Source organism: Lethenteron reissneri, unplaced genomic scaffold, assembly GCF_015708825.2.
Source record: "Lethenteron reissneri isolate LAM-NWPU_2019-01 unplaced genomic scaffold, ASM1570882v1 scaffold_214, whole genome shotgun sequence".
In the NCBI taxonomy this organism is placed as follows: Eukaryota; Metazoa; Chordata; class Hyperoartia; order Petromyzontiformes; family Petromyzontidae; genus Lethenteron; species Lethenteron reissneri.
Genome location: NW_026891736.1, coordinates 770,061 through 914,239, shown reverse-complemented (window position 1 = coordinate 914,239; position 144,179 = coordinate 770,061). Strand labels below are relative to the sequence as shown.

The following is a 144,179-nucleotide window of genomic DNA, read 5'->3' as shown; positions in this document are numbered from 1 at the left end:
ACTGCCTAGACACTCACTGCCTATACACACACTGCCTATACACACACTGCCTATACACACACTGCCTATACACTTACTGCCTATACACACACTACATATACACTCATTGCCTATACACTCACTACCTATTACACTCACTGCCTATACACACACTGCCTATATACACACTGCCTATACACTTACTGCCTATACACACACTGCCTATACACACACTGCCTATACACTCACCGCCTATACACTCACTGCCTATACACACACTACATATACACTCATTGCCTATACACTCACTGCCTATACACTCACTGCCTATAAACAATTACTATACAGACACTGTATATACACACTGCTCATATACACACTTCCTATATACACACTGCCTAAAATCACACTGCCTATACCCACTGCCTATACACTCACTGCCTATATACAAACTGCCTATACATTCAATGCCTTTGCACACTGCCTATACACACTGCCTATACACTCACTGCCTATACATATGTAGTGACTTATATGGAGTCACTATGGTGTTTAGCGTCAGCTACTGTCACAAGAGTGGAACTGTACGTCTTGAGTCTCTCTCTGGCTCCAGAGTGGATTTAGCATGGAAGCGGACCCTAGTGGGCATAGTTCGTGAAGAGTGTTTTCTGCACGCCGAGGTGCAACAACTTGTCGGCGTGCAGCGTCCGAATCAGTTCTTGTCGAAGCGTAATGGGAACAACCAGGCGCCAATGGCCCAACATGTCATCCTTCCACATTAATAGGCCCCCCCGAAAGGCAGCCTGGTGGAACCCGTCCATGCACAGGGCCCCGAGGGGCCCGTTAGCCCGAGTCCGCAGCGAAACCAATGAGTCATCCAATAGCTGCTCACATATCCACACCGACCGTGGCAGGTTCAACACACCGTCGGCTGGCCCTGGCTCCGCGCAACCCCCCAACGCCCCATAGACCCTCGTCGCGGCACCCAGTGGAGCGCGGCAGTGGCCAGATCCCCATCGCTATCGTCGTCCGGAATCTGGACGACACGAGAAGGCGCCCAGCCATCCGGTTCCCCATCCTTGGCGGGGACTCCCGTCTAGGCGGCCATCTGCTTCCACCGACGCAAGTTAACCTTTGCGTCGAGGCACCTGGCAGCCCATTGGGATGTCAACGGTTCGTGGCCGCACACCGTTAGTGAGATGTCCATTTCCTTAGACAACTCCAGCATCTTAGTCAGAATCAAAGAGTCGAGCAGGTCAGTCGTTGGCCCCCCGACGCCGATGCATGAATTTCCTCTGCGAATCAGACGGTGGTTCGCAGATTTCCGCCGTCTCGGCGAATGCATCCCGCAGTGTTTTCCGGAACACCGCTAATGAAACGTCGTCCAGCAACGTGGGCAAGGCCTCCAACGCCTCGTCGTCCGTCCACTTCACTGAATGGAAAGCGGATTCGAACCGCCAAGTAAACGCATTCCAGTTGCCGCCCGCGGTGAATTATTTAATGTTGGGTAGGCGACTGCTCCGCCGAGTGCTCCCATCTTTGAGCGATGCTGACTTTCCCGGGCGCGCGCCACGCGGCTCGGAGAAAATGGCGGCATCGGGTGCCGCTCTTGCGGCCGCACCCAAAATGGCGGTTTTGCACCACATGGCACCCATCGTGGGCGCGATGGCGGCCCGTTCTTCAGCGACCCCAGGACGGGAGCCCTGCTCGTTCCCACTCGGCGGCATTTCCCGCGCTGGCACCAGCGCCGTAGACGAGGCGACCAGCGTGACGAGGTTCAGCAGAACCGCTTGGAGAGAATCAATCTGCTCCTCCAGCCGCCTCCAACCGTCCTCCGCAGCCGGAGGTGAAGACGTCTCCGCGTCGACGTCCTTGCCCGGTCCCTTGGTCGAGCCAGCCGGGGTCGCGGCAACCGGGTCTGCCACATCTTGGCTGAGCGGGTCATCATCGTCGTCCGAGGACGGCACAGGTGGGTTCTTTTTCTTGAGATGCTTGGACATCGCTGCAGTAACTGCTTCGTCCAAGTTCAAGAGTCACTTCTGATGCCATATTGAAATAAACCACTGCGACGACGATCTGGACTTGTGTCTTCTTTATTGTTTATTACTCCTTCACAGCTGGACAGCTTCGCTCTCTCTCTCTCCAACATGACTGCACTGCCGTTCCCGTGCGGTTAGGTGTTCGCTCGCGCCAGCTCTCTCACAACCTCTCCCACTCCTGCGCGCCGCTGACAGGCGGCTCTCTGGGAGGAAGCCTCCGGCCCACCACGTGGCCGCTGGCGTTCTGGAGGCGCGCGACATGGTATCGCTCTCTGACTCCACACACTGACCCCGAGCTCTCTTCCGCTTTCCCTTTACACACTGCCTATACACACTGCCTATATGCAAACTGCCTATACCCTCACTGTCCATACATACTGCCGATACACTCACCGCCTATACACATTGCCTATATACACACTGCCTCTCCACATTGCCTATATGCACACTGCCTATATACATACTGCCCATATATATGCCCCATCCCAGACACGACCCTGTCTGCCTTGCCCGGACGGCGTCGACTCGGACGCGCCAACTACTGTCCACGCAATGATCGGGCAAGGGCGACGACGAGATGAGTCCAATCTTTGAAACGGCAGCTGGGAGTTCTCGCTTTCCATTGCTTATGATTCTCCTCAGCATGGCTTGGCTCTGCCCTAGCCGTGCCTCCCTTCACGAACCCTCTAGAGGGTTCCAGGGGCTTCCACACAAGGTCTACCGTGACCCTTGCCACAGTTCCTCTGCCCTGCCGGCACACCCGCGTATATGCTCAACGGCGTGCGCGTTTAGTGCTCACCTGCACTAGCAGCTGCTGTACAACAGTCAGCGCTATGTCACTACATATACACTGCCTATATACACACTCCCTAAAAAATGCCTATATACGCACTGCCGATAGACACTGCCTATGCCTATTTAACCCACTGCCTATATACACACTGCCTATAAGCACACTGCCTATATATATACTGCCTAAATAATGCTGCTTTTCACTCACTGCCTTTACACACTGCCTATATACAAACTGTCGATACACACACTGCCTACATATATACTGCCTATTTACACGCTGCCTATATACACATTGCCTGTAGACACTACCTATGCCTATGAACACACTGCCTATATATACACTGCCTATATACACACTGCCTATACACACCGTGTGCATAGGCAGTTTGTATGTAGGCAGAGTGTATAGGCAGTGTGTAAACATGCAGTGTGTTTAGGCAGTGCGTGTGGCTGTGAAGGCTCTCGTGGTCCAGGAGGAGCCATCGAGTTCTGCGACCCAATTTTCCTGGCTGCCCTTGTACCACAGCGCAGCCGCCACCTCGCAGCTGTGGTCGCCGTTCACCACAAACGCGAGTAGAGTGGAGGCTCCCAGCTCGGCGATCATCTCGAACTCCACGGCCTGTAGGTGGCACTCTGCATCGGCAGTGGTGACCGGGGGGGTTCGTTTGGGAGAAGAGCAGATTGTGAATTGATGGGTGGGGGGGGGTCTCGGAGTTGTTGGGGGTCAATTCTCTTCCGACGCAAAACAGCGTTCAGTGCTCGCAGTTCCGGTTGCTGAACGAATGTATTCTGATGAGGTCATCGCACTCATTACACACAAAGTGCTTGCCACAAATGACCGCACCGTCGCGGTGCTTTCAGATGTGCTGCTTCTGCGGCCGCCTGGAATGCTCTTTCTTCTGATATTAGGAATGCCACTGGAGCTATGCAGTTTTAAATCATCAAGATTTACAAACTTATTTTTTTATAATTTACTTTGGTCGCGTTTAGTTTGTTGTCCTTCCTGTGCACCTCTGATTAGCACGGTTGGTTATGTACGGTGAGAAAGAAGTTCACCGTATATTTGTACAGACATAGTTAGAAACTTTTGCAATGTAAGTGGTATTGGCCAAACATTGCCATGCTGATAGATTACTTCAACGTTATTCCAGACCCTTCTCGAACCAACAACTAAACCTACTCTCCCCCTCCTGTCCCATGTGTTGCCCTATCCTGTCGTGACAATTATCTTAACGGGTGCTGGGCCTCCCCCTAGGTCGACTCAGCCTCAAATGAGTACCTGGTGTTGCGGTGTGTACTAGGAAACGCCACCACCTTGGTGACAAAATGGCGGCCGGGCGTCATCCACTCGCGATTGGCTGCACGGGTCGTGAGTGATGAACGGTGACGAAGTGGTTCAACACTCTGTGAACCAGGTTTGATTCTCGCTCACGGCCAACGTCGGCGACGATTATCGGAACTGGGCCATCAACTAGGTCGGCTCAGCCTCAATTGGCTACTTGGTGCGATGTGTGATAATCGCACCACTGGGTAGAGGCAAAGCGGCCAGGCGTGGTGCTGGACACCCACCGTGCCAGCATTCAGCGGTGCTCGAGAACAGCACTTGCCCCCAAAAGTCTGTTAAGTCTATGGGTGTGGGAGGGGATCAATGTCTTTGAAGTCGAGTGTGCAGATTGCTTCTTGGAGGTTGTTCTGCAGGGTGCGGTGCTGCAACTGAGAAATATCTGTCCAACAACCCCGTGGTTTGTGTGCTTTGGTTGTTGGTGGTCGGAGTGGTGTTAGGGCTGTGGAGCAGAGTGATCTGTACTTTTGCTTCATCTGTATGACGTTTTTGATTGCGAGGTGGAGCTCTCGGTTGTGCATTGCTTTGTTTGTTAACCCCTCTCCCGTTCCGAGACATATGCAAGTTGCAGTGTTGGTGGGTGTCCCATTCACTACTGAATCTCGGATGGCGCAAGTGACTTGTCATTACATTTTATTTAGAGAGGTGTAGGATTAGTATCGCTGATATTTAAAAATACATTAGACTCACCGCAGAGAACCGTAGCGACATGACCGCTACACTCTATGATAGCTGCCACCAAACTCTGCTACACGCAACCCTCCCGCATGGCCTTGTGGTGGGAGCCATGACAACTCACATCTTCTGACCTGAAGAAGTTACCAACACACTTTTTATTTTAGGTGTTCTTCCGATTTCCGTTCTGATGACGTCAACGTTCTGATGACATACACGTACACGCACATACAGCATCAGAAACGGAATCGGAAGAAAATCATCAGAATGGGAAGAATGGGAAATTGTGAGGTGTATTCTGTACACTTGAGACCCCAGGTTTAATCACGGGCAACCAAATCCTGGAATTCGAGAGTAGGCTCCTCAGCGTGGTGACGTATAGTCAGAGAGCCTCCATAACCAACAGGCTGCAGAGAGAGACATTCACGCGGCGGTGAATTGACGAAAGGGGCTCTTGTTATTTCACGCACTTTTATAAAGAACCAAACGAAAAAAAAAATGTAATTTTATTAGAGAATGGCAACACACGTTGAATTGCCATTGTGCGTATCACCAAGTGAACTGCATGAATGGCTTTGTAAGGATTTGTTTTATTTTTTTTGGTGTTTGAAATCTGTTGGCCGAATGCGTTCATGTTGAGTTCATTGCCTTTAGCGGTGTCAACGACAAATGACGATGAGCAATCCCAGCAGGAGGTAACTGAAATAAAAAACTCGTGAGACGCTGCGACCCTAAGAGGCACTGTGGTTACAATGAGACTGCTCTTCGTGCAGAAGCGAGGCGTGGACATCAGTGTGTTTGAGGCACTCCTATTCCTAAGCTCGTATATAATCCCTAAACCTTAACTCTGAACCCCATTCTAAAATCAAACTCTACAAGTTAACTCTGAACCTATTTTCATAAAGAGTTTTTTTTCTTGGGTTAGATCCCGTAAATAGAAATGTGTCATAACCCTCGACCACCCAACACAGCCAGTAAGGTTTGTCACGTAAACAAAACGCGCTAATGAGTTACGACTACAGCCCACAGGTGTGTTGGAAAGTGAATTCACGACATGGACATTTGGCCTGTAGTTGCAGGGCAAGTTCTTGCAGGTTCCTGCTGACGCATTTGGCTTCTGCCCATTTGGGATGTTGCCTCTCCTGTGCATGATGGTGGCGATGGTGAAGGGCTTTGCGAGCCACTCGTTTTCATATTTACTCGGGTTCCCTCGGGACTATGCAAGATGCAAAGGCTATGCAAGGAACACAGCTACCTATTTAAACGGAGGAGGGTGGCTATGCAAGAACCGACTCTGGGTCCCACCTCCTTTCTCCCGACTCACTTTTACTGAAATAGTTACGGATAGTTTTAACTGCGTATATACAATACTAGCGGTAAGTACCCGACGTTGCTCGGGCAAAAAAGAAAGATACACGCATGGACTTTCACACAGACATTGACCCACACACATAGAAACACATCAACTTAGACGCACACACACACATATATGTGTAATAAACCTTCTCGAGACGTCTCTTGGAATCAGTTCTTTATTTCTTACTTCCACAGATACACGCGCTCCCCGTTGCTGACAGGCAACGGGACGCGGGCAGACAATCAGCTTAGTCACCCACGCACGTGGCACTCAGAGCCCCGCACGCGCGTGGCCCCTGCTCTCTTCGTTCCCAGGTCTGCTCCCGACTCCCTCGTCTCTCTCCCTCTTCATCCCTCGGTCACGTGGTACCCCCTAGCCAATCCTCGGTAGTCCGCCCAGCCCGTTCCAGATCATTCCCCGTCAATCCCGGGACCACGCCTCCTCTGATCCGGCTTCCCATTAGCTGAGGCTCAACTTGGCCAAGCCAATGACCCTAGCCAACATGCCGTGATCACGCCGAGGCCATGCTCCCTGGCTCTCCCCTTATTGGCTACAAAGCGGGACCGGCAAGCCAATCCCCACGTGAGCCCTACATGGCTCTTATTACACCCCCCCCCCCCCCGGTGAAAAAATCAGCCGACTCGGCTGGGAAAAAGGCGATCAACCGATTCCATAAAAAAAATAGCTTATTAGGGCACCAAGGCGCATTAACAATGAAGGGTGAAACGGCGTCCCTGCGCCGCACAACACATAACAAAATCACCCATGAACAATCCGACATACATTAGGGCGCCCCTGTAGCGCGGTAACAACAGGGAAGGATTAGCGAGACAATCAACGCTAACGAAATGGAAGAGATTTAGATCGCGTGCGCGACGCGGGGCCCTCTCCGCTTCCTGCTTATGGTCGCCTCGTCGCCGGTGTGACAGGAGGGGGTAGGCGTGAAGAAGAAGATTGGTCGTTTACGGTCGTGTCCAGGCCAGGTCTCATTGAAGGAGGTGCCGCGGGGGCTTCTCCAGCCCTCAGAACCTGTTCATCTGCAGGAGGCACACAACAGTCCCCCTAGGGATCAACAGGCGAGGCAGGTGGCGCATCCGGCACATCAGATCCCGGCAGGCCAGCGAGTGGGGATGAGGGATCAACACGCGGACTAACATAGGGTTTAAGTCGCGACGAATGGACGTACCACCGACGTTTTCCATACTGGACGCGAACACTCTGTAAGTTCCGAATGTCCACCAACGTCACAGGCCCCCGCCACGGCCTGTGCAGTTTAGGGGATGTGCCCACCAGCACTTGAGGGCAGTGGAGCCATGCCAGGTCGCCCACTGACCAGGACACGTGAGTATGCGATCGACGCGCATACTTCTCGTTCCTTGCCTGTGCACGGGCCGTCGCACACCTGGCAGCCTCTCGTGCCTCCGTAACCCGTTCAAGCGAGTCCCGTACATGATCAGGCAAGGAGCGGGACGGTTGTTTACTCGGCGTACCCAGTTGTACATCAATGGGTGGTACGTTCTCACGGCCATACATCAGAAAAAATGGTGAGTATCCCGTGGACGCGTGTGGAACCATGCGGTATGCCGCTAAGACGCCCGGTATGTGCAAGTCCCAATCGGTTTGCTTTTCACTCACCGTGTGACAAAGCATAGCCGAGAGGGTGCGGTTGAAACGTTCCACCATGCCATCCGTCTGAGGATGGTACGGGGAAGTGCGGATCTTCTTTGTGCCCAGCGCCTCGCAAACTTCTTTAAGTAATTTGGAGGAGAAGTTACGTCCCTGATCCGTGAGCAGCCTCTCGGGTGCCCCTTTATCCATGACATACCCGTTCAAGAAAGCATCGGTGATGGACGCGGCCGTCTGGTCGGGCAGAGGCCAGGCCATCGGCCATCTGGAAAAATATTCCACCCCTACCAGAAGGTATTTATTACCCCTAGCCGATGGAGGGAACGGGCCGAGAATGTCCAGGGCAACCAATTCGTTGATGCGGGACACCTCGATGGAACGTAATGGCGGCACATACAGTTTCCGAGGCGGTTTCCTCTTTGCACACTCCTGGCATGAGCGGACAAAGTCATTAACGTCTGCCATCATGCCGGGCCAGAAGAAATCTTTCTGTGTCGCGGCCAAAGTATTCTGCACGCCGAGATGCATCAATTTGTCAGCGTGCAGGGCGCGAAGCAGGTCATAGCGAAGGGAAGTAGGCACGACCAAGCGTGGTCAGTCAGGTAACCCGTCGAAGCACATTAATAGACCCGCCTTGCCCCGGAACATCCGCCACTTCCAACCCGCCAATTGAGCTTTTTGTTTACCGACCAATTTCCGTAGCGGAGCCAGCGAGGTATCAGCCTCCTGCTCGCGCAGCCAGACCGAGTGCGGCAGCTGTAGGGTATCGTCAGTGTCCACCGACACCTCCTGGTCGTCCTCGTTCGTCATCGCCCCCATAACCGGACAGGGCGAAGCGAGCGGCGCCGCACAGCGGTGCATACCCGTCAGACAAGTGCACGGGGGAACGGGTGGCAGCCTAGGGAGCGCGTCCGCGTTAGCGTGGCGCACCCCCTTTCGGTACGTATTGTCGAAGGAAAATTCCTGTAATGATTCCAACCACCGAGCCAATTGGCCTGATGGTTGGTCCAGTTTCAAGGAGTATTGCAAAGCCGCGTGATCAGTGCGGACGAGGAACTTCCTTCCATACAGGTACGGCCGGTACAGGCGGACAAAATGCACAATCGCCAAAAGTCCCGCCTTGTCACGCAATATCGTGTTTCTGCAGGGGATAGAACTCTGCTGCCGTACGCAACCACTCGCTCCACCCCGTCTTTACGTTGTGATAAAACGGCCCCAATGCCGATGTCGCTAGCATCTGTGTCAAGGATGAACGGCTGGGAAAAGTCCGGGTAATCGAGCGTAGGCGCCGTAGCAAGGTGATCCCGCAGTGAGTGAAAAGAGCTTTCCTCCTCCAGCCCCCACTTAAACCTTTGATTTTTGCCCGTCAGAACATGCAATGGTTTAGCCAATGTTGCAAAGTTCTTAACGAAGCGGCGATAATAGGATGCGAACCCAATAAACCGCCGAACATCGCCCACCGAAGTGGGTGTGGGCCACTCTCGGACACATTGCGTTTTCTGAGGGTCCGTAGACACGCCATCCGAACTGACGATATGACCCAAGTAACGGACGGAGTGTTGCAAAAGGTGGCATTTCTTAGGTTTAAACTTTAAGTCAGCCGACCGCATCCTTTGAAAAACCGTCTCCAGGCGTTGAAGGTGTTCCTTAAACGTGCGGCTAAAAACGATAATATCGTCTAAATATATGAGGCACGTTTCCCACTGTAATCCAGCCAGCACCAATTCCATGAGTCGCTGAAACGTCGCCGGAGCCGCATTCAGGCCCATAGGCAACCGATTAAATTCAAAGAGACCTTGCGGCGTGCGGAACGCCGTCTTGGGTTTTGACTCATCATCGAGGGAAAGCTGCCAAAAGCCCGAGGACAAATCGAGGGTGGAAAAGAATTTAGCACCCGATAAAGCGTCCAAAGAGTCATCCATCCTTGGCAAAGGGTACGCGTCCGCCACGGAAATCTTATTTAACCGGCGGAAATCTACGCAAAACCTTGTCCCACCATCCTTTTTCTTAACTAGAACCATGGGCGCACCCCAAGGGCTGTTGGACGGCGAAATGATATCTGCCGCCAACAACTCGTCCACAGCGCCGCGCACATATTCTCTTTCCGCCGGGCTCATGCGATGCGGATGCATACAGATGGGAGGTGTTGCACCGGTGTCAATATGGTGTGACAAAAGTGACGTGCGGCCGAGATCCAAGTCATTCCTGCTGAAAACGTCAGCGTAACGTAGAAATAGTGACTGCAGGGCAGTCCTTTGCTCGTCCGACAAGAATTTTCCCCGCACAATTCCGCGATCCACCGTTCCTGCGAACGATCGCGTGGACGTTCACCCGTGGGTATTTGGGCGTGCGGCTTTTCGTCAAAAGTGGCGAAATCGGTAGTGGCGTGAGCCAAGACCGATCCCTCCGGGACAAAAATCCGGTCAGGCCCACCATTCAACACCTGTATGAAGGGTGCCTGACCTGGCCGCACGATCGTTTGGGCCGCCGCCAAGGAAAAAGATTTAGCTACCGAATTTGACGGGGACAAAAGCACACCCATTGCACCCTTTTTAACTTGAAGAGATTTTCGGTAACGCAGCGGAATGAGCATTTGTGCGCCCGATGGGACCTCCACCGTGGCAGCGACGACTGCGGTAACCGCGTTACCCAGAGGCGTACTGCCCAGCAGGGAAGGCAGGAACGACATCCTACGACCCCCCGGCATTTCCAAACAATCTTTGTCGACCCGTATAGTTAGTGGCATACGGCGCAAGAAGTCTGTACCTAGCAAGCATGGGACAGCTAGCAAACGCGAGATCAACACGGACCCCTTAGCGGTAATATTCCCGATAGCGATACTCACATCTACCTGACCGTAGATACCGATGCTACCCCCATTTGCAGCTACGCACGCATCATTAACCCGACGTATCCGTGACGTGGGAATGGACAAAAGATGAAAGATCACATCGGAAATGATGGTAGCAGATGCACCAGTGTCCACCAAAATACGGACATCGACACCGATGCCGCAGCTACAACCCTACGAGCCAATTTTTTCCATTGTGTAGCAGAGCGTGGAAATGATGCAGAAGAGGGGCAATTATCATCAGGAGTACAACAATGTGTGCGAGTGGATGAATGATGTGACACGACCTGCCGGGTGTCCGATTTGTGCCGACTCGCTCGTTGGTGTTGCGGCTCCGCGCCCAGTGGGGGAGATGGAGGCCCCCTCGGCGGAAGAGGTGAAGGCAGAGGTCGGCAGCGGCAGTCGCGGGCGAAATGGCCTCGTTGGCCGCACTTGAAACACGTGGCCGTCGTCGGCCGGCGGTCGGACGACTCGGCCCTCGCACGTGGGCGGCTCGCGTAGCCACCACGCTGGTCGCGCGGCCGCCGTCCCGGGATCCCGTGCAGAACAGCAGCAGCCAGCACATCGTCGTCGCCGGAGTCGTCGGAGTAATGTACGACCAGTCGTGGAGACCACCCCAATGGTGGCCCGTCGATTTCGGGTTTCCCCGTCCACGCCGCCATCTGGTCCCAGCGCTTGATGTTAAACTTAGCGTCCAGGCAGCGCGCCACCCATCGCGATGTAAGCGGTTCGTGGCCGCATACCGGCAGCGAGATGTTGAGCTCCTAGGACAGCTCCAGCATACGGGAAAGGATGAGAGGATCCAGATGATTGGCTGTCGCATTGGGGTACGCGGCCATGGCCAGCGCCACTAGCGCCCCCCGATAAGCCAAAGGCGACTCCTCCGGTCCTCGGCGATGCGACATAAATTTTCTCGTGGCCGCCGTCGGCGGGTTGTAGAATTCCGCCATCTCCGCGAACGCATCACGCAGCGTCTTCTTCTTGGACGCCGTGATGGAGCGGAAGACCCCCAACGAAACATCATCGAGCAGTGTAGGTAGCGCTTCCAGCGCCTCCGCCTCCGTCCAATGCACGAATCTGAAGGCCGACTCGAAGCGCCACGTAAAAGCACTCCAATCGCCCCCGGCGATAAATTCCTTGATCTGTGGAAGGCGATGTCCGCGGTGGCAGGCATATGCCGTGGGCGTCTCCGACTTCGTTTCCCGCGCCCCACCCGTCGCAGGCAAAATGGCGTCCGGCGACCGCGTGGTGGCAGGCTCGCACAAAATGGCGCCTAAGGGCTCCGGAGCTGCTGCCCCGCCCACGATGGCGGTCTCTTCCCGCGTGGCAGGAGCAATGGCGGACGCCGAATCCTGGGCAGGATCCCTCTCCGCGGCATTAAGCTGGTTCGCTATCTGGCGACTCACGGCTGGTGAAGACGCCACCGCAGTCACCAAACTGAGCAGAATAGCGCGTAAAGATTCGATCTGCTCCGCCATCAGCCGCCATCCGTCCTTCGCCCCCGCGGCGGTCGAATCCTCACCCTGTCGGCGTTGAGAAGCGTCGAGGGGAGTAGCTGCAGCCGGCGGCAGCGGAGCTGTAGCCCCAAGCAGATCATCTTTGTCCGTCTCGACGTCTTCCTCCGATGGAGGCTCGGGCGGGTTCTTCTTTCTGAGGTGCTTGGACATCTTGAAGATCGCCCAAACGGTCCCAGAAGAACTTCTGACACCAATGTAATAAACCTTCTCGAGACGTCTCTTGGAATCAGTTCTTTATTTCTCACTTCCACAGATACACGCGCTCCCCGTTGCTGACAGGCAACGGGAAGCGGGCAGACAATCAGCTTAGTCACCCACGCACGTGGCACTCAGAGCCCCGCACGCGCGTGGCCCCTGCTCTCTTCGTTCCCAGGTCTGCTCCCGACTCCCTCGTCTCTCTCCCTCTTCATCCCTCGGTCATGTGGTACCCCCTAGCCAATCCTCCGTAGTCCGCCCAGCCCGTTCCAGATCATTCCCCGTCAATCCCGGGACCACGCCTCTGATCCGGCTTCCCATTAGCTGAGGCTCAACTTGGCCAAGCCAATGACCCTAGCTAACATGCCGTGATCACGCCGAGGCCATGCTCCCTGGCTTTCCCCTTATTGGCTACAAAGCGGGACCGGCAAGCCAATCCCCACGTGAGCCCTACATGGCTCTTATTACATATGGTTAAATCCAGGAAAGGATCGTTAGCAGGCCAGCCTAAATGTTTCTAACTTGCGAAGATGTTCCATTAGGGGGGTGCACGTTTCGCAAGCGTACAGAAGGGAGGGAATTACCGTGGCCGAGAAGACCTGGAGCTTCATGCGGAGCGAAAGACCAGGTAGCTTCCACACAGCGTAACGCAGCCGATGAAAAGATAATGGCGCTCGACTGATTTGGAGTGAGACCTCTGCTGTTAAACCGGAGCCAGTCATGAGCACACTGGCTAGGTATGGGAATCTCGGCAATCTCCACAACTACCGCATCACCAATTGTGAGTTGTGGGGGTGGATTGTTCGATGGTACAAAATACCCAGGCAGGTGCTTAGTTTTGGTGGGGCTGATGGTACGGCCCCACCTCTTAGTGGCAAGCTCCAGGTTCAGCCGCAGTGAGCAGCAATCACCAGAGCATCGGCATACATAACATGGTTGAGCAATAGGGAGGCATCCCTTGACCGCACCCGGGCATCGATCAGCCTCCCATTGTATCTGTACCATATGGTAATTCCTCGGGAACAGCCATTGTAGGCTTCACGAACTACGTGGTCAAAAGATATGTTAAATAATGTGGAGCCAGAGGACATCCCTGTCACACCCTAAGGTGTAGAGGAAATGGCTCTGACTGACTGCCATGTAGTTTTACGGGGGGGCCGCTCACCATCATGAAGGTCCTTATGGATCATGAGCAAAGTTTGAGGGACTCCGAATGCATGAAGAACAACCCAGAGGCCAGGCCTACTGATGGTATCATAGGACTTGAGCAGGTCAATAAAGCACATACATTCACTCACACGCACACATGAACCTACAGACACGCAAAGAAATGGACTTACACTGACTGACATGGAGCCATGCACACAAAGCGACTAACACAGACAGCCCTGGACTGACACACAGACATATCGACTCACACACACAAACACATGGACTTACACACACATATGAAGTACCGGTGAAGACGCTTGACGCCGAGGTTGAGGCACACGTATATTTATTTCACAATACGACAGTGGGCATATACACACTCGAGGGGGTATCGGCCCCCTCACCCGTATAACTCGGGATACACCCCTAGCTAACTCTGTCCTAGCCCTGAATCCTCCACTAATGGGCTAGGGGAGGCTAACTGGCCCGACACTGGTAAGTCGGGCCCGGTACCCGGAGTTCCAGACCAGCTCTTACAAGAGCACCGGCTCTGGCTTTCGGGACCACGCTGCTGGCTCAGTCCTGTCCGGCCCTGAAAAGGACATCGAACTAGGGGAGTCCAGGGCTCTATCTAAGACGTCTTCAGTCTTCTTCCCTTAGCTTAAAACATAACTGACTCGAGCCCTTTGAACATCCCCTTTTATACCCAACCCCTCCCTGAGGGGTGGGGCCCCGGGGGATCATAACGTTCGAACCAGCCCCCCCCAGGGTGTCTGGCTCGGACGTCGTAGAGGGCACCTCCTCGTGCACTTACGTAGCCCCGCCCACTGTGTTTGTTTTCCATAGGCTGCCATGCATAACGGGCCCTCTCTTTAACACCCCTACATCACCCCCCCCCCCCCCCCCCCCCGCATAGCTTGCAGCCGTCCCGGCTGCCAACATACAAAAATGACAATAAAAGTGCATTTACACCTTGACCGCGCGTGTGCCTCACTATTTTTCAACAATAACAAGAACATCAACAAGAACACAACAAAATGCAACAGCAAGAAGAGAAAACAACCCGACGCACCCCCCCTTGAATAAATACGAATTCCGTAAAAAAACAACCTATATACAATTTGCAGGGAACCCACCATACACACAACACCAGGTGAACCCAACGTATGTACATTTCAATGGGCAGGAAACACACCACCCACACAACACACAATGAACCCAAAATATGTACATTCAATGGGCAGGGAACACACCACCCACACAACACACGATGAACACAACCTATGTACACATCTTCCGGCCTCATAACAGTCTGCGCATTTTTGCGCGCGTCCTTGCCGCGGGCCCCTCACACGGGGTAACCCCGGGTGGCTTAGAGGAGGTAGCCAGTGGCACTTGGGGACAGTGCAGCCATGCCTTGTCCCCCGGCTTCCACTGTATCATGTGCGCCCGACCCAGCCAGAGGCGCTCATTCGCCTTTTGACGGAGGTCCGAGTTTAGCATTGCAGCATCCCGCGCCTCTGTTAATTTGGCCAGATTAAATTTGACGTGGTCAGCCAATTTAGTTTTCCCTTGCGGCTCGGGGATCTGCAGCTGGGCGCGAACAGGCGGGTCGGGTTCGCGACCGTACATGAGGTAAAAGGGGGAAAATCCCGTAGCTGCATGGGGTGCCATCCGGTATGCCGCCAAGACCCCTTGAATATGCAGGTCCCAGTCAGTCTGTGAGTCCGAGACCTGCTGTGACATCATTGACGTAATGGTGCGATGCAGGCGCTCGACCATCCCGTCAGTTTGCGGGTGATACGGGGAGGTACGAATTTTCTTCGTGCCTAGGAGGTCACAGACTTGTTTGAGTAATTTACCGGAAAAATTTCTGCCCTGGTCGGTCAGCAGCCGCTCCGGAGCACCTTTGTCCAGGACGTATCCCTGAACAAAGGCCTCCACAATGGCTGCTGCCGACTGGTTGGCAAGGGGCCAGGCCATAGGCCAGCGTGTAAAATACTCGACACCAGTCAACAAATACCTATTGCCCCTGGGGGTGGCGGGAAATGGGCCCAAAATGTCCAGCGCGACAAGCTCATTTATTCTGGACACTTTGATCGATTGCAAGGGCGGGTTAGACTCCCGCGCCGGCGGTTTCCGTTGCGCACACCAAGGGCATGATCCCAATAGGTCCCCAACATCCCTCGTCATGCCAGGCCAAAAAAAATCAAGTTGTAGCAGTGCAAGAGTCTTTTGGGTCCCCAGGTGTAATAGGCGCTCATGCGCGGCCCACACCACCTTGCCTCGCAACCCAGAAGGGACCACCAGCCGATGTCGCTGGGATTTCCCGTCCCAATGCATCAGCAGACCTTGCACCATTTCCCATGCATCCGAATCACCCTTCACACGCTCAGCACTCCCGACGCGACGACGCCACCCGAGGAGGGAGGTATCCTCCATCTGGAGGCGCCCCCATTCAGTGACGGGCAACCCCAACAGGGAATCTCTTCCCTGTTGTTCGATCGAATTAGTAATTAATGTTTCGTCGTCGTCGGTGGCTGCCAAGACCGGAACCGATGCGTCCCCTGAAGGCCTGCAACGTCCCGACCCCAGGAGGCATGCACATTCCGAGGTGGTTGGCATGCGCGACAGAGCGTCCGCATTCGTATGGCGAACGCCCTTACGGTAGGTGGTTTCAAAATCAAAGTCCTGGAGAACCTCCAACCATCGAGACAATTGTCCCGATGGTTGTTGAACTCGCAGGGCATACTGTAGTGCCGCATGATCTGTGCGGACGGTGAAATGCCGACCGTACAGATATGGGCGATACTGTTGGATGAAATAGACAATTGCCAACAGTTCCCTACGGGTGACACAATATCTTTGCTCCGCAGGAGACAACACCCGACTACCGTACGCGACCACCCGTTCCACGCCATCAACCACCTGGGAAAGCACACCCCCAATACCCGTGTTGCTCGCATCGGTGTCGAGCAAAAAGGGCTTAGAAAAATCGGGGTAAACCAAGGGAGGGGCTTTTACCAGGGCGTCCCGAAGGGAGCAGAAAGCAGCCTCCTCCTCTTGACCCCAGTGGAACCGAACCCCTTTAGATGTTAAAGCGTGCAGGGGTTTGGCAATTGTCGCAAAATCAGCGACGAACCGTCGGTAATACGACGCGAACCCAATGAAACTCCTGACCTCTCCCACCGAGGTGGGAGTCGGCCAGGAGCTGACACACTGCGTTTTGGCTGGATCGGTAGCAATACCTGAGCGTCTGACGATGTGCCCCAAATAACGCACCGAATCGCGCAACAAATGGCATTTTTGGGGTTTGAATTTCAAATTAGCAGCCCGCATCTTTAGGAAAACCGCCCGCAACCTCTGGAGATGTTCGTAAAAAGTTTTACCAAAGACGATAACATCATCCAAATAAATGAGGCACGACTCCCATTGCAATCCAGCCAAAACCAATTCCATCAAACGCTGGAAAGTTGCCGGCGCTGAGTGTAAGCCCATCGGCAACCGGTTGAATTGGAACAGGCCGTGCGGTGTACGGAAAGCAGTTTTAGGCTTTGAATCATCGTCCAGAGGAAGCTGCCAGAATCCCGAAAGTAAATCGAGTGTGGAAAAGAATCGCGCTCCCGCCAAGGCGTCCAGCGATTCATCCATCCGAGGGAGCGGGTATGCGTCGGCAACCGAAATTTTGTTAAGGCACCGAAAATCAACGCAAAACCGCAACGATCCGTCCTGCTTTTTAACCAGGACGATTGGCGCTCCCCAAGGGCTGGTGGAAGGAGAAATGATGTCGGCGGCCAACATGTCATCAATAGCCGATTTGACATGGTCCTTTTCGGCGGGACTCAACCGAAACGGATTTTGGCGAATTGGCGCGCTGTCACCCGTGTCAATATGGTGACGCAGCAGGTGAGTACAACCCAAATCGTATTTATTCCGACTAAAAACGTCGGAAAATTCCCGCAGTAGTGTTTTAAGTTGTTGACGCTCTGAATCTGACAGGTCCGTCGATCCCGCACAAAGCGCCTCGAGCCACCCTTCATCGCTGTCCGAATGCGGTCGCGGCGCAGGGACAACGCTGACGTGATTTGCGACGGTTTCCTCACATGGCACCGGCGTTGCGTGAGCAAGCACGGTTCCCTGTGGGACCACCACCGTCTGCGAGCCCACATTGAGGACCGCGATGAAGGGTTCACCGTCCCCTCTTACTATGGTCTGGGCCGGAAGTAAATGAGGTCCACTAACCCCGGCCCTAGACGGCCCCAGCAGAACCCCTTGGGCCGCAATACCCTTAGCGAAGGGTCGCCGAAGTTTCAAGGGAATTAACATTTGTGCCCCCGGAGGGACGCGCACCGTTCTCTCTACGAATGCCGGCACCGTCGCGAACGCCGTCCGAGTCGTAACGGGTGATGGCAAAAACGCCATGCGTCTGCCCGACGGGAGCTCAATGCATCCCTGGTCGATTAATATCCTAATCGGCATTTTGGCCAGGAAGTCCGTCCCCAGCAGGCACGGAACCGCCAGCGAGGAGGAAACAAAAATCGGCCCAGACAATTTAATTTCCCCAACACAAATTTGGGCCCGAATTTGTCCGATGATGCCAAGTGAGCCCCCGTTAGCCGCATAGAATGGTACGTTAACAGGCATCAAAGGACGGCTCTGGACAGGGAGAATATTGTATATTAACTCCGAAATAATGGTCGCCGATGCTCCCGTATCGACCAGGATGCGCACTTCAACCCCGTCGATGTGCCCCACAACGGCCGACGACCCCGACGATGCGGCTACCACACGATCAGCCAGCACGGACCACTGGCCGGGTTCGATATGAGTACCCAGAGTGGTGCGTGATGGTGCGATGGTGCGCGATATCGGCCCCCCTCTCGGTGCGGTGTTTGAGTGCGTGACGGGCGTGTGCGTGGGCCAAACATGTTGGGGTGCCGCGACTCGCCGGGTTATGATGGTGGAGCTTGTGATGAGGCCCGCCGTCCCGTTGAGGTGTCGTCCCGCGCTGACGAGGAGAGCGGCACCCCGAGGCGACGTGGCCCCGGACGCCGCAGTTAAAACACCGCGGGAGCGCCGTCGGAGGTGACGGATGGTCGGAACGGCCCGACCCGTCCCGGCCCGACCGTGCTCCCGTCGCCTGTTGCCGTCGGTGGTCGACGGCGTAGAGCTCCTCCGTCGGAAGGGTGGTTGCAGCCACCGCACGCCCCGCCGATGCCCTGCTGGCTTTCCGCCGGAGCGACAGGAGGTTTGCGTGGAGGAGCCGCGCCGCCTGGAGCGACGTCATTTCCGCGTCCTCCTGCGCGACGACAGCGATGTCAAGGTCGTCTGCCAGGAGGAGGATTTTCTCCGTGACCATAGCATCCACGCCGTCGTCGTCCATACGAGGGAAGGCCGACTTAGCCATCGCCAGGAGGCTCGTCCGGTATGCTAGGGGCGACTCCTTCTCACCCCGCTTGCGGTCGTAAAATTGCTGTCGGCATTCGGCTGATGGTCCATAGACCCCGCCCAGCAGCTGTAGCGCCATCGGTAACGTAGACCGCTTCTCTCTCGGCGCCGATGTGAGTGCGGCGAGCGCGTCGCCGTCGAGGAGCGCCGGCAGCGCGCAGAGAGCCTCCTCATCGGACCATTTCGCCATCTCCTGATGGGCGAGGAAACGTCGGCGAAACCCGGCCCAGTCTCCCTCCGCGCCGATGAACTCCTTCAGCGGGGGCAGTCTCTGATGAAGCGCAGTGGTTGTTGTAGACTCCCGCAGGCAGATGTCACCACCACTCGGCTGTGCGTCGGTGCGAACGGCCGATGGGATCGCCTGTCGCGGTTGTGATGACGCACCCTCCGGCGGTGATGACGCTGCAGCTCCAGCGACGGCGATGTCGGAGCGGATGTTCAGGCTGGCCACGCCCTGAACAGCTGTAGCGTCGATGGCGGGAATTTCAAATTCGGACTGCTCCGAAATGGCGGGAAGGCGCCCTGGTCGTTGGCTCGCCTCGCCCCGTGTTGGATCACCGGCGTGATGGTCTCCAGCGTGGCGGCAGCGGCATACAGCAGCTCCGCCAGCCTCCCGTGAGCCAGCCGTAACGCGTCTGACTGCGGCCCCTCTTCATTTCGATGCCCCGGTAAGGAGGCGTCAGGCCCCGGCTGCACCATGTCTTGTGGAGCCGTCTCGAGCTCGACGATCTCGGCAGTGTCTTCCTCCTGCGGTACTTTTGCCCGCGCTGTTTTCCGCGTGTCCATGTTCGAATTACTTCTGACACCAGTTGAAGTACCGGTGAAGACGCTTGACGCCGAGGTTGAGGCACACGTATATTTATTTCACAATACGACAGTGGGCATATACACACTCGAGGGGGTATCGGCCCCCTCACCCGTATAACTCGGGATACACCCCTAGCTAACTCTGTCCTAGCCCCGAATCCTCCACTAATGGGCTAGGGGAGGCTAACTGGCCCGACACTGGTAAGTCATGCCCGGTACCCGGAGTTCCAGACCAGCTCTTACAAGAGCACCGGCTCTGGCTTTCGGGACCACGCCGCTGGCTCAGTCCTGTCCGGCCCTGAAAAGGACATCGAACTAGGGGAGTCCAGGGCTCTATCTAAGACGTCTTCAGTCTTCTTCCCTTAGCTTAAAACATAACTGACTCGAGCCCTTTGAACATCCCCTTTTATACCCAACCCCTCCCTGAGGGGTGGGGCCCCGGGGGATCATAACGTTCGAACCAGCCCCCCCCAGGGTGTCTGGCTCGGACGTCGTAGAGGGCACCTCCTCGTGCACTTACGTAGCCCCGCCCACTGTGTTTGTTTTCCATAGGCTGCCATGCATAACGGGCCCTCTCTTTAACACCCCTACACATACATAGACTGACACACACATTGCCCTACACACACATACATATGGACTGTGACACCCAGACATCTACTTTAGATACACACACATGGATTAACACACACACATCGACACACATAGACACACAAACGAGCATTGACTTACACACTCAGATGGAGCCATGCACACACATCGACTCACACACACGCATTGACTTACACACATGGAGTGAAACACACACGTATGGACTAACACACACATGTGGACTAACACACACATGTGGACTAACACACACACAGCGACAGATACGCACACAAATGGACTAATACACACACACACAAACACTTGTACGTAGACACACATGGGGCGTTGTCCGTTTGAAAAAGACAGACACACACATGGACTTACACATAGACATGGACCCACACACATAGAAACCCATCGACTTAGACGCACACAAACACATATGGACTCGCACACACAGACATCGACTTTAGGCACACGCATGTAGTTTCTGCACACGAACATTATAATAGTAATAGAGTATTAGGCAACTTATTAGTTTCATAATAGTAAAGAATGAAGCAGAGTTGTTATGTGCACACTAACATTATCATTGTAATATTTGTAAACGTATTTGTTTAATAATAGTAAACAATAAACCTGAGTTCTTAGCGAAGGATTGAATAAAATTGTACTTTACATTGGCGTGGTGACGCCTCGTCCCGTGTAGAGCCCGCAGCCTCGCCTAGATTAGCAAGCCGGAGGAGGTGAGACATTGGCAGGCTACGAGCTGGGCCGCTACCCCCCCCACCATCCCCCCACCCTCGCCAGAATAATACTATGTAACCACTTTAATAATATTAAATTAATATCTAAGGACGTTATATCAGTAACTGCACGTATTGGGGTGGGGGGGAAGAGGGCATCACACTGTGAAGAGAAATCGACAGCGTGATGTGTATATCTATTCCATGTTAAACGCGTTAAATAAAATGTCCCCGTGAGCTGGAGCGAATGCGCATGACTTGGCAGGGTCCGCCCCCCCCCCCCCCATGCAATTGGCGTCACTTGGTACGGTCGACAGCGCGCAATAAGTAAATAATTAATAATAGAAACGGCACAAATGCGTTAATTAAACTACTTTAAAGTTTACGTATGGGAAAACGGAATAGCCTATTCCCACCGCGGGACTTAGGGCGTGCCGCCTGTCAAAATTTTTTCTACGTTGAGCCCACCGTCCGAGAGCGAAATCCCCCGCAAGCGTGAGCGCGCGGAGACTTTTATATATAAAGATATCATATTTAACTCACACCTCATGAAAGGGCAACACCCTTCCATCCTGAGATAATAGACCAGATTTTTTCCAGCTATCTCAATTTGTGTGATCCTTTCCCCCGATCATCAATAAAAGGCTGCCCCATATCGTCAACCCCCTGTGAAGAGTGGTTTGCATGTAGTTTCCCTCGGTCCATGCAACTTGCAAATGTCGGAGTGACCATCACAAAGCGTTTGTATTCCTCGCGCTCTTGTTTTTGTCATGAGCCGTTGCAACTTCCGCAAGGGATCGTGGTCTAACCAACTCTTCCTCCCAGCTCTTGGCTATTCCTTGCTTCCCATGTGTCGAACCAGCCTTTTAAGTTAAGTCTAATTGTAAAAAAAAAAATCTAGATTCAAAACTCATTATTTTAGAACTGCTTGTTGTGTTTAGTTTATTATCCTTCCCCCATGCCTCCGATTACCATGGTTGGCTATGTACGGTGCGAAAGAAGTTTAACATACATAAAATGACTCCTCTACTTACGAACATTCGCCTTACAAACTTTCAGGGATACGAACACACCTGTCCGTATGTCCAGTTGCCTGTTCGGACTGAGAGTCATGATAGCGGTGGTGGCATCTACATCTGCAGAACGTGAAGAACAAGTGACTTCTACATCTACAGGATATTATTCAACTTTTGGTGCCATTCCCCATGTTTAGTGTACATGTCATACAACACGTTTATAATCGACAGGAGTAAAGTTGTACTCACGAACAAATAGACTTACGAACAGACCTCTGGAACCTAACTCGTTCGTAATGGTCCATAAACAGAGATGGACCATTGCCAAAGGTTGATATGTGTGTGAGTCTATGTATGTGTGTGTGAGTCGATGTGTGTGTGAGTCGCTGTATGTGTGTACGTCGATATGCGTGTGTAACTCCATATGTGTGTCTCTAAAGTCCATGTATGTCTGTGTGTGTGAGTCCATATGTGTGTGTGTGTAAGTCGACATGTTTGTGTGTGGGGGTAATTGTCTGTATGTGTGTGTAAGTCGATGTATGTGTCTCTTTTTTCGCCCGGGCAACGCCGGGTACTTCCCGCTAGTGGTCCATAAATAGAGATGGACCATTGCCAAAACAGTGCCTACGAGATGGGTCATTTTCCTTTAAGGTCGTGCGTGCAGTGTTATTGAGGAGCGTGGTGAATTCTCTATTTGTTGGGATCATCAGCGCGAAGTTCGCCTCTTTTGGCTCTTGTCCCGCAACCATTTCTGGCCCTGCCCCTTTTCCTCTCTGCCCCGCCCCCTCCGCTGCCACTTGAGTTAATGGGGCCCCGAGTCTTATTCACTGCTGGCACTGAGATTGTGGAGCTGAAGGAGCGTGCGGGGATCGCGATGGCCTGGATGGTGCTGTTCATTCTACCGCTGATCACGCAGGCGGAATCAGGTACTGGCTACACAACATAGACACATAGACACGCGTATATACAGACACAGACACGCGTACATGAAAACTCATATACATTGACATACATACATACAGACACATGTACGTACATATATACAGACACAGAGACACGTGATTACATACAGACACAGACACACGTGCAGGCATACACACATATACAGTAGACACATCTACATACAAAACACAGAGACAAAGATCACCGGTATAGCCTGAACAGACTACAGTATTTGAGCAGTTGTTAAATTTCGATTTAAAGCTTTCGTGACTGCAGGGATTCATCTTCTTGGTTCTTTCGGTAAAGTCACGTAGAAGGTAAATAATAAAATAATTCTCACGACGTTTCGGCCACAACGCACAGGTGAAGACCAGGTCTGTCGGGGAGACAGCGTCTGAATGAATCTGAATCATTCAGAATCTGAATCATTCAGACGCTGTCTCCCCGACAGACCTGGTCTTCACCTGAGGACGGCTGCTTGCGTTGTGGCCGAAACGTCGTGAGAATTGTATTTTATTATGTTTTAATTTTATTATTTCCCTTCTACGTGACTTTACCGAAAGAACCAAGAAGATGAATCCCTGCAGTCACGAAAGCTTTAAATCGAAAAGTCCTGGCCTTTGTTCAATTGTTTTTTTTTATAAATTAAAACATCAAAATATTCAGTCCTGTCGATGATAATTTAAGTATATGTGTTTAATATGCCTTTACATTTGACCAGAGAGAGTCTTACCAGCAAAAACCGAGGAATATAAAGATGGCTGCGTGTTGAAAATGGAGTTGCTCTCAATCTCTTTCCCGCCTTTTCCTCGAGCTATCCCACAATGCACTACTCCGTAATTTCACGGATATTCCGTTAAAATTTTCAATACAGTAAATTTTCCGTGAGCAAATACAGTATTTTCTCATGTAAAATTACGGATATTTTTTACAGTGTACCTTTTACCCTTACCCCATACAAATTACCCGATTACAGGGTAATTACTGGGGTACTACTACGCATGAAAAAGGTTTATAACGGTAAATGCTAGGTAGAGCGCTTTATTCATATAGAATACTCTCAATGATTCCAATTTTACACGCTTGTCGTTGTTGTCGCATCCTCAAATCTTGTAACTCAATTTTAACCCACTTCCCAATGTGGTATCGACTGCAAACTTGGTATACTTATGTCATACTGATGACAACACTATATTATATCAGAAAAATATCTGTTTTTAAACATAATTTTTTATATGTTATGTTTCGGCTTTGGTCTAATTGTCCACGCTCAACTGACGTTGGCTGTAAATCACCACGGTCCCTTACGTTATGGCAAGCTTCGGGGACATTTTCTGGAGTCGTGGAGTTCTGCCATTACTCGTACATTTCATAAAAGCATATTTAATTTTTAAAAAAAAATATTACTTATTAAATGGAGGCCACGGACTGCGCCACGTAGCTTCTAGCAGTAAACAAGGCACCGTATTTACCGGGTAATTTTTCCGAGCTACCTTAACCCTAGCCTTTACCTTACCCCTTGGCATGTCGACACCTTTACCCATTACCTTTACCCTTTTACCCGGTAAAAAGGGTAAATTACCTTACCTTGCCGAGGCCTAGGCAGACCCAATTGCCATGGGTTGACTGACTTGAGATGACTGGCAAGGTCCGCTCCCTATCGGTGTGCCCCCTACCGTGCCAACTTGCTGCGTTGTATCCCGCCTGGCGCTCCGCTCATTGTCGCGAATGTCGCTCATCTGCACACTCTCGCATATTCACACTCCACAGGCTAAAAAAAATGGAGAATTGTACAAAACTCCACGGAGAATATCACCCCATTCGCGACTCGAACTCAGGACCACCCTGCTGCGAGGCACCGGTGTTAATGACTGCGCCACCATCGCCGCCCGCCCTCATTCGTTGCACTTTTAGTGCGAGTCAAGGCCAGTCACTCACCAGTGCTAGAACCAGAGTATTCTATGAGAAATCTCCTTTACCAGTGGCAAAATATAGTGATAGGTTTTTACCCTTTCAACTGGTACAAAAACTGACACCTTTATGCAAGGCATCATGTTTGCAATAACCTCAACACAAGCAGTCAAAATGCAAACAAAAAGAAACAACTCTGATGATGATAATGATATGCACTGTCTTTGAAGTTGATTGGTCCACACCCGAGACAGCTTTTCTTAGAGCCTAGTCTCCATTGGTGTTGGGCCAGATGACGCCAAAAGGCGTACAACTCAAAGACGGCGCACTATCGGAGTATTGAGAGCTGGGGGTAAGCATTTACACTATGAGACCTCCTTTACCAGTGGAAAAATATAGTAATAGGTTTTTACCCTTTCAACCGGTCATTATCATCATCAGAGTTGTTTCTTTTGTTTGCATTTTGACTGCTTGTGTTGTGGTTATTGCAAACATGATGCCTTGTATAAAGGTGTCAGTTTTTGTACCAGTTGAAAGGGTAAAAACGTATCACTATAACCAGAGTATTGTATTTATACTGCAGCAGGGAGGAATTCGATAAGCTATGAAGCTCTTTACTCGCAGATGTCCAGTCGGGGGCACGGGGGTAAGAACGCGACAACAGTGCTGACACGCTAAATGCCCTGCCGGGCAGTGTATCAAAGGGAGATTTCCATGAGATCACGCCACCACATTCCAGATCTGATCGATAACACTGCTCGCCCACCCATCAGCCATATGGCAGCCCTTATCGTATCCGGTGCAGGCGTTTCCCGATACCCTAATCAGTTGGAGAGGTGATAGGGAATAAAATCCCCGCGGTTTTGTTTCCCCAAAAGTCGGCCTGTGCACTTATTTTTTCTAGACACGAATGTTTGCGAGTTTCGGGAAAGGGGTGGGTAATACAGTGTGGTTATGACATGGAACCGTTCGCTTGCTTGCTTGCTTGCGTGCTTGCTTGCTTGCGTGCTTGCTTGCTTGCTTACGACCGTGCAAATCTTTCGGTCGTTTTTTACCCCACTTCCCGTGATCCAATCGAGCTGACATTTTCCACACAGACTCGTTGTGACAGACAATGAATGTTCGTGAAAAAAATTCAAAAATTTTACACTTTTTAGGCAAAAATGTTTTCTTTTACATTTATTCAAATAGAACTCATTCATGGCTTTGGCTGAACGTCACAGTATAGGAGCTCAGAGCGTAACCCCTCCACAGGCCGTGGCGGAGTAGCACAGTTGGTAGCGCCCTCGCTTCCCATGCCAAAGATCGCGGGATCGATCCCCGCGTCCTCCACAGGCGAATATATTTTAAATCCTTTATATTAAGTTTGCTTGCTTGCTTAGGACCGTGCAAATCTTTCGCTCGTTTTTTAACCCACTTCCCGTGATCCAATCGAGCTGACATTTTCCACACAGACTCGTTGTGTGTGACAATTAATTTTCGTGAAATTTTTTTTCAAAATTTTACACTGTTTAGGGAAAACAAATTAAATATTTAATTACCAATTGCTTAATACTGGCAGACAATCATCTGACCCATAGATTTCAGCCATCTCAAGCCAGAGGACGAGAGGACTCTAGCCGCCACGCATATAAAGGATTTAGAGTGAAAAACTTTGTTTTTACGGGTTTACTTGTTTTCCAGTATCAAAGTATGAAAGAATAAGAAAATAAGAATGTTTGCATGTTCACCACAAGAACTGCGTGTGGTTAATGCAGAATTGATAATGACCTCCTACGCATTTCACAAGTAGTACTAATCGCATATCTGCATTTCCCATAAATATGCTAAATTCCTCTTGATATGCAAATTATTTTGTCAAGGCGCCCTTCCCCCCTCCATCCCAGCTTAAATAGTCGCTCCAAGCCTGGAGTGTGTCATTCAGACTCTGTCTTCTCGACAGACCTGTTCTTCACCTGAGGACGGCTGCTTGCGTTGTGGCCGAAACGTCGTGACAATTATTTTATTATGTTTTCTTTTTATTATTTTCCTTCTACGTGACTTTACCGAAAGAACCAAGAAGATGAATCCCTGCAGTCACGAAAGCTTTAAATCGAAAGATAATTGCTAGGTAGAGCGCTTTATTCATACAGAATACTCTCAAATCGGGCGTTGAGGCTGTCGACGACACCGTCCTCCATAACCTCCTCGTCCCAGTCGTCTTGGTCGATGGCGATCTCATAAACAAGCTGATCAAGTTCGTCATTGCCATCGTCCCCGGACGAACGACAGGCAATAAGATCCTGCGCCGCTCCGGCCCAGTTAGACGGAACCTTCAGGCAGCCGACACCGACGTACCGACCTCGCTGCCTGGGGCAAGCACATTGTGCTTCTTGAGGTGCGCTTTCCACCCCGACGCGTTCGTGTGGATGGAAAACCACTTGCGGCAGTGCACGCACTGCCGCTTCCTCTGCTGTACATGGGGATTACCCTCCATCCAATCGTGCGTGTGCTTCTACGGTAACACATGCCGCTGCCTCTTTCGATTGCTGTTCGCAGCAACCCCAAAAATGCCGTTGCTGGCACCCTCGTCCTCTAGTACCTCTACCTCAAGAACGTGGACTGTCTCCATTTGGTCCGACATCAATTATCGCAATTTAAAATGGAGGCCACGGACTGCGCCACGGAGCTTTTAGCGATAAACAAGTATTTACCGGGTAATTATTCGCGCTACCTTTACCCTACCGGGTAATTCTTCTGAGCTACCTTTATCCTACCCTTTACCTTACCCCTTGGCATGTCGAAACCTTTACCCTTTTACCCGGTAAAAAAGGTTATTTACCTTACCTTGCCGAGGCCTAGTCAGCACCTCGCCTAAAGCCCACGGCTTTTTGTATTGTATTTTTTTTGTTTCTGTTAATTCGTGTACATTTATTCACTTTCAAATATAAATGTACATGTCTATATTTATTATAGTGCAAATGCACAGATATGTATTCGAATGTAAGGTTTACTTACTTTGTTTATTGAGTTAAACATTATCAAGGCCTAGTTCGCCAGCACCTCGTCTAAAGCCCTAGGCTTCAGGCTTTTCGTATTGTGTATTTATTATCCTTTAAGGTTTATGAATTAATATGAAGAAGCCACTGAGGCAGATTGAAAACTACTTTCTTTATAGCGGTTTCTTTGCGTGTTTAGTTTGTTGTCCTTCCCCCGCACCTCCGATTATCGCGGTCGGCTGTGTACGGTGCGAAAGAAGTTCAACATAGGTCTGTGAGCTGCTCACACGAGGCGGCCTGGTGACACCCAGGACAGGTCGTAGACAGGACTCCCGGGACGTTTAAAACCGTGCAGATATTCAACTCAACACTCACGCCCACACACAAACACACAGTGACAACAACCACAATTTGCCGCTAAGTGGCGGTGACGTCACCACGACGCTTGTGCCAGGTTATGTGCACGACCCAGGTGCCACGGGTCGACTGACACACAAACACACTCAGACAAAGACCCCTATTTAGCCTTAACGTGCTTTTTGGGCAAGTGCTGTTCCCGAGCAGCATAAATGGGGGCCGGCATGGCACAGGAGGAGGTGTGTGGGTAGCACCAGGCCCGGCCGCTTTTGTCTCCCAAAGTCACAGGGAGCAGCACCCAGGGCCCTGCGGACCGCCATGATTGTGGTGGTGAGGAGTGACGCGTCGCTCATGCTCGTGTGAAGTGCACGGAGAGTTGGTGGCGGAGTGCTTGAGCAGACCAAGAGAGCCACGGCAGAAGTACTACAACGCCAAGGCGGAGGTGACGGTGGGGAAGGAGGGCTGGTTGTACATGACTCGGGCGATGAGAAATCAGGCGCACAGGCCGACAAGATGGAACTACAGACCACGCTCCGCTCGCTGTCCTCCAAGCTCGAGGATTTGAGCACATGTAACGACCTGATCGGCAAGCACGGAGCCGCTCTCCAGCGCTCGCTCAACGACCTGGAAACCCTTAAGCTGCCGCCCGAGTGCAGCGAGAAGCTAAAGGCCGTCAATGAGCACGCCACCCTCTTCCGCGTCACCTCCAATGCTATGATCAATAGTGATCTCTTGCTCTGATGTCACATTGAGGGCGGTGCTCATCTCCAAAAACTCAAGCACACGGGCGAGAAGCCGTGCAAGTGTGACGAGTGCAGCAAGACGTTTCTCGCACTCGGCCTACAAGTGTAGTGAGTTGCAGGGAGACTGACGACGGAGTTGAGGCACACTGTTTTTATTAACTCAAGGACAGACACAATAGCTGAAGGGGTAACGGCCCCTTCACCCGTACTAGCTGGGAAACCACCCCTAGTACTAAGTCCCCTGTCCTGTTCCCAGTCTTCCCCTAATAGGCTACGGGAGGCTGTCTGATCTGGCCCTGGTAAGCACAGATCCTGGCACCCAGCTAAGCCGGCCTTGCCCTTACAAGAGCAGAGGTCCGGAAGCTCTTGGGCCGCGCCGCTGGCTTACCCAGCTCGGCCCTGACAAGGGCAGCGCGACAGGGGAGTCCCAGGGCCTATTCTGCCGGTCTTCAGACTTCACTGGTCAGCTTCTTCTTAAACTGGCCCTGAGCTCTCTGGCTCTCCGCCTTTTATAGGGATCCCCTCGGAGGGGTGGGGTTATGGGGGATCACAGAGCCCCCATGGCCCCCCAGTGGTTAATGGATGCGGACATTGGTGTAGACACCCATGTGTGTGGGTGCAGACACCCTTGTGTTTCCCGTCCGCCTTTTCTCCCGTAATAACCCCTACATCACCCCCCCCTGTACAGCTCGCAGCCGTCCCGGCTGCAACAATCCCTCAAAACCCAAGAATAAAGACTTAACACAGTCAACACGCGTGTGCCTCGTAACAATAACAAGAACAAGTGTAACAACAACCGACGGTCCCCTATAAATACCCACCGCCCCCAAATGCAACATATGTACAGAACGTGGTTCCCCATCCCCACCCTAAAAAAAAAATAAAAAAAAAGGTGAGCGAGCCCTCCAGCAGCGGAACACGCGCGGAAAGCAACTCACAACAACCGGCGTGTCATGGCGCGTGTCCGTGCAGCGGGCCCGTCACAAAGGCCCGACCCGGTAGGGTCGGCGGCAGGTGTTGAATTTGCAGGTGCACGGCCCTCCGGCTTCCTGGACGAGCCAGCGCCGACCCCCTCGGGGGAGGCTGGCGGCCGAGAGGGCGTCAGTCCTTGGGCCCCTGAAGACGGAACAGTTAGCAGCGGATCAGAGGCTGGCGGCGACCCCGCCCTCCAGGAGTCAGTGGACCCCCCACATGTTCGGCCATAGTCATGAGAGGAAGCATGTGGAGCAAAGAACGGCTTCAACCGTGAAGGGTGCACGAACCACCGACGCTTCCCCCATTTAATGCGAACACATTGAGGCCGCATAACCTGCACAATTTCCACGGGGCCCCTCCACGGTCGCAACAACTTAGACGAGGTGGCCAATGGCACCTGGGGGCAGTGTAGCCACGCTCTGTCGCCCGGGTGCCATTCGTGCGTGTGTGACCGGCGCGATCGCAACCTTTCATTCTGCTTCTGGCGAGAGTCAGAGTTTTGCATGGCCGCCTCCCGTGCCTCAGCCAACCGGAGGATGTTAAACTTAACATGGTCCGCCAACTTGGATTTAGCGTGTGGTGCGGCAATTGTCGCAACAGGCGGGTCAACTTCGCGGCCATACATAAAAAAACGGCGAGAATCCGGTCGCCGCGTGAGGAGCCATCCTGTACGCTGCCAGGACTCCCGGGATTTGAAGGTCCCAATCGGTTTGGGACTCAGATACCTGGTGGGATAGCATGGACGTAAGAGTCCTATGCAGGCGTTCTACCATCCCATCCGTTTGTGGGTGGTAAGGCGAAGTACGAATTTTCTTCGTACCGAGAAGCTCACACACCTCGTGTAAAAGGGCACTAGTGAAATTCTTTCCCTGATCGGTCAACAACCGTTCCGGAGCGCCCTTGTCGAGGACATAGCCCTGGACAAAAGCCTCCGCAACGGCTGCTGCTGACTGGTTGGCGAGGGGCCAAGCCATAGGCCATTGCGTAAAATATTCCACGCCAACCAGCAGGTACTTATTACCCCTCGGCGGGGAAGGAAACGGCCTCAAAATATCAAGAGCGACAAGCTCATTAACCCAGGTGACCGAAATAGACTGGAGCGGTGGGCTGGCTCCCCTCGCTGGCGGCTTCCGTTGAGCACACTGGGTACAAGACTGCAACAGATCGTCCACATCCCTTGCCATGCCCGGCCAAAAGAAATTAAGCTGGAGCATGGCAAGGGTTTTGAGGGTGCCCAGGTGCAGGAGCCGCTCATGAGCGGCCCATACAACGCGGAAGCCACCACCAGCCTGTGGCGGCGGATCGTTCCGTCCCAATGCATGAGGAGGCCCTGGCACAACCCCCATGAGTCAACGCCCGACTTCCCCTGACCGGATCCTTCCGCGCGACGCCGTAGCGCCAGGAGGGAAGTATCCTCTATTTGGAGGCGCCCCCACTCCGCACCTGACAAGCCCAGTAGGGAATCCTTCCCTCCCACAGCAATAGGGTCAACGTCCGAAGGAGCCTCAACGGCGGCCGCAAGGACCCGATCCTGGCCGTCGCTCGCCGATTTGCAACGCCCCGAGCCCAAGAAACAAGTACAAACAGAAGCGACCGGCAGGCGTGACAGGGCATCGGCATTGGTGTGGCGAATCCCCTTGCGATAAGTCGTGTCGAAATCGAAATCCTGAATGATCTCCAGTCATCGGGACAACTGCCCCGATGGCTGGTGAATACGCAGGGCATACTGCAATGCCGCATGACCTGTACGGACGGTGAAATGCCGGCCGTACAGATATGGCCGGTACTGTTGAATAAAGAAAACAATAGCCAACAGTTCACGGCGGGTGACACAGTATCGCTGCTCGGCAGGAGACAATACTCTACTACCATAAGCCACAACGCGCTCCACGCCACCCACAACTTGGGAAAGCACGCCCCCAATCCCCGTGTTGCTCGCGTCCGTGTCGAGCACGAAAGGTAGAGAAAATTCGGGGTAACTCAACGGCGGGGCCCCCACCAGGGCGTCACGAAGAGAGTTAAAGGCGGCCTCCTCCGGCCCCTAATGAAATTTCACCCCCTTGGCCGTTAAGGCATGTAACGGCTTAGCGATGGAAGCGAACTCCGCGACAAACCGGCGGTAATATGAAGCAAAACCGATGAAGCTTCTAACCTCCCCCACCGAGGTGGGAGTCGGCCAGGAGCTGACACAACGCGTTTTGGCGGGATCGGTTGAGATACCTGACCGGCCGACGATGTGACCCAAATATCTTACAGATTCGCGTAGCAAATGGCACTTTTGTGGTTTGAATTTCAAATTAGCTGCGCGCATTTTGAGAAAGACGGCCCGAAGCCTATCAAGATGTTCCTCGAACGTCTTACTGAATACGATAATGTCGTCTAGGTAAATCAAACACACCTCCCATTGCAAGCCAGCGAGAACCAATTCCATCAGGCGCTGGAACGTTGCGGGAGCGGAGTGGAGCCCCATAGGTAACCGATTGAATTGGAAGAGGCCGTGCGGCGTTCGAAAAGCCGTTTAGGGCTTCGATTCGTCGTCCAAGGGAAGTTGCCAAAACCCTGAGAGCAAATCCAAGGTGGAGAAGAATCGTGATCCTGCTAGGGCATCCAGAGATTCGTCCATTCGAGGAAGCGGGTAAGCATCGGCCACCGAGATCTTATTTAACCGCCGGAAATCAACGCAGAACTTTAGGGACCCATCGTGCTTTTTAACCAATTCTATGGGTGCACCCCAAGGGCTGGTCGAGGGAGAAATAATGTCAGAAGCTAACATGTCATCTACAGCCGATTTGACATGATCCTTTTCGGCGGGACTTAACCGAAAAGGATTTTGGCGGATAGGAGCGTTGTCACCGGTGTCAATATGGTGGCGCAGCAAATTAGTACATCCGATATCGTATTTGTGCTTACTAAAGATGTCGGAAAATTCTCGCAAAAGGGTGCGCAATTTAGCACGTTGTGAGTCGAACAGGTCAGGTGACTCAGCACACAGCGCCTCCAGCCAACCCTCGTCAATGTCTGAGTGCAGTCGCGGCTGAGAATCGGTGGCCACCTGGCCAATGATCGGCGTTTCCGCAGGTACCGGAATCGCATGTGCGAACACGGTTCCCTGTGAAACCACCGCCGTCCGTGTCCAGACATTGAGGACCGCGATAAACGGGTCCTCATCCCCTTTAACAATAGTCTGGGCCGTCACCAAATCTGACCCATTCACCCCGGCCCTAGACGGCCCCAGCATAATGCCCCGGTCTGATACCCCTTTAGCGAACGGTCGACGCAACCGCAGGGGCACAAGCATCTGTGCCCCCGGGGGTACGCGCACCGTTCGAGCAACGAGCGCCTGTACCATTGCACAGGCAGTATGCAAGACAGGGGTGGAAGGCAGGAACGTTATACGTCGGCCCGATGGAAGCTCGATGCATCCCTGGTCAATCAAAATTTTGACAGGCAATTTGGCCAAAAAGTCTGTCCCCAATAGGCACGGAATTGCCAGCGAGGAGGAGACCAACACCAGGCCAGATAGTTTAATGTCCCCGATAGAAATTTGCGCTCGAATTTGGCCGATGATACCTAACGAGCCCCCGTTTGCAGCGTAACACGGTATATCGACGGGGAGCAACACGCGACTCTGAACGGGCAGGATATTATAAATCAAATCGGAAATGATAGTCGCCGAAGCTCCCGTGTCGATCAGTACCCGTACCTCCACCCCATCAATGTGCCCCGTGACAACGGACGACCCCGCCGACGCAGCCACAACCCGGTGAGCCAACTCGGACCATTGGCCCGGTTGGAGCGCCCTCCCCATCAAGCCGCGACCCGACGCACCAGCACCCGAACCCCGAGAATCGTGTGTCGGGCCATGTGAGAGGGAAGTGGGTGTTTGTGCAGGCCGACATGTGGGGTGCCACGACTTGCCGGAGGATGTGGTGGAGGCTTTTGAAGAGGGCCGTCCTCAGCCGCAGTTCCTGCTCCGCGCTGTCGAGGAGCCCAGCATCCCGAAGCCAGGTGGCCTCAGAGGCCACAGTTGTAGCACACGACGAGCGCTCCAGAAGACTTGGGCTGCTCTCGGTGGCTCGGTACGTCCCGAGCCGGTCGCCCGCCAGACCGCCATCCCGCAGAACGGCCCGCAGCGAAGCCCCCCTCAGATTCGGATGTGGTCGCCGCCACGGTGTGTCCCGCAGCTGCCTTGTTAGCCTTCCTCCGCTGGGAAATCAGATTGGCATGAATGTGCCTTGCAGCCCGTAATGACGACATGTCCGCATCATCCTGTGCCAGGATGACGAAGTTCAAGTCGTCGGCCAGCAGCAAAATTTTCTCGGCCACCATCGCATCGATCCCCTCCTCGTCCATGCGCGGGAAGGCCGCCTTCGCCAACGACAGCAGGGCCGTGCGGTACGCAAGTGGTGACTCCTTGTTGCCCTTCTGCCGCTCATAGAAAAGCTGGCGACAATCGGAAGGCGGCCCATAAACCGTGGCCAGCACCTGCAGCGCCGACTGAAGCGTGGAGCGTGCCGACTTGGGTGCAGCGGTGAGGGTGCCAAGGGCGTCGCCATCCAGCATCGCCGGAAGAGCACACAGCACCTCGTTGTCCGTCCACCCAGCCATTTCTTGGTGGGCGAGGAAACTGCGCTGGAACCCACCCCAATCGCCGCCGCTCGATACGAACACCTGCAGTGCCGGCAGGCGTTGCTGAAATGTCGGCTCCGTCTCCGATAATCTCCCAGCACTCGTACCGTGTCCATGGACAGTATGGGGAGCAATGGCGGACCCTAATGGAGGTCGTGCCGTCGGTGACGCGCTGGTTCCAGCTTGGTCGGTGCTGTCGTCCGCTGGTGATGACCTGGCGACCGCTGATAGGCAGCCACTGCGACCCGCCCCCGCCGATGACGTGGCGCTCGCTGTTTGGGCCCCGCCGCCCGCGTGACGAGCTGGGGCCCCTCCCTCGGCTCCTACTGTACCCGTGGCGGGAAGTTCAAGCCTCCGGCCCATCGCAAAGGCGGGAGTTTCTGGCGGGCGCTGTCCATCTTCCCGCCGCGCCGCTCCCCCCGGCCCCAGGCGAGTTATCTGCTCCAGCATGGCGGCCGCTGCATATAGGAGCTCCGCCAGTTGGGAGTGGGCTAACGCCAACTCATCAGCCGACGTCCCGACCCTCTCCGACTGTTCCGCAGGTGTTGGAGCCGGCAGCGGTTGGCCAGGTACGTCGGCGGCGATGTCTTGCACCGCCTCTCCCTCGTCGTCGTCCTCTCCGGGGTCTTGGGCACGAGTCGTCCGTCTCGTATCCATGCTTTGGACCACTCCTGACGCCAGATGTAGTGAGTTGCAGGGAGACTGACGACGGAGTTGAGGCACACTCTTTTTATTAACTGAAGGACAGACACAATAGTTGAAGGGGTAACGGCCCCTTCACCCGTACTAGCTGGGAAACCACCCCTAGTACTAAGTCCCCTGTCCTGTTCCCAGTCCTCCTCTAATAGGCTACGGGAGGCTGTCTGATCTGGCCCTGGTAAGCACAGATCCCGGCACCCAGCTAAGCCGGCCTTGCCCTTACAAGAGCAGAGGTCCGGAAGCTCTTGGGCCGCGCCGCTGGCTTACCCAGCTCGGCCCTGACAAGGGCAGCGAGACAGGGGAGTCCCAGGGCCTATTCTGCCGGTCTTCAGACTTCACTGGTCAGCTTCTTCTTAAACTGGCCCTGAGCTCTCTGGCTTCCCGCCTTTTATAGGGATCCCCTCGGAGGGGCGGGGTTATGGGGGATCACAGAGCCCCCATGGCCCCCCAGTGGTTAACGGATGCGGACGTTGGTGTAGACACCCGTGTGTGTGGGTGCAGAAACCCTTGTGTTTCCCGTCCGACTTTTCTCCCGTAATAACCCCTACACAAGTATTTTTTTTCACTTGTGTTAAACGTGTGTGTACCCTTGATATTTTTAGGATGGCAGTTATCCTGCTATGTATCCTACTGCTATCCCTCCCGGCCATATCTAGTGCCACACTTAACTCTACCAGCAGGAACCCTCGTTACTTCTCATCCATACTTGTTGCTTAATTTGCCACTACACTTGCTAATAAAACAGCTTATAGACACTTCTACACTCCATCATTGTATCCTTTTAAACCCTATCTCTGTCCCATTACTTCACCAGCACTCCTTCCAAACTTCATTCTGCTCTTAAAAATATCGCCATCTGTGAGCTGCTGCTATTCGTCCAAGGTTCGTCACTCTTCATCCTTGCACAGAAAATACCTGTGCAAACTATTCTACTTTTCTTATTTCTGGGAGGTATTGAGCTTCATCCTGGCCCAAATGTAAAGAACTCGTATAATTCTGTAGATTTTTCTGGCAGAAAATGTATTTTTGTTCTACATGTCAACATCAGAGGGCTTGTGATTAAATTAAGTCAACTAAAACTAGAAGTGGCTAATCTGGACCTGGACATTTTTGCCTTGCAGAAACATTTCTCACTCCTGCCGTAAATGACTTGCAGATTACGATTGACAACTACAACTTTTTTCGGCTTGACCGAGGGTCTAAAGGAGGTGGAATTGCCATCTATGTTCGTAATACTATGTCATGTTCACCAGCTCACTCCTTATTAAAAAATGTACTTTGAAGGTCTGGCTCTCAGAATAACTCTCCGAAATAATCAACAGATATTGGTCGTGTGCTGCTATAGACCGCCTAATGGTAAGGATGTTGAAGCTGTGTCTGCACTGAGAGAGCTTCTTGGGGGCCTCCCTAAAGGTGAAATAGTTTAGTGGGTGATCTGAATTGGAATTGGTTAAACCCGCCGGGCGTGGCCACAAATTTTGCAGATGAATTTAACCTATTTAAATTAATAAATGTCCCAACAAGACCCAACCTAAAAAATCCGCGACAGTCATCTCTGCTTGACGTCCTATTGACAAATTCCCCTCACAAGTTCACACTGACTGGTGTTCTGGGTAATAACCTTCATGATCACTCCTTCATATTTGGGGTGAGATCATCAGCCAGATGCAAAGCCCCCCCTAAATTGGTTGAGAAGCACTCCATGAGACACTTCAGCATACAGGCATTTACTAATGATGTGCTTCACTCGGATTTTGACAAGGTCTGAGATATCCCCAACCTGACTACGGCTTGGGAGACCTTCAGGTACACGTTTCTCCAAATTATTAACAAACATGCTCCGTTGGTTAGATTTAAAATTAAAGGCAACCACCCACCATGGTTTGATCCTTTGATTACTAAGCTCATGAAAACTAGGGACAATGCTTGGGCATGTGCTCAGAAAAGTATTTTGGTCAATGACTGGCTAGAATACAGGATTTTAAGGAATAGATGCGTCAAAAAAATACGGCATGCAAAAAATGCTTACTTTTCCTCCACTCTCCTGGAATCACATGGCAATGCCAGGATCTTCTGGAAAACAATCAAATGTATCGAAAAGGCATCCAACACAGATAATCTGCCCGTTGCGCTTAACCGAAATGGGGACTTTTTTTCAGAGCCCCAAAAAATCATTGACAATTTTAACCTTCAATTTTTCTGAAGCTGGTGACCTGATAATATATTGGGAGTCACCCCTGCTCATGCAATTTCCTACACCCCTGTCCAAACATTAAACGAATTTAGTTTCCAGCCTATCCACGAAAGTAATGTTCTGAAACAACTGTCCTACCTCAAAGGGTCCTCCTCTACCGGAGTGGATAGTATTCTCGTCTTTGCTCTGCTAACTGTTGGTCACCTAATATACAAACTTATAGCCCATATTTTCAACCTGACCATCAAAGAAGCATCAGTACCTCTAGAATAGAAACATTCCTATGTTCTTCCACTTCCCAAAGGGGACCCTAAAGATGATCCAAATAACTACCGACCTATCTCAATTTTGTCCCCGTTGATGAATAAAAAAAAAAAAATATTGAACTACCAAATTAGCAGTTTCCTGTCCGACAACAATCTATTACATCGAAATCAATCTGGGTTCCGAAAAAAATACAGCACCACATCTGCTGCATTAGACTCTCTGAATCACATTTATAGTTGCCTTGATAATAAGCAGTACTGCGCCAGTTTTTTACTTGTCCAAAGCCTTTGATACAGTCGACCACAACACCCTGCTTAGTAAACTAAGTTGCCTCCGTTTCTCCAAACACGCAGTAGAATGGTTAAAACATTGCCTCTCTTCTCGCACCCAAACTGTATTCATAGATGGTTGGAGGTCAAACAGTGATACGATAACAAAAGGGGTTCCACAGGGTCCGATCCTTGGCCCCCTCTTGTTCTCTCTTATGTCAATGACTTGGGCACTGACCTGGACCATTTCAGGGTAAATATGTTTGTAGATGACACGATACTGATTACTGCTGGCCGCTCTACGGATGACGTGATTAATAAGCTCCAGGGTAATTTCAACAAACTACAACATCAGCTAGTTGCTCTTAAAATAGTCCGGAATACCTCCAAAACCAAGGTGCTATGCTTCTCACCAGGACTAAAGCAGGAAGTGATTTTTCCCCAATTATATTCCTTAAATAATCATCAAATAGAGCAAGTCAAGATCTATAAGTATCTTGGGGTTGTTGTATCCTAACCCTTCTTCCATAATTGAGATTAATAATATTTGATGATTTTTATATATTATCTTTTTACTTGTTTTTTTTTAATGAGTTAAACACACCAAGCCCAGCAAACTGCAAAACACCAGGTGTTGTTAAGTAATGAACCAGAGGAGGGCTAGGATGGCAGAATTTACAACCTTGCTTCAAGGGAAGATAAGGCCTGATGAACGGGCACATGTCACCCGTGCAGGCGGCAGAGACAGTGGGAGTGTCAGCCAGACATAGTTAAGGCAAAAGCCCAATCATCCTGCATGGTTTTAAAGTAACGTCAAAATTCGAAATTCAACAACAGAGTAGGCTAAATTATCGATCCTCGCGCTCGCTCAAATTGGAGACCAGGCTGCGAGCTACATCAATGAACCATTGCCCATTTGCTAATCCAATACTGAATGTTAATATTACTGAAGTCAAAACGAATTCTATGACCTCAGCACATGGGCAAATAATAGGGCAGTGTCGACTCAAAGGCAATGGAAGAAAACAGAGGCGCCTTTGTCTAAATCACAACCACAGAAAGCCAGGAATCATCACTGATTGTGTGTTCAGGAATTCCGAGCTAGTTAGAACACGTGCACAGGGGGGGAGCTGATGTAAACAACCCTGCGCGTCTGGATGTGAGGGGGCCTTGGACCTGGAATCAAGAATAACACTCCCAGAGCAGAAGGTTGGACAGGGGGAGAGGTGATTTAAAAGAGGGTTGTATATCTCTCAAGGCGGGCAAGACCCAATTGAGTAACAAGGCTGCGGGGGTCACCAGAAGTTCGCATTCGCCTAGTTAAGACAAAAAGCTCAATTATTCTGTATTGCTATTAAAGTAACGTTAAAGTCGGAATTTAACAACAGGGTAGGCTAAAGTTATTGATATTCACACCCACTCCAATTAAACCAGGCCACAAGTTACGCCTACTGAACCATCACCATTATTAAGTCAATATGAAATGTTATTTCCATACCTTAATACTTTCTATACAACTCGACCCGAAGCATATGACAATCAGAACCTTCCTAAGTCAAAATTGAATCGCACCCAGACAGGAGCGAATAGTCGATATAAGGTTGACGAGGGAAGGAAATTAAGAGCACGGCGAACTGCAAACGTAAGCAAAAAGCCGGGAACAACACCAGCCCAGCAACAGCGAGTGGGGCTTCGACAGGCCATAAAAGTAGAATAATAACTCCCGGGGTCAGGGGACACAAGAAGAAGCAGGCAGACAAAAACCAGAACTGACTCCAAGGTTCAACCGCCCTCACCTACTCAGGAGTGACGGAAATTAATGAGGCCTTGAATTAACGGCAGGCAACAACAACGGCGAGCAGAGATAGGGTGGGGCAAAGACTGCGGGCTATGAAATACAGCTTTGTGTCAGTAAAGCTCTGACAAACAAGTTAAGTTAAAGACATCACAATACATAATATCGCACATAACATCAATGTTAACGCTATTCACCGTAAACTATATTCCGCTTATATAACCATGCAGGCACCAAGGAATACGAATTCCTAGGATCAAGAAACTTACCCCTTAACCTAAGATATCGGAAATAAATTTATAGTAATAAGTATATGCATGAAAAGACAAAAGTAAAACTTATGGAAAAGCCAGGATAACGGGATGAATCACCACCAGGTCGAATATAAATACATAATAAAAAAAACGATGTTAAACCCAGGGTCGGAGAGAAAGGGAGATCCCGGCCGTCTTTGTATCCCCGCAGCGCGGGATAGGAGTGTGTATACGCTCGGGGAAACACCTCCACTGGAGTCAAGCATCACGATGAAACGACAGACCTTAGGTTACATACAGAATCATAACTGTGAAATAGTAAGGGACAAATGTTAACTTAAAACTTTTAACCATTTCTTTGTGCGCCGGGTCGGAGAGAGGTTGCCCCTCCCTCCAGGTTGTGCAACACGAACAAAGACGCCTATGAGACGATTTGTAACGTCTGTGTTTTGGGTTCATGAAGAAGGCCAGACAAGAGATAAATTGCACCCAGACAGAGAGACGACTTCGAGGCAATTTGTAACATCTGATTGTTTGCTCGTGGGTTTTATGGAGGGAGTGTGACAACGGAATATACCGTCAGTGATGCACACAAGGACACACGGACGTACGGACACACACATGGACACACCTGCCTACGGACAGATCCTGACACAGCAAAAATCGGAAGCCCCGCCTTGTGGGCGGGATCCAGGGGGATTTTTCGGCATAAAGTAAAGGATCCTGAGCATTGGAAACCAGTGCGACCAGCGGGTTCACTCAGGAGCGCGACCGGGAGAGTCGGCTCAGGAGGAGTGCGACCAGTGGGTCCACTCAGGAGTGCGACCAGCGGGTTCACTCAGGAGCGCGACCGGGAGAGTCGGCTCAGGAGGAGTGCGACCAATGGGTCCACTCAGGAGCGCGACCAGCGGGTCCACTCAGGAGTGCGACCAGGGAGTCGACTCAGGAGCGAGGGCGACCAGCGGGTCGACCCAGGAGCGAGCTCGACCGGGAGGGCCGACTCAGGAGCGAGCTGCGACCAGCGGGTCGGCTCGACTCATCTCCAGCTCGTCAACCTCTGCCGCCGGAGGTCTCTGCTGCCGCCGGAGTGGTGATCGTTGCGGTTTGGCGACGATCCAGCGCTGCACGCTACGAGCGAGTTGTGGGCGCCACCTACCGACCGGGTTCCGAACTGCGACAGCGTATCAACAGCCATCCGAACCACCACGGTGACAGGGGATCGACTGATACGTATGACGCGCACCGCCCCCTCACCACACGACCACCAGGCGTCTGTTTGACCTAAAGAATCGACTCCGAACACTGACTATTCAAGACAACTCTTACCACTCAAAAACACTCGAACCCATAAGCCATCCGTGGCTGGAAAGCATCAGAACGAGACCGAGTGATGGCCCTCCGTCTCTTATAAGAGTATTCTTAATTTTTATCTTTAATATTTAGTGGGCTGTACTCTTAATCGCATAAATTCCCAACAGATCCATCAATACGAACTGATTCTTGGCACCTCCTTCCGCCGAGCCACGCTCACGTGGGGAGTGGTGGCCCACCGGACCCTTATCAGGTGATCTGGTCCCCAATTAGTAAACTTGGTATAAGATAACGAGCTTCGGAAAAGGAGCACCGTCGCAGGCCCTTACTCCAAGCCGTTCTGTTGTCAGATAACCTGCCGATGTATCTGTTGAGATTGGTGCCTTTAAGAATAATAACTGTTTTTGATTGTTTTGTTTTATCGCCGTATAATCTTTCAAGTATCTTTCAGTCATAATCGCCGCACGTACTCGCATCCTCTACAGAATATTCAACTGTTCCGTGACCCAAGGTGTTAACAACGTGATAAGGGTTGCGTATGATCAATAAGGAGTGCGGTACTGCGTGAACAATATTGAGTATAATCATTCATTAACGTTAAGGTTTTCTTAGCATAGTATTTGCATGTTTTAACGACTCTCTCTCTCACTAAGAACCATCGCGTTATGCGGGATCCATGTGCCGTTGTCAAAGTGAAATCAGACAATCGTTGATGATACTGTATTGATGCCGTATTGACGTTCCGGGATTGAGAGTTCGCATACTATATCATAGTTAAGGTTGAATTAGTAATAAATTGATCAATACAGAAGTGGTTGTGTGATTCTTTCCTGAAATCTATGCATAAGATCTGCTTCTGCGTTGAGATTTGAACTTGGTGACCTTAATAAACACACTAATACATACTCAGTAAATGTTAAAGCGATAACGGGGTGAACCGGGGTCTGGTTATCATAACGACTTGCATTATCATAATTACACCCACTCGCATAATTAATACGATTACCTCTTGAATTGGCATAATTAAAATGTGCGTAATTACATAAATTAACATATTTCCGGATAATTACACATTTGGCCAAATTTCATTTAATTATTATTATTTTCACTGAATATTCATAACCCACATATACAACATAATAATTTCACCCACGCACGCATACAACATAACAAATTTTCATACCCAACATATACAACATAATGGGGGCTCGTCTTCCGGGATCTCTCGCAGACAGGTTATGCATGAATTCAGGAACGAATCACTGATGTGTTAATCAAAGTGTTGTGAACTAACGTTGCCTTGTGATTGTAAACGGGGGTATACAAACAAAACGCGCTCTGAAAGGAAATACCAGAGTAGCAGAGTATAACAAAGACAGCTGGGCTGAGATTATTTGCTCGAGTTGAACTGACGCATCCTGTGATACAATTGTTTATATGTGCTCTGAAGGGGAATTCTAGAGTAACTCACGACGCACATGAGATGTTAGAATTAAGATACACTCTTAAGTCTATTAACCACACTACATAATAGAGATGGCACAGGATCCACAACATTCTGAGTGACACACCAACGCATAACACTGATACAGAGTGGACCTCTGAGGAGGAGATGGAATCTATGGAAAAACAATATCGGGAATTTGTGTTAAAACGTACTGGACGGACTGCTAGCCAGCAGACGGAGCAGAGAGATATATGGGAGGGGAGCCATACAGAAGATGTTAAGGCCCATAGAAGGAAACTACTTAAGGACGTGATGAAATGTGGCAAAGCCAAACGTGACGTAAAAATTGCAGAAATAGCGAGGGTAGACTCGTATCTCCTCGCACAGACAGACAGAGAAAGATTATGGAATGAGGAAAAATTTGAAAGGGAGAGACAAGAGAAACTGTCCTTAATGGTGCAGGTAGAGCGTCTGCACGCCCTCGTGAGAGAGAAAGAATCCGCACTAAATGCACCAGTGAAACACCCAGACGTTGATACACAGAACACATACGGGAGTAACAATTTACCACACTCCGAGCCACGTGGACGTAGCCCGGGGCCAGATCCCACAATGAGTATGGCTACTATGCCAAGCAATTTTGATAAAGTAACACCCTCGCAAATCGAGGAGAGAGAAGAGGAAATAATAATACAAACGGGAAAACATGAGGCCGACCACCCCAACGTTAGAGAGAGACAAATAATTAACCCTAAGTCATCAGGATACACTGTAATGATAGAGCGGAAAAGGGCGGAGCTGGTGCAAGACGGGAAACATGACATAAACAGCACACCAGGCAGACGCACGCTACGCAAGTATGACCGACATGATGCAGATGACAAAGACAGCTCACCAGAGAAACGCACCTCGCACAAACACGACCAACACGACACGGGTAACAGGGGCTCACCAGAGAGACGCACATCACACAAGCATGAGCCATGGGATAAGCAGGAATCACCGAGCCAAGTTGACCCACGTAACAGGTGCAAAAGGCACTACAAAAGTTATGTTAAGCAGAGCCACCGTGATGGTGACGGCTCATCTGACACTGACTCCTCTGACAATGACCAACACGACACGGGTAACAGGGGCTCACCAGAGAGACGCACACCACACAAGCATGAGCCATGGGATAAGCAGAAATCACCGAGCCAAGTTGACCCACGTAACAGGTGCAAAAGGCACTACAAAAGTTATGTTAAGCAGAGCCACCGTGATGGTGACGGCTCATCTGACACTGACTCCTCTGACAATGACCAACACGACATGGGTACCAGAGAGAGCTCACCAGAGGGACGCATGACATGTAAAAATCACCCACGCAAAACCACCCGCACCAAAAATCACAGAGACAGGAATCCCGATAACCATGAAGCACGAGACAAACATAAATTCAAAACCTCACCTAGCAGGCACCACACACGTAGTAGGCAGCATGAAGGTCGAGGACAAAAACACTCACCACATAGACACCGCTCAAGGAGATCACGCACACCAACCCACAAGCACGAATCACAAGACCAACATAAGGAAAACAAGAGACACAAGCAACGGGACAGATACGAATCCTCGGACAGAGGGAGATCACGACACAGACACGGGACACATGACAACAGTGATAGTGGAGACAGGGGTAGCTCAAGGGAGCACTCCTCAGGAACCGACACCACTGATGACGAACAACACACTTTTAACAGTAAGACACTAAAGCTAATGGACAAAGCACTCGTGAGAATTCCCTATTTCGATCCACATAACAAGAACAGGGATATCCACACTCACATAGCTACAGTAGAACAGGAGGCTAAGATCCGGGGTCTGGGTAAATCGACAGAAAAGGCATGTCTATTATCAAGGAGCCTACATGAACCCGCCAGACCATGGGTAGCCTCCCTGCCAAATAGGGTGAAAAATGACTTTAAACAATTGAGCCGAGCAGTAGTTAAGAGATTTGGGGAATACTCCACACCATCCGAGGGATTGAACGCGGTAAAGTTGATGACCCAGCGTGTAGACGAAGACCCACGAGATTATCTCCTGCGCCTTAAGAAAGCATATTACGCAGGGGACGTGGACAATGCCCAGGGAGATAAGACAGTCTTAAAAGTGATGTTCTTCCAATCATTGAGACCTGAAATAGTGAGAATAGTAGGAATGATGTTGGACCCCGAGACTGCCTCCCTACGCCAGATTGAAAGCAAGGCCCACACGGCCTGGGTGAACGGACGGAAAACCACTGGCATAGCCAAAACCCACATCGTCACCAGAGATAAAGAATGCCTCGATCTGGAGGGAAGCGAATCTCCAAGGAATAATATTAGCGCCACACGGGGTGAACATGAATTCCCCCAGGAGAGGGCGCCTAACCCAATAGAATCAACACCCGTCCACAACACGCTGAATAACGTTCCACGTGGGGGGAGGAACGAGGCCAGAGGAACATGGCACCCACAGCCGCCACCACCATGGAATGCAGAAGAGGGCGGAGGCTGGAATTATGGAGGAGGAGGAGAGAGTGACGGGCCATACCTACACCGCGGAGGCCGACACCCACCAAACCAGTTACCATATCGTCCCCCACTGCCGCCTCCACTAGCAATGGAGCATAGACCACCGTTAGCTAACAGGAATCGATATGCTCACCACATTAGGATGGAAAAAGAGCTCCTAGGGAGTATGAAGACTCCCATGCAAGTAGCGAAGGGAAGAATACCAACTATACCCACACAAGAGGAGGACACACCCAGAGCAAAGGTAGCCCAAGTGAACGAAGGGAAGACAAGAAGCCTCGAAGCAATCACCGAAGTGGTACCAGAGGGAAAAGGGTACCATCTGGGGGAATTGATTCCCGTAGGACCAGTCGGACGAGTCCACGTGGAAGTAATACTGCAAGACACCCTGACCAGCCAGGGCCTTTGTGATACTGGAGCAGAAATATCCATGATATCCAGAGAATTATTTGACGAACTCCAGACTGCCCTCCAGAGGAAGAATGAAACACTACAAATGATGCCAAGTAAACTTACCTACTCAGGATGTGAAGGGACCCACATGCGACCATTGGGCAAAGTTATGACGAAGTTGACGTTCAACAAAATCAACATGAACCATCCACTATATGTCGTACAATACCCAGGTAAAGAACTGATTTTTGGGATCGAACTACTGAATCGCCTGAAACCCATTGTGAACCTTGAATCCCGACAAATTTGGGCACAGTCAATGCCGGAGCAACAAAGGGACTCAGAAGATGAAGACGTTATGAGAGACTCCACGGGAATCCAAGTGATAACACAAGAGCTCGACGACCTATCAACGACAATCAGGAACGAAGACAAGCTCCCCGCAGGAATTCGAATCACTCAGCTAATGACTAACAGACTGAGAGAAGTCCGAAAGGAAGCCGACTTAGAGTCAGTATCACCGAATGACCGTCCCCTCATGGAGTATATACCGCCCCCTGGAGGCCAAACCGACGAACTGCAAACTGATGAAGGAGAACCCAAGGGCAAGAGCGTATTACCCTCGGATGAAGCCAAGGCAACTCAACCGATAGTAACGCAAAAGGAACTTTCAATTGAGCCGCCCGAAACCACGAAGGCCCTAGATCCAAACCAAGAGGAAAGAGTCCTTACAATAGAAGAACAAATAGAACAACAAATTGAAGCAGCAGACGCCCTCGAGAGGGAGGAGAAGTCAAAGCTCGCGACACCAGCGAAACTCACAGACGTTGAGCCACAAAATAAATATGGAAGTAACATCAAATCACTCTCTTGGGTACGTGGACAGAGTCCAGGGATTGATCGCACAAAAGTTAAAGTAAAATCGCCAGGACATGGTACACTAAGGGCAGAGGCAAAAACTGAAGGGAAATGGCAACACGAGCGACACGGCCCTGGGCGCGCACACAGAAAATGCACACCACTTAAACACAGGAGACACAGCACAGACCAAAGTGACAGATTGCCTGATGATAACTTGTTTGATGATGACGCTGTCAGCAATCAACTTTCGGAATACCTGTTCACCAGTAAAACCCTTAAGTTGATGGACAAGGCTCTAGTCAGAATTCCCGATTTTGACCCCCACAATAAGACTATGGATATCCACACACATATCGCGACAGTGGAAGAGGAGGCAATGATTAGAGGGCTGAGGAGACGGGATGAAAAAGCGAGTTTGTTGAAACGGACCTTACATAAAGAATCTATTCCATGGGTAAAGTCACTACCACACAAGGTTAGAAATGATTTTAAACAATTGAGCCTGGCAGTGATTCGGAAGTTTGGAGAATATTCGACACTCACTGAGGGGTTTTATGCTGTAAAATCGATGACCCAGGGCATGGACCAAGATCCACGTGACTACCTCGTCCAATTTAAAAGAGCGTATTACGCAGGCGATGTGAATCAATACCACGAAGGGGATAAAATGTTCAAAATAATGTTTTTTGAATCCTTGAGCCCAGAGATTACAGAAAGGGTGAGAATGGTTTTGAATCCAGAAACCGCATCCTTACGCCGCATAGAGAGCAAGGCGTACATGGCATGGTTATACAGAGCTAAGAATCATAATTCGGATCCAGAACACAGGGAGAGGGATGAGGAACCCAGCCTCTCAGAGAGGAATAAAAATCACCGAGCAGTCCCACCATGCAGAGAGCAGCAGAAACGCACGCACACATGGCAAAATAACCCAGAGAGAGGTTGGCACGAGAATGAGAGCGGCACAAAGCCGAACATTCAAGAGAATCGCAGGAGGGGGAGGTTCAGAATAGAACCATACCAACACCCCATGCCCCGACATGCGCAAGGTCAAGATTACCCACAGGGATGGCGAAGTAACAATCCAGGAAAAATTTGGCACCCAAATGGGAAAAACACTGGGCCAAGGGTGCAGGAGAATCGTAGGAGGGAGAGGTTCAGAGCAGAACCATATCAACACCCCATCCCACGACACACGCAAGGTTCAAATTACGCACAGAGATGGGAAGATAACCACCTAGCGGGAAGGTGTTACACATACCGCGGAGGTATGGATGCGAACATTCACGAGAATCGCAGGATGGGAGGTCAAACACAATCGATCCAATTCCGACCAATTCCTCCACCGGCTATACCAGGAGGGAATAGAGGAATAACACAGAATACGGTCCAAATACGTGATGAACCATCCACAGTGATTGAGAGCGGGCAGCCCATACGCGCCACACCCGCCGAGGTGTTAAACCCGGCGCTCAATGTGAAATACGGGCAGGCTGCAAGTGACAGGGCGGGCAAAAACGTGGACAGTGCTCCCGTAAATGACGCGCGGATCGAATACAAGGACAGGGTTGCATTGAAGCGTGATCGGACAGTACAAAAACAGACAGCAGGGACACGCCCTGAGGAGCGCAGGCATGAGCCTTTGAATGGAAAATATCCAAGGGAAACCAAAAATTATGTGGATCGGAGTGCTAAAATGGAGACGAATGTCCATGACGTATCGGGAATGGTGTTGAAATCCAACACACTAGTAAAAACAAAGAGGGCAACATTACGAGGGACAGAATTAAATCGACACACTGACTCGGCAAATGTGCATGTAATCGCAGAGAGAGCGAATGCCTCGAACCAAGGGTCAAAGTGGGTCGTGTGCGCGAATTCTGGTTATGTGCAGCACAATTTTTCACCACACACTCCCACGACACAGAGAGTGAGAGAGGAAACTACAAAAACGAACCCGAAAACCGTGATCGAATTATCGAAGTGATAAGTGGTGAACGAGGCAACATGAGGAAGGTAACGCATAAATGCGTTCGAAACCGCTACCTAGCGTTTCCCAGGATTTAACAAAAACAAAAATGAATATTCGTCGGAGTCATGATGTATCAGAACCGATGTAACGCAATATCGATGTTTAACGCTTGTTTAATTTTCTTTGCTCAATTCAAAATAACCATGTTAAGTTGTGACACGTACGCGCGCGTTGTAAGGAATAGCAGCAAAACTTGAGGACAATCGATGGTTCATGATGGAAGAAGGGTATACATTTTTTTTAAAAATAACCCGTGGCCATTTGACCACTGGTCATTTTTAAAAGGGCGGAATGTTGTATCCTAACCCTTCTTCCATAATTGAGATTAATAATATTTGATGATTTTTATATATTATCTTTTTACTTGTTTTTTTTTAATGAGTGAAACACACCAAGCCCAGCAAACTGCAAAACACCAGGTGTTGTTAAGTAATGAACCAGAGGAGGGCTAGGATGGCAGAATTTACAACCTTGCTTCAAGGGAAGATAAGGCCTGATGAACGGGCACATGTCACCCGTGCAGGCGGCAGAGACAGTGGGAGTGTCAGCCAGACATAGTTAAGGCAAAAGCCCAATCATCCTGCATGGTTTTAAAGTAACGTCAAAATTCGAAATTCAACAACAGAGTAGGCTAAATTATCGATCCTCGCGCTCGCTCAAATTGGAGACCAGGCTGCGAGCTACATCAATGAACCATTGCCCATTTGCTAATCCAATACTGAATGTTAATATTACTGAAGTCAAAACGAATTCTATGACCTCAGCACATGGGCAAATAATAGGGCAGTGTCGACTCAAAGGCAATGGAAGAAAACAGAGGCGCCTTTGTCTAAATCACAACCACAGAAAGCCAGGAATCATCACTGATTGTGTGTTCAGGAATTCCGAGCTAGTTAGAACACGTGCACAGGGGGGGAGCTGATGTAAACAACCCTGCGCGTCTGGATGTGAGGGGGCCTTGGACCTGGAATCAAGAATAACACTCCCAGAGCAGAAGGTTGGACAGGGGGAGAGGTGATTTAAAAGAGGGTTGTATATCTCTCAAGGCGGGCAAGACCCAATTGAGTAACAAGGCTGCGGGGGTCACCAGAAGTTCGCATTCGCCTAGTTAAGACAAAAAGCTCAATTATTCTGTATTGCTATTAAAGTAACGTTAAAGTCGGAATTTAACAACAGGGTAGGCTAAAGTTATTGATATTCACACCCACTCCAATTAAACCAGGCCACAAGTTACGCCTACTGAACCATCACCATTATTAAGTCAATATGAAATGTTATTTCCATACCTTAATACTTTCTATACAACTCGACCCGAAGCATATGACAATCAGAACCTTCCTAAGTCAAAATTGAATCGCACCCAGACAGGAGCGAATAGTCGATATAAGGTTGACGAGGGAAGGAAATTAAGAGCACGGCGAACTGCAAACGTAAGCAAAAAGCCGGGAACAACACCAGCCCAGCAACAGCGAGTGGGGCTTCGACAGGCCATAAAAGTAGAATAATAACTCCCGGGGTCAGGGGACACAAGAAGAAGCAGGCAGACAAAAACCAGAACTGACTCCAAGGTTCAACCGCCCTCACCTACTCAGGAGTGACGGAAATTAATGAGGCCTTGAATTAACGGCAGGCAACAACAACGGCGAGCAGAGATAGGGTGGGGCAAAGACTGCGGGCTATGAAATACAGCTTTGTGTCAGTAAAGCTCTGACAAACAAGTTAAGTTAAAGACATCACAATACATAATATCGCACATAACATCAATGTTAACGCTATTCACCGTAAACTATATTCCGCTTATATAACCATGCAGGCACCAAGGAATACGAATTCCTAGGATCAAGAAACTTACCCCTTAACCTAAGATATCGGAAATAAATTTATAGTAATAAGTATATGCATGAAAAGACAAAAGTAAAACTTATGGAAAAGCCAGGATAACGGGATGAATCACCACCAGGTCGAATATAAATACATAATAAAAAAAAAAACGATGTTAAACCCAGGGTCGGAGAGAAAGGGAGATCCCGGCCGTCTTTGTATCCCCGCAGCGCGGGATAGGAGTGTGTATACGCTCGGGGAAACACCTCCACTGGAGTCAAGCATCACGATGAAACGACAGACCTTAGGTTACATACAGAATCATAACTGTGAAATAGTAAGGGACAAATGTTAACTTAAAACTTTTAACCATTTCTTTGTGCGCCGGGTCGGAGAGAGGTTGCCCCTCCCTCCAGGTTGTGCAACACGAACAAAGACGCCTATGAGACGATTTGTAACGTCTGTGTTTTGGGTTCATGAAGAAGGCCAGACAAGAGATAAATTGCACCCAGACAGAGAGACGACTTCGAGGCAATTTGTAACATCTGATTGTTTGCTCGTGGGTTTTATGGAGGGAGTGTGACAACGGAATATACCGTCAGTGATGCACACAAGGACACACGGACGTACGGACACACACATGGACACACCTGCCTACGGACAGATCCTGACACAGCAAAAATCGGAAGCCCCGCCTTGTGGGCGGGATCCAGGGGGATTTTTCGGCATAAAGTAAAGGATCCTGAGCATTGGAAACCAGTGCGACCAGCGGGTTCACTCAGGAGCGCGACCGGGAGAGTCGGCTCAGGAGGAGTGCGACCAGTGGGTCCACTCAGGAGTGCGACCAGCGGGTTCACTCAGGAGCGCGACCGGGAGAGTCGGCTCAGGAGGAGTGCGACCAGTGGGTCCACTCAGGAGCGCGACCAGCGGGTCCACTCAGGAGTGCGACCAGAGAGTCGACTCAGGAGCGAGGGCGACCAGCGGGTCGACCCAGGAGCGAGCTCGACCGGGAGGGCCGACTCAGGAGCGAGCTGCGACCAGCGGGTCGGCTCGACTCATCTCCAGCTCGTCAACCTCTGCCGCCGGAGGTCTCTGCTGCCGCCGGAGTGGTGATCGTTGCGGTTTGGCGACGATCCAGCGCTGCACGCTACGAGCGAGTTGTGGGCGCCACCTACCGACCGGGTTCCGAACTGCGACAGCGTATCAACAGCCATCCGAACCACCACGGTGACAGGGGATCGACTGATACGTATGACGCGCACCGCCCCCTCACCACACGACCACCAGGCGTCTGTTTGACCTAAAGAATCGACTCCGAACACTGACTATTCAAGACAACTCTTACCACTCAAAAACACTCGAACCCATAAGCCATCCGTGGCTGGAAAGCATCACAACGAGACCGAGTGATGGCCCTCCGTCTCTTATAAGAGTATTCTTAATTTTTATCTTTAATATTTAGTGGGCTGTACTCTTAATCGCATAAATTCCCAACAGATCCATCAATACGAACTGATTCTTGGCACCTCCTTCCGCCGAGCCACGCTCACGTGGGGAGTGGTGGCCCACCGGACCCTTATCAGGTGATCTGGTCCCCAATTAGTAAACTTGGTATAAGATAACGAGCTTCGGAAAAGGAGCACCGTCGCAGGCCCTTACTCCAAGCCGTTCTGTTGTCAGATAACCTGCCGATGTATCTGTTGAGATTGGTGCCTTTAAGAATAATAACTGTTTTTGATTGTTTTGTTTTATCGCCGTATAATCTTTCAAGTATCTTTCAGTCATAATCGCCGCACGTACTCGCATCCTCTACAGAATATTCAACTGTTCCGTGACCCAAGGTGTTAACAACGTGATAAGGGTTGCGTATGATCAATAAGGAGTGCGGTACTGCGTGAACAATATTGAGTATAATCATTCATTAACGTTAAGGTTTTCTTAGCATAGTATTTGCATGTTTTAACGACTCTCTCTCTCACTAAGAACCATCGCGTTATGCGGGATCCATGTGCCGTTGTCAAAGTGAAATCAGACAATCGTTGATGATACTGTATTGATGCCGTATTGACGTTCCGGGATTGAGAGTTCGCATACTATATCATAGTTAAGGTTGAATTAGTAATAAATTGATCAATACAGAAGTGGTTGTGTGATTCTTTCCTGAAATCTATGCATAAGATCTGCTTCTGCGTTGAGATTTGAACTTGGTGACCTTAATAAACACACTAATACATACTCAGTAAATGTTAAAGCGATAACGGGGTGAACCGGGGTCTGGTTATCATAACGACTTGCATTATCATAATTACACCCACTCGCATAATTAATACGATTACCTCTTGAATTGGCATAATTAAAATGTGCGTAATTACATAAATTAACATATTTCCGGATAATTACACATTTGGCCAAATTTCATTTAATTATTATTATTTTCACTGAATATTCATAACCCACATATACAACATAATAATTTCACCCACGCACGCATACAACATAACAAATTTTCATACCCAACATATACAACAGGGTCTTCTTTGATTCAAAACTGAATTTTCAAGATCACATTGATTATATTGATAAAAAGACAACATTTCAATTAGTTTTTTTGTATCGACACAAGCACTGCTTCCCCCCTATGTTCCGCTTGGAATTGATAAAAGCTACCGTACTGCCTCTACTTGATTACTGTGACATCATATATAAATCAGACCCCAATACTATACTGAAAAAGCTTGACTCAATTTATCACTCGGCCTTAAGATTTGCCATGAACTTCCCATATAGGACCCATCACTGCGATCTCTACATTGGGTCAAACTTAACTTATCTTAATGATTGACGGCTTGTGCTTCAGATCTTATTTATTCACGATGTACTTACACAAAAATCAGCAGACTACCTGGTGGATCTCCTCACTGTTTCGAAGAACAAATGTGACCAAAGGTCTTTACTCATTTACCAGCTTCACATTCGTTATTGCCGTACAAATACTGGAGGAAGGGCCTTTTCTATTGATGCCCACAGGGTCTGGATTGCTATCGCCAATAAATTACCTGTGGGATCTTCACTCAAAACTGCTCTAGAGGAGTTGTACACCCCTAGCTGCCACTGCTATTCAGAATGGCCTGAAATCAAATGTATCATTCCGGATGACCGCTGCAAAGTATGATCTTGAGTTTTGATTATAGTGTGCTGATCTTTAAAAGTATATTAACACATTTTTATTCTGCTACTGATACTCCTGTTATGGAGTGACTCATGCAGCCAGCTATGGCTGCAAAGTTTGGTCGTACATGTGATGTATATCGTTTATTGTTAAATTTGAATCACAGTTCCTATGATCACTGTTCCATTGTTTTTATAGCTTTATTTTAGAGATTTGAAAACGTTTTGGTTTAGCCATGTTTGTTTGTTGTAGTAGAGAGTTAGCCTGATAACTTTAATCTGCAAAGTCTTATAGTTGTTATTGTTTGACTTGCATCCTACTGGGATCTTTGCACACAGCGTTGAAATACGGTGTTTTTTCTGAAAAACTTTGCGGTTTTTCCTGGATTTTTCTATTGCATGTAGTCACTTTAAGATGTTTCTTGTTCATGTTTTTGTTTTGTTGCGGTTGCACCCGAGTCAAGAGCCGCATGGCTCACAGGGTTATACCTAATATATGAAACTGAAACTAATAACAGCACTTGCCCCTACGCTCTGTTACAGGCTATACGGGGGATATTTGTCTTTGTTTGAGTATGTGGATGAGTGACTGAGCGGGTGAGGGGGTGAGGGGAGTGAATGGGTGAGTAAGTGAGTGTGTAAGTGGGTGGTTGAGTGGGTGAGTGAGTAGGTGAGTGTGTGAGTGGGTGAGTATCTGACAAGACAAAAGCGGCCAGGCGTGTGTGGTGCTGGCCACCCACCCCCTCTGTGCGTGCCACAGTGCTGGCAGCCTTCATTGGCTCTGCTACCCGCTTGACCCAACAGTCTGTTAAAGGCTACGTGGGGGTTCTTTGTCTTTATTTTGCTTGTTTGTTGTCGTCGTCGTCATCGCATGCAGGGTGCCACGTGCAACTCTCCCAGGCTCAAGTGAACGCCATCGCCGGCTCCTCCGCACTCGTCCAGGCCCGAGTCTTGACCCCCGACGGCTGCAAGGTCATTGGAGCGTCGTGGTCCAAGAACAGCGGGCAGAACCCTGTGGCCAAGTACAACGCCTCGACCCAACGCTGGACGGCAATCGAGGGCTCGGATAAGTACCTGGGCCGCGTGGAGCTGAGCCCCGCCGTCGTCATAGAGGCGAGCGGGAACAGCACCGTATCACTCTATCTGCAGGAGCTGAGGATGGAGGACGACGGTTTTTACCTGGTCCAGGTGTCCTGGAGCCGTTACGACGAGAACTGGCTGGACAGTTCGAATGTCTACCTGAGAGTCAGAAACCGTGAGGTCCACACCCACCGCCCACCCACCACACACAACAACATTAACCGCCATTCACCACTAAGTGGCGATGACATTACCATGGTGCTTGTGCCAGGCTTTGTGCACGTTAAGGCCACGTGACGTGTCGAACGCCCACTGGCAGGAGGTCACGGCACAGACCCAGGTGCCATGGGTTGACTGACTGAGATGACTGGCCGATGCACCACCTGTGTCCCCCTACTGTGCCAATTTGCTTATAGCCGCCCGGCACTCTGCTCGTTATTGAGCATCGTTCCTCTGCCCTCCGTTGTTGCTGGAGGGCGACTGCCTCCAACTGCCCAGTAGCAGCATCCTTAACGAGCCTCCTCTTCCACAGAAACTGATCTTGACACTGCTGGTACGAGTCATCGGCAAGTCCACTCAGCTCCACATCCTCTTGTACCACATCACACCATCTCTTCTTCTTTAGCCCATGCCGTGCCCGTTTAGACCCCTCTATCCGGCCGAAAAAAAGCTGTTTAGGAATGAATGCGATGGTTGGGTATGCGGGCTACATAACCCAGCCAACACAGCCTTGCCTGCTGGAGGAGCTCACAATGGGATTTTGTCCAGATCTTTCAAGGATTTGTGAGCTTCTCACATAATAATTTCTAGTTAAACCTAGGATGGATCATAGGCAGGCCAGCCTAAATGTTTCTAACCAGTGACGATGTTTTATTAGGGTGGTCAACGTTTAGCAAGCATAGAGAAAGGAGGGCATGACTGTGGCTGTGAGGACTCGAAGCTTTGTGTGGCGCGGCAGATCAGGTAGCTTCCACCAGCGTTATGCAGCCAATGAAAATATAATGCCACTCGACTGATTTTGAGCGAGACCTCAAACCAGAGCTGGTCATAAGCACGCTGCCCAGGTATGGAAAACTCTCCACTCTCTCCACAACTGCCGCATCACCAATGGCGAGTTGAGGGGGTGGAGCGCTTGATAGCACAACATACCCAAGCAGGTGATTAGTTTTGGTGGGGCTCATGGTAAGGTCCCATTTCTTAGGTTTAGCAGCAGTGCCTCCAACTCCTCCTCCAAGTAAGCAGCAATCACCAGATGATCGGCATACGTAACATGGTTGACCAATAGGAAGCCATCCCTTGACCATACCTGGGCATCGATCACCCATCCCATTGTATCTGTACCAGATTAATATTCCTCTGGTACAGCCATAGAAGGCTTCATGAACTATGTGGTCAAATAAGATGTTCAATAATGTGGGAGCCAGAGGACATCTCTGTCGCACCCCAAAGTGGACAGGGAATGGCTCCAACTCCCAGCCACGCAGCTTTACCCGGTCCTGCCCACCATCATGAAGGTCCTTAATGAATGTGAGCAGAGAGGCAGGGACTCCGAAAGCACAATGAACAATCCAGTGCCTAGGCATATTGATTGTATCATAGGCCTTGACCAGGTCAATAACGTAGAGATGTAGGTCCTGTTGGAATTCCCTACACATCTGCTGTAGCAGACAGAAAATATGGCGTCTGTGTAGGACTGCCCTGACCTGAAACCACATTGGGGTTCCACAAGCCTCTCCTCAGCGTGCTTGGCAAGGCAATGTTGAATAATGAAATTCTCGATTTAAAGCTTTAGTGACTGCAGGGATTCATCTTCTTGGTTCTTTCGGTAAAGTCACGTAGAAGGGAAATAATATTTTATTATGTTTTATTTTTATTATTTTATTATTTGCCCTTCTACGTGACTTTACCGAAAGAACCAAGAAAATGAAATTCTCGCTTGCAACTTTCATTAGTTAGCTAAGACCAGCCAACTGTGCGTTTCAATGGGATCCTAGATGTACACCGGAGTGGAAGAGTGACAAGCGCATCTTACAGATGACAGGCCGATGGTCAGTGGCAGATCAGCTCCACGGTAGGTCCTAGTGTCAAGGACATGGGCCCACATCCGCTGTTCCATCACTATATAGTTCAGCAGATGTTCTTTCTTGGACCCAGCATGCCTTCATGAAGTTGTGTGGATGTGCCAATGTCGGAACAGCATGTTAGTAATTACAATCCCATGGGCTACACAGAAGTCTAGCAGCCTCCTACCATTGTTATTGAGCTGATCTGGCCCAAGCCTTCCAATCACTCTAGCCCAGGTGCCAGCATCATGACCCACTCGGGCGTTCAAGTAACTAAAACGATGACTCTATACCGAGGGGCCACTTTAGCTAACACCTCTGACAGTGGGTCATAGAAGGCATCTAACTCATCAGCTTTGCCTGCATCCCTTCACTGATGTTCATTTTCGGTAGGGGCATAAGTAACCACGACCACAACTCCCCACTTCTCGTTGATGGGAAGGCGAGCCCACAGTAGCCTGGGGCTTACAGGTTCTGATAGTATATGCATTGTCTTTGAAACTGATTGGTCCACACCAGATACAGCTTTCTTTCAAGCCTCGAGCCTAGGCTTTCTTTCAATCCTAGAGCCTAGGCTCGAAAGAAAGCTGTCTCTGGTGTGGACCAATCAGTTCCAAAGACAATGCATATGCATATATGCAATGCATATACTATCAGAGTATGTTTTTTTTTGCATTCTGACCACAAGTATATGTGGTTAATGCAGCCATGATTCCTTGTTAAAAGTTTCAGTTTGGTGTTTTAACATCTTAACACCTTTTTTGTTGCCAGAAAAAAGGGGAAAACCTATTTTAATATTCATCTTCTTGGTTCTTTCGGTAAAGTCACGTAGAAGGGAAGTAATAAAATAATAAAAATAAAACATAATAAAATAATTCCCACGACGTTACGGCCACAACGCAAGCAGCCGTCCTCAGGTGAAAACCAGGTCTGTCGAGGCGACAGCGTCTGAATGAAACAGCACACGTGCTTGGAGCATCTTCTTGGTTCTTTCGGTAAATTACCTATTTTAATATTCATCTTCTTGGTTCTTTCGGTAAAGTCACGTAGAAGGGAAGTAATAAAATAATAAAAATTAAACATAATAAAATAATTCTCACGACGTTACGGCCACAATGCAAGTAGCCGTCCTCAGGTGAAAACCAGGTCTGTCGAGGCGACAGCGTCTGAATGAAACAGCACACGTGCTTGGATCATGTATATAAGCTGGGTTGGAAGGGGGGAAGAAAGGGGGAGCCTTAACAAAATAATATGCATATCAAGAGGAATTTAGCATATTTATGAGAAATGCAGGTATGTGATTAGTACTGCTTATGCCCGTGCATTATGCAGGATTAGCAGCATCAAAGGGAGGGGATATGGGAAATGCAGGTATGTGATATGGGAAATGTAGGTATGTGAATAGTACTATTTATGCCCGTGCATTATGCAGGATTAGCAGCATCAAAGAGAGGGGATAGGGGTAGCATTAATGAAGGAAAGGAGTGTTAATAGTATGTAGCTGCAGTAACTAAAACCACCACGTAAACAACTAAAGTATAAACTACATATTATCATCAGTATACTAAATATACTCTACAATAAGCTGAGTTACTAACAGTAAGTAATACATTACAATTCTACGTCGTAAAAAAAATATACAATATGCTTCCATCTAAACTTTATTCTCTTACATCACACGAGTCTACACCCTACTATATACTGCCATAGACAAACCCTATGGCAGTATATAGTAGGGTGTAGACTCGTGGGATGTAAGAGAGTTTAGATGGAAGCATATTATATATATTTTTATATATATATCTTTTTTTACGACATAGAATTGTAATGTATTACTTACTGTTAGTAACTCAGCTTATTGTAGAGTATATTTAGTATACTGATGATAATATGTAGTTTATACTAGATTTGAAGCTTTCGTGACTGCAAGGATTCATATTCTTAGGTTTTTTCGGTAAAGTCACGTAGGTAAAACATTAAAATTAATAAAAGTAAAATAAAATAAAAATCACGACGTTTCGGAGGCAACACAAGCTTCCGTCTTCAGGTGGAACCGTCACATCCGACAGCTGTATCAAGTAAATGAGAGATTACAGGAGATACCACTCCGTATATATAATGGTTGAGGGGGGGGGGGCAGGAATGGCCCACTTTTATTATTATGGTAAGGTGCGGTTTGAGACCATGAATAGACTGCACAACAAAAGACTGAGCCTTTATTATGGAGAGGTTCGGTTTGTGACTACGCCTAGCCTACATAATAAAAGTGTGAAAAAAGAAAGCTAAACCTGGTAGAAAGCTAAACCTGGTGAAACAACTGGCTGTCCATCAGTAACCTGCAATAGTTTTCTGTCAAATAAGATGGTTCAAATAAGTGTAGTTAAATCTTTTTTGCATGGTTAATCACATCTTTCCAATGATTAAAGGTGCGCCTTGAGACTATGAATAGACTGCATAACAAAAGACTGAGCCTTTATTATGGAGAGGTTCGGTTTGTGACTACGCCTGGCCTGCATAACAAAAGTGTGAAAAAAGAAAGCTTAACCTGGTAGAAAGCTAAACATGGTAAATCAAAACTGGCTGTCTATCAGTAACCTGTAATAGTTTTCTGTCAAATAAGATGGTCCAAATAAGTGTAGTTAAATCTTTTTTGCATGGTTAATCACATCTTTCCAATGGTTACTCAGTTTGTAACCATCATCACGGTTGAAATTATGTCTGTGTTTGTATATTTGTATGGCTTCGTGTACAAACCTTTGATGGTAGCCAGGAGGTTTGCAGAGAACCTTTGTCTCGGAAAAGACAATTTCATGAGAGCCCACCGAGTTGTAGCAATGATCGGCAACGGCCGAAGAATCAGTTCTGCCGTGTTTCAGATCTGACTTGCGCTCGCGGACACGATCAGAAACATGACGTTTCGTTTCTCCAATGTAGCAATCACCACAAATGCAACTCAATTTGTAGACTCCAGGGTACTGTAAGTCAGGAACGACATCCTTCACAGATGGAATCAGATCACGGATTTTATGCACTGTACTGAATCGGACTTGGATCTTATGTTTGTTAAGAAATTTGGAGATCTTTTTGGTCACGCCTGCTATGTATGGTGACGTGATAATTTTGGTCGGAGTTTCATGTGGCTGTTTCTGTGTGGTGGGAGAAACAGCTTGGCGGATAGTGCGGTCAGAGTATCCGTTCATCCTGAGGGCCCGATGTACATGTCTTAATCCACCGGCCAGGTGGTGTTGGTCAGAGATGCCATGGGCTCTGTGGTATGGCGTTTTGATGAGAGAATTCTTTTGAGATGGGTGGTGGTGGGAATCCGGTTTCAAGTAGGAATCTGTGTGGGTGGCTTTCCTGTAGACAGAATGTCCCAAGGATCCGTCAGGCCTCCTCTCAAACAGAATATCCAAGAATGGTAGTTTACCGTCTTTCTCCACTTCCATGGTGAATCTGATGGATGGGTGTCTAGAATTGATGTGGTCCAAGAAGTGGTTCAATGCTGGGAGGCCATGTGGCCAGATGACGAAAGTGTCATCCACATACCTCTTCCACAGGGAAGGACGCAGGGTGGATGTCTGGATGGCGTCTGATTCAAACTTTTCCATGAACATGTTGGCTTTAACTTGTGACAAGGGGGAGCCCATAGGGGTAACCTCATTCTGATTGTAGAAGGTGCCATTCCAGGTAAAATAGGTGTTGGTGAGGCAATGCCTAACCAGCGTAGGTACATCAGAATTCAATCCATGTTGGACTAAGTCCTCAATTATTGTTAGGGTGTCCGGTACTGGGACTTTGGTGAACAGAGATACTACATCAAAGCTGACGAGGATGTCATCAGGAGATAGTACCATGTCCTTAACCATAGAGACTAATTGGGTTGAGTTGAGTACTGCCGAAGAGGTCTTGCCTGTGAAGGGGAGCAGAGTATCTGATAGAAAACGGGCTAGTTTGTACGTAGGAGAGTTTATCGTCGACACGATGGGTCATAGCGGGGTGCCTTCTTTATGAATTTTGGGAAGACCATAGAGTCTGGGAGGTCTAGCCGCCGATGGTTTTAGAGAGGGACGTTTGCTTGGTTCGATTAGGGAAGTCGAACTCGTGATGATACTGTTGGTTTTTGTCGTTAGGCTTTTAGTGGGATCGTTTTTAATTTTGGAGTAACTCTCATCATGAAGAAGGTCCAGGATTTTGTTGTTGTATGAATCTTTATCCATGATGACCGTGGCATTGCCCTTGTCTGCCGAGAGGATGACTATATCATCTCTCTTTTTTAGGTCCGCGAGTTCAGAACGTTCGTTTTTGCTGATGTTACTAGTGGGTTTTTTTAGCATTCTTAAGAATAGTAGCTATTTCAGCTCTTGCTACATCCGCATGGATGTGTCCTATGCCTCTGAGGGCTACATCAATCTGAGAAATCATATCCTCTACTGGTATATATTTAGGGGTGACGGCGAAATTTAGTCCTTTGGCCAGTACCGTTTTTAGATTGTCAGAAATTGGGATGTTACTCTGATTAATCACGGTCTTGTTAACATCCAGCTTTGCGATGTGTGGCTCTGGTTTCTTCTTAGATAGGAGGTTGAATTGAGAAATCAGGTTAGCTTTGCATTTGGCTGACATTGAGTCAGCAGAAGCAGAAGTCATGTTATCAACGTGGTTCCAATCGGAAGGTGACATTTTTTGTGTTAATATTAAATGTGTTTGTAAGAGAGTCTTGTCTAAATGATCGAGTTCAGATCGGAGTAACCTTATTCTCTCCGAGATTAGTGATAGGCTAGCTTTAAATAAGATCTGTTTAGAGTTCGGTGAGGACACAGCAGCAGATGTCAGTGTGAAAGCGATGGGTATTACCTTGTTATCTCGGCATCTCTTGAGGAAGGCCAGCGTCTCGAGAAGCTGTGACTTCTTGTCTCGTTGTCTGTTAAAAACTCTAACAGATAGGTTTAATTCCTCCCCGTAGAGGGAATTAATTCTAGATTTGAAGCTTTCGTGACTGCAAGGATTCATATTCTTAGGTTTTTTCGGTAAAGTCACGTAGGTAAAACATTAAAATTTATAAAAGTAAAATAAAATAAAAATCACGACGTTTCGGAGGCAACACAAGCTTTCGTCTTCAGGTGGAACCGTCACAGCCCGACAGCTGTATCAAGTAAATGAGAGATTACAGGAGATACCACTCCGTATATATAATGGTTGAGGGGGGGGGGGGAAGGGGCAGGAATGGCCCACTTTTTATTATTATGGTAAGGTGCGGTTTGAGACCATGAATAGACTGCACAACAAAAGACTGAGCCTTTATTATGGAGAGGTTCGGTTTGTGACTACGCCTAGCCTACATAATAATCGTCGACGATAAACTCTCCTACGTACAAACTAGCCCGTTTTCTATCAGATACTCTGCTCCCCTTCACAGGCAAGACCTCTTCGGCAGTACTCAACTCAACCCAATTAGTCTCTATGGTTAAGGACATGGTACTATCTCCTGATGACATCCTCGTCAGCTTTGATGTAGTATCTCTGTTCACCAAAGTCCCAGTACCGGACACCCTAACAATAATTGAGGACTTAGTCCAACATGGATTGAATTCTGATGTACCTGCGCTGGTTAGGCATTGCCTCACCAACACCTATTTTACCTGGAATGGCACCTTCTACAATCAGAATGAGGTTACCCCTATGGGCTCCCCCTTGTCACCAGTTAAAGCCAACATGTTCATGGAAAAGTTTGAATCAGACGCCATCCAGACATCCACCCTGCGTCCTTCCCTGTGGAAGAGGTATGTGGATGACACTTTCGTCATCTGGCCACATGGCCTCCCAGCATTGAACCACTTCTTGGACCACATCAATTCTAGACACCCATCCATCAGATTCACCATGGAAGTGGAGAAAGACGGTAAACTACCATTCTTGGATATTCTGTTTGAGAGGAGGCCTGACGGATCCTTGGGACATTCTGTCTACAGGAAAGCCACCCACACAGATTCCTACTTGAAACCGGATTCCCACCACCACCCATCTCAAAAGAATTCTCTCATCAAAACGCCATACCACAGAGCCCATGGCATCTCTGACCAACACCACCTGGCCGGTGGATTAAGACATGTACATCGGGCCCTCAGGATGAACGGATACTCTGACCGCACTATCCGCCAAGCTGTTTCTCCCACCACACAGAAACAGCCACATGAAACTCCGACCAAAACTATCACGTCACCATACATAGCAGGCGTGACCAAAAAGATCTCCAAATTTCTTAACAAACATAAGATCCAAGTCCGATTCAGTACAGTGCATAAAATCCGTGATCTGATTCCATCTGTGAAGGATGTCGTTCCTGACTTACAGTACCCTGGAGTCTACAAATTGAGTTGCATTTGTGGTGATTGCTACATTGGAGAAACGAAACGTCATGTTTCTGATCGTGTCCGCGAGCACAAGTCAGATCTGAAACACGGCAGAACTGATTCTTCGGCCGTTGCCGATCATTGCTACAACTCGGTGGGCTCTCATGAAATTGTCTTTTCCGAGACAAAGGTTCTCTGCAAACCTCCTGGCTACCATCAAAGGTTTGTACACGAAGCCATACAAATATACAAACACAGACATAATTTCAACCGTGATGATGGTTACAAACTGAGTAACCATTGGAAAGATGTGATTAACCATGCAAAAAAGATTTAACTACACTTATTTGGACCATCTTATTTGACAGAAAACTATTACAGGTTACTGATAGACAGCCAGTTTTGATTTACCATGTTTAGCTTTCTACCAGGTTAAGCTTTCTTTTTTCACACTTTTGTTATGCAGGCCAGGCGTAGTCACAAACCGAACCTCTCCATAATAAAGGCTCAGTCTTTTGTTATGCAGTCTATTCATAGTCTCAAGGCGCACCTTTAATCATTGGAAAGATGTGATTAATCATGCAAAAAAGATTTAACTACACTTATTTGAACCATCTTATTTGACAGAAAACTATTGCAGGTTACTGATGGACAGCCAGTTGTTTCACCAGGTTTAGCTTTCTACCAGGTTTAGCTTTCTTTTTTCACACTTTTATTATGTAGGCTAGGCGTAGTCACAAACCGAACCCCTCCATAATAAAGGCTCAGTCTTTTGTTGTGCAGTCTATTCATGGTCTCAAACCGCACCTTACCATAATAATAAAAGTGGGCCATTCCTGCCCCCCCCCCTCAACCATTATATATACGGAGTGGTATCTCCTGTAATCTCTCATTTACTTGATACAGCTGTCGGGCTGTGACGGTTCCACCTGAAGACGGAAGCTTGTGTTGCCTCCGAAACGTCGTGATTTTTTTTATTTTATTTTTATTAATTTTAATGTTTTACCTACGTGACTTTACCGAAAAAACCTAAGAATATGTAGTTTATACTTTAGTTGTTTACGTGGTGGTTTTAGTTACTGCAGCTACATACTATTAACACTCCTTCCCTTCATTAATGCTACCCCTATCCCATCCCTTTGATGCTGCTAATCCTGCATAATGCACGGGCATACGCAGTACTAATCACATACCTGCATTTCCCATATCACATACCTGCATTTCCCATATCCCCTCCCTTTGATGCTGCTAATCCTGCATAATGCACGGGCATAAGCAGTACTAATCACATACCTGCATTTCCCATAAATATGCTAAATTCCTCTTAATATGCATATTATTTTGTTAAGGCTCCCCCTTTCTTCCCCCCTTCCAACCCAGCTTATATACATGCTCCAAGCACGTGTGCTGTTTCATTCAGTCGCTGTCTCCTCGACAGACCTGGTTTTCACCTGAGGACGGATACTTGTGTTGTGGCCGAAACGTCGTGAGAATTATTTTATTACGTTTTATTTTTATTTTATTACTTCCCTTCTACGTGACTTTACCGAAAGAACCAAGAAGATGAATCCCTGCAGTCACGAAAGCTTTAAATCTAAATCTATTGTCATATTGTGGTGCATTTGTGGCAATAACTCTGTGTATAATGAGTGCGACCTTATCTCACTGAGCCTCTAGACATTTTTTTTCAGAATGTTGCTGCTGCTGCTCCTGCCGCTGCTGCTACTGCTGTGTGTGCTTTGATATGAAGTAATTTCCAGGTCATTGGGATGTTTGGCCAATACCAGTTAGATTTTAACAATGCAAGCAAAACTGGAGAACTCACAGGGAAACACATGCAATAATAACGGGGAGAGCATGCAAACTCCACACTAAAAGTCGCCCAAGTTGGTAATCAAAACCAGGCCCCCCCTTCTTAATGTGAGGCGCAGGCGTTAAGACTATGCCACCCTGCTGCCCTGTACCATGAATGGCTGCAGTATAGCTTCTCTGACGGTTACCGTCTACGTTATGTGCGTGTATGCATGAGCTCAATGTATAATAGTGTAGTGTATAGTGTAGTGTGTAATAGTGTAGTGTATAGTAGTGTATAGGAGTGTATAGTGTAGTGTATAATAGTGTAGTGTATAGTAGTGTAGTTCATAGTAGTGTAGTGTATAGTAGTGTATAGGAGCTTAGTGTATAACAGTTTAGTGTATAGTGTCGTGTACAGTGTATAGCATAGTGTGTGTAGCATAATGTAGAGTGTTATATGTATGTTTAACTTATTTCGCACTGTACATAGCCAACCATGCTAATTGGAGGTGTGGGGGAAGGACAACAAACTAAACAAAACAAAAAGCAGTTAATGTGTTTCAGTAAAATATGAGTTATTTCTAAAAAGAGTAGCCGACCTTCCATGTCTTCCATCTAAGGTTCCGGGCATCAATTAACCCGCTCAGTCCGTAACTCTATGCCCGTATCAGGGGATGCACGATTAATCTCGTAATACAATTGCTAAACAAATTAAACTCAATTTGATCGTAAAAATTGTGTTGCCAAGTGAGGAATTCGCCCTCCCTCCGCCAATTTAAAAAAAAACAACCAAACCAAACGCATCAAGGCAATTGCCCCAGCACTAAGCAGACAAAGCAAGCGCTCACAGGACCCGTCTCGGCTTCCAAGTCGAGTCAATTTATTCGGTGGCTTTTTTTTTCGCATCAAAATCGGGCCACCAAAAGCAACTGGTCCCGGAGGCGCTCTACTGCCGGCCAAAGGGTGTGGATATCACGCCCCCTGTCCATCCCATCTTGGGCTCACAGACGCATTTAGAAACACGCGATTTAGACTGTTTAGATTATTGTGCTGCTATAAATGTCGAAATGATGATGGGCCACTTTGTTGAGCTATCATTTGTGATGGCGAGGTCGCTTCAGAAAAATAAGTGAATACCTCAGTGGGCTTTGCCTGATGGGATTGGGGATGTTTGAGTGTTGTATTTGTATTGTGTTTGGGTGATTTATTTACCTTTCTTGTACTTTGCACGACTATCGTGTTTTTGTCACTGTGTTTGTTGTTGTAATGTTCTTACCCCGTACCCCGACTGGACATCCATGAGTAAAGAGCTCTGGGCATGATTCGGTCATGTTGAGAGACGACAGGAAAATTACGTGGGTCAGAAGGTGGAAATCGTTGCAAGTGGAAGGGAAAGAGATCAAGAGGCAGAAGGAGAGGTGGGGGGGCGGATGTGGTGCGATCGGATATGGTGGAACACCCCCACATGAGTGGGGCAATCGCGTGGAAAAAGAAGTGTTAGTAACGTACCGAATTAGTAAAAATAGACTACACATTTAAGGTGTCAAGTATATTTTTTCCTGGGCTAGCTTTCTCACTAAGAATATATGCAAAAGTAATTTTTACATGTAAATAAATCTGCACTCACTGGTGTTAGTTGCGAGATTTATGATGGAAGTTTGTATCAGTTCATCAAATGCTTCAGTCTGGTTAGGCCTTCAGTGACAACTTTCTACAATTGGCACTGCTGCTGCTCCGTCTCACTCCCGCCACTGTCACTCACTTGTTTCAGGCATACTTTCATTGGTACTTTGTCCAATTGGCAGGGCCGGATTAAGTTTATTGTAGACCAGTGGTTCTTAATCTGGGGTGCACGCACCCCCTGGGGGTGCAAGATTCCCTTTCTGAGAACCAAAGGGGTGCAGGCTGCAGTAGAGGTTAAAAAACACTGTTGAAGGCCCTAAGCAACTTATGTTTCGTTAGGCCTTCAGTAATAACTTTCCAACAGTGGGCACTGCTTCCCATGTTACTACCACTGCTGTTGTCTCTCATCTTGTGGCTCTCGACCATTCGTGGTCGACCGCCAGATGCATGTACAGTCTGCACTGTAAAGACGTATTGTACTCTAGCTGCACTCTGCTCACGCCACATTCTGCTCATCCTCGCAGCGGTGGCTTTTGGCTGGCCATCGAACAAAGATGGTGCTCGCTGCATAATCGCACGGCGCTTTCGGGTGCGCTGCTTCTGCGGGCGTCTGGAACGCTCTTGCTTCCAATATTAGGAAGCCACAGAGAACTACGCACTTTTAGATTATCATCTATATTGACAAACTATTTAGTCTGGCTTGTTGTTGTGTTATGTTTGTTGTTCTTCCCCCTGCTCCTCCGATTAGCATGGTGAGGCTACGTACGGTGCGATAGAAGTTCAGCAACATACATATATGCTGCTACTGCTGGAGAATCCACACATGCTGTCTTGTCTCCATCTTGACTCCCATGTGGCCCATCGCGAGTCCCAGGTCACACGTTGATCCACAGCGTCCAATGAGGCAGTGAGGTTCAGCCGGCCACCATTTTCTTTATCAGTGCCCTCATTAATTACACTCTCTTGCTGTTCTCCTGTGACACGGTAGTAGTAGTAGTTGTGTTCCTGAAGAAAAGTCGCGTTATAATAAATAATGATGTATAGTGTATGGGGGTTAAGCGCAGTCCATGATAACGCCACGAGATGTGTAATTTAGGGGTTGCACATAGACTGAAGAATGTGGTGGGTAGCATCTAGAACAGGGGTCGGCAACCAAAATAACAAGAAGAGCCATTTCTTTCCAATTCGGTACAAAATTCAGTATTTCAAGAGCCGCAATGCATCTGAGTACATACTGTACATACGTACATATCGTTAAGAAGCAGCCCGTAAAGAGCCGCATGCGGCTCTGGAGCCGTAGGTTGCCGACCCCTGATCTAGAAGCATCATCCAACAGCATCCCAATGCCTTGTGTGACGATGATGATGATGCTACACCGAGGCAGGCGTACGACTAAGAGTTGGACGCCATGGGTAGCGAGAAGTTAACTACCTCGCCTGGCATACAGAAGGTTGTGGGTTCGATCCCGACCATGACGCCATGGTGGCTAGGAAATGTTAACTACCTCGCCTGGTATACAGGAGGGCGTGGGTTTGGTCCCGACCCTGACGCCTGTATATTTGGAGTCTGCATGTCTCTTCCCATGGTCGCATGGATTTTTCTCCAGGTTCTCTGGTGTTTTGCTCCAGTTTTAGAATCAACGTTACATGTTTATAGTATTTGGCTGCTATAAATTTCCTTCACGATGAGAAGCAATTTCGTTGAGCAGCCATAATTTGTGATATATCTCTTCTGCAAAAAGAGCTGCATAGCTCAGTGGGGCCTTACCAAGGACAAATAAAAAAGTAAAACAAATCAATTAGATTTAGATGAGCTAAAAAGTTAAAATGTAATGATAGACTTATGGAAGGTGAGAGCGCTGAGTCAATAATAGCCTTTTCTTCATTTTCAGGTTGACGTGTACAGTATGGTACTGTTCGTTTGTTCGTTTCTCAGCCCGTTCGTTCTGGGGAGAGTCACGGCTGCAGCAGCGTGCTGAGTAGTGTGATCTAGACCTCCCTTTCCCTTGCGAAAGACTCCAAGCACTACTACACTATACACTGCTATACGCTACACTACTATAAACTACACTACTATACACTACACTTTTCACTACTATTCACTACACGACTATACACTACACTATACACTACACTACTACACACTACACTATACACGACTATTCACCACACTACTATACACTACTACACTGCTACAACTAATATACTACTTTACACAACACTACTATGCACAGACTCCTATCTCTTCATGAGGAATTCCCATGCATTCCCAGGTCAGCTGAGGCACATGGTACCGGTACTGTACACTCCATTAATTTTTTATCAGTCTTTCCATTTGCTCTTACGAGTTATATATTTAACATCACGGCAAACATCGGTCACATTTCACTTAAATATACTTTCCCGCGTAATGTGTTGGGTTGACGTGGCGTATATCATATCAAACTTAAGAAGGGGTGGGTGTTGTATTAAGAACCGTGAACTAAGCACGCCCCTCCCAGTTATTATTTTTCCCATGAATGCCTTCGAGATGGCAGATCACGGATTTTGCCGATAGCGGCCGTTTTTGAGACCGTAACCACCCCTCATCTCACCAGCCCCCAATACGATGGAAATGTTTTGGGGTATAGTCAGTTCTACTATACTGCTGCATAGACTTTCGAATGTCCATGTGCGCTTTATCCGACTTGCAGCACTTTTGAGATTTTTACATTAATTGATAACTTGGGGGATGTTCCCTTAAGCCCAAATGAATCATCTAAACACAGTTATACAACATTGTTATTCTTGGAAATGTGTATTACAAGTCACACTGTGTTTAAACCGAACAAATATGTTGCTCCGGTTTATCCGAAGTCCACGTGATCGCCTCTACAGTACAGTAGTTGCAACAGTGGGGGGTGGAGTTTTATTAATGTTGATTGACTGTGTCTCTGCTATTATCCACTTAGTGGGCCGAGTTTTATTGATGTCTGATTGGCTGTGGCTCTGCTGTCATCAGCTTAGTGGGCTGAGTTTGATGTCTGATTGGCCGTGGCTCTATTATCATCTACTCAGTGGGCTTAATTTGATTGATGTCTGATTGGCTGTGGCTCTGCTATAATCCAGTTAGTGGGCCGAGTCTTAGTATTATTATCACTGAGTATGCGGATCACCGATAAGTCGATGATGCCTCATGTGCTGTCCTGGCCTTCATCGGCCCTGCTCGCTACTAACAGAACTTGCCCCAACAATCTCTTACATGATATGAAGGGGCATCTTTGTCTTTGTATCTCTCCTCCCTCTTGCACCCCTTGGTGCAGGAGGGAGGAGGCTCCCTGTCTCTATACACTACACTATACACTGTGATACACTACACTACTATACACTACACTATATACTACATTATAATAATCTTGATTTGAAGCTTTCGTGACTGCAGTAATCCATACTCTTTGGTTCTTTCGGTAAAGTAACGTAGGTAGAAAAATAAAACAAAATAATGTTTTTTTTCTACTTACGTGACTTTACCGGAAGAACCAAAGAGTACACTACAACACTTAGTAATCTTCACGTCTCTCTCTCTATGTCCGTGTATCTCAGAGACCATGTCCAAGCCCGAGGTCTCTCCCCATAACCCCGTGGCGCACGTGGGAGGCTCCCTGTCTCTGCGCTGCGTCGTGCACCAGGGCTTTCCTCCCATCTCCTACTCCTGGCTCAGGGGAGACGCGAGCTCGGAGGGGAACCTAACAGCGACCGGGGTCCACACGGAGTCGTGGACCCTGCACAACGCGCGGCACGGGGACGCGGTCGCCTGTGAGGTCTCCTACAACGTGGGCGGAGCAACGACGATGGAGAGGAGCGGCATGGTGACGGTGACGACAGTGGCGCGCGGTATGGAGAGGATGACTGTTTAATTTGTATTGTCTTGTTTTTGTTACGCTTATTTTAACCCAGGAAAGCCTGAATTGCAGGTACATTTTCGGCATTGGGTTGGTGGATTTTTTGGGGAGAATATCAGTGAGCTATGGAGGAAACCAGGGGGTAACCCATGCAGAGCAAGGAGAGAGAATACAAACTCCATTAGTCAAAAAGCGAACCAAATAGGATCTTGCTGCGAGGCACAAATAAAATTTGTTTACCTCAATGTTATGCTCACGGCGACTTTGATGTCATTGAATAGAATAAGGGGGAAACAATTAACGTGACAGAGAATGCAGTTGAAGCGGGTAACCACGTAACATCTTGTGGTGACAAGGGATGTGAACTACCTTGCCTGGTAAGGAGGATGTTGTGGGATCGATCACGCACCTGATGCCTGCTGTATATTTGGAGTTTGCATCTCTCTCTTCCAGAACCCTCGTTTCATCCCATATGGAACCCTCGTCTCATCCCATACAGAACCCTCAAGTCATCGCATATAGAAACCTCGTCTCATCCCATACAGAACCCTCAAGTCATCCCATACAGAACCATAGTCTTATCCCACACAGAACCCTCGTCTCATCCCATACAGAACCCTCATTTCGTAGGGCATGACAGAATCCCAACACACAAGGCAATTCAAAATGAAGTGGTAGACTTTCGCAACCAATGTTATTCATAATTAAAGTGATTTTGGGCTTCAATTGCATAAGTATAAATGTGTCGTTACCCCACTACCACTACCACCCGACACAGCCAATCAGTGAGGGTTTGTTTGTCACATGAACACAAACCGTGCCGATTTGGTTAACGACTTAAGTTCACTTCACCGCACGGAATTCCGGCACAATTCGCCCGATGAAGCTGCTGGTTATTGTAATCACCAGCGAAACTTCACAGCTACTCAAATTGTAAATGTCCCATTGGGTTTAACTCTCCAACACACAACAACCAATTAGTCCTGAACTAGTCACGAATTGTACACGTTTTATTTTACGCGACAAACCCCTTACTGATTGTCTATGTCAGGTGGTGGTGGTGGTGGGTTAACGACACATTTACAAACCTGTTAACTCCTTATCAGTGTCTACCTTAGCGGCCGTCCATAAATGACGTCACGCACCTGGGGGGGGGGGGGGTGTTTGATAAATGTGACGTCACATCAAAATGCGCAACTTTAAATAAATATGGACAACGCGTTCTATTAACTAAATAGACTTTTTAATAAATGTTTTCTCCTACAACATCAGAGTGTAGCGCCACATTAAATACGCACTACAATGACAATAGTTTAAAGCGATTTGAAGCATGTTTTATTTTTCGGGGGGGGGCAGAGCTTTGTGACGTCATATTTGAAGGGGGGGGTCTGAATTTTTGTGACGACGTCGTGTGACGAAGGGGGGGGGGGGGGGTCAAAAATCGTCCAAAATCGCGTGACGTAATTTATGGACGGCCCCTTATTACAGACCAATTCACACCTTATCGGTCACCCCGTGCCCTTATAAATCTCAACGTTCATCCTTAAAAGTCCCATCACAAGGGGAAAACACAAACAAATAGACACAAATATTGTCCTTATTAAAACGGCTGTATGCCGTATGGATCTGAAAGCTCAATTACCCCATACAATTCTCACGACGTTTCGGTCGTGAGAATTATTTCATTATGTTTTATTTTTATTATTTTATTACTTACCTTCTACGTGACTTTACCGAAAGAACCAAGACGATTATCTTCTAGAGTTTCAGTTTATACTGGGGTTCAGAGTTCAGGTTTAGGGGGTTAGATACGAGGCTATTGAATAGGAGTGCCTCAAACACACTGATGTCCACGCCTTGCTTCTGCAGAAACAGCAGTTTCATTGTAACCACAATGAAAACTGCTTAGGGTCGTATCGTCTCATGTGGTTTTTTTTCAGTCGTCAGTTGTCTTTGACAGCGCTAAACACAACGAACTCAAAATGGACGCAAACCCCTTAATGATTGGCTGTGTCGGGTGTGGGTGATGGGGTTAACCACACCACATTTATATTTACGCAATCTAACCCAACGTAACTTAAATATTTACTTAAAGCTTTCGTGACTGCAGGAATTCATATTCTTTGGGTCTTTCTGAAAAGTCACGTAGATAGGTTGAAAGAAAATAACCAAAAACTACGAAGTTTCGATCGCAACGCAAGCGGTCATCATCAGGACAAAAAAAAACGTCGTAGTATTGTTATTTTTTTTCAACCTATCTACGTGACTTTACCGAAAGACCCAAAGAATACCAAAGTAACTTTTATTATGACAAAGACAAAGACCCCCGTATAGACTTCAAAGATTGTTGTTGTAAGTGCTGTTAGCAAGCACCTATTAAGGCCAGCACGGCACATAAGGGGGTGGGTGGCTAGCACCACGCCCGGCCGCCACTGTCTCCCCAGGGGCGATGTTTACTACACACCGCACCAGTTACTTATTTAAGGCTGAGTACACCTAGGGTAGGTCCAGTACCGGTTCAGATAATGGTCATTAGTGTTGGCCGTGATCAGAAATCCAACTCGGGTCGTCGGGTTCGTAGCGCTAACCGCTACACCACCACTCCCCACCTATTATGAACACACACATACATAGCAAACAAATGAAAATCCCCCACATCTACTGCTACTACTGCTGAAAAAAAATGTGAACGAGTAAACAAATTAAGAATATTGCACCTAACCAAAAAAACACAAACACAAAAGTTATATTTTTTGGTTCTGATAATTGGTTTTTTACCCTTCTATCTGGCAACAAAACTGACACCTTTTTTTGTTGCCAGATAGAAGGGTAAAAAAACAATTATCATATTTTTTTCTGGCAAATGAGGTTCCAATGGTGTAAATTATTTGGTTCTTTCGGTAAAATCACGTAGGTAGAAAAATACAATAAATAATATTATTTATATTATTAACTTTTTTGTTTTATTTTATCATTATTTATATTATTTTTTGTTTTCTTTTATTTTTCTACCTACGTGACTTTACCAAAATAACCAAAGAGTATGGATTCCTGCAGTCACGAAAGTTCAAATCAACACAAAAGTTACAAAATGGGACCTTTTTTCCAGTATCCAAAAAAATCCCATTTTGTAGCTCTTCACCCCGAGCTATGAATCCCCTGATAGTGCATTGCCCTGGTGCTGTTCGCCTTTAGGCATTTTCTGGTCTGACGCTGGTGGTGAGACTATGCACCTAAAGAAGGCTGCTGTCTCTGGTGTAGGCCAATCAATTTCAAGGACACACAGGTACCGTGGTTAATGCAGTGACTTGATTCCTTGCAAAAGGTTTAGTCTCTTTGGTGTTGGAACATCTTAACACCTCTCCTGTTTTATTGCCAGAAAGGGTAAAACCTATTTTTTATTTTCATAATACAAAAGTTATCAACGGGAAGAAATTGCATCGTAAGTCTTAAGCACATGTGCAACAGCAATGACACACGCTTGAAGATCCATTTTTTTAGGAACGATCGTGGTTTTAAGGTAGATCTTGGTTGATTTCGTGATATAAGCCCTGTGCATGTAAAAGCAAATTGTTTTGGTTGTTTGCTTTGCAATTGAGTGCGAAGGTGAGTTTTTTCTCTCTTTCTCTCTCCCTCTCTCCAGAAGATGGAGACACCCTTCCTCATTACATCTACTGGGCTCCTCTCCTCATAGTCACCTTGCTCATTCTCATCGCAATCCTGCTATACGACCATCGCCTTAAAAGTAAGAGATCATGTCATGGTGCATTCATGGCTCTAGACTGACACGGGCATTGCGCCATCGTGGAGATTTATTCATTTAACAAATTCTACATTTAACTTGATTGCCCACAGTCAAAATACGAAAAATAAATAAATGCTCTTTGAGTGGACGTCTTTGGCACTGCGGTTGACTTTGGCCCTTATCCACGATTGGGGAGAAGAAACTTGCTCGTCAGTCCTGCACGCAGGATCCAAGATGTTTCAGTAGTTCAGGGGGTTCAGGAGTTCAGGAGCTTTACCATGCTTCTCTTTCTGAAGTGCTCGGCACTTTGGCAGTGGCGAAAGGCTCACAACGGTGTTTTCTTTCACCATGCAGGTATTTCTGCCACTCATGGCGTATATGTGATGCTCATGCGCCTAGACCTGGTGACCTGCACTGGGTTAATCGCAACTCGAGTTGGTGTAACCAGTAATTGCTTGAATTATGGAGGTTGCTGGGCTGCATCGGGCTTGCGGACAGCTTTCCAGGACCTTCTGCTTGACTTAGAGAAGTCTGCACTGGTTACTGATTTTTGCCGGCGAGCGCACCGCACCAATGTTGAGGCTGTTGATAAGACGAGTTGGTACCTTCGGGTTTCCAGACCGCTCATTTTTGCTGAAGTAGCTGGGCTGACTCAGCTTCAAGACGGCATAAACACCGCGAGGTTTGGTCTTTGTGGCTGCTTTTATCAGTGCGGGAAAGGGCAACACAACAACAACAATCAGTTCTAAAGAAATCAGTTTTCATTTTAGTATAGTATAGTGTATAGTATTTAGTAGTGTAGTTTATAGTAGTGTATAGTGTAGTGTCCAATAGTGTAGTGTTTAGTAGTATAGTGTATCGGAGTGCAGACTATAATAGTGTAGAATAGTCTCGAGTAGTGTAGTTTATAGTAGTGTCGTGTCCAGTAGTGGTGTATAGTAGTATAGTGTATAGTAGTGTAGTGTATAGTAGCGTAGTGTATGGTAGTGTGGAGTATGGTAGTATATGGTGCAGTGTCCAGTAGTGTAGTTTAGTGTAGAGTAGTGTATAGTGTAGTGTCTAGTATTTTAGTGTTTAGTAGTATCGTGTATAGTAGTGTAGTGTATGGTAGTGTAGAGTATAGTAGTCTATAGTAGTCTATAGTGCAGTGTCCAGTAGTGTAGTTTATAGTAATGTAGTGTATAGTAGTGTAGTGTATAATATTGTATAGTGTAGTGTCCCATAATGTAGTGTATAGTAGTGTAGTGTATAGTAGTGTATAGTGTAGTGTCCTATAATGTAGTGTATAGTAGTGTAGAGTGTCATGTCGAGTAGTGTAGTGTATAGTAGTATAGTAGTGTAATGTATATTAGTGTTGTGTATAGTAGTGTATATTGTAGTGTATAGTAGTGTAGTCAATAGTAGTGTAGTGTATAGTAGTGTAGTGTATAGTGTAGTGCCCAGTAGTGTAGTGTATAGAAGTTTATAGTATAGTGTATAGTAGTGTAGTGTACAGTAGAGTAGTGTAGTGTATAGTAGTGTAGTGTATAGTAGAGTAGTCTATAGTAGTATAGTGTATAGTAGTGTAGTCCATTGCAGTGTAGTGTAAAGTAGTGTATCTATAGTAGTTTAGTGTATCGTAGTATAGTGTATACATCTTGACTTAAAGCTTTCATGACTTCAGGAATTCATATTCTTTAGGTCTTTCGGTAACGTCACGTAGATAGGTTCAAAGAAAATAACAAAAAAATGAAATTCAAATAATAAATTCGTTCATGAAGCCATCCACATATATCGACACAGACACAACTTCAATCGAGAAAATGGGTATAAACTGAGCAATCATTGGAAGGACGTTATCAACCAGTTTAAGTCATAACTGGCTGTGATGTTCCCATCATACCACCTTCCGATGTTAGTTGTTATTTTCAGCTCTCTGATTTTACATTAACAGGTTAAATCTCTCACATTGACATAGCCACCTCCACGCCCTCGTCGTGGTCGCCCTCTGGTCCTACATTAACATGCTAATTTGTAACATTAACATCACTAGCCCCGCCCACTTCGTTTATGACCCTTGGGCTATACCCATTTTAAACCTTTAAAACAGTCTGCCTCAGCAGCTTTCTCATTTTTCTTCCTGATGACGAACGCTTGTGTTGCGATCGAAACGTCGTAGTTTTTAAATATTTTTTTGTTATTTTCTTTGAACCTAGCTACGTGACTTTACCGAAAGACCCAAAGAGTATAGTGTATAGTAGTGTCGTGTATAGTAGTGTAGTGTATAGTAGCGTACTGCATAGTAGTCTATAGTGTAGTGTCCAGTAGTGTAGTGTATAGTAGTGTAGTGTTTAGTAGAAGTGTATAGTGGTGTATAGTTTAATGTATTATAGTGTAGTGTATAGTAGTGTACTGTATAGTAGTATATAGTGTAGTGGCCAGTAGTGTAGTGTATAGTAGTGTAGTGTATAGTAGTGTAATGTATAGTAGTGTATAGTCTAGTGTCCAGTAGTGTAGTGTATAGTAGTCTAGTGTTTAGTAGAAGTGTATAGTATAGTGTATTGTAGTGTAGTCTATAGTAGCGTAGTGTATAGTGTAATAAGCGAGCGCCATCTCCTGCATAATTGAGGGGTTACACTTTATATACTGTCAGACAGTCCATGCCTATCAGTGGTGGGATTCTATCTGGGGGAAAGTTTAATGGGTGTAGCTAGCATGGAAGCCTCTGGAACGTTCTAGAAGGTTCCTAGAGGGGTGTGGCTAGAGGCGAGGCTTAGCCTTGGAAAAGGGAATATAAGCAGGGGGTAGCGGAAGGTTCGGGGTTGGTGTTTGAAGATCGAAGAGGAGCTCCCCGTTGCTTCTGCCCCGCCATCTCCACCAGCCACGTGGCGGCACGACCTCCAGCCGCTCAGCCCCTACCCAGCGCGCCACCAGTCAGCGGTGCGGTGGAGAGCGGGGTGAACGCCAAGGAAGAACGACGGCATCCGCGTAGGGAGAGGAGTCGTGGCTGTGAAGAACCTTAATAAATACAGTTCTGCCGTGTCGGAGCCACTTATTACAATAGTAATGTCATGTATAGTAGTAGCATAGTGTAAAATCGATATTTTGTATAGTAGTGTAGTGTATAGTGTAGTGTGTAGCGTAGTGTTTAGTGTAGTATGTAGTGTAGTGTATAGTGTAGTGTATGTTCAACTTATTTTGCACCGTACATAGCTGACTGTGCTAATCGGAGGTGCGGGGGTAAGGACAACAATCTTTACACAACAAAAATCAGCAGTTCTAAAGAAATGAGTTTGTCAATCTAGATTTAAAAATGCGAAAATAATATTTATGGCACGTGGACAACGCAGTGTTATCAATGAAGTGGACGATTCTGCCACGATTATACATTTCAACCTTTTAGCGGAGAGCACAATTTAATCAGCATTCATTCAACACAAGCAAATTCTGGACCGGTCTCAACGTGCGGTGTCTCAGGTCTCCGTTATGTTGTATTGTTAATAAAGGGCGTTTGCCCGTACAGTCTGTTGTTCTCCTATAACGCGGTTCGTAGAATTTACGTTCCTGAAGAACACCGAATTAGATCTAGAAGCATCCAGCAGCATCCCAATGCCTCGTGTGATGGTGATGATACAACGCTGAGACAGCCGTTATGACCACCGCTTGTTCCTACTCGCACTGTGACGTAGCTCTGTTTGCTCGATCGCGTTATATCCAATTCGCATCCGCGTTATAGAAAAATGTGTTCCCTATGATACATTCATCATCGTGTGATATCTAATTCGCGTCGTGAAAGCAACGCACGTGGACATTTATAGCACCAGCCAAATACTCTTAGCGCGTGATGTTGATTCTACATGTGGAGGGAAAAATTGATGCAGTCACCACCATGGGGGGAGAGAGACACGAAATATCTAAATATGCAACAGGCATCGTCACGGTCGGGATCGAACCGACGATCTCCAGTATACCAGGTGAGGTAGTTAACATTTCCTAGTCACCGTGGCATAAGGGTTGGGTTCGAACTCGCGACCTCCTGTATACCAGGCGAGGTAGTTTACATCTCCTAGTCACCGTGGCGTGAGGATCGGGATCAAACTCACGGAGCACCAATGAAGGCCGCCACGGCGCAATCACGCCCGGCCGCCTTTATCTCTCCCCAGTGGCGATGTTTGCTACTACACACTGCTACACCGGGTACCTATTTGAGGCGAGCTAGGGGAGGAGGAGGCCCAGGACTGGTTCAAATATCACTCGCTACTGATGTTAGCCATGGCTGGGCACTATGCTCAGGCATTTGGGTCCATTGTTAGACTGTGACAATCACTCACATCCGTATGCATCCACAAGGGCGCCGTGGTGGCTAGGAGATGTTAACTACCTCGCCTGGCATACAGGAGGGCATTAGTTCGATCCAGGACCCTGACGCCCACGGTGTGCTAGGGGATGTTAACTACTTCTCCTGGTATACAGGAGACGTGGGTTCGATCCCGGACCCTGAAGCCCACGGTATTCTAGGATATGTTAACTTACTTGCCTGGTACGCAGGAGGTCCAGGGTTCGATCCCGACCCTGGCGCCTGATGTACATTTGTAGTCTCCGCGTCTCTGTCTCTCTCCCTGTGGTGGTCAAGTGGATTTTTTCTGGGTCCTCCGGTTTTTTCCTCCACATTTAAAAACACGCATTTCGAGTATTTGGTCTGCTACTATGAATGTCCACATAATGATGATATCAACCAATTGGAGCTATCCTTTGCTCAGCTGATTACAATAATAATAATCTTTAAGAATCGACGGCACTGTCCATGGGATATGTATCGCCGGTAGCAGCGTGCAATTGTGTTTTGTTTTCAACAGAAAGTCGACAAGCAGCTGCTGAGTACGACTCGTCATCACCACCACCACCACCTCCTCCTCGTCCTCTTTATTACGAGGTGAGTTCAGCTCTACCCGGGTCCACCTGGTGCTCGCCGAGCTGTACTGGCTTCCGGATGCCGAACGAATACCGTGTTATTATAAGGTCGTACTCATTACACACACAAAGCGCTTGCCACATATGAAACACATTACCTTGCTGATCTCAGCAACTCGGCTTCTTGCTCAGCCATCGAACAAGATGGTAGTCACTGCATCATCGAGCGGTGCTTTCGGATGCTGCTGCCACAAAAAGCGGCCGTCTGGAACGCTCTTCCCTTCCGAGATTAGGAAGCCGCTGGCAGCTATGCTACACTTGAACCTCATGGCGGGACCCCGGGGTCCCGAATAAATGGAAGTCAAAAGCGTAATTAATTTGTTTATTTTTGGCGACGCACATAAACGTCGTGACCCACCTGGCGCGGATCATTCCGTTGTCATGTCGTCCAAGCGCAGCGAGGCCGAATGCGCAGAAGAGACAAAACTTTGATTAGCGCATCGTGTAGAGCTCGTCAAGAGGAATAGATTGCTATATCATTTGCCTTAAACAGACATAAAATGGCGTCGCAACGCAGTTTATGCAAGAGCCGGGGGCTTATGGGACCCCGGGGTCCCGCCATGAGGTTTACGTGTAAATCATCATCTAGATTGACAAACTCATCTCTTAAGAACTGCTGCTTGCTGTTGTTATTGTGCGTGGTTTGTTGTCCTTCCCCCGCACCCTTCCGATTCGCATAGTTTACTACGTACTGTGCGAAAGAAGTTGAACATACACTATAAACTACACTTCTGCACACTACACCACTATACACTACACTTACTATAAAATATGTAAAGGAGAGCCGACACAAGATTGCAGGGGTTTCGTCTTTTAATCCTTTTCTCCCATCCACACCTGTCCCCAGCCGTCCCAATCTCGTTCCCGCCAAAGGCCCCCTCTTCCCGCCCGTTCTCCCCTTATATCTACTCGATCACCCCTCCCACTAACCCTCATTGGTGGGAATCCTTCCCCTGACACCCCTACAAATACACTATACCCTACATACTCCACAATAATATAGACGACAACACACTACACTACTACACTATACACTACACTACTATACACTACACTATATAGATAATATACACTACTATACACGACACTACTATACTAAATAGAAAACGGACTTCTTTAGAACTGCTTGTTGTTCTTGTGTTTAGTTTGCTGACCTTCCCCGCATCTCCAATTAGCACGGTTGGCTACCTACGATAAAGAAGTTGAACATACATACAAAATATGTGAGCCTACGGCAGGGGTCCTCAAACTACGGCCCGCGGGCCACATGCGGCCCGCCGAGGACATTTATCCGGCCCGCCGGGTGTTTTTGCCGCCGCTGCCTGTCTGTTACTTTTTTTCTACATGAGAAGGACGGTCATTGGTGGAAGAGGGAGAGGGGGCGGCTGCCGCCGATTGGCTGGCCGGCTGAAGCGCTGGATTATGGGAATTGTAGTCCGGCCGCAATCAAGCTTCAGGCGGTGGGAGGAACCGAACAGCGCAGCCAGACTACTACTCCCACCTCCCAGGACTCAGAGGAAGCCAGGGCATGTGGGAGGGGCCGGCTGCGCGGTGACTTGTGGGCAGTGAAAGCCGGAAGCTGGTTCGTGGGAGAGAGAGCGCGGGAGACGTGACAGACAGAGCATGACAACGCAGCCACAGTCTTTTAGAGCAGAGGCAGCTTGGAGGAAGTTGGCAGCATCATTACCCCCCGAACCGAAGAGGTGAGACAGATGACACCCACATCCCATGGTCACTAATTGAGCTGCGCTTGTGAGCACTAATTGGGCTGCGCTGGTGAGCACTAATTGGGCTGCGCTGGTGAGCACTCATTGGGCTGCGGTGGTGGGCACTGATTGGGCTGCGGTGGCGAGCACTGATTTGGCTGCGTTGGTGATCACTGATTGAGCTGCGGCGGTGGGCACTGATTGAGCTGCGGCGGTGGGCACTCATTGGGCTGCGCTGGTGAATGGTTCAATGGGCCAACTGACTGGACTTGCCCCAGGCCTAAGGCTGCCAGCCCTCCCCTGGCTGCGCTTGACTGGCTCTCCCTCCCTCAGCTCCCTCACTTGCCCCTCGGCTCCACTCCCAGTGATATTTCTGTGTGCTGGGGATGTCGATCCCCAGCACACGCACTGCTGAGTAAATGATAGAGGGGTAATAACAGAGTGATCTCTGATCTCTGGAGGGGCTGCCTGCTGTTTCCCCGTGCTGGTCAGTAACAGACAGCCGAGGAGTAGGAAACCCAATTTAAATGACAGTAAGTGCATTTATATTCTGATTGCTATTCAGTTGTATGAGGTTATATGTTGTATGTTGTGTAAGCCCCGGTTCATACTGTTGCGATCTCTGAGCAGTGCGAGTTCAGCCATATGCTTGTATGGCTGAACTTGCATTAGATTGGGAAGAAAAAAGGCACATGTGCCTTCTTTTTTCCTGCAGTGGAATCGGATCGCATGGGTCTTCTCCCCTTTGCGATCAGATTCCTATGCGAGTTCGCAGATCGCACTGCAATCTGTGAACAAAACTGCAGGTGTAATTAACTTTTTAATGGCACCCGCACCAGTGTGAGCCTGGGGTAAAAGCGGAGTTCCCCCAATCAGACTGCATTGATGGGCAGTGCAGTCTGTATGTCTCTGTGTGGGCAAAGTTATTGCTGGTATATTGTTTTTGTAGCGCTGTATATATATATTGGTATTTTACTCATAGCAATTTTGACTCCCTAGGAAACAATGATGTCAAGAAAGAGAAAAATTGACTCGGAGTGTAGGATATTCAAAGAACAGTGGACTTATGATTACTTTTTCATGCAGTACAAGGAAAGAGGTGTGTGTCTGATATGCCAGAATATAGTGTCTGTGTTCAAAGAATACAATTTACGTCGACACTATGAAACTCAACATAAAGATAAATATGATTGTTTGGTCAGAGAAGTGAGAAAAGATAAAATATTAAAACTGAAAAATACATTAACAACTCAGCAAAATATTTTTGTGAAGCAGAAGCAGCTAAATATTTCATCACTGCGAGCAAGTTTTCAAGTTGCCAAGCTAATAGCGTGCACTGGCAGACCATTCGTGGAGGGAGAATTTGTTAAAGAATGCCTTATTTCTGTTGCCAAAGAGATGTGTCCAGAGAAGGCCGAATTATTTAGTACAGTGAGTCTTTCAGGACCTACAATTACACGGAGGATTGAAGAAATGGGAGACAATTTGCATCAGCATTTTCAAAACTCCACAAAAAAACTTTCCTATTATTCCTTGGCACTCGACGAAAGCAATGCTGTTCGTGATTCTGCACAACTTCTAATTTTTATTCGTGAGACGAATGACTATTTAGAAGTCACAGAAGAGCTTGCTGCACTGCAAAGCATCAAAGGAACAACTACAGGAGAGGATATCTATGAAAAGGTTTGCCAAACTGTGAATGGTTTGGAGCTGAACTGGGCTAAACTAGCCAGTGTGACAACTGATGGTGCTCCTAGCATGGTGGGGTCTAAGAAAGGAGTAATTGCTCGCATTAACCAAGAGATGGACAAACATAACCATTCTCTTCCAATAGCCATACATTGCCTCATCCACCAACAAGCGCTGTGTAGTAAATCACTGAAGTGGGACTCTGTTATGAAAATTGTGGTATCTTGTGTTAACTTCATTAGAGCTCATGCACTAAACCACAGACAATTTCAGGAATTTCTGTCTGAGCTAAATGTTGACTATGAAGATGTTCTGTACCACACAGAAGTCCGTTGGCTGAGTCGAGGGAGAGTTTTGAAACGTTTCTATGACTTACTTCCACAGATTACAGCTTTTCTGCTTTCAAAAAACAAAGAAGTACCAGAGCTCAATGATGCAGAATGGAAATGGCACCTTGCCTTTCTGACAGATGTAACAGAGCTACTCAACAGTTTCAATGTGCAACTTCAAGGAAAGGGGAAGCTCATCTGTGATATGCAATCACATGTCAAAGCATTTGAAGTAATATTAGGCCTCCTCATCAAACAATTGAAGGAGGAAAACTTCTGCCATCTCCCCACAACTCAAAATCTGTTAGCGGAAAAACCATTGGTTGCATTCCCAAACAAAACATGTGTGGATTCACTGGAAAAATTGCAAAAGGAGTTCCAATTTAGATTTAAAGAGCTTCATCTCCATGAACAGGACATACAGCTTTTCCGTAACCCATTTTCTATTGACATTAAAAATGTGGATACAATTTACCAAATGGAACTGGCTGAACTGCAGAATTGTGACTCTCTGAAAGACGCATTCAAGTCAAGCAGCCTTCATAATTTCTATGCATCTCTCCCCTCTGAGACATATCCTCATCTCAGGAACCATGCACTCAAAATGGCAACCATCTTTGGCAGCACTTATGTCTGTGAACAGACTTTTTCCAGAATGAAACATTTGAAATCTCCAAACCAGATCTAGACTAACGGATGCACACTTGCATCACTTGTTACGACTAGCAGTAACAAATATGGAACCGGACATTGACCATCTCATTAGCCAAAAGCAGGCCCATAGTTCCCATTGAAATACTGGCAAGTTTGTTGATTTAACTTTACTTGTTCTTCATTTTAAATATTGTATTTGTTCCCGTTTTGTTTCTTCACTTCAAAATAAGATATATGCAGTGTGCATAGGAATTTGTTCATAGTTTTTTTTAACTATAGTCCGGCCCTCCAACGGTCTGAGGGACAGTGAACTGGCCCCCTGTTTAAAAAGTTTGAGGACCCCTGGCCTACGGCATTGCTAACCTATGAGTTAATCTGGCCGCGCATGCAGTGCGAGATTACCGATCTCGTGGCATGCAAGGTGACCAGTCTATGGGCAGTAAAAATAAACTAGCACGCTAACCGCTACACCACCGCTTCCCTAACCACACACACCACACTACCACACACTCACCACACACTGCACACACACTTATCACACACTACACACTCACCACACACACACCACACTCCCACCCACACTCACCACACACTCACCACACACGATCAGCTTCCCATTGTATCTGCACCGGATGGAAATTCCTCCGGTACAGCCATCGAATGTTTTACGAACTACGTGGTCGAAATAGATGTTAAATAACGTGGGAGCCAGAGGAGATCCCTGGTGCACCCCAAGGTGAACAGGGAATGGCTCCGGCTTCCAGCCACGTAGTTTTACCCTGGCCCGCTCACCATCATGAAGGTCCTTAATAATCGTGAGCAGAGGGTCAGGGACTCTAAAAGCACGAAGAATAATCCAGAGCCCAGGCCTACTGATGGTATAATAGGCCTTGACCAGGTCAATAAAGCAGAGGTGTAGGACTTGCTGGAAATCCTTACACCTCTGCTGTAGCAGACGGACAGAAAATATGGCATCTGTCCAGGACCACAATACTATACACTAAACACTCCCCCCACACTAGACACAAACCACACACACTCACCACACAACACACTCACCACACACAAACACCACACACACTACACACACACTCACCGCACACCACACACCCTACACCACAATCGCACTACACACCACACACACTACACTACACCACACACTTACCCCACACGACACACACACTCACCACACACCATACTCACCACACACTCATCACACACCACACACTACTACACACAAACTCACCCCACACACTCCCCACAGACACCACACTACCACATACACACCGCACGCTACACACACCACACACTCACCACACACAACACACACATACTCACCACGCACACACTACACTCACCACACACTCGCCATACACCAGACACATTCACTACACACACTCACCACACACCACACACACTACACACACTCACCACACTACCACATACACCACACACTACACACACTCACCACACACCACACTCACCACACCCCCACTCACCACACACTACACACACTACACCACACACTACTACACACTACACACACACTCACCCCACACCACACACACACTCACCACACACTCACCACACACACTACATACACTCACTACACACACTACACACACCACACACATTCACTACACACACTACACACACAATGCACACACACACTCACCATAAAAACAACACTCACCACACACACCACACTACCACATACATACCACACACCACACACACTAACCCCACACTGCACACACACTCACCACACACCACAAATTCTCACCACACACTACACACACACTCACCACACACCACACTCACCACACACACAACACACACTGCACACAGACTAACCACACACACCACTCTACCACATACATACCACATACATACCACTCACCACACACCACACTACACACACACCACACTCACCACATCCCCCACTCACCACACTACACACACTCATCACACACCACACTCACCACACACACCGCACACACTCACCACACATTACACACACACTCACCACACTCACCACACACACTCACCACACACTACACACACACACACTCACCACACTCTACACACACACTCACCACACTCTACACACACACTACAGACACACGCCACTCACCACACACACACCACAAACTACTACACACCACAAACTACTACACACCACACACCCCACACTACCACACGCACACCGCCACAACACCACCACCACCAACCCGACCTGACCGCCGAGGTCTGAGCGAGCGTGCGACGTCTGCGGGTTGGCGCAGGGCAAGGCGATGGCTCAACCGAAGGTCACCTCCGAGGGCTCTCATCCATCGCGGACGCTTCGGCCGTGGACCTTCTCCAAGACTCGACTCCATTCCTGCGAGCGGGGTGCGACTCGAGTCCAGTGGGGGGGGGGGGGGGGGGGTAACGGACGACTAAAGATGGCAATGGGCTTTGCTCGATTATTTATCGATTGATCTATTCCCACCTCTTAGTCCCAGCCTGTGAGTTTCCACATGGCAGAATATCCTTCATAATAGAGGGTTTTTTTGGGGGGGGGGTTAGATCGTGTAAATATATAAATGTGTTGTTAAAACCCGCCACCACCCGACACAGCTCAACTAGTAAGGGTTGTCACGTAAACAGAAAATGCCAATCTAGATTTGAAGTGTTCGTGACTGCAGGGATTCATACTCTCTGGTTATTACGGTAAAGTCACGTAGGTATAAAATTAAATAAAAATAAATCACGACGTTTCTATTGCAACACAAGCAATCATCATCAGGTGGGAAACCCACAGCAAGAAACAAATGTTCTCTCCCACTGTGGTTTTCCCACCTCATGATGATGATTGCTTGTGTTGAAAATCGAAACGTCGTGATTTATTATTATTTTATTTTATACCTACGTGACTTTACCGAAAGAACCAGAGAGTACGTAGCTCTGTTTTTCAGAAACGGACTTCACTACCACAAATGATGGCTCGCACGAACTGATTGATAACATCATCACGTGGAAATGTATAGCGGCAGCCAAATGTTGTAAACGCGTGGTGAAGTTGATTCTAAATGTGGAGGGGGGCAAAACCGGAGGACCCGGAGAAAATTCCACGCGACCACGGAGAGAAGAGAGAGACACGCAAACTCCAAATATACAGCAACAGGCATCGCGCTCACGACCTCCTGTATACTAGGCGAGGTAGCTAACATATCCTAGCCACCGTGGCGTCAGGGTCGGGATCGAATAACATTGCCCATAGACTCAGCACTGCACCATACACTGAGCACTGCACCATAGACTCAACACTGAACAATAGACTCAACACTGCACCATAGACTCAGCACTGCAGTCCATAGACTCAGCACTGCAACATATACTCACCACACACAGTGACCCATAGACTAATCACCACACAGAGACCCATAGACTCATCCCAGCGACGATGATGATGATTCACTACTCCACTACTGATCCTGATGCGGTTGTCTGTGGTTTGGCCACCTGAATGTGAAATTGTAGCCGTTGGCTCTGCATCTACATCAGCGGCCGTATGACAGCAAGAAGACCGGCTTGCGCTGAACATCATTGCACAATAACAAGCATCAGTTCAAAAGGAATTAGTTTGTCAATATAGATTATTTCAAGGTTGCATAGCTCCGAGTGGCTTCCTAATATTGGAAGGAAGAGCGTTCCAGACGGCCAGCCAAAAATGTAGTGTATAGTGCAGTGTATAGTAGTGTAGTGCATGGTGTAGTGTAATTTATAGTAGTGTACTGTATAGTGTAGTGTATACTGTGTTGTATATTAATGTATAGTGTAGTGTATAGTGCAGTGTATAGTGTGCTGTATAGTGTAGTGTATACTGTGTTGTATATTAATGTATAGTGTAGGGTGTAGTGTATAGTGCAGTGTATAGTGTGCTGTATAGTGTAGTGTAAAGTGTAGTGTATAGCAGTGTATAGTGTAGTTTATATAGCATCCGAAAGCGTGCGATGCAGTGACCGTCTTTGCTCGATGGTTAGCCAAAAAACTGCAGCGAGGATGAGCGGAGTGTCACACGATTATGGTTTATAACTCCTTGACGAGTTCGGGAAAGCGAGGTGATTGCGGTTAATTTGTGGCGAGTGCTTTATGTGTGTAGTGAGTGCAGGTCGACGCCCATAGTGACACTGCTGATAGGGATTGTGTTGTTGTTGTTTTATGGGTTATGGCGAGCGGTGGTGCAGCGGTTAGCGTTACGCTGCACTACGAACCCAGCGAGCCCGGGTTCGATTCCCGCTAACGGCAAACACCGGTGACGATTATCTGAACCGTTCCTGGGCCTCTTCCTCTAAGTCAACTCAGCCTCAAATGAGTACCTGGTGCGGTGTGTAAACATCGCCACTGGGGAGACAAAGGCGGCCGGGCGTGGTTGCTGGAAACCCCCTCGTGTTCCGTTCCAGCCTTCATAAGTGGTCGCTAAAAGAACTTTCCCTAAACAGTCTTATAAGGCTATATAGGGGGATCTTTTGTGCGTTTGTTTAACAGGTGGTCGGCAGGCATCTGCTCAATATGAAGATCGTCCTCCTGAGCAGGAGGTGAGGGTTCACCTCTTACGCTCATTACGACGTCGCACTCAGTACACACAGAGTGCTTTTACCACAAACGAACCGCAATCACCTCTCTGCCCGGTCTCGTCAAGGAGCTAAAAACCATGATCAAGTGACACTCCGCTGATCCTCGGAGCGACAGCGGTGGCTTCTGGCTTGGCCATCAAACAAAGATGGTGGTCACCGCATCATCGTGCGGCACTTTCAGATGCTATATAAACTACCCTATAAACTACACTAGACAATACACTACACTTTATACTACACTATACTATAAACTAAACTATAAACTACACTATACACTTTACACTACACTATACACTACACTATACACTACACTTTACACTACACTATACTATAAACTAAACTATAAACTACACTATACACTTTACACTACACTTTACACTACACTATACTCTAAACTACACTATATGCTATACTCTACACTACACTTTACACTACTATACACTACACTATACACTACACATTTGGCTCGGCCATGGAACACAGACGGTTGTCACCGCATCATCGCCCGGCGCTTTCGGATGCGCTCCTGCTTCTGCTTCCGTCTGGAGCGCTCTTCCGCTATTATAAAGCCACTGGGAGCTATGCAACTTTTAAATCATCGTGTAGATTGACAAACTCATCCCTTTAGAACTGCTGCTTAATCTGTTTAGTTTATTGTCCTCACCCCGCACCTCCGATTCGCACGGTGGGCTACGTACGGTGGTGAGAGATACGATAAACATACATACACTACAATATACACTACTCTACATACTAAATACTACACCACACATGACACTACTATACAGTATACTCCACAATATACTACGCTACTATACACTACACCACTATATACACCACTATTCACTACTCTATACATTACACTATACGCTATACTCCTATACACTACACTACTATACACTACAATACACTCCACCACTATACACGCCACCACTATACACTCCACTACCATACACTACTATACACTACACTACTATAAAATACACTACACTAGTATACACTACACTATTATGCACTACACGAGTATACACTACACTATACACTACACTACTATACACCACTACTATACACTACACAATACACTACAATACACTCCACCAATATACGTAATTGAAAACTAATTTCTTTAGAATTGCTTCTTGTTGTTGTGTTTCATTTGTCTTCCTCCCACACCTCCGATTCGCATGGTTGGCTACGTACGGTGGTGCGAAAGAAGTTCAAAATACATACACTACAATACATACTACACTACACACTGCACAACACACGTACTTGCGTATGCGAGTCGTCTTGACGGCTGCTGCTAGCTACTGACCGTGCGAGCGCGGTGTTTTCGCCACCCGCCCCAGTACGAGGATCTGCATCACAGCGAGGTCATCTACGACAACCTCGAGCCGTCGCGAGTCCAGGACCGAGCCTAGACGGGGGACCCGAGGAAGCCGGTCGACCCGTCTGGAAAAAAAACACTTTGGACATCAAATTCTTTGGTTCTTTCGGTAAAGTCACGTAGATAAAAAAAACTACGACGTTTCGAGCACAACACAAGCGATTGTCATCAGGAGGAAAAAGGACATCTCCACTTTGAACATCTCGAGGGATTTTCTTTTTTCAACTGTTTTATTCAACGGTTTTACTTAACTTGACTTCTGTGTCGTGGTCAAATCGTCAAATCTTGTAATCTACATTTCGTCCACAATCCCTAATTTTGCACACGTACTCAGATCCGGTGACAATGCATGCCTGAATCAAAATCGCCATCAATTAATCAATTACTTGTCTCGTTTAAACCAATTAATATTTGGTATGGACGACTTATTCCACGAGTGCTTTGCAAACAGGTTTTGTTAAATATATATATTACTACCAACGTAGGAGTTGACACTTCGAACCTTGCCTGGAACATTTTTAATATTTTTATTTTTGTTCCTTTAAGGTAAAGTCACATCAAATGCTTTGGTGTGTTTACAAAAGTTGTTCATTATGATGTAGTGCATCCAATGGGACAATGCATGGATAGGGTCAGTGACATCTTTTTTGCACTAACCCCATTGAAAGTTAACTTTTAACATTTATATTGATGTTATATCCATTTACATTTAAAAATTAAGCTGTTTGTGGTGGACAAATCGCTGGAGTGTTGGCCTTTCGATCTAAAGCTCAAAAGTTCAAATCTTGGGTATGAAATTGGTATTTTTTTTCAATTCACATTTTGGTACTTTATATAGAGCGTTATACTCTAGCATATTTAAGAGTGAGTTGTATGTGCTTTATAAGTGCTTTATAAGTTGGCTGAGGTTTGGAAATGTGACTTTTATATTAACATTTTCAACTCTCAGCTCATGAGTTCAAGCCCCGACTTATCACAAATTGCCAGACACTCTTTGACCCAAAGTCATTTGTCCTATACTCGTGCCAACAAAAATGCTAACCAACAAATCAAACAAAAAACAAGGACCTATGGTAACGACAAATGCTAAACAAACAACGGATCATGGGAAGAGAAAGCGAAAAGAAACTGCTACGCAACGAAAGCGACGGTTAGAAAAGGCTCGGCAAAAGTACCAAGAAAAGCGTGCTAATGAAGATGAAGAGGCAAAGCGCACCAGACTTGACAAACGACGTGATCGTTTTCATGATGAAACACCAGAAGCACGTAACGTCGGATTGCAATGAGACGGTCAACATCACATACAATCAAGAAATCAAGAAACACCAGAAGCTCGTGATGGTCGATTGCAATCTGTGCGTGAACACACGTGACAATTCAGAGTTGCAGAAAGACTTGAAGCACGTGATGTCATATTAAAGCGAAATTGTCATTAGCAATCGCAACGTCTTCAAGCACTCAATGCTGACATGACAACATTTGACAATGCAATCAATACATTCTGTCATTAAATCTTTGAAGTCTACCCAAACGCTCCTATCCAAATCAGATTTACAGAGTATGACGTAATGAAAATGCATTGCACTATCGACCAACCAAATTGTCATCAAAGCAAACATGGGAAATGTGTTCACGTTGCAAGACACACATCAACATGGACAAAAGAGATGCACTGCCAAAAGCTTACTGGAATAATTTGGATTCTCGTGAAATTCCAGATGTGATTCCAGTCTTAACACAGCCAGAACAACGTCTATTATCAAAGAGTTATACCATTTGTCAAGATCATCAAATTCTGTGGAGTCTTCGGTCAATATGGCTTCCATGGACAGGCAGAGTGCTCTTTGCTGTAGACATCTTTCAAGTTAGTGACACACTTCCACGAGCAATGGATAATACTGCAATGGTTGTCATCACAAAACATCTTCAGAATCTCAACATCACACGTGAATTCTCTATTAATCGGGAACAAGTTTACAATGCACTCAACTGCCTAATTCAAAACAATCCACTTTATTCGGATGTAACAATCAATTAAGAAGCAATGACTAAAATAAACTCCTTTAAAAAAAGTTTTTTTAAACAACGGTTTTCTTTTAAAGTTCGCTGAAAAGTGAAAACATTTTCAGCCGTCACCAGCTGATCAAAATATTTTTCGACATTTGTAACTAAAACTTTAAAGCATGGGGCTCTCCTTTAATATTTGTATGCATAATGAGTTGCTTTGAATTTTTTAGTTTCATAAAAGTTTATTTGTGTGATACAATGTATCTCAAAATGATTGTCAATCATTAGTAGTAGAAGGGAAAATGTTGATAATTATGTAATTTAAGTTTGCCATGAAGTGTAGAACATTTGCAAGTGTTTTGAGTATAATTACAAATTCCGTATTACGGTACCAGCTCTTTCTACTCGTATCCATGTTGAAGTGCTTTTTTAAGAAGAGTTGACTGCAAAGTGATGAAAAGTTTACCAAAACCCATATATTTTTTCGCACCTTCCTGTGCCAACTTCTATTCTTGGTGAGAGTATATTAGTCGAAGGGAAGATAAGTACATAAATGACATGTACATGTAATTGCTATATAGATAATAAAATATATCTTTGGTTATCCCAAAATATAATAAAAGCGTAGTAGATTTGTAACAAATTATTTCGAAGGTATTTGTCAAGTTTTGTAATTGTAATAATTTTAGCTATTATTTATGCATTATTTTATTTCCCTATCATAATCAAGTTGACATGTGCGTTTCAATTGCTCCAAATACGTATTACTTCTGTTGTTAAGTTTTCACTTTTGATAAGTAAAGATTGGTCGTCAAGATTTGCAGATGAATGGTGAACTTTATATAATTTCATACTAGACTTTATATTATTGATAGGTGATATTCCATATAACGCATATTCTACATTGCCTAGGACCTTACACCTTACCTTTTTATTGTGTTAGTTTACAAAGGAACACTAGAAGCTATTTCATATTATAGTTTGTTCTAACTCTTCACAACCTAAATACTAGAATTGTAGCATGGAATAGGTTAGATTATTCCAACCGTGCTACTAACACATCAAGCCATGTCAACCAACCAAGTACCATCATGACATTTTTTATAGCAAATAGAGATAGCCGCGCTATATTATTATAAATGTTAAAGTATTTTGTTATGCTATTGAGTAACATTTGTTGATAACTTTTCTTAGCTATTTTTGATCATCGATGAAGATATAAGTGATGTTAAGGAAGCGCCCCACGGTTTTATGTTTTAGTTACAAATGTCGAAAGATATTCTGATCAGCTGGTGACGGCTGAAAAAACTTTATTTTTCACTTTTCAGTGCAATTTAAAATAAAACCGTTATTTATATAAAAAAAAAATTAGAGTTTTTTTTTCAACGGTTTTATTTAACTTAACTTGTGTTTGCCGTGGTCAAATCTTGTAATCAAAAATTAGTCTACTTCCTATTGTCCAATCAATTCCAAAATTTGCACACGTACTCAGATCCGGAGACAATGCATGCCTGTATCAAAATCGTCATCAAATCATCAATTAATTTCCTTCTTTCAAGCAATTAATTTTTTATGGACCGCGTATTAATTATACATTTTTGTGTAGGTCAAAAACGCCGCGGTCCCTAAACTGTGGAATCGGCTTGCACAAAAAGCAGGCGCCACGTGTCTCAGGTGCCATTGACGTACTTCTAGACCAAGAGTTAAACGAAGCTGTTAATTAAACTGTTGGTTTAAAAAAAAAATTGAGTTTATTACGAAGTGGGATGGGTGCCCACCCCCCATAGCTACTCGAATGACCTCACCCTCCCTCCCTCGGTTTAGGAGGTGACCACCCCAACCCTCTCGAGGGACCTGCCACTTTGCTTGCCAACTGGGCCCGCTGATCCCCTGAGCCTCCCGTTTTTAAATGTTTCAATGAAAGGGGGTTAACCCCCCCCCCCACAGCCGGGATCTCCGAGGGAAGCCACGGTGGTTTCGAGATGTTAACTATCTTTCCTGGTACATAGGTCGTGGGTTCGATCCCGATGTTGTATATATGCCATTTCAAAAATTATATTAAGAGTGATTGCCGATTTTTTTACGCGATTGTTCTCTTTTTTACATACCTGGATTTAGCGTGTTCTAAAAAACAGAGGCCTGTGAACATCTCCCTTGAGACAAAGGCCAAAGGAGCACCTCCTGCTGCTTCGGCAGTGTCCATCAAACAAGGGAGACTCAGCATCTGGAGATTTATTATTCACAAGCCTTGGCTTGGAAAAGTTGTAAAGTTTGGATTGACCACCACCTCATAGGAATATTTTCAAACATCATGGTATTAAACGTTAAGTTGGTGATATAATATACTGTTATATGATGATGCAGCTCAGGTCAAAAGGTTTAATATGACTTTTGCATTTTTTTTTTATTAACAATTACTTTGACCTATAATAATAGGGGTTTGTCCCCTTTTTTCTGGCAACAAAACTGAAACCTTTTTACAGGAATTCATGTCTGCATTAACCACAATACTTGCAGTTAAAATGCAAACAAAAACACACTCTGATAATTGCAGTAAAAATGCAAACAAAAACACACTATGATAATATATGCATTGTCCTTGAAACTGATTGGTCCACACCAAGGGATGGCTTTCTTTTGAGCCTCGACCCAATTACTTTGACCGCATACGGTCTGGGATAAGCAGGTAAAACTTAATGATAATGCAAGGGGTACAACGAAGCCCCATCCAACCGCCTTTGTCTTCCCAGTGGTAATCTTTTACATGCCAGACCAGGTTTTCATATTTAGGGTAACTTGACCTAAGGAGGAAGTCATTTGCAGCAGTTAACTGCACTGTATGGATTGAGGTGGAATCAAAGTAGGTAAACCAGGCCACAGAGTCAAAATATATTCCAAAGGGCAATTATAAACATCTGCGTCCCCAAGCCTTGAGATGACCTCCAGAGGAGGGGGGAGCTATGGCCGAGGTGACAATCACTGGCGTCAGGATGTCCAAGCAGCCAGATCAAAGGTCCACCAAAAACTGACCAAATGAATGTCAGGGGCGTGATAGTGGAAGGAGCTTTGGGCTCTTGATGTGTCTGAAGGAAGAAATCCCTATACCAAAATCACACATCAGTCTTGCAACGGCAAACTCCGGGGGCACCCGTAACCAGCCAAGTGTCAAGAGTCTTGTGGAGATAAATGCTCTGTGTCGCTAAGTGTTCTGCGCTGACAGACTCTTGAGTATCGCTGAACATTTTTATTTTCCGTTTTTTTCCTTATGTTTTGAGTCACTTTCAGCGTCAAGGAATTCAAAAAGTTGTACTGTCAGAGTTGTGAGAAGCTAAGAGGTGTGCGAATGCACTTTCATATAATACCGTGATCAGCTAAGACGTGTGAGAAGTTAACTGGAGATGTGATTTATTCATCAATATCGAGCGTGCATGCAATGTTGTCCAAGATATAGGCTGGAAAAGTTATGTTGTCCAAGTGACTGATGTTCTATGAGTTTTAGAGAATTTTTGACAGTTCGCAAGGAGCAGCGGGGCTAGGATACCTCCTGACGGAGTTGTGTATGGTCGCGTTACCACGAGACAGCCTATTGTTTTATTTTAATCACGTGATTGTGAGATCTGATCGTTAACGTTTTATAACTATTTGATGCCTATTTGACGAGTACGCATTCTGTGCGAATATTGCCATTGTGAGGTGTTGCCTATTCTGGGTTAACCACGTAATCGTGAGATTTGACCATTGATAATTTTATGATCATCCAGTACGGATTGATGAATACGTATATTTGCATGGGCACTTTTGTTGGAATTCTAATGATAAGAGTTGTTGGATGTTATGGTAAGTTGAGATTAAAGTTTGCCGAGTTTAAAAAACTGATTTCTGTGTGCTTATTTCCTGAATTCGTGCATCATTGTTCATAACGTTACTGCAACAACAAACACAATACTCAAACACGATAGGAGGTGCAACGTATAGGAAAGGGTAACCAACTCACTTTCGAAATACTTTCAATAAAAAATAAACTATTTTGTATCTTGCCAGGTCAAGCCCACCGAGCGTTTGAGCTTCGTTTTTAAATCCTTTATATTAAGTTCACTTGCTTGCTTGCTTGCGCGCTTACGACCATGCAAATCTTTAGGTCGTTTTTTAACCCACTTCCCGTGATCCAATCGAGCTGACATTTTGCACACAGACTCGTTGTGCGTGACAATTTATTTTCCTGAAATTTTTTTTCCATAACTTTACACTTTTTAGGAAAAAAAATATATATATATTTAATTACCAATTGCTTAATGGTGGCAGGCAATCATCTGACCCATAGGTGGCAGCCATCTCAAGCCAGAGGACGAGAGGACTCTAGCCGCCACGCATATAAAGGATTTATAGTGAAAAACTTTGTTTTTACGGGTTAATTTTTTCAGAAGCGTCCTGGCCTGGCCATCGCGAACGAAGAACGATTGCCATTGAATGGAACAATGCTCACCACAAGCACCGTGTGTGGTTAATCCAGACTTGATTCTTTGCAAAAGCTATCTATTTGGTGTTTGAACATCTTAACACCTCCCGTTTTATTGCCAGAAAATGTAAAACCTATTCTTATTTTTTCAGAAGTAAAAACATGTTTAGAAAAATTATTTAATTTGTTGAATAATTTACCATGGTCTACCATGGACCAAGCCCGATGATTAACGCATCTGGCTATCGTATTGATCGAGCAGCATCAAGTTGCGCGATCCATCACCCCATTTGAGGAAATCCTCGACCGATGGGGCCGGCATGCAAGCAGAGACGCACAATAACTTTATTGTGAGTTATTGTAGCCTTTAAATCTGTTTCTATTGATAACTGGTACTGTGCAGTGACGCCAACATATGTTGTACTTTATTCGGACAGCGCTATCGAGGCCAGGGCTTCGTTCCTTTCATATTTTCCAAGCCACCTTTCTGGAAGCTTCGCTCACCCCGCTTTGCTTCAGCCAATCCTCGTCCTCCTCCAACAGTTGTCAACTGTCGCCCCCTACAGTCTAACCCTCGCTTCCCGCCTTTCACGTTTGAATCTCTCCTCCAATCCCTTTCAATCTCATTTCCTGAATAATCGTCTTTGAGGCCTCCCTGCACCAATCAGAGGCCTTTATTGACTGCCTGACTGTTCGCCCGCATGCTCGTGTCGGGTAAATGGTCTGTTGCTTCGGTCTTTAAAACTGTGACACTTTCTTCCTCTTAACCCAATACATGGTGCAACATAATATATAGTTATAGCCTAACCTTCTTTATCTTTATATATAAAAGTCTCCGCGCGCTCGCACTTGCGGGGGATTTCGCTCTCGGACGGTGGGCTCAACGTAGAAAAAAATTTGACAGGCGGCACGCCCCAAGTCCCGCGGTGGGAATATGCTATTCCGTTTTCCCATACGTAAACTTTAAAGTAGTTTAATTAACGCATTTGTGCCGTTTCTATTATTAATTATTTACTTATTGCGCGCCGTCGACCGTACCAAGTGACGCCAATTGCATGGGGGGGGGGGGGGGGGCAGTCCCTGCCAAGTCATGCGCATTCGCTCCAGCTCACGGGGACATTTTATTTTACGCGTTTAACATGGAATAGATATACACATCACGCTGTCGATTTCTCTTCACAGTGTGATGCCCTCTTCCCCCCCCCCACCCCAATACGTGCAGTTACTGATATAACGTCCTTAGATATTAATTTAATATTATTAAAGCGGTTACATAGTATTATTCTGGCGAGGGTGGGGGGATGGTGGGGGGGGGGTAGCGGCCCAGCTCGTAGCCTGCCAATGTCTCACCTCCTCCGGCTTGCTAATCTAGGCGAGGCTGCGGGCTCTACACGGGACGAGGCGTCACCACGCCAATGTAAAGTACAATTTTATTCAATCTTTCGCTAAGAACTCAGGTTTATTGTTTACTATTATTAAACAAATACGTTTACAAATATTACAATGATAATGTTTGTGTGCACATAACAACTCTGCTTCATTCTTTACTATTATGAAACTAATAAGTTGCCTAATACTCTATTACCAGAGGTGTGGACTCGAGTCATGTGACTTGGACTCGAGTCAGACTCGAGTCATGAATTTGATGACTTCAGACTCGACTTGGACTTGCATAACAATGACTTTGTCCCACCTCTGAGGTGTGGACTCGAGTCATGTTACTTGGACTCGAGTCAGACTCGAGTCATGAATTTGATGACTTCAGACTCGACTTGGACTTGCATAACAATGCTTTGTCCCACCTCTGTCTATTACTATTATAATGTTCGTGTGCAGAAACTACATGCGTGTGCCTAAAGTCGATGTCTGTGTGTGCGAGTGCATATGTGTTTGTGTGCGTCTAAGTCGATGGGTTTCTATGTGTGTGGGTCCATGTCTATGTGTAAGTCCATGTGTGTGTCTGTCTTTTTCAAACGGACAACGCCCCATGTGTGTCTACGTACAAGTGTTTGTGTGTGTGTGTATTAGTCCATTTGTGTGCGTATCTGTCGCTGTGTGTGTGTTAGTCCACATGTGTGTGTTAGTCCACATGTGTGTGTTAGTCCATACGTGTGTGTTTCACTCCATGTGTGTAAGTCAATGCGTGTGTGTGAGTCGATGTGTGTGCATGGCTCCATCTGAGTGTGTAAGTCAATGCTCGTTTGTGTGTCTATGTGTGTCGATGTGTGTGTGTTAATCCATGTGTGTGTATCTAAAGTAGATGTCTGGGTGTCACAGTCCATATGTATGTGTGTGTAGGGCAATGTGTGTGTCAGTCTATGTATGTGTGTGTAAGTCCATGTGTTTGTGTGTGTGAGTCGATATGTCTGTGTGTCAGTCCATGGGTGTCTGTGTTAGTCGCTTTGTGTGCATGGCTCCATGTCAGTCAGTGTAAGTCCATTTCTTTGCGTGTCTGTAGGTTCATGTGTGCGTGTGAGTGAATGTATGTGCTTTATTGACCTGCTCAAGTCCTATGATACCATCAGTAGGCCTGGCCTCTGGGTTGTTCTTCATGCTTTCGGAGTCCCTCAAACTTTGCTCATGATCCTTAAGGACCTTCATGATGGTGAGCGGCCCCGCGTAAAACTACATGGCCGTCAGTCAGAGCCATTCCCTCTACACCTTAGGGTGTGACAGGGATGTCCTCTGGCTCCACATTATTTAACATATCTTTTGACCACGTAGTTCGTGAAGTAATGGCTGTTCCCGAGGAATTACCATATGGTACAGATACAATGGGAGGCTGATCGATGCCCGGGTGCGGTCAAGGGATGCCTCCCTATTGCTCAACCATGTTATGTATGCCGATGCTCTGGTGATTGCTGCTCACTGCGGCTGAACCTGGAGCTTGCCACTAAGCGGTGGGGCCTTACCATCAGCCCCACCAAAACTAAGCACCTGCCTGGGTATTTTGTACCATCGAACAATCCACCCCCACAACTCACAATTGGTGATGCGGTAGTTGTGGAGATATTGCCGAGATTCCCATACCTAGCCAGTGTGCTCATGACCGGCTCCGGTTTAACAGCAGAGGTCTCACTCCAAATCAGTCGAGTGCCATTATCTTTTCATCGGCTGCGTTACGCTGTGTGGAAGCTACCTGGTCTTTCGCTCCGCATGAAGCTCCAGGTCTTCTCGGCTACGGTAATTCCCTCCCTTCTGTACGCTTGCGAAACGTGCACCCCCCTAATGGAACATCTTCGCCAGTTAGAAACATTTAGGCTGGCCTGCTAACGATCCTTTCCTGGATTTAACCATATATGTGTGTGTGTGTGCGTCTAAGTTGATGTGTTTCTATGTGTGTGGGTCAATGTCTGTGTGAAAGTCCATGCGTGTATTTTCCTTTTGTGCCCGAGCAACGCCGGGTACTTACCGCTAGTTTTATATATATTGTTCAGGTATCTTAAAATTAGGGACACAGTAGTGAATTCCCCGGACAAGAACCCAGTGATATTAACCTACCCAATTATGAAATGGTTAGAGGCTCCTAAAGACAAATACAGTTTAGCAAAAGACTATTGGCTCCAGAAAGAGGGGGACCCTGTCTTGAGATTGACTACCAAGAAAGTGTGGAATGGGTCAGTGCCCCCATGAAGACCTCAACAGACTACTATGATATAAGACATTATGTACTCTGCGACAGAGGTACGGGTAGTTTTCGGTTTACGAACAGGTTTCCTTCCTGAGACCCATTCGTAAGTCGAACTGTTCACAAGTCGATATGTTTGTAAGTCGGAACACCACAATGTACTGTATTATAATAGACATACGTTCGGTGTTTTGAAATGCTTTGTGGTTCAACATAAAATAGGAACATGGCTAAACTCATAATTAAGAAGAAATATGAAACATTTGCATGTACTACTGTAATAAATACTGGATAGTAAATGCAACGTAATTTAAAGAAGCATAGAGCAGGAAGCGAATTCGCGTCGCCGGGTTGGTAGCGCAGCGTGCTAACCGTTGCACTACTGCTACCCACACAAACACACACGGGGGCACAACGAGAAAGACAAAGACCCCCCGCATAGCCTTAACAGACTGTTGGGGCAAGTGCTGTTAGCGAGCACCTATGAAGGCCAGAAAGGCACACGAGTGGTTGGGTGGCCAGTACCACGCCAAACCGCCTTTGTCTCTCTAGGGGCGATGTTTTAATGCATTGCAACAGATACTCATTTTAAGCTGAATCGTCCTAGTGGAGGCCTAGGACCGGTTAAAATAATCACGGATGTTGGCCATGAGCTGAAATCGAACTCGGGTAGCCAGGTTGGTAGCGCAGCGCGCTAACCACTACACTATCGCTCCCCCCATACTCACGGGGGCACACGCATGCACGCACACACACAAACACGTGTGCGCTCACATTCACAAACGCTCACAGCGGGTTGCTGTGACTCATTAACATCTCGCGGAGGATCGCTCCCGGTGAACACAAGAGTTCCGCGGTTCAGTTCGCAAGCGCGAGTTCACGTTTACAAGTGGATGTTTTATTAAAGAGTAACGTAAGCTGCTTCGTAAGTGCGGATGTTCGTAAATTGAGGTGTTCATGAGTCGAGGGTGGCCTGTACTTACCAGTCAGTTGTAGAGTACCTCCGATTAGAACGGTTGGATTACGTACAGTGCGAAAGAAGTTAAACATGCATTCATACAGAGAGCATGCTAAGTTTATTGCATAGAAGCAGTGGCACAGTTTAGAGTACAGTATGCAGTCGTATTACAGCACAATCACTATGTGATCACAATGGAGGATGGTGGACGTCTTTCAATCGAGGCTCCCGTTAGCGACGCCACTCGACAGCGTCCTGAAGCTTCCGTTAACAACGGATCTGTGAGAAGGGCATGGCAAGCCATTTCGGTCTGCTTTTGAAAGCAGACCGAAATGGATATGTGGCGCCGTCCTCTGGGGCCCACCATGCGCAGGACGAAGGGTGATGGGCGGGTGCGATGCCAGTACGGTAGGGAGAGGGATGGTCTCAGATGGACTCGACCTTGCCGATGGACACTCGCTATTGGGAGGTGGAATGTCACTTCACTGGGAAGAGGGAGGTGGGAAGGAGCCACAGTTGGGTTTGGTGGAGGAGGTGGAAACGTCCCGACATAAGGACGATTTTGAAGGCAGCTGCGGGAGGGGGGGGGCTCCAAGGGATTTTCCATGCCAAGCTGCTCGGGATGAAAAGCGCATCGCACCACCCCCGACGTGTGTCACCCGTCACACAGGCCAACATAGTGCGATAACCACTGGGCCACCACTCCGCCACGCGGGGTCGCGCAAGCCCTACAAATACCCCTAGATATGGGCGCGTTCACGGAGGTGTCGAGACGCACACACTTCTTCAAGACTATGGACACCACACGACAATTTTTCCAACTGGTTTCATTGCACAGCACCCTCTTAACCACTGAGGTTATTAAGGATTAGCTGGGGCTGCCCGAGAGCGTGCGAGTTTGGAAAGAGCCCTTCCTGCCACTTTCTATTCACTCACTAAGCCGGACGTACTCACTCGTTCTCCATACCTGGCACCACTCGCGTCTCTCGGACGTTGGTGGTCGGCGATGAAGAACCGTACTCCTCGCCTGACATCAGGAATTGGGAACGGTCCTCCCTCCTCCATTTTGCGGTTCTTATAACCTCACATCTAAAGGCTTCGGGGCCCGGGATCTCTGCACAGTGAATTGTGTGCTTACCTGCGTCTGTAAATAATTCCTGCCTCCCATTGTTTTCCTTCTCCCGCCCGGCCGCTTTGCCCCCCCCACTCCCCAGCGCTATCTCTGGGGGGTCACTGAGGCATGAGTGACAAGGGAGGAGCCCCGTAGAAAGAGAGATGGGAGGGGAGGAGCCATGAGGAGGGAGGAGAGCCACTTGGTGGAGAGAAGACACGACTGCTTCAGAGCCACTGTCATTTTAATGGAATACAGCAGAAAAGGGGAGACAGGCAGCGCTGTGGTAACAATAAGAGCAAACTGCGATGGAATCACCGATGCTTGCTGATGTTAGCCAATCAAATAAAACTGTGGCGTGTCATGCAAATATTCTATTCTAAGTATAGCTTGCCAATAAATTGATTGCCAAATGAATCGGATTGCCAATGAATCGACATTTTCAAGCTGGCTACCCAATCAACATTGAGCTGGCTACCGGATCGACTGAGCTGAATTGATATAAATTTAACTTCGATTCACGATTCACAATGACCATATATGGACAAAGACACGCCCCATTAGGCCAACATCGTGTTCTCCTTCCCTGGGTTATGGAAGACCCAACTTATGGAAATTCGACTTCATGGAAATGCTCCCATAAATCATGTAGAAAAAAATAAATAATGTATGCTTAAATGTTTGCATTAGTTGCATAAGTGGAAATAGTGCGGCACGGTAAGGTTGCAAATGAATACAGCGGAGTGAGGCATAAGGTGGGCCCCATATTCCCCAAGGGGAATGCAGTGTTTTGTGCAGTGTCCTGGATAGCACTCTGAGTCACGCCGTTACATTTGTTGTACAGTAGCTGCTACTGCAGGTGGGCAATTAGCGCACACGCCGCTGAGCATATACGGCGGGTGTGCCGGCAGGGCAAGGGTCACGGTAGATAGACCTCGTGGGGAAGCCCCTGGAACCCTCTGGTGGGTTCGAGAAGGGATAGGAGGCGCGGCTCGGGGGAAGCCAAGCTGCGCCGAAGGGAATAAAAGCAGCGGTGAGCGAGCGCTCCGGGCTGCCGGTTCTGGGAGTGGACTCATCTCGTTGTCCCTGTCGTCATCGCTGCCTTCATCACTGTCGTCGTCGCTGCCCTCGTCGCTGCCGCCTTCGCCCGATCATTGGGCGGCCGGACAGTAGTTGGCTGTCTCGGTCGACGCCATCGGTGCAACGTGGACAGGGTCGTGTCTGGACCGGGTCGTGCGGCAGCGTGGTCGCGAGAGAGGGAGCTGGAGACCGGTGCCTCCTGCGACTACCTCGTCTCTGACTGTGTGTGCGATGCACGCCACCCGTACACACACACAAGCCTCGAGCAGAAGGATGAAGGGACCTCCGACACTACACATTGTTACCATGAGTATATTTTCCTTTTGTAGTATTGCGTAATTGTTTTCTATGCTTTGTGGTATTCAAAAACAATTGGGCACAGTACAATATATGTTCCATTAGTTTAATTATGGTTCTTGTTATGGGTAAGTTCAGAGCGTATGTACAGCAACAATGCAGTACTCAGAAAAAACGGTAGGAGAGGCACAACTATTTCCCGACATGGGGTTTTATCTTGAGTTTGGGGAAAATTGTTCAGCTTCCAACATACAGAAAATTCGGGTTACGGATATGTCACGGGAACCTAACCCTTCCGTGACCCAGGCACTGACTGTATATGGAAGGCAAATCTCTGATCGGGTGATTTCGTTGTCTGATTTCGTCTCTCTATTACAGCGCCCATAGGAGCTGCAGCCTGACTCCACGTGGAAACCTGCTCCTTCGCCTGGAAAGAGCGCGGGGGTTTGTTTGCAGTGCTACAAAGAGGATGATCCCGGGTCTGCACGAACTCTGCTGAGCCTGTCGGTTCCGATAAAGTCATGGTTGGGAGTGTGGTTGATGAAGACTATACTCTTACATAGGTGGGGAATGACGTGGTCAAATATTGTGGAGTCAGAAAAAGACAGACACAGGAGCGGGTTTAAAAACATATTTATTGTTTTGTATTATACAGGTGGGAGCACATTGAGCCGTGCATCAGGACCATAGTCATTAAACGCTTTTGGCTTTTGGCTCAGCCATCAAACAAAAGACGGTCACTGCATCACACGCTTTCAGGTGCGCTTCTGCAGCCATCTGGAAAGTTCCGATATTAGGAAGCCGCTGCGAGCTATCCACTTTTAAATCATCATCTAGATCGATAACTCATTTATTTTAAACTGATGTTTGTGCTTAGTTGTCCTTGACCCACACCTCAAATTAGCAAAGTTGGCTACATATGGCGCGAAAGAAGTTCAACATACAGTACGTACATACGGTTAGATATTGAAACACGTAAATACTTTTGGTGAAACAGGATCGATCACCTTGTTTAGTAACTGTGTGGATTTTGAAACGACTACTTAGTTATTTTCTTAATTAATACAAGCGGCGCCATTGCTCTCTATTGTCCGTCATTCTGCCCTTTCACTACTCCCAATGAAAATGTGTATTTTGTTGTACATTTTAATTGAGTAGTGTCTTGGAACAAAAACATAATAAGCCACAAGATGTCATAGTCTATAAATCAGGGTTCGATTGAAAATTTAGCCCATTAAGTGAATGAAAGATTTTCATTTCGGAAGAAAAATTTCCTCATTTAATTTTGATTGCGTACTCAGGAAAGCCTCACTGAGTCTCCGTGCTGTTTTCCGCGAGAGTCCCGCCAAATTTTGGTAGAAGCAGTCGATGTTGCTCGATGCGATCTCAAGTGAGAATGTTTTTTTTGCTGGCCAATTCCAGTCACGTGGCACGTTCCTCTGGCTGGCGAGATGCAAAACTCACCGAGAGGAAACCCAGACAGAGCAGGGGGGGGGCATGCAGAGTCGACAGAGGAAATCACCCAAGTGGGGAATTAAACCCAGACCCTTCCTGCACAAGGCACGCAACTTACCACTGCCACCACTTCACCACCCAGTCTGACCAAATGCACGATATCTCTGGTTTCAGAGTACAATAATCACGTAAACTAGAAGTGTCACAAGTGGATTATAAAGTCATCCAATGACAGAAAATATATATTCGTCTACAAAACTGGGTTATGAGGTTTTACAGAATGCCTTAACAGCTATTTAAATGGGCTCCTCCAGGGCTGCTTAAATAACTGCTTATGGTGGTGGGGTGTTTCACATCTTGGAGAAGTCCGAAGTTCGTCTGGACGGGTGACCGGGCTCCTTGCGTCCCCATTTACCCCGACCCTGGACTCGCGTCGGCTCGAGGCTGTCGTAAAGAACCTCCCTGTGGCCCAGCGCCTCGTACTGTGCAGACACAAAACACCACATTCGCATGGTCAGTAGCAGCAGCTGTCAATGAGACTCGCAGAGAATTACAAGAAATCATTCAGGGTGCATGGCAGACAACGTTGCTGTATCAATACCTTCCACTCCAGCAAGCAAATAGTCCACTCTCAACACCACCACTCAACCTATTCTAACTCCTATTTTATATTGACCAGGTAAGGCCCAATGAGCTGTGTAGCTCTTTTTTAAGAAGCGATCTGTATCACAAATTCATCGTTCAGTCACTCACCCACCCACTCAGTCACACACTCACCCACCCACTCACCTACTGACTCACTTATCCATTCAGTCACTTATCCACTCAGTCACTCACACACCCACTCAGTCACCCACCCACTCCGACATGGTGCTTGACGAAGAGGGTGGGGTGGATTGGGCTCACTGCCCCACCCAGGCTGGGGGGGGGATCCTGTCAGCAGAGAAGTGAAAGTTTACATGGAGGGGGTGGGTGATGGTGGGGACGGTAAGGGTAGAAGATGACTGAGATAGACGAGAAGAAGAGGGGCGGGAGAGAGGTGGGGGATGGGAGGAGGGGAGGATAGCGGCAGGCAGTGCTGGATTAAGGTAGTTCTAGGCCTGTAGTATGTTATAAATGTATCTAAATAAATAAAAAACGTAAATATGAAAAAAACATTTTTAACTTGTATAGTAAAGTAATTGTATTTTTTTCATTTGCTATACAGCCGTATACGACAAATCGCTAACCCAGTCGTTCATAAAAGTTGAAGGTAGTTTAGTACTATAGTAATAGAGCAAGTGCAGAATCACTGAACCGGAATTGATAGTCTGAAAGCTTTTAGCGCGGGGCCCTTGAAAGTGCAGGGCCCGTAGTTTATGTAGCCACTTTTGCTACTAGTGTAGTGGGTCCAAAACGAGGAGAGACGGTTCTTCAGAGGCAACACGTTTATTTAATACAGGGTCCCTTATACAAAGGGGTAACAGTCCCTTTCACCCGATACCTGGGGAGGTACATCCTCCAGGCTATTGTGCCTCTATCACTGGGACCACTTTATATCACAGCCCTCTGGCTAGGGGGACCTAGGGGAGGCTATCTGACCCGACCCAGCCAAGGTCCTCGGGTCCCAGCCACTGGCCCACTCGGTCCCGGCCCTTAGAAGGACGTCGGGTCCGGGGGTTCCCAGGGTCCTATTCTAAGCTGGCTCTTCGGGCCTTCAGCTTGACGACGACTGCCGAACCCGTTCAAGGTTCCGGCTTTTATACCCACTCCAGGGTCTCTCCGCCCCTAGCCACGCCTCCGTTCTGGAACGTTCTAGTGGGCTCTGGAATATCCCCAACCCCTCTATGGGGTCTGGGAACGCTAGTGGCCCAACGGCCCTGTTCATCCCGCCTGGCCTGCATACCACCCCCTGCTGACACATGTCTGCTACTACAGGTAAGTTCCTTCATACAGCATGTCAATGGCACGACACGAGGATAATTCGGCACTGACGGCAGGGAAAGGAAAAGCATAAAAAAAACACGAATAAAATAAAAACTTGTTATTTCACCAGGTAAGGCCCCACTGAGCTGCTGTGTAGCTCTTTTACAGAAGCGACCTGGCCATCACAAATTATTGCAGGTCAAGCAAGTGGCAGATATCATCATCATCACCGTGTGGACATTCATAGCAGCAGCCAGACACTCTAAACGCTTGGTGACGTTGATTCTAAATGTGGAGGGAGAAAAAAACGGATGCCCCTGGAGAAAAATCCACACGACCACGGGTAGAGAGAGAGACATAGACTCCAAATATACAGCAGGCGTTAGGGTCCGGGATCAAACCCACGACCTCCTGCATAGAGTCTAAGAGCCAAACTCTCACCTCGTGCTCAGGAGGAAGATTTTCGTATTGATCAGATGCTTTTCGACCGCCTGTGTGACACAACAACAAATACACAATCACACATCGCCTACTATCGGTAGCAGTGTCACTATGGACATCTTAGCCCACGGGAGAGCGTCACTCGGTACCCCGAGGCCGCATTCATAAGATCAGGGCTCTGTTTTGGATGAGTCAGAATCTCTATGAAGACTGCAGGAGGATGAATCCGACGAGCTGTGAAGCTCTTCACGTGCTGCCCTTGTCCAGCATAGGGGCACGCGGTCGGGAAATTCGCAATGGAAAAAACCGCGACAAACACACGGACGCACACAGCGAACGGCACGAGTGCAACATGAAGAGCATGTGTGGTAAGTCGCAAAATATGAATAAATAAGTAATGAACACGTGACTTGTCATGAGTCTGATTTATCACGCTTGGACAAGGTGACAATCGAAACGACAGAGCCGTCCCAGAGCGCGCACGTGCACACAGACACACAACAACAACATCCGCCATTCGCCACTAAGTGACAGTGACGTCACCACGACGCTTGTGCCAGGCTATGTGCACCTTGAGGCCACGTGAAGTGTCGAACGCCCGCTGTCAGGAGGTCACGGGGCAGACCCAGATGCCACAGGTCGACTGACTGAGAACACTGGCTGATGCACCACCTGTGCCCCCTACTGTGCAAACTTGCTGTGCTTTAGCCACCCGGCGCTCCGCTCGTTGTTGTGAGTGTCGCTCCTCCGCCCTCCGTTGTTGCTGGAGGGCGACTGCCTCCAACTGCCCAGTAGTGTCCTTCACAAGCCTCCTCCACAGAGGCCGATCTTGACACCACTAGTACCAGTCATCGGCAATTCCACTCAGCTCCACATCCACCTGTACCACATCACTCCATCTCTTCTCGAGCCTGTGCCGTGCCCGTTTAGCCCCCTCAATCCGGCCGAACAAAAGCTGTTTAGGCATGCGGTGGCTGGGCATGCGGACTACATGACCCAGCCAACGCAGCCTTGCAAGCCACAGGAGCTCACCGATGGGACTTTGTCCACATCTTTCAAGGATTTGTGAGCTCCTCACACAATCCAGCTTGGTTAAACCCAGGATGGATCGTAGGCAGGCCAGCCTAAATGTTTCTAACTGGCGAAGATGCTCCATTAGGGGAGGTCTACGTTTTACAAGCGTAGATAAGGGAGGGAATGATTGTGGCCAAGAAGACCTGAAGCTTCGTGCGGAGCGATAGACCAGGTAACTTCCATACAGCATTACAAAGACAATGATAAAGATCCCCTGTATAGCCTTAACAGACTGTAGGGGCAAGTGCTGTTAGCGAGCACCTATGAAGGCCAGAACGGTACACGAGGGGGTGGGTGGCCAGCACCACGCCCGACCGCCTTTGTCTCCCCAGTGGCGATGTTTACACACCACTCCAGGTACTCATTTGAGGCTGAGTCGACCTAGGGGAGGCCCGGGACCGGTTCAGATAATCGTCACTGGTGTTGGCCGTGAGCGGGAATCGAACCCGGGTGGCCGGGTTCGTAGCGCATCGCGCTAAACGCTACACTACAGCTCCCCACTGACACAGACACACACACGTGCACACCAAGCGATAGCAAACCACACAGGAGTGGCGGCGCCTCAATAGAATGGCACCTTAACATTCATTATTGGTCAACTTCGATGCAAAGTTTGCGCAGCACGACGCGCGATCGAAGTGCTACGTGGACTCCACCACGAGGGTTTAATTCGCAACAAATCCAAATGGGGCGAGCGAAAATCTGACAATGGCCTGGGTCGTTTCCAAGGGGGCGCACAGGGCTATGGCTGGCAGGGCTATGGCTGGCTGGGGTATGCCACAGCATTGTGTGATGCATAGCAGGCCCAGTAGGTCACTACAGGGGCTTCGAATCGTTACGAATTTATCTGCGGTCTACCATGGACCAAGCACCATTAACGTTCCTGGCTATCCATATCATTAGAGCAGTGCAAAGTTGCGTGATCCAAAGCATCACATAGATACCCCATAGCATCACATGTGTAGTGAGTTCGACTGAATCACAGACGGAGATGTGGAGCCAACACGTTTATGTAACTCCAACACAGGAGGTAACTACCCCTCAACAGAATAAAAACCTATGGTTGTGACCACCAGTCCTGGTCCGTGCTGGTCGGTAGCTAATATGGACCAGGACTGGTGGTCATCCCATAGGTTTTCCTGGTCCGTAGCTACTACGGATCAGGACCACAGCTCAGGTCCAGGTCCACTTTTTCGAGACTCACTGATCGGATAATGTAGAATGTAGTCGAAGGTTTCTAACGGATGAACCACCACCCCCGGTTCCTCTGGGGACCCGGCTCATATTATCTGCAGCGTGGCTGGCTTTGCCCTTGGCCACGACCACCTTCCAGAATCCTCGGGCAGGATCTGGATGCTAACTACGTGACCACCCCTAGCCCCCACTTGGGCCCCTTTGTCGACTTAACTCGTCACGTGTCCTCTCGTGTCAACCAGAGTGCCATGTCCTGTAGGGTTGGCACTGCATGCCAAGCGTGGTGCCATCTAGCGCTATCAATCAGCACTCAACGAGCCCCTCTAGGGCCGGTACTACACCAAGACTCTTGTGGTATCCGCGATGTCGTTACACTGCACGCCGTGCCTCTCTAGGGCCGGCACTGCACAGTGACATCCCGCAATGTCAATACACATTGATACCCATAGCTTCACATAGAGACCCCAAAACATCACACACAGACACCTTAGCATCACATAGAGATCCATAACTTCATATAGAGACCCATAGCTTCACACAGAGACTCATAGTTTCACAAATATACTCATAGCATCACACAGACACACATATAGCTTCAGATAGAGACCTATAGCTTCACACAAAGACTTATAGCATTACATAGAGACAGATAGCTTCACATCGGACCAATAGCTTTACATCATTTTTCCGTGTGTCAGATCCTGCAGAAGACATCGGTATTTCTAGACGGGAAATCGGATCCCCTCAGTCTTGGCTCACCCCTTGGATGGTGGACTCGAGTCGCTCCCTGCCCGCGCCAGGGTCGAGTCTTGGAGGAGAAGTTTGTTGTTTGAACCTGCGACGGATCCAGGCTGTCGTAGACGTTCTCCCTCTGTCCCAGCGCCTCGTACTGCGCCACCTACGGACATCGCGCACTCGGTCAAACCGGGCGGCTCTGGTGGGCGTTAGCACAAGTGGCAACGCTCGTGCCTAGCTTGCAGCAACAAGTGTCGGGGTACGTAAGTGAGTGCGTTTGTCTGTATGTGTGGTGTGGTGTGAGCGATCAGTAGCGTTGTGGTTATCGCGCCACGCTACGAACCTGGCAACCTGAACTGTGACAATTTTCTGAACTAGTCCTGGGCCTCCCCGAGGTCGACTCAGCCTCAAAGGAGTTCCTGGTGTGGTGTGTAAAAACATCGCCACTGGGGAGACAAAGGTGGCCGGGCGTTGTGCTGGCCACCCACCCCCTCGTGTCTCGTTATCCAGTGTTCATAGCTGCTTGCTAATATCACTCTGCACTTTAAGTAGTGTGAGGTGAGTGCACGAGTTCGTCTGCGCGACGATGTGCTAGTGGAGTTTGCATATTCTCCCCTGTCCCTGAAAAAAAAGAAATCTGGGCATGTGGAGTTTTTGCGTGGGAAGTTGGTGAGCTTTAAAACCATGACGCATGCACTTGCTATGGCCGCATTGGGTATGCAGCACAGAACTCATCATAAATGCTGGCTAATGGAAGAGCCATTCCAGCCCGTTGACACTAAGAAGCAGGCCCACTCCCGTCGTCTACAACATCTGGTGTCCAAAAATCAGGAGGCTTACCGCAGACTTCGCCCGGAGGTGCCGGAGAGCCGTGCGGTTGCTGCGAGCATGGGTGGTGAATCTAGATTTGAAGTTTTCGTGACTGAAGGGATCCATACACTTTGGTTCTTTTGGTAAAGTCACGTAGGAATAAAATAAAATAAATTAAATCACGACGTTTTGGGCGCAACACAACCTACCCCACAATCCCCTCTCTATCTCTCCTGCCTGGCTCCTCCCCCCTCTCTTACCTAGAAAGCCTCGTCACAGCAGCCATTTTGCCCACTTCAGCAATTGTTTCTTGCTGTGGTTGTCCCACTTGATGATGGACGCTTGTGTTGCGATCGAAACGTCGTGATATTTTTATTCACTTGATTTTAATTTTCATTATTCTTTTCTATCTATCTACGTGACTTGACCAAAAGGACCAAACAAGGGACGGCTCCCTATTGGTCAATCATATTATGTGAATGACCTGATGATTTCTCCAGACCCTTTACAGAAGTTGGAAATGCTGCTGAAGCTTGAGCCTATTACTAGATATGGGGGGCCCAGTCTCACAAAGACAAAACACCTGAATGGGTATTTTATATCCTAAGATTGTCCTATCCCTTCACTCCTCATGAGCGATGGGGTAGTTGTAAAGAGAGTGGAGACGTTTCCGTATTTGGGCAGTGTGGTTATGACCAGCTAAGGTTTTACAGCTGAGGTTTTGTTCCGAATCAGTCAAGTGGCATTGTCTTGTCATCAACTGCATAGCGTTATTTGAAAGCTACCTGGTCTGTCACTCCACGCGAAGCTTCGGGTCTTCTTGGCCACAGTCATGCCCTCCCTTCTGTATGCTTGAAAAACGTGGAGTCCTCCAAAGGAACATCTGCGCTAGTTTTAAACATTCAGGCTGGCCTGCCAACGATCTATCCTGGGTTTAACCAGGCTGGATTGTTAAGAGCTCAAAAATTCTCGAAATATCCTGGCACAGTCCCATCAGTGAGATCCTCTGGCAGGCAAAGCTTTATTGGCTGGGTCATGTAGCCCGCATGACCAGCCGCCACATTCCCAAGCAGCTTCTGTTTAACTGGATAGAGCGGTCTAAACGGGTTCGGCATGGGCTAGAGAAGAGATGGAGTGTTGTGGTACAGGAGGACGTGGAGCTGAGTGGACTTGCCAATGACTGGTACCAGCGGTGTCAAGATCGGCCTCTGTGGAAGATGCTCATGAAGGACTCTACTACTGGGCAGTTAGAGGCAGTTGCCCTCCATCAACAACGGAGGGCAGAGAAGCAATGCTCACAACAATGAGCGGAGCGACAGGTGGCTTAAACACAGCAAGTTGGCATAGTAGGGGGCAAAGGTGGTGCATCGACCAGTCATCTCGTTCGCCAAAACCCATGGCACCTGGTTGTGTCCCGTGACCTGCCCAACGAAGGCCGGCGACTCCACACTTAAATTCCTATATAAGGTGGTGAGGAGATGTGAATTCCCTCGCCTGGTATGCAGGAGGTCGTGCGTTCGATCCATGTTTAGAGTATCTGGCTGCTGCTATGAATTTCAACCTGATGATGGCATCAGCCACTTTGTTGAAGTGTCATGCATGGCCAAGTGGCTTCTGAAAAAGAGCTACATAGCTCAGTGGGGCCTTACCTGATACAAAAAAATAGTTTATAGTTTAATAGCTGAATCACCTCATCCTCAGGAGGAGGTGGTGGTGATGGTGATGAATCTTCTTGAGCAGCTTCCTGTCGCCTCCCTGTTTAACACAAAACGCAATCACACATCGCTAATGGGTGACATAGATAAATGTAGATATTTATCTCAAGGGCGCGCCACTGAATCTTAAAAACTCGTTATCATATTAGAGACACGCTGTCTACGATGAAGAGTGGATTGTATTTTAATGCACCTTTCAAGCGCACATCAATGTGGTGATTTCTGCACTGTGCACTGAACCCAGCGTCTTGTGTTGAGATCTGCATCACGTCTAACATCGGTGGCATTTAGAAACTCAACTTTTGGATCATTTGGCTGCTGCTAAAAAAATTGTGCACTTGAAAATCCACTTCATAGAGCTGTCATTTGTGATAGCCAGGAGGTCGCTTCTGAAAACCGAGCTAATGGCTCACTGGCCTTTACTTGGTAGAATAAACAAATTTTAGTTTTAAGTGGTACCCTAACCAAATCAGTTCTGGGGCCCACTCCTCAAATTAACTGACACACTGACGATCATGGAGAGGTATCGTCAACCAACTCCCACGACTGATAGCGTGGCAAGCCCTTCATCCAGACATGGATTGATGCGTCCGTTGAATTGTCACGATTATTGATTATACGGAGTCATCAAAGCGGCATGTATCAACAAGTCTGTTGCCTTCCCGCCCACGTTATTTCGACTGAAACTTCGCCTCCCACCCAAGCTGCCTGCGTCTGCCCCGCCCAATGACGTTCCCGTCGTTAAAGCGTCAACTGTCAAACATCAGCACGCATCTGGCGTCTATCGCCTCCATATCCCACTAGAAAAAAAGTCACCTATCCACAAACAGCGGCCGAGTCTACCTCATTCCGTCTGTCTACCCGCAGTGACCACACCTTCTTCCTTTAGTGAAACCGGTTGACATGGCCCGTGACACCCGGTTATAGATAGGGCCCAGTGGTAGTGCCTTCGTCACCTGTTGCAGAGGTTCGCCTTAGTCAGTACTGCGGGCACCACGGTAACTGGGAGATCTTAACTCCCTCGGCAGGTATACAGGACGTTGTGGGTTCGATGCCGACCCTGACGCATGCTGTGTATATTTTGATTTTCATCTCTTTCCCCATGGTCACGAGTATTTCTCTTCGAGTCCTCCGTTGTTTTATTCCATATTTAGAATCAATGGCACGCGTTGAGAGAGTTATTTGGCTGCTTCTCTCCATTTCCACGTTATATCAGCCATCCGCTACGTTGAGCAGCTATCGTTTGTGACAGCCAGGTCCACTTCTGAAAAAGAGCTACATAGCTCCGTGGAGCCTTAACTTGTTAAGAAATAAGTAATACTAAAAATACTTTTTTTAAACACGCTTTAATGAAATGTACCATACGAGTAATGGCAGAACTCCACGACTCCAGAAAGTGGCCCTGAAGCTTGCCATAACGCAAGGGACCGTGGTGATTTACAGCCAACGTCAGTTGAGCGTGGACAATTAGACCTAAGCCGAAACATAACATATACAAATATTGCTTACAACTATATATATTTTATTTTTTAATGATAAAATATAGTATTGTCATCAGTATGACAAATGTATACCAAGTTTGCAGTCGATACGACATTGGGAAGTGGGTTAAAATTGAGTTACAAGATTTGAGGATACGTCAACAACAGAGTGAGTTAATAAAAAGCGTGTAAAAGAATGTTTTAAAATGTTTTTTATGATAGAATATACTGTAGTATTGTCATCAGTATGACATAAGTATACCAAGTTTTCAGTCGATACCACATTGGGAAGTGGGAAAAATTTAGTTACAAGATTTGAGGATACGACAACAGAGTGAGTTAAATAAAAGCGTGTAATAATAATAAAAAATAATACTCCAGGTGTATTCACCGTGACGTACTACACGCCGTGGGCTTCACGGCAGATGCAGAGTAATAGCGCTAGCTGTTGATGGAAAGTGGTAACTGCAGCGTATGGCAGTACACACGTCAGCAGGCGACAGCATACACGGTAGTGGGTGGTGTGTGTAGGGTCCTGAGTGTGTAGTGTGTATATGTAGTGTGTGTAGTAAGGCCGTAATTATAATATATATTGGGGGGAGGGGGACACATTCCCCCCCCCCCATATTCAAATATGCTCAAAATGTCCCCCCTCAATATATTGCTATCAAAAATAATTGCTATGCTATGTAAATAAAAACAACAATTTTCTAGACCTTGGCCACAATATCTGGACTTGTCTTGATATACATCAATGCGTAGATTTCTGTTAATATGATTGTGGTTATGGTTGTACTTTATTAATCCCTAATCTCTGCCATTACATACAATGAAACAAGAAATGGTAAAACAGTTAAAACAGAGCAATGTAATACAATACCCTATTAAACATGATTGTAAAAAAGATAATAAAAAGTCCATCCCATGTGTCAGTGATTTGTTTTTATATTTTAGGCAGCAAATTGTTGACTCCATGGCTACGGCCTTGGTGTGTAGTGTAGTATGTAGTGTGCGTATTGTGTATAGTGTATTTATTGTGCAGTGTATGTGTGTAGTGTGTATAGTCTGTGTTTAGTGTTTGGTGTTGTGTCCAATGTGTGGTGTGTGTAGTGTTAGTGTGTGTATTGTGTGTGTAGTGTATGTTTTGAGTAGTGTATGTGTGAGACCAGGAAAAACACGGGGCAGAGATGATCTCCCAAGCAAAATGCTGAGAAATGATGATGTTTCTGCGCAGACTGCCCTACATGACATGCATGGGTTCCGCAGGAAATGAAAGGATGCTCTGGTGGTCCCCTTCTGTAAGAAGGGGGACCGTACGACTGTAGGGGCATCTCACTCCATGCCAGGACCTTTCCCGGCACAACATCGCCTTGCTAGGCACCCTGAGGAGAGGCTTGCATAGCCTCAATGTGGTGTCAGGCCAGGGCGGCCTTGCACAGATGCCATATTTTTTGTCTGTCTGCTACAGCGTAGGTGTAGGGTATTAAAACAGGACCTACACCTCTGCTTTATGAACCTGGTCAAGGCTTATGATACCATCAGTATGCCTGGGCTGTGGGTTGTTCTTCGTGCTTTTAGAGTACCTGACTCTCTGCTCACGATCATTAAGGACCTTTATGATGGTAGGCAGGCCCGGTTTTCGACCACGTAGTTCGAGAAGCCTTCCATGGCTGTACTTAGGAATCTCCATCTGGTAGAGGTGGAATGGGAGGCTGATTTATGCCAGGGTGCGGTCAAGGAATTCCTCTGTTTTGGTAAACCATGTTACGTATGCTGATGATGCGGTGATTGCTGCTCAGTCAGAGGAGCAGTTGGAGGCGCTGCTTTTAGCCCCATCAAAAATGAGCACCTGCATGGGTATTTTGTGCGATCAAACACTCCACTCCATCTACTCCCCATTGGTGAGGGTGCGGTTGTGACGAAAGTGGAGAGTTTTCCATACCTGGGCAGTGTGCGTATAACCAGCTCCGGGAGTGGTTATGTCGTGGTTACTTTACTTTGACATCGCCACTGGGGAGATAAAGACGGCTGGGCGTGGTGCTGGCCACCCACTACCTCGTGTGCCGTGCCGGCCTTCATATGTGCTCGCTAACAGCACTTCCCCCAAAGGTCTGTTACAGGCTATACGGGGAAATCGTTGTCTTTTTACTGCATGTGTAGGTCTAGGTCGACTCAGCCTCAAATGAGTACCTGGTGCCGTGTGTAAACATCGCCACTGGGGGAGACAAAGGCAGCTGAGGAACGGTGCTGGCCACCCTCCCTCCTCTGTGTGTGCCACAGTGCCGGCCTTCATAGGCGCTGCTGCTACTCACTACGAACAACAATTGCCCCTATCACCTTTGTGGCGGTGGTAAATGATGAGGCATGCGATCACGATGAGCATCAGGATGATGAGAACAGGGGACCAGTAGATGTAGTGCTGAGTACTCGGGCCATCATCCCCTATGAAGACAAACAAGATGTCCAAACACGAAACAGAAACCTTTTACAAGTCATCAAGTCACTGCATTAACCACACGCAGTAATTGCGGTGATCATTAAAAAAAAACACGCTCTGGTAATATACAATACATTGTCTTTGAAACTGATTGGTCTGGTGCGGTGTGTAAACATCGGCACTGGGGGTGACAAAAGCAGCCAGGCGTGGTGCTGGCCACCCGCCCCCATCGTGTGCCAAAGTGCCGGCCTTCATAGGTGCTACTCGCGAACAGAACTTGCCCCTACAGTCTGTTAGAGGCTATACGAAGCTTTGTTAGCGTGTGTGTGAAGGCGTGAGTGGAGCGGGGGTGTAGTGTAGTAGCGGTTAGCACTGCCCTGCGCGAGACCCGAGTTAGACTCCCACTCACGACATATAAAGGGCCCGAAAATGTCGAACTGGTCCCTGCATCTCCTCCCCCCTAGGTCGACTCAGCCTCGAATGGTCACGGTCTCCGTACCGGGCACCGCTGCAATCACCGTCAGGACGTCGCTCCTCTTCGTCGTCGTATTTGCCCCGTCCACTTTGTTGTTGACCTCACAGGCGACCGCGTCGCCATGACGAGCGTCGTGCAGGGTCCACGTCTCCGTGTGGACCCCGGTCGCTGTGAGGTTCCCCCCTGAGCTCGCGTCCCCCCTGAGCCACGAGTAGTAGATGGGAAGAGAGCCCTGGTGCACGACGCAGCGCAGAGACAGGGAGCCTCCTGCCACGGGGTGACGGGGGAAGACCTCGGGCTTGGACACGGCCTCTGAGACACACGGACACAGAGAGAGATGTGGAGATTACTAAGTGTTCAAGTGTCGTCTATAGTGTAGTGTACAGTATTGTATAGTGTAGTGTATAGTGTAGTGTATAGTGTAGTGTGTATTGTATAGTGTAGTGTATTGTGTAGTATATAGTGTAGTGTATAGTGCAGTATATAGTAGTATTTAGTGTAATGGGTTCAACTGAGTTTCAGACGTAGACTTGGAGGCAACACATTTATTAAAGTCCAACACACGGGGTAACTTTCCCTTTGCAGAATAACAACCTATGGTGGTGACCACGAGGTTAACTACACTAGTTACAACATAACTGTTACTACGGACCTGGACCAACAGCTTGGGGTCGGGTACACGTGTTGGAGACTCGTTGAACGGAGAACATAGACGAAGGTTTCTTCCAGGATGAACAACAACCCTGGTCCCTCTCGGGACCCGGCTTATATTCTCTCCGGCGTGGCCTGCTCCGCCCTTGGCCACGATCACCTTCTAGAATCTTCGGGAAGGATCTGGGTCCCAACCACGTGACCACCCCTAGCCCCCACTTGGGGCCCCTTTGTAGATTTAACTGGTCACGTGTCCTTCCGGGTTGACCAGAGTGCCATGGCCTCGAGTAACCTCATCCCTCGGTCGGCACCCACACACCCTATCCTGTAGGGTCGGCACTGCACGCCAAGCGTGGTGCCATCCAGTGATATCATTGAGCGCTCACACGGCCCCTCTAGGGCCGGTACTACACCCACACCCTTGTGGTATCTGCGATGTCGTTACACCGCACGCCGTGCCTCTCTAGGGCCGGCAATGCACGTTGATATCCCGCGATGTCACTACAGTAGTGTCTAGTAGTGTAGTATATAGTGCAGTATATAGTTGTGTATAGTGTAGTATATAGTGTGTAATATAGTGTATGGTGTAGTGTGTGTATGTTGAACTTCTTTCGCAATGTACGTAGCGAACAGCACCAATTGGAGGTCCGGGGGAAGGACAACAATCTAAACACAATAACTAAAATAAGCAGTGCTGTAGAGATGCGTTTTCAATTTAATTTAAGTGGTGTAGTGTATAGCGTCGTGTATAGTGGTGTAGTGTGTAGTAGTTTAGTGTAAAATATAGTGGAAACTATTGTAGTGTATAGTGAAGTGTATATTGGTGTAGTGTGTAGTTTAGCTTATAGTAGCGTATAGTGCAGTGTATAGTGCAGTTCATAGTTGTATAGTGTATAGTGTAGTCTATCATAGTGTAGTGTATATCGTAGTGTATAGTCGTGTAATGTGTAGTGCAATGTGTGGGTCGTGTATGGTGTAGTGTACAGTGTAGTATAGTGTATAGTAGTATATAGTAGTGTATTGTATAGTAGTGTAGGGTATAGTAGTGTGTATCGTAGTATAAATAAGTGTAGTATATGTTGTAATATACAGTGTATACGTAGTGTCGTGTGTAATGTTGTGTATAGTGTAGTGTGTGTATGTTGAACTTCTCTCCCGTCAAACAGAACCAACCGTGCTAATCGGAGGTGTGGTGTGAAGGACAACAAACCAATCATTCTCTCTCTCACCCAATCACCTACTCACTCATACACTCACTCACTCACCAACACACACTATCTACTACATTACACACGACACTACTCAATCACTCACCAACTTACTATTCCACTCACATACTCACCATCCAGATTTTATGGTGTTCCAAAAATCAATAAAGAAGGTACTACGCTAAGTCCTATCGTCTCCACCATTACCTACAAACTGGCCCGATTTCTGTCTGAGACCCTGCTTCCTTTTACGGGCAAGACCACCTCAGCTGTACTTAACTCAGCTCACCTGGTTTCTCTAATAAAGGACATCTCACTGTCTCCAGATGATTTGCTTGTCAGTTTCGATGTAGTCTCACTGTTCACCAATGTACCTTGTGGAAGAGATATGTAGATGACACGTTCGTCATCTGGTCACATGGTCTGCCAGCACTGAACCAATTTCTCAACCATATCAATTCTATACACCCGTCTATCAAATTCACCATGGAAGTGGAAAAGGATGGCAAGCTACCATTCCTGGATTTTTTTATCGAGAAGAGACCTGATGGCTCGTTGGGACATTTGGTCTACAGGAAAGCCACCCACACGGATGCCTATCTAAAGCCTGACTCCCACCACCATCCAGCCCATAATAATTATCTCATCAAAACACTACACCATCTTCGACCAGCACCACCTATCCAGTGAACTGGAGCATGTATGCCAAGCCCTCAAGATGAATGGATATTCGGATCGCACAATCTGCAAAGCTGTATCCCCAACCATAGGGGGAGAACCATTTGAGGACCCAATCAAAACCATCACCGTGCCATACATAGCAGGGGTTACCAAAAATATTTCCAAAATTTTGAACAAACACAAGATCCAGGTTCGCTTCAATACAGTACACAAAATCCGTGATTTGATCCCATCTCTGAAAGATGTGATTCCTGACATGCAATACCCTGGTGTCTACAAACTAAGTTGTTTGTCTGCGGTCGCAGTTACATTGGGGAAACGAAACAAGGCAGATTTGAAACACGGCAGAACCAATACATCTTCCGTGGCTGATCACTGTTTGAACGCGGTGGGCTCGCACGATATTGTCTTTTCCGAGACAAAGGTACTCTGCAAACCTTCGGGCTACCATCAAAGATTTGTTCATGAAGCCATCGAGATTTATAAACACAGACATAACTTAAACAGAGAAGATGGATACAAAAATAAGCAATCATTGGAAGGACGTGATCAACCAGGTAAAGTTTTAACTGCTTTGATGTTCCCTTTCTACCTGCCAATATTAGCCAACTCTCAAATTTCCAGACCCTAGCTGAGCTCGGCCCTCGCCAAGCCTACATTTAACATTAGCTGCCCCACCCATCTCTAAACCTTTATAAACAGTCTGCCTCACCAGATTTCCCTCTCTTTTTAAATCCTTTATATTAACTTCGCTTGCTTGCTTGCTTGCGTGCTTGCTTGCTTACGACCGTGCAAATCTTTCGGTCGTTTTTTAACCCACTTCCCGTGATCCAATCGAGCTGACATTTTCCACACAGACTCGTTGTGCCAGACAATTATTGTTCGTGAAAAGAAATTCCCAAAATTTTACACTTTTTAGGCAAAAAAAAAGTATTTTACATATATTCAAATAGAACGCATTCATGGCTTTGGCTGAACCTCAGAGTGTAAGAGCCCAGAGCGTAACCCCTCCACAGGCCGTGGTGGAGTAGCGCAGTTGGTAGCGCCCTCGCTTCCCATGCCAAAGGTCGCGGGATCGATCCCCGCGTCCTCCACAGGCGAATATATTTTTAAATCCTTTATATTAAGTTCGCTTGCTTGCTTAGGACCGTGCAAATCTTTCGCTCGTTTTTTAACCCACTTCCCGTGATCCAATCGAGCTGACATTTTGCACACAGACTCGTTGTGCGAGACAATTAATTTTCGTGAAATTTTTTTTCCAAAATTGTACACTGTTTAGGGAAAACAAATTAAATATTTAATTACCAATTGCTTAATACTGGCAGACAATCATCTGACCCATAGGTGGCAGCCATCTCAAGCCAGAGGACGAGAGGACTCTAGCCGCCACGCATATAAAGGATTTAGAGTGAAAAACTTTGTTTTTACGGGTTATACTTATTCACCTGAAGACGATTGCTTGTGTTGTGATCGAAACGTCGTGATCTATTATTTTTTCTACCTACGTGACTTTACTGAAAGAACCAAAGAGTATGGATTCCTGCAGTCAAGAAAGCTTCAAATCAAGATTGATACTCACCTACTCACTCAGCCATTCACACACTCACTAAATCACCCACTCACTCACACACTCAAAACACTCATCCACTCACACGCTCACTTACACACACTCACCAACTCACACCCTCACTCACACAACAACTTAAGTTTGTCACCGGTGATGGTGACCTCACCATGGCACCTGTGTTAGGGCAGGTGCACTTTGAGACCACGTGAAGTGTCGAAAGCTCGCTGACAGGAGGTCATAAGACAAACCCAACCGGTGCCATGGATTAACTGACTGGCATATGAACCTCATGGCGGGACCCCGAGATCCAGAATAAACGTCAAAAATCGCAAAATAATTAATTTTTTTGGCGACTCCATCCCACCGCGCACATAAATGCCGCACCCCACCTGTCGCGGATCATTCTGATGTAATGTCATCCAAGCACAGTGAGGACGAATGCGCAGAAGAAATAAAACATTGAAACTTTGATTAGCACATCGTATAGAACTATTCAAGAGGAATAGATTGCCGTATCGTTCGCCTTCAAAAGACATAAAATGACATCGCAACGCAGTTTATGCGAGAGCCGGGGGCTTATGGGACCCTGGGGTGCCGCCAGAAAGTTCATATAAACTAGCCAACTTGCTGATTTTAGCTGCCTGGCACTCTGCTCGTTGTTGTGAGCGTGGCTCCTCTGCCCTACGTTGTTGCTCGAGGACGACTGCCTCCAACTGCCCAGTAGCATCCTTTACGAGCCTTCGCTACAGAAGCCGATCTTGATACCGTTGGTACCGGTTTTCAGCAAGTCCACTCAGATCCACATCCTCCCGTACCGCATCAGTCCATCTCATCTCTAGCTCGTGTCATGCCTATTTAGCCCATTCTATATGGCCGAACAAAAGCTGCTTAGGTTTGCGATGGCTGGACATGCAGGCTACATGACCCAGCCACCACAGCCTTGCCTGCAGGAGGAGCTCACTGATGTGAATGTGTCTGAATCGTTCATGGATTTGCGACCTCCTCACACAATCCAGCCTAGTTAAACCAAGGATGAATCGTATGCACGCCAAACAAAACTTTTTCACTGGCGCAGAATATCCTGTAGAGGGGTCCACGTTTCACAAGCATGGAGAAGACCAGAAGTTTCGGAGCGACAGATGAGGTAGCTTCCACACAGAGTTATGCAACTTATGAAAATATAATGCCGCTCGACTGATTCGGAATGAGAACTCTGCTGTCAAACTGGAGCCGGTCATGAGCACATTGCCCAGGTATGGGAAACTCTCCACGCTCTCCACAAGTTCACCATCACCAATTAGGAGTTGTGGGGTGGAGTGTCTGATGGTACACAATATCTAGGCAGGTGCTTAATTTTGGTGGGGCATATGGAAAGGGCCCACCTCTTAGTGGCACGCTCCAGGGTCAGTAACAGCGCCTCCAACTAATCTTCTAAGTGAGCAGCAATTACCAGATAATTGGCATACATAACCATGATTGACCAATAGGGAGCCATCCCTTGATCGAATCCGGGCATCGATCAGCCTCCCAGTGTATCTGTATAGATGGAAATTCCTCCGGTACAGCCATCAAAGGCTTCACGAACTATGTGGTCGAAATAGATGTTAAATAATGTGGGAGCCTTGCCAGGACCTTTCCCGGCACATTGAGGAGTGAGATGCCCATCTAGTTTTTACAGTCTGTGCGGCCCCCCTCCTTAAAGAGGGGGACTACCAGGGCATCCTTCCAATCCTGCAGAATCCGTCCAGTGGTCCAGGCTTATGATATCACGTAGGGCAGTCTGTGCACAAACTCCAACCTCCCACAGCATTTCGCTTGGGAAATCATCTCTGCCCGGTGCCTTTCTTGGTCTCAGACTCTGGATTGCCTTCAGTACTTCCTTAATAAATGGCCTCACAGGGGGCGACCACTTGTTCTGATATTTTAGGCACCGCAGCCTCAGCAGGGTCATCCCTATTTTGTCTCCTGATGTTTTACAGGCTGAGGGATTTCCCTCCCACAAGATATGAAGAAAATGCTCAGCAAATCTGCAAACTTGTTCCTGGGGGTCGGAGATTGGATCACCGTTATTTTCCCTCATGATGGTAATAGGTGTGGCGCCTCAAGTTACGTCTTTGAGGGAATTAAAGAGCGATTTGTGATCGCGGGCCATAAAGGCAGATTCCATCTCCTCAGAAACTCGCGATCTCCACCCATCCTTGCAGTGCCTCACGGCTCTCTGAACCTCCAAGCGAAGGCTTCAGTAAGCCTCTTCATTCTCTGATGTGGGATGCTGCAGACGATGACAGTGGACCTGTCACTTTTTCGCAGCCAGCCTAAACACCCCCTCTGTCAGCCAAGGTCTCTGCGGAGGTCTGGACCGTGTACTCATGGCAGCCATTGCAGCTGCATGAGCCACAGTCCTAAACCTCGAGTGAGGGACGATGCCAATCTCAGCTGTAAGCGATGATAACATTCTTGCTTGCAACTTTCATCAGCTCGCTGAGACTAGGCCACTATGGGTTTGAACGGTGTCCTGGGTGTACACCCACCACCGGAGTGGAAGCATGGCAGGCGCATCTTACAGATGACAAGTCGATGGTCAGTGAGCAGATCAGCTCTGCGGTAGGTCCTGGTGTTAAGGACATGGGCCGGTTATCCACTGTTCCGTCACTATATAGTCCAGCAGATGTTCTTGCTTGGACCCAGCATGCATCCACGATGTCGTGTGGATACTCCAATGCTGGAACAGCGTGTTGGTAATTACAAGCCCATTGGCTGCACAAAAGTCTAGCAGCCTCCTACCGTTATTATTGAGCTGATCTGGCCCATGCCTTCCAATCACTCCAGACCAGGTGCCAGCATCATGGCCAACTTGGGCATTAAAGTCACCCAACAGGATGACTCTGTCACGAGTGTCCACTTTAGCTAGCACCTGTAACAGGAGGTCATAGAAGGCATCTGACTCATTGGCATTGCCTGGATCTCTCCACTCATCTTCAGTGGGGGCACAAGCAACCACGACCACCACTCCTCGCCTCTGTTTGATGGAAAGTCGACCCCAAAGTAGCATGGGGCTTACAGCTTCCCACACCTCACCGCCAAGCTCCCACGCCCCCTTCATTCTTTTGACGTTCATCTTCGGTGGGGGATTAAGTACTGTCCAACCCTCATGGTTGCAGGAGCCAGAGCCGGTCTACCGGATCTCCTGGATTCCACAGAGATCCAGGCAGTACTGCTCGAGCTCCTCACAGAGCATTGGCAGCCTCTTCTCCGCAGTGAGCGTTCAAAGATTTCATGTGGCCACCCGCAGTGGCATTTTTGCTGTTTGTCGAGGAACCCCGAGGGTAAGGATTCAATCTCCTGGCTCCGCCCAATGGGGTTCGGCCAGGAGACGTCATAGACCCCTCTCACTCCGGGGTCTCCAGCACAAGCTTAGTTTGATATGTTTTTCGTAGTATGGTGGTAAGTACATTGGAGGTTTAGAGATTACCAGCCCCTCACACCTGTCCAGAGCCCTATGTTTCCGCCGTGGTGGCTACAATCATACTCCCCCACACACTCACTCACTCATCCACACATTAACTCACTCACGTACACTCACTTACTCGCTCACATACTCACACACCCACTCACTCACTCACAATCTCACTCACCCGTTTAGCCCCCTCGATTCGGCCGAACAAAAGCTGTTTAGGCATGCGGTGGCTGGGCATGCGGGCTACATGACCCAGCCAACGCAGCCTTGCCTGCCGGAGGAGCTCACCGATGGGACTTTGCCCAGATCTTTCAAGAATTTGTGAGCTCCTCACACAATCCAGCCTGGTTAAACCCAGGATGGATCGTGGACAGGCCAGCCTAAATGTTTCTAACTGGCGAAGATGCTCCATTAGAGGGGTCCACATTTCGCAAGCGTAGAGAAGGGAGGGAATGACTGTGGCCGAGAAGGCCTGAAGCTTCGTGCGGAGCGACAGACCAGGTAGCTTCCACACAGCGTTACGCAACCGATGAAAAGATATTGCCGCTCGACTGATTCAGAGTGAGACCTCTGCTGATAAACTGGAGCCGGTCATAAGCACACTGCCCAAGTATGGGAAACTCTCCATTCGCTCCACAACTGCCCCATCACCGATTGGGAGTTGTGGGGGTGGAGTGTCCGATGGTACAAAATACCTAGGCAGGTGCTTAGTTTTGGTGGGGCTGGTGGTAAGGCCCCACCTCTTAGTGGCACGCTCCAGTCTCAGCAGCAGCGTCTCCAACTCCTCCTCTGAATGAGCAGCTATTACCAAATCATCGGCATACATAACGTGGTTGACCAATAGGGAGCCATCCCTTGATCGCACCCGGGCATCGATCAGCCTCCCATTATATCTGTACCAAATGGAAATTCCCCCGGTACAGCCATTGAAGGCTTCACGAACTACGTGGTCAAAATAAATGTTAAATAATGTGGGAGCCAGAGGACATCCCTGTCGCACCCCAAGGTGAACAGGGAATGGCTCCGACTCCCGGCCACGTCGTTTTACCCGGGCCCGCTCACCAATGATCGTGAGCAGAGGGTCAGGGACACCGAAAGCACGAAGAACAACCCAGAGCCCAGGCCTACTGATGGTATCATATGCCTTGACCAGGTCAATAAAGCAGAGATGTAGGTCTTGTTGGAATTCCCTACACCTCTGCTGTAGCAGATGGACAGAAAATATGGCATCTGTTCAGGACCGCCCTTTCCTGAAACCACATTGGGGTTCTGCAAGCCTCTCTTCAGCGTGCCTAGCAGGGCGATGTTGAATAATCCTTGCCAGGACCTTTCCCGGCACACTGAGGAGTGAGATGCCCCTCCCTGTAGTTGTTACAGTCTGTGCGGTCACCCTTCTTAAAGAGGGGGACCACCAGGGCATCCTTCCTACTCAACACACCCACACCCACACACACTCACACACCCACACACTCACAGACCTACTCAACACCCACACACTCACAGACCTACTCAACACACACATACCACTTACGTTCAACGATCACCACGTCCTCGGGCCACGTCACGTTAAAGAAGCTGCCCTGGTACTCCCAGCGGAGCGCGATCACAAAATTGCCCGCGTCCTCCCGCGTGAGCCCCTTCAACTCCACCGACTCCAGGGTTGCTTTGGACTCGGGCACCACCGCCACTCTGTCCTCGTAGCCAGTCTCCGCCCTGAGACCTGAGTTGTGATCCCAGGTCAGGATCCTCACTGGCTCAGCCCGTGCTCTGTCGACCTTTCCGGCATGCTGGAGGGAGAGGCTGAGGAGGCGGCAGCCGGCAGGAGGCTTGGTCAGAGTGAAGGACAGGGAGCCACTGACCACCGCCCACGACTTGGAGATGTTCACCAGGCAGGCTGTGAGGAGGTGGTGGATGAGGAGGTGGTGGAGAGAGAGGGAAAGAGAACGGAGGATGGACAGAAGGGAGAGAAAGTTACACATCCTTGGGGCAATGTAAACATTCGGAAAGCTGACGACCGGCTTTTTAGATAACTCGATCTTCGAGCGAATCTGCCACTGGTGTTTTTTTCTTTCAATTATTTCTGCATACAAATGCAGGAACAACATGAATTCACCAGCGAATTATGTTTTTTGTTGTTCAACATCTGCTGGATAGGCAGCAAAAAGTCATATCTGTCAACCACTTATAAGTGCTGCCAACCTGATTACAGACCAATTCAGGCCTTATTGGTCACCGGTGTGTCCCTATAAATCTGAACGTTCATCCTACGAAGTCCCATCCCAAGGGAGAAACACAAACAAATAGACATATTATTTTATTTGCCCGTATTGAAACGGCTATACGCCGTTTGCACCTGAAAACTAAATTTCTCTGTACCAGAATACGGGGTAAACCGAATGGGTTGACAGCTCTCTCATTGATATGCTAATTTCTCTGCTCCAGCAGACCCGCCTCTCTTTCTGCCCACCCCCCTCTCTATTTAAGGTCAAGACACAGAGGCCTTGGGTCTCTCTGTGTCTATGTTGTGTGTCTCTCTCTGTGTGTCTCTGTGTTGTCTCTCTCTGCTTGTGTTGTCTGTCTGTTTGTCTCCATGTCTGTTTTGTCTCTCTCTCAAATTGAGTTCTACCTGATGACGACTGCTTGTGTTGCAATCGAATCGTCGTATTCTATTATTTAATTTTTTTTCTTTCTACGTGACTTTACCAAAACAACCAAAAAAGTTATCCCTGCAATCACGAAAGATTCAAATCAAGTTTGTAATATATAGTGCTGTGTGTAGTGGAGTAGTGTATAGTGTAGTGTATATTAGTGTAGTGTATGGTAGTGTAGCATACCAACAACCCCTTATCAGTGTTGTCTCCCTTATCACAGACCAATTCAGACCTTATTGGTCACTCCATGCCCCTTATAAATCTCAACGTTCATCCAACAAAGTTCCATCACATGGGAAAAACACAAACAGACAAACATTATTTTAGTTTTTGCCCGTTTTTAAACGACTGTCCTCCATATGGACCTGAATACTCAATTTCCCCTGCACAAGAATACGTTGTAAACTATATGGATTGACTGCTTTTCCAATGCATTGGCCGGCACAATAATTTATCTCGTGGACGGCGATCTGTTGGCAAGCCCAACGGGAATCGATTGTTCAATGTGGGACGTTGTATTTCGCTCCCTTTTTTCCCTTCCTTCCTTCCATCTCCACGATGCGATGAGAAAGCATCGGATACAGAGTCGTCGCGCGCTGAAAACCGGTTTGCCAGTTTCATCAGCACATTGCTACGGAGCCTTGTCCAGTGGCTGGACGAAAGTGATACGTCAAACAAGCCGAGTGCCAGTGGTGGTGGCAGTAGTGGTGGTGACATGGGAGCAGCCACTGCCAACTGTCGGAAAGTTATCACTGAAGGATCTGACGAAACTGATCATCTCACAGGGCCTACAAGAACCTTAAACCGGCCCTGGTACCAACTGAAAAAAGTAGCAACGAAAGTCACGTGTCAAACGTGCCGAGTGACAGCAGCGGTAGGAGCGGTGACATAAGACAGCCAGTGCCAACTGTTGGAACGTTATCGCCTCCAACTCCTTCGTACATCCTAAACAACAACAACAAACACCTCGAGATTGTGGCGGACCTATCGATGACTCCTCATCAAAGCAAGCGATGTCACCCGTGAAGCTTCCCTTCCTCCTCCTCCTCCACCTCCTCCTCACATCCACCTCATCCTCCTCCCACCTCCTCCTCCACAACAGACAAACAGTCCGCCTCTCTGCGCTGCTATGGACTCTCAACGAGTGCTATGGCCCGGGCGGGATGACTCACGGTTGAGCACAGTCAGATAGACGTTGTCCATGCCCGTCCACTCTTTGGTCTTGTGCCTCCAGGCGATCTTGACCTGGTAAATTCCTTCGCCCTCCATCCTCAGCTCCCGCAGTCGGAGCCACGCTGTGCCACCTCCATTGCTCTCTAGGGCGTTTCCCGGGCTCAGCTCCACCCCGGCCCCGGTATTGAACCTTGGCGCTGTCCGAGAGGAGCCAGACGGCGGTGGTGGAGGCGTCGTAGGAGGCCAAGCGCTCGTTGTCCCACGTCTTGAACCACGCAGCTCTCACCACCTCGCAGGGGCCATGCCCGGGGTCCTGGCTGGGACCCTGGGGGCCCTGGGCGGTGATGCGGAATGAGAGGAGGGCCGAGGAGCCCACGGGAGCCGCGACCACGGTCGGATCGGTACTCAAGCGGCACTCTGCAATGGCATCGGAGGATACAAAGGGTTGATTGGGTCCAGTGGTGATGTGGTGGTGGTATAATCAGGATTGGTCCAATAAGAATATCAACTTACATAAATATTGGGGCATGCATGGTGGTGGTTGTGGTATAATCAGGGTTGGTATGAAGGAAATTTAACATATATATTGGGGTATGTTGTGGTGGTGGTGGTGGTGATGTTAGCACAGTTGGTACGATAGAAGTTCAACATACATACATATTGGTGACATGTGTGGTGGTGATATTAGCAGGGATGGTACGAAAGAAGTTCAACATACATACATACATATTGGGGTATGTGTGGTGGTCGTGGTGGTTATCAGGAATGGTCCCAGGTTGGAGGGGAGAATATCAGGGGTTAGGAACGAGCCCACGACCTCCTGTACACCAGGCGAGGTAGTTAACATCTTCCTAGCCACAAACGCTTAGTGTTGGTGAATTGTTGAAGTCTTAGCTGTTTTAAGAACTTGATTTTTGAAGATAATGCAACGAATTTGTAAATAAAATAAACATTGACGGATTGAAATACTTCTATGATGAAGATCGTGAAATCAATTTGCAATTAAATAAGAAAAATAATTTAGCTTGTATATTTTGACGAAGGTTAAGCTCTTCATGGTTGAAGATAATGACATTAATTTGTATTTAAATAACAATAATAAAGTTTCAGTTAAATTTAGAAGATTTGAAAATAATTATATTAATTTGTGATTTAACATTATATTCAAACGATTTACCCCTCACGTTTTGACGCAGTTTATTACCACTTCATTGTTCAAAAAAGTTTTATTAATTTGTAATTAAAATTAGATTCACAATTTACCTGTTCGATTTTTGACGAGTTTATGCACTTTAGTGTTTCTGAAAATTAAACAAATTTGTAATTAAAATAAAATAAACATTTAGCTGGTACGTGATGACAAGTTGAAGCACTTCATTGTTGAGGAAAATTAAATTAAATTTGTAATTATAAAATAATAGAAGTGTCGCTGTTATGTTTGCCAAGTTAAATATCTTCATTGTTGAAGATGATTAAAAAAAATTCGTGATAAAAAATATATAGAAGTGTAGCTGTTACATTTTAACGACTTTATTAACCCTTCTTCATCTGAGAAAATGTAAATTAACCGATGATATGAAGAAAGGTATTTAGTTTTAACTTTTTAACCATTTCAAGCTCTTAATTGTTGAACATAATGAAGTGATCGTGTAATAAATAAAGTAAGAAAAATGTTTTAGCTGTTACGTTTTGATGAGTTAAAGTACTTCATTGTTGAAAAAATATATATAAATTAGTAAAAAAAACGGCAAAAATTGGATGTTACATTTTAAGGAGTGCTTTAAGCTTTTCATTGTTGTTGAAAACGAAGTGAAATATTTGAATTTAAATTAATCAAAAAAGTTAATTGGCTGTCGCGTGTTGCCGAAGAGTTCGGGTTGCGTGTGAGTGCGCCCTTGAAAATTATTAAAAACCAAACCAAAGCGAACTATAAATGTTGAATTAACCTTAAGGGGTGCTGATCAAAACGCGCATTTGAAATAATTAACAAGGACAACATTAAGTAGTTGAACTGTTGTGACCAAGTTCTGAATGTTGTAGAGATTTAAAGAATTAAAGAAAACATTCGTCAGGTAATAAACTGTGTGAATTTCATCATCATCACCATCACGATCTATGGGCAGATATCCCATTAGTAGAGACCCAAAGACTCACACAGAGACACAGACTCAAACAGAGACCCATAGACTCACATAAAGACCAACAGATTCACACAGAGACCCACATATATATTCACGAAAAGACCATTAGGCTAACACAGAGAACCATGGACTCAAACAGAGACACATAGACTCACACAGAGATGTTGCAGATTCACACAGACACCAATATGAATCTATAGACTCACACAGAGACCCATAGACTCACATAGAGACCAATCGACTCACACAGACATCAATAGACACTCACAGAGACCGAAAGACTCACATTGCGATCCATAAACGAACACAAAGACTTACAATGAGACCCATATCTTCACACAGAGAATCATAGACTAAAATAGAGACCCACTGACTCACAAAGAGAGAGATATACACTCACACAGAGACCCATTTATGAAGACAGAAATCCATAGGATCACAGAGACACAAGACTCACATTGTGACCCATTGACAAACACAAAAACCCATAGATTCACCATGAGACCCATATACTCAAACAGAGACCCATAGACTAAGATAGAGACTCAGACTAACACAAAGACCCATAGACTCACACAGTGATCCAAAGGTTCACGCAAAGACCCATAGACTCACACAAAGACTCATAGACTCACACAGAAACCAATAGATTCACCAGAGACCAATTAACGAACATAGTCACATCTAGACTCACACATAGACCCATAGGATCACACAGACTCATAGGCTCACACAACGATCCATAGACTCACCATGAGACCCATATACTCGTACAGAGACAAATAGACTCTTACAGAGATCAATACACTCACACATAGACCCATAGACTCACAAATATACATATTTTCAAACAGAGATCAATAGACTCATGCAAAGACCCACGGACTCACACATAGACACATACACTCACACAGAAACCCATGGACCAACATAGAAATCGATGGGATCAAACAGAGACTCATAGCCTCATACTATGACCCACAGACTCACACAGAGACCAATAGACTCACATTGTGACCTATAGACTCTCCCTGAGACCCATTTACTCACACAGATACCCGCAAACTAACAGAGACCGATAGACTCACACAAAGACCCCTAGACTCACACAAAGACCAGTAGACTTACATAGGGACCCATAGACTCATATATAGACTAATATATTCACACAAAGACCCACAAACGCACACATAAACCCATAGGCTGACGCAGTGACACAGTCTCACACATCGACACAAAGATCGCAATCAAACTCCATCCACGGAGTGGAAAGTAGAGCCACAGCCAATCAGTCATCAATCAAATCCCACCCAATAAGTGGATGATAGAAGAGCCACAACCAATCAGACATCAATCAAACTCTGTCCACTGAGTAGATTATACCAGAGCTACAGACAATCACCATCAATCAAATTCCACTCAACCGTGAGAAAAGATATTCCAACTAATGTCTGTAGAGGAGGTGGGCACGTAGATTTCTGATTAATCGGAGCAACGCATTTATTCGGTCTAAGAACCGTATGTGACTTATAAATCATCTCCAAGAACAACAATGAACATAACTGGCCCTTTATATGATTAATTCGGGCTCAAGGGTACATCCCACAGGATTTGAACTCACATCAAAATTAGAGGCGCTCTGCTATCAATCCGCAAATCCAATAAACCACTAATACGCGGGTAATCGATTGTCAAACTCTATTATAATTATTTGCTTTTAATCGTAGTTCGCCTTTGATTCGTTTGGCTTGAATCGTTCCGATGGCATCGAAGTTAAACCCCGTTTGTCACCTAGAGAAAACGTACTTTGTAATATTTACACAATGTATTTTAACACATGAAGATACTAAACACATAACTAACACATGACATTAAAAGAAACGAAGTAAATCGATACATTAATTCATATTTCATGGTCCTTCAACAGCCCGTCGTTAACATGGGAATGGTCGGTAAGCGAACACATTTGGGTCTATTGAGGCACTAGTGATGCACTATTGAGGCACTACACTATACACTACTATACATTTACACTAGACTACTATACACTACACTATACACTCACTTTACACTGCACTACAATACACTACTGTACAATATACTACACTATACACCAGAGGTGTGGACTCGAGTCATGTGACTTGGACTCGAGTCAGACTCGAGTCATGAATTTGATGACTTCAGACTCGACTTGGACTTGCATAACAATGACTTTGTCCCACCTCTGAGGTGTGGACTCGAGTCATGTGACTTGGACTCGAGTCAGACTCGAGTCATGAATTTGATGACTTCAGACTAGACTTGGACTTGCATAACAATGACTTTGTCCCACCTCTGCTATACACTACTATATGAACTACTATATACAACGCTATTATGCACTAAACTACTATACACAACAAAACTATACACTAGACTTTAAAGTAATAAAAGTAAAATAAAAATCACGACGTTTCGGAGGCAACACAAGCTTCCGTCTTCACAGCATGATAGCTGTATGATAGCTGTATCGTGCTGTGAAGACGGAAGCTTGTGTTGCCTCCGAAACGTCGTGATTTTTATTTTACTTTTATTAATTTAAAACTTTTTACCTACGTGACTTTACCGAAAACCTAAGAATATGAATACTTGCAGTCACGAAAGCTTCAAATCTAGAATTATACACTAGACTACTATACACTGCACTACTATACACTACACTACACACTGATATGCGCTACACGACTATTAACTACACCACTATACACTACACTCTCCATTACACACTACACCACTATACACTACACTACTATACAATACACATGCTAATTTTCACCTGGCAGCCCTTTGGGCTACGCCCATTTCAAACAATTATGAATAGTTTGCCTTTGGAAGCTAACCCCCCTTTTCCTGAAGGCGACTGCTTGTGTTGCGATCGAAACGTCGTAGTTTTAGTTTTACGTTATTTTCAATGAACCTATATACGTGACTTTACCGAAAGACCCAAAGAGTATTAATTCCTGCAGTCACGAAAGCTTTACGTCAAAATTACGATATCCTGTGTACCAGGTGAGGTAGTCAACATCACGATTTCCTGCGTACCAGGCGAGTTGGTCAACATCTCCTAGCCACCGTGGGCGTCAGGGTCGTGATCGTACTCTCGCGAGCCTCTCGCGTACCAGGCGAGGTAGTCAACATCTTCCGTGCGATTCCTACAGGGGGTTTCTCCACGTTCACTTGCTACGGCTCTCCTTTCGCGCATGCGTGGGGCTCATGAGTCAGGGTCTCGTGAGCCCAACAGATGCTTTTTATCTATTTTGAGCTTGGCCCAAAGGGGCAGCAGCCTCCTCCCCGACAACCCTCAACAACCCTCAACCCCCTCATTCCTTCCTTCCTTCGTTTTGAAAGAAAAACGAATTTCAGCTGACGTGATGGGGGCCAGACGCCGATAAGAAATCCCACACCGCCGTGTGGAGATCGTCCGGTTAGATTGGTTTCCCAACCAAAACCTCGAGTCGCCCAGGTGCGCTGGGAGATGTTGACGACCTCACCTGTTGTGCACGAGGTTGTGGGTTCGATCCCTCACCATAATGCCCACTTGCACTAGGAGATGTTAATTACCTTGCCTGGTGTGCACGAGATCGTGGGTACGACCCTGGACCCTAACGCCCAGGGTGGCTAGGAGATGTTAACTACCTCACCTGGTGTGCAGGAAGTTGTAGGTTCGATCCCGGACCCTATCGCCCAGGTGTGCTAGGAGATGTTAACTACCTCGCCTGGTATGCAGGAGGCCGTGGGATCGATCCCTCACCATAACGCCCTCGGTGTCTAGGATATGTTAACTACGTTTCTTGGTGTGCAGGAGTCATGGGTTCGATCCCTGAACCTAACGCTCAGGTGCGCTGGAAGATGTTGACTATTTCGCCTGCTGTGCACGAGGTCGTTTGTTCGATCCCTGACCGAACGCCCACGTCGGCTAGGTGATGTTAACTACGTCACCTGGTGTGCACGAGGTCGTGGGTTCGATCCCTCACCAAAACGCCCACGGTGTCTAGGAGATTTTAACTACCTTGCCTGGTGTGCATGAGGTCACGGGTTCGATCCCTGACCCTAACAACCAGGTGTGCTAGGAGATATTGACTACCTTGGCTGGTGTGCACAAGGGCCTTGGTTCGATCCTGGATCCGAACGCCCACGGTGGCTAGGAGATGTTAACTACCTCGCCTGGTACGCAGGAGGTCGAGTGGTCTATCCCAATCCTAATGCCCACGGTCGCTAGGAGATGTTAACTACCTCGCCTGGTGTGCAAGAGGTTGTGGGTTCGATCACGGACCCTATCGCCCAGGTGCGCTAGGATATTTTAACTACCTCGCCTGGTGTGCAGGAGGTTGTGGGTTCGATCCCGGACCCTTACGCCCAGGTAGCTCTTTTTTTTACAGAAGCGGACTGGCCATCATAAATGCCAGCCATCTCAAACAAGTGGCTGATATCATCATCATGTGCACACTTCATCACCCGGATATCTACAGACTCATTGAGACCCAAAGAGACCTACAGGGACCAATAGAAACTCTTAAAGACCCATGCAGACCCACGGAGCCCCATACTCAGAGACGAGTACTAAAACGAAACTATGTTTATTTTTATCTTCTTGGTTCTTTCGGTAAAGTCACGTAGAAGGGAAATAATAAAATAATAAAAATAAAACATTATAAAATAGGACCCACTGAGCTGTGTAGCTCTTGATCAGAAGCGACGTGGCCATCACAAATGATAGCCGTCAGTAGTAGCGAGTAGTAGCAGCTGAGCCTATGAGTGCCGTCACTGTGACACACACAGAGGGGGTGGGTGGCCAGCACCACCACGCCCGGCCGCCTTTGTCTCCCCCCAGTGGCGATGTTTACTACACTACACCGCTACACAAGGTAACTCATTTGAGGATGAGTCGACCTAGAGAGGAGACCCAGGTACTGGTTCATATCATCCCTGTCACTGCTGTTGGTTTCCGTGAGCAGGAATCGAACTCGGGTCTATGTGCCGATGCCGGAACAGCGCGTTGGTAATTACAAGCCCATGGGCTGCACAGAAGTCTAGCAGCCACCTACCGTTGGCATTGAGCTGATCTGGCCCATGGCTTCCAATCACTCCAGACCAGGTGCCAGCGTCATGACCAACCCGGGCATTAAAGTCACCCAACAGGATGACTCTATCCCGAGGGGCCACTGTAGCCAGAACCTGTGATAGGAGGTTATAGAAGGCATCTGACTCATCGGCCTTGCTTGCATCCCTCCACTGATGTTCATCTTTGATGTGAGCATAAGTAACCGCCACGACTCCTCGCCTATGGTTGATGGGATCGTGAGCCCACAGTAGCATGGTGCTTACAGCTTTCCCATACCTCACTGCCACGCTTCCACACTCCCTTCATTTTTTTGTTAAGAAGAAGAGCCACTCCCTGTTGTTTGGCAGCCTCCTGCCCCAAGTGGAGGACTGTCGCTGGCCTCATGGTGGCAGGAGCCACAGCCCGTCCAACCGAACCTCCTGAATATCGCAAATATCCAGACAGAGGAGTGGCAGCCTCTCCTCCGCAGTGAGAGGTGAAACATTCCACGTGACCACCGGCAGTGGCCTTTTCCTGTTTCTGGATGAACTCCGAGGGTAAGGATTCAGTCTCATGGCTCTGCTTAATTGGGTTTGGCCAGGAGACGTCACAGATGCCTGTCTCCCCCCGGGGCCTCCAGCTCAAGCTTAGTTTGATATTTTTCACGTGGTTTAGTGGTAGTCATGTTGAAGGTGGAGGGGTTACCAGCCCCTCGCACTTGTACAGAGCCCCCGTTTGGCCGCTGTGGTGGCTATAAGCGTCGTGAAGGGGTAGAGCCAATTTTGGAATTGGCCATCTCTCCATGCTCACATCCACCACAGCGTTAACATCCGGCGAGGAGGAAGGCTTTTTTTTCTTCCCGGAACACTCACACACACCACAGCACACAAACTACACTATCAATACGAATTGACGGTGATGTCACTACGGCGCCTGTGCAAGGCCAGGTGCAATTTGAGGCCACGTGAATTGTCGAAGGTTCGCTGACAGGAGGTCTCTGGACAGACCAAATGTGACATGGTTTAGCTGACTGAGATGACTGGCTGATGCACCACCAGTTTTACCCGCAACTGTGCCACTTGCTGCATTTTAGCCACGCGGCGCTCCGCTCGTTGTTGTGAGCATTGCTCCTCTGCCCTCCGTTGTTGCTGGAGGGCGACTGCCTCCAACTGCTCAGCAGCATCCTTCACGAGCCTCCTCCACAGAGACTAATCTTGACACCGCTGGTACCAGTCATCAGCAAATCCTCTCAGCTGAACATCCTCTTGTACCACATCACTCCATCTCTTCTCTAACCCGTGCCGCGCTCGTTTAGACCCCTCTATCTGGCCGAACAAAAGCTGTTTAGGCATGCAGTGGCTGGGCATGCAGGCTACATGACCCAGCCAACACAGCCTTGCCTGCCGGAGGAGTTCACCGATGGGACTTTGTCCAGATCTTTCAAGGATTTGTGAGCTCCTGACACCACACACACCGCACACTACACATCACTCACACTATGCACCACACACCACACACACGATGCACCACACTCCACACACTAAACTACACCACACACACACTACACTAAACACACCAAACTACACCAAACACACCACACACACTATACTTCACACCACACACCACACACACCACACTCATCACACACACTACACACAGAACACTACACCACACACACACTACACAACACATCAACAACAACAACCGCCATTCGCCACTAAGTGGTGGTGACGTCACCACGACGCTTGTGCCAGGCTTTGTGCACGGTGAGGCCATGTGAAGAATCAAACGCCTACTGGCAGGAGGTCACGGGGCAGACCCAGGTGCCACGGGTCGACTGACTGAAATAACCGAGATGACTGGCTGATGCACCACCTGTGCCCCCTACTGTGCCAACTTGCTGTGCTTTAGCCACCCGGCGCTCGACTCGTTGTTGTGAGCGTCGCTCCTCCCCCCTCCGTTGTTGTTGGAGGGGGACTGCCTCCAACTACCTAGTAGTGTCTTTCAGCAGTGTCAAGATCGTGAGCAGCGGGTCAGGGACTCCGAAAGCACGAAGAACAACCGACAGCCCAGGCGTACAGATGGTGTCATCGGCCTTGACCAGGTCAATAAAGCGGAGATGTAGGTCTTGTTGGAATTCCCTACACCTTTGCTGTAGCAGACGGACATAAAATATGGCATCTGTGCAGGACCGCCCTTTCCTGAAATCACATTGTGGCTCCGCAAGCCTCTCCTCAGCGTGCCTGGCAAGGCGATGTTGAATAATCCTTGCCAGGACCTTTCCCGACACACTGAGGAGTGAGATGCCCCTGTAGTTGTTACAGTCGGTACGGTCCCCCTTCTTAAAGAGGGGGACCCCACCAGGGCACCCTTAAAATCCCGCGGAACCTGTCCAGTGGTCCTGACTGTTATTATGATGTCATGTAGAGCAGTCTGTGCACAAACCCCCTCCCTCCCTCAGCATTTCGCTTGGGAGATCATCTCTGCCTGGTGCCTTTCCTGGTCTCAGGCTCTGGATCATCTTCAGTACTTCCTCATCAGATGGTACCTCAGCCAGCCACTCACAGGGAGTGACTTCTTCTTCCAATATTGGAGGCACCGGCATATGAGTGGCAGCCTCTCCTCCGCCAAACATTCCACGTGGTCATCCGCAGTGGCTTTTGTTGTTTCTGGAGGAACCCCGAGGGTAAGTGTTCAGTCTCCTGGCTCCGTCAAATGGGGTTTGGCCAGGAGACGGCATAGACGTCTGTCCCCCCGGGGCCTCCGGCACAAGCTTAGTACATTTTTTAACTCGTAGTTTAGTGATAGTTAATTGAAGGTGGAGGGGTTACCAGCCGCTCGAACCTATCCAGAGCCCCCATTTGGCAGCTGTGGTGGTTACAAATGCCATGAAGTGAAGGGCCAATCGGAATTGGCCCTCCCCCCACGGCACTGCCCACCACAGCGCTGCCGTCCAGCACCACGAGGAGGTAGGGGGTTGTTTTTACTGGACACCACACTACACTACACACCACACTACACCACACTACAATACACACCACACACACACTCCAATACACCACACCCCACACACACTACACTACACACCACACTACACCACACACACTACAATACACCACACACACCACACTACAACACACACACCACACACACTACACACACACCACACACACTACACACACCACACACACCACGCTACACCACACACCACACTACTCCACACACACTACACACCAATCTCCTCTTTCGAACGGAGGAGTGTAAAACTTTAGAGGAATAACAAAACAAATAAATGCATTAACTACGGAAGAAGGGGGGGTGGGGTGGGAAAAAAGTGACCGTGCATGTATCGGTCATTAAATCAGCGGTTCCAGCCACCTACACATGGAAAGATGTGGTATGCGTGGCTGGAGATAAGAGAGGGTGATTTCGGAGTTGGTTTAAGTATTTATATAAATATCAAGAGATGTGAAGGCAATGGCGTGCGAAGACAGAGGTGGTCGTGACACAACTGGTTACTCACTCAGTCATCCACCCACTCACCTACTCGGTCACTCATTCAGTCACCCACCCACTCACCAACTCAGTCACTCACTCACCCACTCAGTCACTCACTCACCCACATAGTTACTCTCTCAGTCAATCACTCACTCACCGATTCACCCACCCACGTATTAACTTACTCACCTGCTCACCCACTCACCCACTCAGTTACCCACCCACATACTCACTGACTCAGACACTCACTCAGCCACACACCCAATGACCAACTCAGTCACTTACTAAGCCACCCACTCACCCACACACCAATTTAGTTACTCAGTCAACCACTCACCTGCCCACTCACTCACCCGCACATCAACTCACTCGCCCACTAAGTCGCTTCGTCACGCACTCACTCACCCACTCAGTCACTCACCCACTCAGTCACTCACTCATTCAATCACCAACTCACTCACCAACCCACCCACTCATTCACCCGCCAACTCAACTACTCACTCATCCACTCAGTCAATCACTCACTCACTCACCTACTAACCCACTGACCCACTAACCGACTCACCCACTCAGTCACTCAGTGACTCACTCACTCAGTCGCTGACTACATCACCCACCAATTCACCCACTTACTCACCCACTCACCCGCACATTCACCCACCCACTCGACCTACCCACTCAGACGCAACCTGGCCACAAATAATTTCCCGTGGAAATATATATGGAGAGCAGTGGCCAAATACTCTAAGAGCGTGTTTCTACAGATGATTAGAGACCCATAGACCGACAGAGACACATAGAGACCAATAGAGACCCATTCTCATGAAGACGCACACTAAAACTAAACTATGTTTGTCTTATCAGGTAAGGCCCCACTGAGCTATGTAGCTGTTCGTCAAAGCGACCAGGCCATTAGAGATGATAGCAGCTCAATCAAGTGGCTGATGTCATCATCATCATCATCACCCACTCAGTCACTCACTCAGTCACCCACTCACCCACCCACTCCCCACATACTCACCAACCCACTCACTGACTCATCCACCCACTCGGTCACTCACTCACACACTCACCCATTCAGTCACTCACTGACCCACTAACCCACTGACCCACTCACCCACTTAGTCACTTGCTCACCCACAAACTCAACCACTCAGTCACCCACTCACACACCCACTCAATCACCCACTCACCAACCCACTCAATCACCCACTCAGCCACTCAGTCACTTACTCACCCACCCAGTCACCCACCGAGTCACCCACTCTCTTGCCCTTACTCACTCACCCACCCATTCACCCAAGCACTCACTCACCCGCCCACTAACCCACTCACCCAACCACTAACCCACTTACTCAAATGAGTAGCTGCTGTGGTTTGTTAACATCGTCACTAGGGAGACAAGAGCGGCCGGGCTTGGTGCTGGCCACCCACCCCCTCTGTGTGTGCCACAGTTGCGGCCTTCATAGGCGCTGCTGCTGCTACTACTGACATTCACTTGCCCCAACAGTCTCCTAGAAGCTACATGGGGGATCTTTGTCTGTGTGTGTGGGTGCTTGAGTGAGTGTGTGGGTGAGTGTGGGGAGCGGTAGTGTAGTGGTTAGCGCGCTGCGCTACGAACCTGGCGACCCGGGTTCGATTCCCGCTCACAGCCAACATCTGTGACGATTATCTGAACAGGTCCTGGGCCTCCGCCTAGGTCGACTTAGCCTCAAATGAGTACCTGGTGCGGTATGTAAACATTGCCACTGGGGAGACAAAGGCGGCCGGGCCTGGTGTGGGCCACCCACCCCCTTCGTGTGCCGTGCCGGTCTTTATAGGTGCTCGCTAACAGCACTTGCCCCTACAGTATGTTAAGGATATACGGGGATCTTTGTCTTTGTCTTAGTGTGGGCTAGTGAGTTGGTAGATGGGTGAGTGAGTGGGTAAATGGGTGTGTGAGTAAATGGGTGTGTGAGTAAGTGGGTGAGTGAGTTGGTGTTTGGGTGATTGAGTAAACGGGTGGGTAAGAGTTAGTGGGTGAGTGAGTGGGTGAGTGAGTGAGTATGAGGAGACAAAGGCGACCGTGCAGGTGTGGTGCTGGCCACGGACCCCCTTTGCGTATGTCTTTGCTGTTACTTGTTACTACCAACAGCCACTTGCCCCTACAGTTCGTTAGAGGCTACGTGGGGGATCTGTGTCTGGGCGCTTGAGTGAGTGAGTTGGTGAGTGAATTGGTGAGTGGGTGAGTGGGTGAGTCAGTGAGTGAGTGAGTGTTTGAATGGGTGAGTGAGTGGGTGAGTGAGTAAATAGGTGGGCGAGTGTGTGTGTGAGTGTGTAGGTGAGTGAGTGTGTAAGTGGGTGAATGAGTGTGTGTGTGGGTGAATAGGTGAGTGAGTGTCTGAATTAGTGAGTGAGTGGGTGTGTGAGTGAGTGGTGAGTGAGTGAGTGGGTGAGTGAGTGAGTGTGTAGGTGAGTGAGTGTGTGAGTGAGTGAGTGTGTGAGTGAGTGTGTGAGTGTGTGAATGGGTCAGTGAGTCGGTGAGTGAGAAAATAGGTGAGTGAGTGTGTGAGTGTGTGTGTAAGTGGGTGAATGAGTGTGTGTGTGTGGGTGAATAGGTGAGTGAGTGTCTGAATTAGGGTGTGAGCGTGTGAGTGAGTGGGTGAGTGTGTAGGTGAGTGTGTGAGTGAGTTGGTGAGTGAGTAAATAGGTGGGTGAGTATGTGAGTGAGTGGATGAGTGAGTGTTTGAATGGGTGAGTGAGTGGGTGAGTGAGTGGGTGAGTGAGTAAATAGGTGGGTGAGTGTGTGAGTGAGTGGGTTAGTGAGTGTGTGAGTGTGTAGGTGAGTTAGTGTGTGTGTGAGTGTGTAAGTGGGTGAATGAGTGTGTGTGTGGGTGAATAGGTGAGTGAATGTCTGAATTAGTGTGTGAGTGAGTGTGTGAGTGAGTGAGTGGATGGGTGGGCGAGTGAGTGAGTCAGTGTGTCAGTGAATGGGTGAGTCATTGCGTGAGTGAGTGGGTGAGTCAGTATTTGAGTGAGTGTGTGAGTAAGTGGGTGAGTGTGTGAATGGGTGAGCAAGTAAGTGGGTGAGTGGGTGAGTAAGTGGGTGAGTAACCTGCAGCGCCACACCTATTACCATCATTAGGGGAAGGAACGGTGATCCAATCTCCGACCCCAGGAACAAGTTTGCAGATTTGCTGAGCATTTCTGTGAGGTCCTGGGGGAGGGGACATCCCTCAGCCTGGATAACAACGTGGGACAAAGTGGGGATGGCCCTGCCGATGCTGAAGTGCCTCAAATATTGGAGGAAGTCACCCCCTGAGAGTAGCTGGCTGAGGTGCCATCTGTTGAAGAAGTACTGAAAGCGATCCAGAGTCTGAGACCAGGAAAGGCAGCGGAGAGAGATAATCTCCCAAGCGAAATGCTGAGGGAGGGTGGCGTTTGTGCACATACTGCCCTACATGACATAATAACAACAGTCTGGACCAATGGACGGGTTCTGCAGGACTGGAAGGATGCCCTGGTGGTCCCCCTCTTTAAGAAGGGGGACTGCACAGACTGTAACAACTACAGGGGCATCTCACTCCTCAGTGTGCCGGGATAGGTCCGAGCAAGGATTATTCAACATCGCCTTGCTAGGCACACTGAGGAGAGGTTTGCGGAGCCCCAATGCGGTTTCAGGAAAGGCAGGTCATGCATGGATGCCATATTTTCTGTCCTTCTGTTACAGCAGAGGTGTAGGGAATTCCAACAAGACCTACATCTCTGCTTTATTGACCTGGCCAAGGCCTATGATACCATCAGTAGGCCTGGGCTCTGGGTTGTTCTTCGTGCTTTAGGAGTCCCTGATCCTCTGCTCACGATCATTAAGGACCTTCATGATGGTGAGCAGGCCCGGGTAAAACTACGTGACCGGGAGTCGGAGCCAATCGCTGTACACCTTGGGGTGTGACAGGGATGTCCTCTGGCTCCCACATTATTTAATATCTATTTTGACCACGTAGTTCATGAGACCTTCAATAGCTCTACTGGAGCAATTTCCATCTGGTATAGATACAATGGGAGGCTGATCGATGCCCGGGTGCGGTCAATGGATGGCTCCCTATTGCTCAACCATGTTATGTATGCCGATGATCTGGTAATCGCTGCTCACTCAGAGGAGGAGTTGGATACGTTGCTGCTAAACCTGGATCTTGCCACTAAGAGGTGGGGCCTTACTATCAGCTCCCACCAAACTTAGCACCTGCCAGGGTATTTGGTACCATTGGCCACTCCACCCCCACAACTCCCAATTGGTGATGGGGCAGTTGTGGAGAGAGGGGAGAGTTTCCCATATCTGGGCAGTGTGCTTATGACCGGCTCCAGTTTAACAGCAGAGGTCTCACTCCGAATCAGTCGAGCGCCATTATCTTTTCATCAGTTGCGTAACGCTGTGTGGAAGCCACTTGGTCTGTCGCTCCGCACGAAGCTTCAGGTCTTCTCGGCCACGGTCATTCCCTCCCTTCTCTACACTTGCGAAACGTGGACCTCCTAATGGAACATCTTTGCCGGTTAAAAACATTTAGGCTGCCCTGCCTACAATCCATCCTGGGTTTAACCAGGCTGGATTGTGTGAGGAGCTCACAAATCCTTGAAAGATCTGGACAAAGTCCCATCGGTGAGCTCCTCCGGCAGGCAAGGTTGCGTGTAGTGTACAGTGGTGTAGTGTATAGCAGAGGTGTGGACTCGAGTCATGTGACTTGGACTCGAGTCAGACTCGAGTCATGAATTTGATGACTTCAGACTCGACTTGGACTTGCATAACAATGACTTTGTCCCACCTCTGAGGTGTGGACTCGAGTCATGTGACTTGGACTCGAGTCAGACTCGAGTCATGAATTTGATGACTTCAGACTCGACTTGGACTTGCATAACAATGACTTTGTCCCACCTCTGGTGTATAGTAGTGTTGTGAATAGTGTAGTGTAAAGTACAGTGCAGTGTATAGTAGTGTATAGTGTAGTGTATAATAGTGTCTAGTATAGTAGTGTAGTGTTTCTCCCTTGTGATGGAACTTTGTAGGATGAACGTTGAGATTTATAAGGGGCATGGTGGATGATCAATGGGGTCAGAATTTGTCTCTAATAAGGTAGGCATCACTGATATAGATTGATAGGTATGGGGTAGTGTCGTGTATAGTAAGTTGTGTTTAGTGTCGTCTATGGTGGTGTAGTGTATAGTGTCGTGTA

General features: G+C 47.9%; 1 protein-coding gene across 1 annotated transcript; it reads left to right on the top strand.

Annotated features, from left to right (window-relative positions):
• The first annotated feature begins 22,988 nt into the window (after window positions 1-22,988).
• Window positions 22,989-89,640, top strand: VSIG4 (V-set and immunoglobulin domain containing 4). The gene is made up of 5 exons (XM_061547892.1): window positions 22,989-23,062; window positions 54,615-54,992; window positions 70,229-70,519; window positions 88,131-88,180; window positions 89,569-89,640. The coding sequence occupies exons 1-5, from the start codon at window positions 23,011-23,013 to the stop codon at window positions 89,638-89,640; spliced, it is 843 nt and encodes a 280-aa protein (XP_061403876.1). The 5' UTR covers window positions 22,989-23,010.
• Window positions 89,641-144,179: the final 54,539 nt, after the last annotated feature.

What these genes read in the sequence shown, in the direction of transcription:
- VSIG4 (XM_061547892.1), top strand. Translation starts at nt 23,011, where the DNA reads ATGGCCTGGATGGTGCTGTTCATTCTACCGCTGATCACGCAGGCGGAA. An exon ending in GGTGACGACAGTGGCGCGCG is followed by an intron (nt 70,520 to 88,130) that starts GTATGGAGAGGA and finishes TTTGTTTAACAG; the next exon opens with GTGGTCGGCAGGCATCTGCT. An exon ending in ATCGTCCTCCTGAGCAGGAG is followed by an intron (nt 88,181 to 89,568) that starts GTGAGGGTTCAC and finishes CACCCGCCCCAG; the next exon opens with TACGAGGATCTGCATCACAG.